The 144179-nt window shown below is 49.8% G+C and overlaps 2 protein-coding genes across 2 annotated transcripts; both read right to left on the minus strand.

The window, feature by feature from the left end:
- Positions 1 to 31447: 31447 nt before the first annotated feature.
- On the minus strand, positions 31448 to 32819 carry LOC142249381 (uncharacterized). Its single transcript, XM_075321017.1, has 2 exons — positions 32750 to 32819; positions 31448 to 32620 (listed from the first exon to the last, which is right to left on the minus strand). Exons 1-2 carry the CDS (start codon positions 32761 to 32763, stop codon positions 31495 to 31497), a joined length of 1140 nt encoding a protein of 379 aa, XP_075177132.1. The 5' UTR covers positions 32764 to 32819; the 3' UTR covers positions 31448 to 31494.
- A 126-nt stretch (positions 32820 to 32945) lies between these two features.
- Positions 32946 to 117471, minus strand: LOC142250069 (uncharacterized). Its single transcript, XM_075322128.1, has 6 exons — positions 117279 to 117471; positions 43825 to 43991; positions 33613 to 33771; positions 33460 to 33537; positions 33302 to 33379; positions 32946 to 33200 (listed from the first exon to the last, which is right to left on the minus strand). The coding sequence occupies exons 1-6, from the start codon at positions 117469 to 117471 to the stop codon at positions 32946 to 32948; spliced, it is 930 nt and encodes a 309-aa protein (XP_075178243.1).
- Between the last annotated feature and the right edge of the window lie 26708 nt (positions 117472 to 144179).

Genomic DNA, 144179 nt, shown 5'->3' on the forward strand with positions numbered 1-144179 from the left:
AAGCTGTTAATTTGCGGAGGTAATCTGGAGATATTTCACCCCATGCTTCCAGAAGACCATCCCACAAGTTGGATTGGCTTGATGGGCACTTTTTGCGTACCATACGGTCAAGCTGCTCCGGCAACAGCTCAATAGGGTTGAGATCTGGTGACTGGGCTGGCCACTCCATTACAGATAGAATACCGGCTGCCTGCTTCTTCCCTAAATAGCTCATGAATAATGTGGAGGTGTGCTTTGGGTCATTGTCCTGTTGTAGGATGAAATTGGCTCCAATCAAGCGCTGTCCACAGGGTATTGCATGGCGCTGCAAAATGGAGTGATAACCTTCCTTATTCAAAATCCCTTTTACTTTGTACAAATACCCCACTTTACCAGCACCAAAGCAACCCCAGACCATCACATTACCTCCACCATGCTTGACACATGGCGTCAGGCACTCTTCCAGCATCTTTTCAGTTGTTCTGCGTCTCACAAATGTTCTTTTGTGTGATCCAAACACCTCAAACTTCGATTTATCTGTCCATAACACTTTTTTCCAATCTTCCTCTTTCCAATGTCTGTGTTCTTTTGCCCATATTAATCTTTTCCTTTTATTAGCCATTCTCAGATATGGCTTGAAGGCCAGCATCCCGGAGTTGCCTCTTCACTGTAGACTTTGACACTGGCATTTTGCGGGTACTATTTAATGAAGCTGCCAATTGAGGACCTGTGAGGCATCGATTTCTCAAGCTAGAGACTCTAATGTACTTGTCTTTTTGCTCAGTTGTGCAGCGCGGCCTCACACTTCTCTTTCTACTCTGGTTAGAGCCTGTTTGTGCTCTCCTCTGAAGGGAGTAGTACACACAGTTGTAGGAAATGTTCAGTTTCTTGGCAATTTCTCGCATGGAATATCCTTCATTTTTAAGAACATGAATAGACTGTCTAGTTTCAAATGAAAGTTCATTTTTTCTGGCAATTTTGAGAGTTTAATGAAGCCAACAAATGTAATGTTCCAGATTCTCAACTAGCTGAAAGGAAGGTCAGTTTTTTAGCTTCTCTAATCAGCAAAACTGTTTTCAGCTGTGCTAACATACTTGCACAAGGGTTTTCAAGGGATATCTAAACATCCACTAGCCTTCTATCACAGTTAGCAAACACAATGTACCACTAGAACACTGGAGTGGTGGTTGTTGGAAATAAAATAGGCCTCTATACACCTATGTAGATATTGCATTTCAAACCAGTTGCTTGCAGAAAGAATAGCCATTTACCACATTAACAATGTATAGAGTGTATTTCTGTTTAATTTAAAGAAGTTGTCCAGTTACCAAAACTGATTTTTTTTTTCTGATAAATCTTGCTAATATGCGCCTCTCCACACATCTATTATGTTTTTTCAGCAAAATTACCTTTTATTGTGCACTAGCAGCACATGCTCATTGCTGGCTCCAGCTCTGATGGGGTTAATCTCTCCTCTGACTTCCTGTGTTCAGTTCCTACAAGTCCCAGAATTCGTTGTGGCTCTAGGGCGGTGTCTAGCTTATCTAACACACCCACTGTGTGTAACACCCCACTCTCCTCTCCACCCAAAGCCCCCTCCCTGTCTCCTCCCTGTGTGGATGCACTGAGAGCAATCACAGAGACAGCAGCAGCTGCCAGCTCTGCACAGCCAGGGGAGGAAAGTGTGTGTGTGTGTGTGTGTGTGTGTGTGTGTGTACAGAAATTATGATTATTAGCCGGCGCAACATGTGAAAAAAATAATTGGGGAAAAAAAAGTGAAGGGGTCATGAGATTGCTTTTTTCCCCTCTTGCCTAGTCTGTGTGTCGTCCATATCATCCGCAAACCGCATATGACCGGATCCTGTGGATTAAATGTGCAGCGCATGCAACCGTTATTTTACCGGATCCTTCTGCAGCGGGACAAAGAATTTATCGGCCGGCGCTGGAGTCAGCTGACTCCTGATCTCACAGTCCGCACACGCTGCAATAGCTGCAGGTGGGCTCATTCATATGACCGTTCCATTTGTCCTGGTCAGTTCCTGTTTTTTTGTGGCCCCACAGACAGGACCATCTTTTCAATGTCTTTTGTGTAGGATCGGATGGTACACAGTAGCACTTCCATGTGCATCCGATCCTACAAAAAAAAAACATCGGATGCCGTATGTACGCTCCGTTATTATGGAACATGTCCTATTCTGTTCCGTAATAACGAACCGTGACTCAATACAAGTCAATGGGTCAACAAAATTCCCAGAAGCAACGCAGAAACACTTCCGTGTGACTTCCGTCGGGTGCCCGTGCAGTCAGTGTCCCGCTCCAGCCCCAGCCCCGCGGCTGCCCGCTCAGCAGTGTCAGCTGCGGCCCGCACTGCAGTGTCAGCAGCCGCGGGGATGACAAGCGCTACCGTCAGGAGGTTAGTAAGTTCATTACCTACGGTGATGAAGTCCTGCCCTCCTGACGTCAGCGGTCATCACTGCCTTCTATGCCCGCCGCTTGTCACATCACCTCTCGCTGTCGACCCGAGACTGTGACTAGTGGTGACGTCACGGGCCGCTCGCGATACTTGGTTTGTGAAGGCGGCGGTCATTGAACTCGGTGACAGCGCTGCTGTCAGGAGTTCAGCGATCATCGCAGGTCATATGCCTCGCTAACCTCCTGATAGCAGCACTCGTCATGCCCTGCAGTGACCTGGGCTGACCTATTGATGTTAGCTCAGATCACTGCACAGCTCTCCCAGCAAATAGGGAACATTCTGTTCTTCATTGACTGGGACATTGACTATGGTATGGATCGTCGTGGGACCCCCTTGTATTACACCAGACCTGGATTTGTTTTTCTTTCTAATAAATTGGTGAAAGAGGGAATGTGTTGGGGAGTGTTTTTTCAAATAAAAATGTGTTTGTTGTCTATTTTTTTTTTTTTATTACTGCCTGGGTTGGTGATGTCGGGTATCTGATACACGCCTGACATCACTAACTCCAGGGCTTGATGCCAGGTGACATTACACATCTGGTATTAACCCCATATATTACCTTGTTTGCCACCGCACCAGGGCAATGGGATGAGCTGGGAAAAGCACCAGGACTGGTGCATCTAATGGATGCGCTACTTCTGGGGCGGCTGCAGCCTGCTATTTTTAAGCTGGGGAGTGTCCAATAATGGTGAACCTCCCTAGTCTGAGAATACCAGACCACAGCTGTCCGCTTTACCTTGGCTGGTGATCCAATTTCGGGGGACCCCGTGTTTTTTGTTTTAAATTATTTAATTTAAAATAACAGCGTGGGGTGCCCTCTATTTTGGATTACCAGCCAAGGTGAAGCTGTCAGCTGTGGTTTGCAGGCTGCAGCAGTTTGCTTTACCCTAGCTAGCTGCAAAAGATAGGGGGACCGCATGTCATTTTTTTTAATTATTTATTTTTGGCTAAATACAAGACTAAGCACCTTAATGCCACATGAAAGTCACAAAAGGGTGCCAGCTTAGAATATGCATGAGGGTGGGACATTATATATGTCTTTCTCATCTATCTATCTATCTATCCAGCCCTCTATTCATTCATTCATTCATCTCTCTAGGCTGGGGCCACACAGGGATTACTGCGATCCCCTCGCATTACACTCAGCTCACGCTCAGTACAGCAGAGCTGAGTGTCATGCGTGTGTCCCTGCGACTGAGGTCCGACTGTGCGAGAATACCTCAGCTGCGAGGGGCGGTCCAGCACTCGAGGGGTGGGCCAGCACTGAGGGGTGGGAGGGATTTCTCTCCCTCTCTCCTCCGTAGTCCACCGATGTACCGCAAGTGCAGTGCGATTTTTCTCTCACCCCATACACTTGAATGGGTAAAAGAGAAAGAGTCTTGCATTACAGTTGCAGCATGCTGCTATTGTTTTCTCGGTCCAATTAGGGCTGAGAAAATAATCACTCATGTGCGCTAACACACAGGCTAATATTGGTCCGAGTGGAATGCGATGTTTTATCGCACTCCACTCGCACTGTTTTTCTCGCCGTGTGGCTTAGACCTTACTTGTTCTGTTTCCCCCTGCATCCATCACAGCGTGTGCAGGCTGGAGTTCAGCTGAGTTCAGATCAGCTGACTCCAGTGCTGGACTGAACTCAGGTGACCTCACAGCCCGTACACGCTGCGATGGATGCAGGGGGACACAGAACAAGTAATCGGCCGACACTGGAGTCATCTGATTACTTGGGATGAATGAGCAGTAAAATGCTCTGGTGCTCGATGGGCGAAGCCCATGCGATTTTTTTAAAAAAAAATTCATTAAAAATAAAAAAACACAAAAAATCACATTGTTTGTGGGCTCCTGCTGCATTTTCTACTGCTAAGGGTAACCAAAGCAGCTACTGGCTGCTAGCCCCCGCTGCTTGGTGTTACTTTCACTGGCAATAGAAATCCAGGGAAGCATTTTTTTTTTTATAAAGGTTTTTCCCTGAAAACGTTTTTAAGAAAATGACGTGGGCTTCGCCATCTTTTTGTATGCTAGCCAGGTACAGCAGGCAGCTATGGGCTACCCCCAACCCCCAGCTGCCTAGTTGTACCCGGCTGGGAACCAAAAATATAGAGAAGCCCTTTTTTTTCATGAATTTCATGAAATAATTTAAAAAAAAAAATGATGTGGGCTTCGCCGAATTTTTGATTCCAGCCAGGTACAACTAGGCAGCTGGGGATTGGAATCCGCAGTGCAGGGTGCCCAAACTTTCTGGGCCCCCCACTGCGAATTGCAGTCCACAGCTGCCCCAGAAAATGGCGCTTTCAAAGAAGCGCCATCTTCAGGCGCTGTATCCAACTCTTCCAGTGGCCCTGGTGGCAGGTGGCACGCTGGGTAATAAGGGGTTAATACCAGCTCTGTTTTACCAGCTGGTATAAAGCCCGAGATTCTTAATGTCAGGCCAAGTTTGACCTGGCCATTAAGAATCTCCAACAAAGGGTTTAAAAAAAAAAAAGACATCACACAGAGAAAAATACCTTATTAGAAATAAATACACAGATACAGTAGGGACTCCATGTTTATTACTCCCTCTCACCCCTCCACGATGGAGAGATTTCTGTACTGACCATGCCAGGAGAGAGCGAGGGAAAAGAGAGAGAGCGAGCGGGGGGGAGGAAAAGAGAGCGAGCGGGGGGGAGGAAAAGAAAACGAGGGGGGGGAGGAAGAGAGCGAGGGGGGGAGGAAAAGAGAGCGAGGGGGGGAGGAAAAGAGAACGAGGGGGGGAGGAAAAGAGAGCGAGGGGGGGAGGAAAAGAGAGCGAGGGGGGGGAGGAAAAGAGAGCGAGGGGGGGAGGAAAAGAGAGCGAGGGGGGAAAGAGCGAGGGGCGGGAAAGAGCAAGGGGGGAAAGAGAGCAAGGGGGGAAGGAAAAGAAAGCGAGGGGAGGAAGGAAAAGAGAGCAAGGGGGAGGAAAAGAGAGCGAGGGGGGAGAGGAAAAGAGCGAGGGGGGAGAGGAAAAGAGAGCGAGGGGGGAGGAAAAGAGCGCGAGGGGGGAGGAAAAGAGAGCGAGGGGGAGAGGAAAAGAGAGCGAGGGGGGAGGAAAAGAGAGCGAGGGGGGGAGGAAAAGAGAGCGAGGGGGGGGAAAGAGCGAGGGGCGGGAAAGAGCAAGGGGGAAAGAGAGCGAGAGGGGAAGGAAAAGAAAGCGAGGGGAGGAAGGAAAAGAGAGCGGGGGGAGGAAAAGAGAGCAGGGGGAGAAAAAGAGCGCGAGGGGGGAGGAAAAGAGAGCGAAGGGGGGAGGAAAAGAGAGCGAGGGGGAGGAAAAGAGAGCGAGGGGGGCGGAAAAGAGAGCGAGGGGGGGAGGAAAAGAGAGCGAGGGGGAGAGGAAAAGAGAGCGAGGGGGGAGGAAAAGAGAGTGAGGGGGGGAGGAAAAGAGAGCAAGGGGGGAGGAAAAGAGAGCGAGGGGGGGAAAGAGCAGGGGGAAAGAGAGCGAGGGAAGGAAGGAAAAGAAAGCAAGGGGGGAAGGAAAAGAGAGCAAGGGGGGAGGAAAAGAGAGCGGGGGGAGGAAAAGAGAGCGAGGGGGGAGGAAAAGAGAGCGAGGGGGGGAGGAAAAGAGAGCGAGGGGGAGGAGAGAGCGAGGGGGGGAGAAGAGAGCGAGGGGGGGGAGAAGAGAGCGAGGGGGGGGAGAAGAGAGCGGGAAAAGAGAGAGGGGGGAGAAGAGAGAGGGGGAGAAGAGAGAGGGGGGGAGAAGAGAGAGGGGGGGAGAAGAGAGAGGGGGGAGAAGAGAGAGGGAGAGGAGAAGAGAGAGGGGGAGAAGAGAAAGGGGGGAAGAAGAGAGCAAGGGGGGAGAAGAGAGCGAGGGGGGAGAAGAGAGCGGGAAAAGAGAGAGGGGGGAAAGAGAGAGGGGAGAGAAGAGAGAGGGGAGGAGAAGAGAGAGGGGGGAAGAAGAGAGAGGGGGGAAGAAGAGAGAGGGGGGAAGAAGAGAGAGGGGGAGAAGAGAGAGGGAGGGAGAAGAGAGAGGGGGGGAGAAGAGAGAGGGGGAGAGAAGAGAGAGGGGGGGAAGAAGAGAGAGGGGGGGAAGAAGAGAGAGGGGGGAAGAAGAGAGAAGGGGAGGGAAAAGGAGAGAGAGCGGGAAAAGAGGGGCAGAGGGATAAGAGGGGGGCAGAGAAGAGGGGGAAGAGAGGAGGGGGAGAAGAGTGGGGGGAGAGGAGAGAGTAGGGAAAGAAGAGAGGGGGGGCAGAGGTGCTCTGTCACCAACTGTCTCCACTCTGTGACTTGTGGTGCAGGTGACAGAGTGCAGACAGTTGGTCCCATGCAGCAGGACAGGTGGCAGAGCACAGCGGTGACATGCCTGTCAGTGTCTTGCTGTGTCCTGCAGTGCTGCTGGGAGGAGCACATGATCACACTGCCCGACACCGGCAGCTCTCCTGACATCGCAGCAGAGCGGGCGGGTGGAGAGTGTGATCAGATACTTACGTGCAGGGGGGGATTTCAGCTGAAGAACCCCCCCTGTACTGCACACTGGCGCCCCGTGCCTCACTATCTGCAGGACGCTTAGCCGGCTCCACACTGACGTCCTCCGGCTCCTCCCCTCGATGCTGGACTGGGACGTGCGGTAGTCACCGCCCACAGCCCTGTCACTCAATCTGAGTGGTGCCAGCCTCCTCTGACGTACCCGTCAACTTTGAGAGCCCGGAACTTGCCGGGACGTAAGAGGATGCTGGCAGCCACAGCTCCAGGGGGTCATGTGACATGCACTGAGCGTGCAGGATAGCGCCGCTCAGTGCCAGAAATGGAAATACAAGCCAATGGAGAAAATACCTAGAATTGTAAGTAGAACTCCTACAGAAAATAAAAAAAATGGGTGAACCACCCCTTTAATGTTAGCTTCATTGAAAAGAAAAAGTGCTTTTCTTTCAAAAATAAGGAAATATCTAAAGGACCCTAAACTTTTGAACTGTAGTGTGCATATATATATATATATATATATATATATATATATATATTATAATCAGAGTACTGACTTTAATTTTTGTAATTTTTGTTCTACCGAAATTGTAACATCTGCTCCATCTTGCGTAAGTAAATGTATATTTTTTTTGAGAACAGAATCTCTAGGATGAATTAATAAGCTCAAACCATTATCTACGTAAATTGCTCCCCCTCTTTTTTATGAAACACATTGTATAACATAAGTGTACCCAAGTGACACATGCTGTTCATACGGCTTGTAGGAAGCAACATTAAAACAACTTTGGCAGATCATCAGTATTAAAAGAACATTTTGGTAAATCCAGAATTCATTAACATTTTAAGATATGCTAAAATTAATTAATATAGACTTCTGACTATTATTTATGCATGCAACCCATTGTAACAATTAATCATAACAATTAATCATGCAGAAACGCTCTATATGAAGTAATAATAAATGGGCAGAGAATGTAAGGTTTATACTTGGCACATGCCAGTGAGAAATCTCATTGCGTTGGTATTGTTTCCTGTTACTTTACCCATATTTTTAATCTTGTTACTAATTTTGTAATTCTTGTAAAGTACGGCTTAGGTGACGTAAAGGGAATATGTCTACAGATAATTACTTGTTTAAATCAAGTTTTTGTGTTACATTTATTTTTTAAATACTAGTATTGTTTTCTTTCATCATATGACCTGTAATAAAAAAAAAACACTGTCCAATTCTCACATTGGCCCTAGGGGCTATTTTCTGTTGTATCAGGAAGAATTTTCAGCACACTGATTGTAATTATCAGCAGAATTACAATAACAAGTAACACCTCTATACACAGCTGAAAACACAGGATCCACCATTCACACGGTGTTTCCCCGAAAATAAACCCTACCTTGAAAAAAAGCCCTAGCAGGAATTTTTGGCGTTTTCGGAGTAGGACTTAAATATAATCTCTGCCCTGAAAATCAGCCCTAGTTGCAGTTCAATAATGAAGTGTCCATGCAGCTAAAAAAGATAAGGAATACAGCAGGACACTTCATTATAGAAACCAGACACCCCCAAAAGAGTGAAGACATCCCCAAAAGAGAGAAGACAGCCCCAAAAGAGAGCACACAGACCCTGCAATCATACTCACAAGATCGCGAACAGCTACAACTGTCAGGTGCCGATCGCTGTCAGGTCTGCTCACACACACACACCGGATACAGGATTCCTCTGCTCACACGCACATTCAATCGCAGTATCATCACACATCACACACACACATTCAATCGCAGTATCATCACACATCACACACACACATTCAATCGCAGTATCATCACACATTACACACACATTCAATTATAGTAACATCACACACACAGACACACACACACACACACATATATATACACTTCCGGTGATACCTGTAACGGCAAGCCACCCACTAATCAGGACCCCGAGGTACCCTGAAACCCTTTAACCCCCTATACAGGGATTTGGAATTACTGCAGGGTCCAGGGGTTCACTGCCTATGGTAGGCTGCAGTCCAGAGATGGGGATAGTCGACAGGCCGAGGTCAAACCGAGATGTCAGGCAAGGTACAAAACAGCAAGCAGGAGGAATGTCCGGAAAACAGGCCAAGGTGAAACCAAGATGTCAGGAGAGGTACAAAACAGCAGGCAGGAGGGACATCAATAAACAAAGTCGAGTTCATATGAGACATAAAGCAAGGTACACAGTACCAGGAAGGATGTGGCTCAAAGCAACACAAGACTATCTCTGGCTAGGAACCAGGGACACTGAAGGATATAAAAACGGTGTGGTGCCTTCCCATAGGCTGAAGTAGGAGCTGAAACTAGCTGGAAAGCACACACTCCTACAGTCAGTCAACAGTACTGCAAGTTCCAGCCAGACCAAGCTTGGTGAATGTGCGGCGACTCCGCCCACCAGAGCCACTGGAACTGACTTCTCCCCCATCCCCAGCACAGGCTGCAGTGTGAGCAGAACAGCGCCTGGTGACCGGGGGAAGATGTCACCAGAGCAGGCCCTGGTGGAGACGTGACAGTAGAGCAGCGCCTGGTGACCAGGGCAGACGTCACCAGAGCAGGCCCTGGAGGCGTGACAGTACCCCCCTCCCACAAGGGGCCTCAGGACTCTGAAAACCAGGCTTGCCGGGGAACAAAAGATGATATTGCCAGACAAGACATGGAGCATGAATGTCAGACGCTAGAACCCAGGATCTCTCTTCTGGTAACTCCGTAACCCCTCCAATACACCAGATACTGCACGGACCCCCTAAACACACAAGAATCAAGGAGTTTCTGCACCTCATGCTCCAGGTTACCCTTAACAAGAATGGGGGAAGGCGGCTTCCTGACTGGGTGAACGAGGTTACCATACAACTTGAGGAGGGACTTATGAAACACACTGGGGATCTTAAAGTAAGGAGGCAGTTTTAGACAGAAAGATGTGTGACGCCCCTGAACTAGTCAGGGTGTCACAGGGTACTGCACCCCCTTTATCTATTGGTGCAGGACTCAACCCTCATGGTTCTGGGATCTTAACTTTTGGTATTGCTCCATCAGCATGCAAATCCTAGTCACACCTCACACCACACCCTGTCAGGCACCCCAGTGGGTGGTCTAGCTGGAAAAGGGCCACTTGCCTATGGTCAGGCAGACTGGTGGGAGGGAGAAAGTCAGAGAGAAGATGTGGAGAGCAAAGCTTAGACAGTTGAGTAATATCTCCCAAAGAGTGAGGAGCTGGGAGTTGGAGCTCCCTGGGGACGTTTGGCTAGGTCGCAGATGGTGGTCTGGGACCGAAGGAGTCGGAGACCGGGTTGCAGGGTATTGGAGAAAGGTGCCAGGCTTAGTTTAGGGGGGAACGGTGGGCACCGGAGTACCTAGTAACCGAACCGGACCTAGCACGGCAGGGTACTGGACCCTAGATTAGGGAGTAGCTTCCCGCAACCTGATAATTAACCTGTCGAGGATAGTTTCTTTATAGACTTTCCCCAAGAGCTCAGAGATCGAAGGCATCAACACAATGAGGGGGATAGGGCTTTACAGCTTATGCGGCCCACTGAAATCCCAAGTGTCAGTCATCGAGAGCACAGCTTCACTACTTAACAGTGGGGAGCGGGACCCCGACAGCTTCAAGCATAGGGGTCACAACGGACACTAAAATACAGTGCATGGAGGCAAGGTAGAGACCATCAGCAATACCAAAGGCAGCGGACTCCCGGACGAGCTCCCCTGAAGTGGCATCGGCACCCAGAGACTTGGTTTACCTTTGTGTTAGAGTCTGCTTTGCAGTCGCAGCACTACCAACACTGCCTAAGTGAGTATGCTGTCCTCCTCTGCTTCCATCTGCACCAGCCCCCCACCACTTCCATCATCCAGAGTTCCGGGGCCTTCCCTACCCATGATGGGAACGTCATCTGGCTGCCCCACTCCATCTCCCCTGGGTACTTCTATCGGCAGCGGTGGTACTCCCCTTACCACGAACCATGGGTGGCGTCACAAACTCTTATCCCCTGTAAATACCACCATTTCATTTGAAATAGCCGCGAGCCCCCAGGTCCGGAGACCCTCGAGCCACAGCAGCAACCTCCAGATCCGAGCGGTTCGACTGCTGCAGGGGCAGCACAGATGCATGGTTAATGACTTTGACTATCTCGTATGGTCCAATAAATCTGGGACCTAGCTTGGCAGAGGGGACTTTGAGTTTAATATGCTTAGTGGATAACCATACCTTTTCCCCTATTCCAAAGCTTGGACCTTTCCACCGTCTTATTCGCAGCTGTGGCCTGACCACCCTGTGCCCTCTTCACATTCTCTCTGATGTCCGACCAGATACACTTTAATTTAGCCACAGATCTCTCTACCTCAGGGGTATCCACTATTGTGGTCGAGAAAGACCCAAAACGAGGATGTAACCCTGCTCTACCTTCCTTCACAATGACCTTTGCATGCTCTCATTAGATGCTTCAATATAAAAGATAGGGTCTGATTCAGTCTATTGCTCCTAATATATATGTGAATTTCAAGAAAGAAGAGGAATTATGAGTCTAGAATATTCCCCCAGTGGTCTGTGAGAAAATTGTAAGATTTCTATTTTTTTTAAATACAGATCATAAAAACATTGACAAAAAGTTGAGAGGTAAACATTAAGCACAAAACCTGATCCCCTTAGTGACCGGGCCAAATTTTCCCAATCTGACATGCATCTGTGTCGCCCAGGGTTATGAGGTACTCGTTCACGGGTGCCGTATAACTGGGGAATGTCACTTTGGTGGCCGTTGCCCGGTCCCGTGCCCTGGGTGCTTTTTAAAAAGGGGAATCTTTACAGGGGATTAGAATGATGTTCATTCATGATGCCTCTTGCGGTGTTGTGGCTATGTAGATGGAGCCGCCACTGCAATGTTCACTACTGGGGCTGGTGTTAATAGCAGCCTGGATGTTAGGCCCTCCACAAGAAGGGCCGAGCCCCAGAGGGTAGGTGATGTGACGGCTGTCAGAAGAAGGTAGTCCACACAAGGGTTTCAGTGCAACTGGTTCCTACTCACTTTCTGGTGGTAACTGGTCACCCGAGGCCATCTGGTTTCACCTTCTGGTCCCCTAAGTCCCAGTGCTAGTTTAGTAATCTGGTGACTTCTTCCCCTGTACCTGTCTCTGGTTGGTGGATCCCCATGGCATAGAGCAACTGGGGGTCCCCTTCTGGTGGTCTTCCACTGCAGTCCGTATGACAGTAGCGTGAACCCGGTGGAGTTGGAGTCTCTGGTCCTGCCCCCGATTCTCCCTTTGCTACTGAGTCCCGAACTTCAAGGTCAGTGAGGTCCTTGATGGTCCCCTCACTGTGCAGGTGTTATCAGGCCTGCCTGGAGCTTCTGCCTGACCTAGGGTTATGTACCCCGTCGGTGCATAGTTTCGTGAGTACTCCACCGCACTCCACTGGCAACTAACCGCCTGGACACTCAGGTAACTGTTTACTCCTGGTCAGTGCGTCTGCTCACTTCCACTGTCTCCTCACACTGTCTGACTGTCCACTGTCTGCCCTTCCCACCTGGTCAACTAGTCGACTGGACTGGCTCCACCTCTAGGCGGCCATCCATTGGTCCAACCCTAGCCTTGTACCATTGTATGGGGGATTGTTGGGGAAAACTGGGATTACCTGGAGTGTTTGTGTGTTACCAGTGTGACGTGGTAATCAATGGATCTACACACACATCAGTGTTATCACAAGGACCGTGTGTCTATATGGAGCACATGCGTGTCCGTGTGTTCCACTCAGAGACAAGTCCATTTTTCTCTGGCAGCGCTGATATCACACGGACCACACAGTGATGTGATCAGTGTGACACGTACCAGGGAAAGCCTGTGTCTTTGAAATAAAATGATTTTCTATACTCACCTGTCTCCAGCTCTGCTGTCTTCGGAGCTGCTGTCTTCGGCTTCAGGGCCCCCTCATTATGCTCATGAATATTCACTGCACCACAGACCGAGAAGCAGCGCCTGAGACATCAGCACCACAGACATCAGCGCTGAAGATAGGTGAGTAAAAAGTTCCTGATCTCCGTGAGCTATCACAGCTAGCACACGGAGAGCACAGGTGCCAAAATCATGTCACATGGATACGCACCTTCAACACGTCTGTAAAAATGTGTGTGTTTTCCACAAATGTGTTAAAGAGGCTTCATGCTGTACGCACACAGTGCTTTTTTTATGCAGAGATTTGCAGAAGATTTAGCAGCTCTTGACACAAATCTGCGTTCCTATCTTTATTCCAGCAAAGTCAATAACAATTCTGAAGTGCGGTGCACACATTGCTTATTTTTTCCTTGCAGATTTGGTGCAGAAACTAATCTGCACCATGTCAAATGTTAGTGCATTTTGCATGCATTTTTTTAGCCCTTCCACCTATTGACTTCAATAAGAAAAAAAACGCATGACAAAAAAATGCACCAAAAAACACCAAAATTGCATGCATTTTGGTGCTTTTTTCTGCCAGAAGGTGCAGATTTGATGCAGAAAATTTCTGCGCCAAATCTGCAAAGTAGCCTTAAGGCTGTGTGCACACGCTGCATTTTTTTCCTGTGTTTCCGCAGCATTTTGAACTGCAGCGTTTTAACGCAAAACTGCATGCATTTTGATTTACAGGCATAGTCTATGGAAATTAGGGCTTTCTTGTGTGCACAATGCTTTTTGAAACGCTGTGTTTTAGTTGCTGAAAATTTGTCAAAATCTCTGCGTTTGAAGAAGCAGCATGTCAATTGTTTTTGCCATTTTGGCAGCATTCTACACCCATTGAAATCAATGAGTTGTAGAAAAACACTGCCAAAATGTTAAGCAGTGCGTTTGCATTGCATTATTGTTGCGATCCGCATATTTTTTTAACATAACAAAGGCAGGTCTTTCGTCTTTCTCTCTCTGTCGGTCGGTCTCTCTCTCTCTCTATGGCTCTATCTCTCTCTCTGTCCATGTCAGTCTCTCCCTCCCACCCCCTCTCTTATACTCAACGATCCACGATCATCAGCGCGGCGCAGCGCTGCACGGCGTTCACACTGTGGTGGCTTCTCCTCTTTTGAAAATGTCGGCTGCTCATTAATCCATCAGAAATTCCCTGCTTCCTCCGCCCTCTGGCGCCCATGATTGGTTACAGTCAGACACGCCCCCACGCTGAGTCACAGCTGTCTCACTGCAACCAATCACAGCCGCCGGTGGGCGTGTCTATATCGATCAGTAAAAAAACTAAATAAATTATTGAAAAAAAAACGACGTGCAGTCCCCAGAATTTGGATACCAGACAAGGTAAAGCCACACGGCTGAAGGCTGGTATTCTCAGGATGGGGAGCTCCACGTTATGGGGAGCCCCCCAGCCTAACAATATCAGCCAGAAACTGCCCAGCATTGCCGCATCTATTAGATGCGACAGTCCCGGGACTTTACCCGGCTCATCCCGAATTGCCCTGGTGCGGTGGCAAACGGGGTAATAAGGAGTTAATGGCAGCAGCCCATAGCTGCCACTAAGTCCTAGGTTAATCATGTGGAAAATGTGCGTTCTGGATGCTTTTCCCACTTTGTCTATGGCAGAGCAAGCATCCAGAACGCATGAATTCTCCTCGAATGTGCGCATGTTGCGTTCTGCCGAATGCGTCTCAGAACGTTCTGAGACGCACAGGCAGTGACTTACACGCTGTGAAATCGTACGCGACGTGCGCACACAGCCTAAAAGCCTAAAGGGTGCTTTACACGCTGCGACATCACTAGCGATTGCTAGCGATGTCGCGAGCGATAGCACCCGCCCCGTTCTTCGTGCATTATGTGGTGATCGCTGCCGTAGCGAACAATATCGCTACATTAGCGTCACACGCACATACCTGTTCAGCGACATAGCTGTTGCTGGCCAATAATCCCTCCTTCAAAGGGGAGGTGCGTTCGGCGTCACAGCGACGTCACAGCGGCGTCACAAAACAGCCGCCCAATAGAAGAGGAGCGGAGGAGATGAGCAGCCGGAACATGCCGCCCACCTCCTTCCTTCCTCCTTTCCGGTGGACGCAGGTAGGATCATGTTCGTCATTCCTGCGGTGTCACACACAGTGATGTGTGGTGCCGCAGGAAAGACGAACAACCAGCGGCATGCACCACCAACGATATTATGAAAAGGAGCGACGTATCAACGATCAATAATTTTTGACGTTTTTGCGATCATTGATCATCGCTCCTTTTAGTCACAAACAACGATATCGCTAACGGCGCCGAATGTGCGTCACGAACACCGTGACTCTGACGATATTTCGTTAGCGATATCGTAGTGTGTAAAGTACCCTTTAGAGTCATTCAGATGTCAATAACTTTTTTCATTCCTTACAATTTAGTCCCAGTTTCATCAGTCTTTTTGATCAGTGTCTCCAGAGTTTGGTCAGTGGCAGTTTTGACCATTAGCATTTGCTCAGTGCTTCATGCATTCTAGGATAAAGAAAAAAAAACTGATGGAGTTTCTCAAACTTCACATATCAAACAAACCATGAAAAACAGAATGCAGACAGATGGAATCTGAATTCCATCCCATTTTTTAACTTACCCATAAACTTTCATTGGTTAGATTGATCCAAAACATGGATCAAAATTGGGCATGTGTTCATGATTTTTCGCGGACCACTCAATCAATGAAAATACATGGATGTGTGATCAGACTATAATGGCTTAGTGTTCTATTGGTGAAAAATATGGAAAGAACTTGTACGCTAAGGGAACGCTCACACTAACGTATGAATCGGATGAATGCATCCACTCGGACCAATGTTATTCAATGAGAGAGGGCAGATTGTCAGCTTTTTTCTCATCCAGATTCTGGATGAGCGAAAAGTTGCAGCATGCAGTGATTGTCAGCGAGAGACGTGGCACTCACACCCATACAAGTCTATGAGTGTGAGTGAAACATCAGACTGCACTCGGATGTCATCTGAGTGCAGTGCGATAATAGCATCAGCTGACGATGAAGGGGATGGGAGATTAACCTCCCCCCACCCTCCACAGCTCCCTCCCCGTCTTCCGCAGCTGTGATCTGATTGCAGGGGCTTCAGGGTTACTCATCCCCTGTCCAGTGGTATTTGGGGTTGCTGTGAATGGCCTGACTGGGCTCCGTGGCCCTGTCGGTGTCAATAAAAGGGTGCAAGGTGACGGTATAAGGGATGATGGGGGTTTGCTTTGCAGCGCCACCCATGGTATGCAGCCAACGAACAGCCACCGCTGCGAGATATTGCTCTCCTCCGGGGCTTACGGTCATGCAGATCAGATGTTCCAGCTCCCATAGGTAGAGCTCGGCCACAGGGAGAACGATGGTTGGGTTAGCGGCCATTGGCACCAGAGCGCAGGCGATGGCGACAGCAATGATGGGATGACACCAGGACTGCGGACAAAGTTCTTTTACTCACTGTCAGGTCGTCACCCTTGGAGTGCCGATCCCAGATGATTCAGAGGCCACAACTAGTGTTGTGAAGCTGTGAGACCTTCCTTCCTTGCGCTCTGTAGTGTGGATCTCCGTGGCGTGAAGCTACTTAGGGACCCCAGTGTCCTTGGGTTTAGTTCCCATCCTGTCCGCAGGCAGCATGAATCAGATGTGGAGCTGACCGTGGTCTTGACTCCTGACTGTATGTGCTACTGTGCCACGGGACCTTTGTGGTGGGCAATAGGACATGAAATCCCCCTTCCCTGCAGAATCTGATGGCGCAACGTGGAATGTATGTCACTCTAGGGGTCTGCACCCTGACTGCGCTGGTCCCGAAGGGGCTGTTAGGCTTACTCCTCGGCTACCGTGTTGCTCCTTTGTCTCTCCAGTTCACCTGGTAAACTCCTGCTTCTTCCAGTCTGTCCGGTCCTAACTAAGGAAGCTCTAAAGCACTCTCCTTCGCGGCCGTGTTTCTACGAGTCCCTGGATGTTATGGTACTCTTGTCCTTCTCCCTCCAAGGAATCTCTAAAGCACTCTCCTTGGTTGGTCTCTCTGAGGAAGCTCCAAAGCACTCCCCTCAGTGACCGTCTTGTTCCAGTTCCCAGACTATTCTGAGGTAAAAACTGTGTGTTCTCTTACTTCCCCTGTGCAGCCCCCACCTTCCTGATGACTCACTGGTGGCTGGGAAAAAAACGTTGTTATGGTGACCACTTTTAGCCCAGTTCAAGAGGGAAAGCTCTTGAGCTGTATGTGTTGTGTAAGTGAAAATCAATGGTTAACCTCTTCCTTACCTGAGATGAGTACTGCACCTTAAGTGAGATGCAATACCCTGTGGCAACTGAGCCTCAGGGGCGCCACATTGGCAGCACAGCGGGAGCGGAGGGTTATTAGAATATTGCATCCAATGCACTCGCATTGGATATCATATGATCGTGTGAATCCAGCCAAAAACTGATGTCAGAATGAGTCCATAGATTTGAAAGAATGGCGTAGATGGTGCATTCTTATGACAATATCTGGAAACTACTAGAATAAAACCCCCTCTAGAATCTGTAAAGGTAGAGACATACCAAGTTTTCTTAGACCTGAAAAAAATATTGAGACCTTATATTCATGCTGCTCTCTTTACATTGGAACTGTAGTGACCTATTATGTAAAGCTGCAATATTTACTTCTATGGATGTTCCCAATATGCCATTTGTTTCCCTTGAGATTTATCCTACAATATATAAGACCATTTGGAGCAGTTAGTAGGCTGACCACATATGATGAAACACCACAGTCATGAAGGAATGTGCTAAGGTCAAGGGCCAGTCATGTAATGGCCTAGTTCTTGTTCTACACGCTGTTCCATCATAGGTGGTGTATATTTAGTAGGAGCATATCATCCATGATGTGTTTGGTATTTGGAAAATAACACTAATATAAGCATTTTTCCAGTACTTTCCTCATGAACTAGAAGTGTCCACATAATTAACTGAGGACTAATAACTACTGAGAAATGCCTATAATTTAGGATTTATATGGCAGATGGGTGCCACACCATTACACAGACTTGCAAATCAGAATATCAAAAATATATTAAATAAACCTATAATAGTAAATATCTTCTAGGAAAAGAGCCTCAAATACTAGCATGGCATTTGCTATTATCATAAAAGTACAGCTTATCACTTGTCATCTTGAAAGCTAATTTCTATCTGTAATATCTAATAGTATAAAAACAGCAGGATACGACAGTTTCACATAACATTACCTACAGATAGAGCATGGAGCGGGCTTCCACTTTCTAGGACTTGGAGAAATGTTGTAGTAAAAATGGTAATATTCATTCATTCCTAGAAAGATGTTTTCTAGATATGAGCAAATCTATTCGGGAAGAATCAAATTTGAATTTCCTAAAAATCGTAGAACCCAATTTTTTATGATACATTTCCCTTGAATCATGCTTAAAGGGGTTGTCAGGACAATTTTATTTTTTGACTATGAGCCTAAGTATGAACAGGCAGGTAGTTGCTAACTCCCTGCCTGTTCTACCCAGCACCGGTTCAGAGTGGTCACGGACCACTCTTGCTGGTGGTTTGGCTACTTAATGACAACAGAGAAGCTCTTCCTCTTCAGGGTTCCTCTGTCGACGGGGCGTTACTGCTGACATCATGCTGGTTGACTGTCATGTTCGGACAAGGGGATGTCCAGTGCATGGTGCAAGATGGAGGTTACAAGGGGGGGTGGAAAGGGAGAGGAAGGTCCTAATGATAGGGAGCTGGGGACGGGGTAGCTCCTGACATTAACCTGTGCTTGAACCCAGAGATACTCTTACATCCCTATGCAAGACCTTCCCCTCATCGCCATCATGTGCCTAGTCCCTAACTGTCCTTCCACTCACCCTGTCTAGTGCCAAGGACAGTGAATGCATTAGATGTCACCACTACTGTAAAAAAACAAAGGGGAAGGAAGACAGACAGGGGAACATCGAGAAAAGTATATGCACCAATTGCTGCAGCCAAACACCAGGGCTGCAGGAGATTAGGCTGCAGTAGTGAAGTTGCTGAAATCTAACACCATGGCTGCAAGCTGTATGGCTCCAAGAGCTTTCACAAACGTCCTCCTTCAATGGTGGTCAGTTCAGAATCGTTCTATAACCGGCATCAGGTGATGAGACATGTGACTGTTTAAAGGGAATGGGAGTGGCCACAAACCAGTTGCACCTGAGATGAACTAAAAAGAAACTACCAGAAAAGAAAGAGACCTTTGCTGCACTAAAAGAAAAGAAATACATTTAATATCCAGAGTCTCACAAGGCAATGTGACACTCAGATCCCAAATCTGTCATAAATCTCCCCAAGACAGGAGACCCTCATGAGATTGACAGCCGGCTTCCTGCAGTTAGACAGTGGGGAGCTGGATGCACAACATCGGCAGTAACGCCCCATCAACAGAGAAGTTTGGAAGATAAGCTGCTGGTTTGTTGACATGTTAGCAGAAGGTACAGAATCAGCCGCAGGAGCAGTCTGTGACCTCTCTGTAACTGCAGAGATCTGCACCGGGCAGAACAGACAGGTAGTTAGTAACTACTTACCTGTTAGTTCTTTAGCTCAAAGTAAAAAAAAATAAAATAGTCCCAGACTACCACTTTAACGGCAGCCATTTTGGGGCTTGGGGTGCTTAATAGGACGTAAGTAATGTCATGAAATCAACTATGTGCAGGCCCTAAGTAGGTTCAGAATGCTTTACACCTGCAGATTAACCCCGTATCTGCAGGTTGATAGAGTTTTGCACTTAGCAGGTTCCCTTTAATTACTTCTACTAAGGTTCTGGACAGCACACACCCAGATAGTCTTGTTTGGCAGAAAAGTATCTCAGGCAGGAAGGACAATGTCTGCACCACTTAAAGATACTCCCTATGATGCCCATCACCATTGCTGCCTGACAGAAGCACATGTTGTAGGAGCCAGTCTTGGTGGAGGTGTGACAATAGAAAAGCAGGTGATGAAAACATGTTCAAGTCAAAGAGATGTAAATGCTATTGCTTGACTGTTAGTAATGTAACACAGCTGGAGAAAAAGACATGAACCACACATCCAAAAATCATACTTTGATCTAATGCCAATAGGCAAAAATGTATATACCTGAGCATGAGTTTCTTAGTTTAATATTCTGAGCAGACTGTATGAAGCGCACTGCCACGTTACGGCAAACCTCTGAGTGGGTCCTTACCTATTTGAAGTCTTAAAGGTGCAGCACCGTGCGCCAACCACCACCTCAGCGACAGTGCACCAGCAATGCAGGTAACACCATGCTGTAAGGCTGAGCCTGCTTGGCTCCAGGCCACACCGCCCCACCGACACAAAACCACCACAACAATGGCTGCCTCACAGCACCAGCACACTGTGAAAGGAGATGGAACAATTGACCTTCCAAAAGCTCCCAGTGTGTGAACTGAGATTAAAAAAAGGCAGAACCCCTCCTTGCAGTATCCTGCTGTTTAAAAACACCTTTTTTCCAGCTATGTTACATTGCATGTGCCCCTCTGTGTTTTACTTCAATCAACACTCCTCCCATTTGGCACAGGCATTTTTAATCAGCAGGAGACTGAAAGGCTATGTGCGCACGTAGCGTTCTGTCCCTGCAGAAATTTCTGCAGCGATTTGAACAGCACACGTGCGCTTCAAATCGCTGCAGAAAGAGTCCGTAGTGAAAAAAAAAGCTGATTCCATGCGCTCTGACTGCAGCCCCTCCCATAGACAGAGCGGGGACTGCAGGCAGAGCTCAGGAAAGAAGTGACATGTCACTTCCTAGACCGCGCGCTTCGGGCAGCAGCCGAAGCGCTGTGCTCTTAGACGCCACGTGCGCACGTCTCCTGCATAATCTTCATAGCTTACTCTGGGGACGCAGAACGCATGCAGTTACGCTGCGGTGCAGATCGCAGCGTAACTGCATGCAAATACGCAACGTGCGCACATAGCCTTAGAGGGGTTCTGCCTTTTTTACCTCAGTTCACACACTGGTAGCATGTAGAAGGTCAGTTGTTCTCCTTCCATAGGCTGCTGGTGCTGTGTGGCGGCCATTGTTGTGGTGGTTCTGTGTCAGTGGGGCGGCGTAGCCTGGAGTCATGGGGGCTCAGCCTTGCAATATGGGTGTTGTGAGGCAATAGGTCACCTGCCCTGCTGGTGTACTGTTAATACACTGATGGTTGGCAAGCAGCGCCACATCTTTAAGGGTTCAAATAGATTTGGGACCCACTCAGTGGTTTGTCGTGACGTGGCAGGGGGCTTTATACAGTCTCATCAGAATTTCAAACCAAGAACCTCATGTTCAGGTATATACATTTTTCCCTAGTGACATTAGATCAAAGTATAATTTTTGGATGTGCGGTTTATATCTTTTCTCCAGCTATGTTACTTGACTGTTAGTAAGGCCATCGGAATTTTGGGTCGGGAGACTTCTGGTCCGTTGATCCATTGTGATCCAAGATTGGACTGATAATAACAGATGTCTGAAAGAACCTTAAAGACACATTTTTGCTCAAAGTCATCACCCTAGGGGGACAAAACTTTGAAGATATGTGGCGCCCCTGACCTGGTCAGGCACCACTGAGTACTGCACCCATGCTGGGGACAGTACAATACAGGTAATCCAGAAGGCTGACCGAGGTGTGACTACACAGGCGCATAATGATCAGGTCTCACACATGTACCTATGAGAGGACCCCTGGGGATCTCAGGAGGGGGAAAAGCCTTCACCTTCACTGGAATAGTGGAGGGGGCCAAAAGCCTCCATCTCCTCTCAAGGGGTGTGGTAAGAGAGCCTGGTTGCTAGGTGGCGTAGGCAAGAACAGGAGAGGAGGAGCAGTGAGTCAGTGCAGTGCAGAGTCCAGGGAGCTCCGAGAGGAGCTGACCCCTACCCCTGGGGCTGTTGCAGTCTGACAGCGCCCGCGCAGTGGCTACCGACGGGGGAGAACGGTCACCTAGGAGTGCTACCCGAAACCCATCTCCAGCTAGAGAGAGAGCACAGAGTGGGAAGTAAGGAGACTGCTAGGGAGTACCAGGCCCAAACGGGCGGCAGATCCCGGAGCGGGGATAGATCCACCTTTCCCTGCTAAACCTGCCGGTGTGGGGCCCTCAAAGCCCACACCACAACACCTAAAAGCCGCAGCCACGTAGCCACAGTTAGGGCCCATAGTTCACAGGAGGCAAGCAGCTGGAGTGATCTGGCCCAGGCAACAAGCAAACGGCAAACGAAGGGGAGAGAGGCTTCAGCAACTTCCCTGGGTGACCCCCATAGGGACTAAAAGTCGGGGTTACCCCAAACCACCAAGGGCTAATGAAGGCGAGTTGGTAGTCACCATCAGAAGTCAGCCTGAAGGATACCTGGTTCCCGCCTGGTTCATCCCAGCTACGCCCGGGTTACTCACCCTGCCACCTGAAGTGAGTAAAACCCCTGAAAGACATCCTGCGTGTGTGGAGTTATTCTGCGCCTTGTGGTACTACGCACCTACACAGGGCCCTGGGGCTTGCCTCACTCTCAGGAGGCTATTCCAACTAACTGCACTCACCATCAGCCCCAGGCGTCCCATAACCTGCAGTGGCGGTCCCCACTGACCGCAATACTGAGAGTGGCGTCACGACAAATAGAAGATTCCCTACCTGTGACGAGATCCAGCCGAGTGGAGTCCCTGAAGGTAATGCACCGACACTACACCTGTGGGGCTTCACATCTGGCGTCACGAACAGGATAAGGACTAGACCTGTTCAGACAGGTGACCATGTGCCTGGGCGGTCCGCTTGAAAAATTGGAAGCGCCGCTATATTGCCACCATGAAAAGCGCGCTGAAAAACAACAGCAGCCCGCGCTGGGAGAAGTTACCGCCCACGAAGAGGTGTGGCTACCCAGAGATCCCCTGCAGAGTTCTGACCTCGCTTGTGAAGAGAGCGGAAGCGTCCAGAGACGGCGGAACGGAAAAGAAGCCAGCAGCTTGTTGTTAGAGAAAATGGCGTCTGAATGCAGAGACCCAGAGCCAGGCTCCGCTGCCTGGTGGTCTCGGGAGCTTGCCGAGTTCTGCGAACAACTGGAAGCCAGGATCGGAAGGCAGATCAGAGAGGGACGTGCGGAGTTCCTGGGAATGACCGCGGCGGTTCAGGCCTATGAAGAGAGAGCCGCGCGCCGAGTGCCAGACCGGGCGGTGACGACTCAGACCCCGATGCTGCCACCGATGGGTGAGTCCAGTGATGCCCCTGCCAGCGCGAGTGCCCCGACCCCTGCTGCCACGTCCGCGGTCCCTGAAGAGGCGTCCGGCGCGGCGACGCTGAAGCAGGCCGCAGCCACGCCAGGTGCAGCCCGCCAAGCTCAGGCCGCCGCAGCGATGCCCTGCTCGGCCCACCAAGACCCGGTCCCGGCAGCAACGCCCAGTCCGGCCCGCAGAGAACCGGCTGCCACCGCGACCCTCATCCGCGCCGCAGGTGTGACGCTGACCCAGGCCGCCGCCATGCTAGGCCCGGCCCGCCGAGACCCTACCGCAGCCGCAACGCTCGTCCGCGCCGCAAGTGAGGTGCTGAACCAGGCCGCAGCCCCGTCAGGTGCGGCCCGCCAAGCCCAGATCGCTGCAGCGACGCCCAGCCCAGCCTGCAAAGACCCCATCGCAGCTGCGACACCGATCCAAGCCGCGACAGCGACGCCGATCCAGGCCGCCGCAGCGATGCCCTGCCCGGCCCGCCAAGATAAGATTGTATCACCATTGACCCCGGCCTGCAAGGCCAGAGCAGACACCGCTCCCCAGTCCAAGGAGGTCCCTGCTAGGAAGTCCCTGGTAGGTGAGGACCCCGCATACTGGCAGCTGAAGGCTGACATGGAGGCCAAGTTATCACCACAGGAGATGGTGGATCAGTACATGCTCCCTCCGCACACCCCCAAGAGGATTCCGGCAACCCCTGCAGCAACTACGCCAAAGAGTCCCCCGCCTGGGCCTGCTGAAGAAAGTCCATCCCCAGCACTGCCACCAAAGGAGTGCTCAGAAGAACTAAGGGGGAGGGGAGGCCAGGAAGCTGAGGAGCTGACTCAGGAGCCACCAGCAGTGGATCCATACCCCGAGCCAGAGATGCTGCCGTATTCCCGCTGGGACGAGGAAGACCTAACACCGTCTGCTGACGAAGATCTGCCCCAAAGCCTCACCTGGGAGCTTGTAAGCTGTACCTCGCAGAATCCAGCCCGCAAGACACGGCGCCGTAGCAGAACCCAGTTTTCCCCTGCACCGCCATCCCCAGAGCAGAGAGAAGTCATGGCCCGAGACTTAGAAGAAAAACGGTTCCTGAGAAGAGCCAAAGCCCAGGTCAGAGGACCCCTTTGTAGAGGAATTGTGGAAGACTTTAACTTGAAGAGCGGATACGGCTTTATAGTGGCATCAGGTATGAAAGAGGGCATTTTTGTCAACAGAAGAGACGTGAGAGCTCATTTGCCCAGAGGACATCCTGGAAGAAACCTAAGGATGGGAGACACAGTGCAGTTTACCATGCATCAAGGCGAAAGAGGCTGGTATGCGCTAGATGTAACACCATGTCCTAAAGAAAAAGAAACAGACACGGAAGAAGAAAGAGATCGAGAAACCAACAGGTGCCACAGCCCTACAGGCCCAAGCCCTGGTGAGGAGGAATCCACATAAAGTACAGAAAGAAGCATAGAAGTTCCCAGTTTGACAAGTTTGAAGTTTTGCAACGTTACTGTTTAAGAGATGTGCCCACATAAACTAATGTGAGAAATGAACCTTAAGGCTATGAACTGGCTATAGCCACAAACTCTCGCAGTGTAAATAGTTACACCAGAGGGCACCACCACCACCAGAGTCAGCCTGTTTAGGGGCTTGGCTCGTCTGCAACCAGGGAGCACGTCCGTATATAGGGCCTTGGCTTACCTGCGACCAGAGAGCATGCCTGTTTATGAGGCCTGGCTCTCCACCACAAAGAGGGTACCTGGTCAGCACCAACTGTGGAGGCCGCCTCTACATCCTGCCAGAAGAGGCTGAAGGCGCGGCTCCACCAGGCCAGGTATACCCTGAAGACCACCAGACCATGAAAGCCGCCTCTACATCCTGCCAGAAGTGGCTGAAGGCGCGGCCAACGTGAGAGGGTTTTGGGTGGGTTAACGGACTTGTGGGTGGAGGGTGGTGATGTATGGTACCTGGTGGTTTTAAAAATGTTTTACATGTTTTAATGTTTTATGCATTTTAAAATGTTGTCTTGCAGCCCGAGGACGTGCTGGTGATAACTAAGGGGGAATGTGGCGCCCCTGACCTGGTCAGGCACCACTGAGTACTGCACCCATGCTGGGGACAGTACAATACAGGTAATCCAGAAGGCTGACCGAGGTGTGACTACACAGGCGCATAGTGATCAGGTCTCACACATGTACCTATGAGAGGACCCCTGGGGATCTCAGGAGGGGGAAAAGCCTTCACCTTCACTGGAATAGTGGAGGGGGCCAAAAGCCTCCATCTCCTCTCAAGGGGTGTGGTAAGAGAGCCTGGTTGCTAGGTGGCGTAGGCAAGAACAGGAGAGGAGGAGCAGTGAGTCAGTGCAGTGCAGAGTCCAGGGAGCTCCGAGAGGAGCTGACCCCTACCCCTGGGGCTGTTGCAGTCTGACAGCGCCCGCGCAGTGGCTACCGACGGGGGAGAACGGTCACCTAGGAGTGCTACCCGAAACCCATCTCCAGCTAGAGAGAGAGCACAGAGTGGGAAGTAAGGAGACTGCTAGGGAGTACCAGGCCCAAACGGGCGGCAGATCCCGGAGCGGGGATAGATCCACCTTTCCCTGCTAAACCTGCCGGTGTGGGGCCCTCAAAGCCCACACCACAACACCTAAAAGCCGCAGCCACGTAGCCACAGTTAGGGCCCATAGTTCACAGGAGGCAAGCAGCTGGAGTGATCTGGCCCAGGCAACAAGCAAACGGCAAACGAAGGGGAGAGAGGCTTCAACAACTTCCCTGGGTGACCCCCATAGGGACTAAAAGTCGGGGTTACCCCAAACCACCAAGGGCTAAGGAAGGCGAGTTGGTAGTCACCATCAGAAGTCAGCCTGAAGGATACCTGGTTCCCGCCTGGTTCATCCCAGCTACGCCCGGGTTACTCACCCTGCCACCTGAAGTGAGTAAAACCCCTGAAAGACATCCTGCGTGTGTGGAGTTATTCTGCGCCTTGTGGTACTACGCACCTACACAGGGCCCTGGGGCTTGCCTCACTCTCAGGAGGCTATTCCAACTAACTGCACTCACCATCAGCCCCAGGCGTCCCCTAACCTGCAGTGGCGGTCCCCACTGACCGCAATACTGAGAGTGGCGTCACGACAAATAGAAGATTCCCTACCTGTGACGAGATCCAGCCGAGTGGAGTCCCTGAAGGTAATGCACCGACACTACACCTGTGGGGCTTCACAGATACATGTCCAGATGCCCTGCAGAATCCTGTACTTTCAATAGATGACTACCATCCACATTGCAGAATTCGGAATATCAGCGTTCTCTGGGTATTTATTAATGACACATAAAGCCTGTTTTCTCTTCACTTTCAGATGCACAGTTTCACCATATGATTTACACAGTGTCTAATTTAATTAATGGATCGGTTATCCGCTTTGTCCTTTGGGTAATGCATACTACGAGTGAGCCAAACCTGGTCATGTTTCTCATATAGTCAATCAGTACCAATTTCTTCTGAGTGTTCACCCTGAGCAGATGGCAGAGATAATGTTTAATAAAGAGTGAGGATTACTCGGAGCAGGAATATGACTCAAGAAGGGTATCATTTTATTGAAATCCAGGCTCCCTATCACATTATTTATTCAGACTGTGTCAATATTAGAAAACATGCTACTGTCACCTTTCCCGAACTTTGCCCTTTTTTTAATGAACTCACATAACATGTGCATGGTATATTATTTAGCATCTTTCAAAACTAAACTGGATACTCTACTGTACAACAGGTCATATATATTAATAAGCAAGTAGCTTTCCAAACTCACAAATATGTAGATAGTAGCAGGAATGTGTCCTGCTTGTGCTTGTGTGTATAAATACCATGTCAAAGATTAATATGAATCACTTGTACTATAAAAATAATAATTTGCGTTTGTATGTTTCTGAGATAAATATTGTCTTCAAATTGTCTTAGTCCAAGATTGATGTAGTGGGCAATATTATATTATAAATACTAATGATCTGTGATTATAAAGGTTATACCATGTTTATAAACTATCTATTACTGATAGAATAGGGGATAACTTATTGATGGCTGAAGGGTTGACCTCTGAGATCCCATCGATCTTGAGAATGGGGCTCTGTAGATCCTCGTCTAAATGTAACCATCAGATATAGCCAAGTACAGTATTCGGCATTTTCTGGCAGTCACATATAAAATGAGTAGAGTGGAGGTGCGCATGCTCAACTCTGAAGATGCACATGCTCAACCCCTACTACATTCAGACTGTCTATCTGCATTATGAGACTTGTGACAATTTCAGGGCTAGAGAGTCATTCCCATGCAAGGCTTTCAATATTAAACGTAGTTTCCTTTCTTTTGGCGTGTTATGGGTTAATGCCAATTTTTCCTCATCAGCAGCCTTCTCATTACCTGTTCAGGTGCTTCGGGTTTTGAACCACTCTCAAGCCCTATATATACCCTCTACTCCTGGTAGAGGGCGCCGGGCGCCGGTTATACTGAATACTCAGTCTGAGACTTGGCCTGGAGGTGGAAGGAGCTGTTGGAACCCTTACTGTCTGTTGTGGTGTAGGCTGCAGTCCCGGCGCTTGACTGCAGCCAAGAAGTTGATATTTAAAGTTTGTTGATTCCCCTGTTTGTCTTCCTTCCCATGTGTGTTGTTTTAGTGCAGCAGTGAGGCTAGTGATCCTTACCTGTCCACTCCCTAGCCTGGACTATTGTATTGTCACTCTATTGTAGGGTTTCTCAGGGCTTCAGTTTCCTGCTCAGCAACAGGTAAGGAACCTGTATAGAGACTGGTTAAGAGAGCAGGGTACAGTTACAGGTAAGTGGAGGAGGTGTCTATCTTCCCTCTCACTACTGCTAGGGACCACCGATGTTAGAGTGCCAACAGTGTACCCCTTTTTTGTCATGGTAAACTTCTGTTTGTTGTGTGCTTTGTGCGACGCCCTGGCCTAGTCAGGTAGTCACAGGCACAACATCATACACCCCCCTTCCCTGGACAGGTCACACCAGTCACACATTAAATCCTTGTTGCCACCCTCCAGGGTTGATGTCCACACCAGGTGGGGTGGAGCCAGGCAGTTGACCCCGCCCACCGAGGAGTTCACAGGCCTGGAGGCGGGCAAACACAGTAGTCAGTCCAGTTGTGGGCAGTAGAGTGTGAGGAGTGAAACTGTTGGTGTCTTGGTTGGAGCCCAGGCACTTCCAGCAAGGTCGGCAGATGGTGGTGGCCATCTGAAGGAGTTGGTGATGGTCAGCAGAACCGTAGAACCGGGGTCGGGCGGTGGCCTGCCGGTACAGAACCGGGGAGCCGATTGGAGTCAAGCACCAGGCAGGGTACTCAGACCCCGACTAGGCTTGAAGCCGACCTTTAGTCAAATTTACTGATTGCAGTCTGGACCTCAGGGGTTCATTCCCACCCAAGTCCCAATTGAAGGCAACAGCCCAACCGTTCCGGATAAGCGCCACCGCCAAGGGCCAGAAATCCACAGGGCCAGCGTCTGCGGGCAAACGGGCTCCTCCGGCACATATACGCTGGGGAGCGGACTACCGGTGCCCAGGCATTGGAGCCAAGATACAAAACACAGGTGCAGGGAAACGACAGCCAACCCAGCCAGGGAGAACACCGCAGCCGGCTGTGGGCCCCGTCCATCCAGCCGTTTGGTTTACCAGAGACTCTGTCCATCTGTGTCTGAGTGAGTACACCTGTGCCATCCGGCACCGCGCTGCACTGCACCGCAACCCTGCACCCTGCCAAAACCCATCCTACGGAACCCTCCCTCCTACTGGGCCCTGGGACCAACAGCCCCTACCCACGGAGGGGTCAACACCTAGCTGCTCCCCGCCATCGCTTCCGGGCGGGAACCCCGTTACCAGCAGCGGTGGTGCCCACCATCACCACAACCCGTAGGTGGCGTCACAAACTCTATATATCCCAAAAAGTTCAATTCCTCACCTTTTCACTCGTGGGCGAGGAGCGCTGCTCGAGCCCCGGGTCCGGCCCACTCAAACCACCGAGGAGAAGGCACCGGATCCGAGCGCGATCTCCCTGAGTAGCCTTCACGACGGGGAAACTGGCCCCTGCCCCCGAGACTTTGCCCCACACTAGAGCTTCCCCAAGTCCGTGAGTGACAATCAATATGAGATAACATATACTTAGTATAAACATTTCAACACAGAGTGTAAAATACAGTGTAAGGCCCTGTGCGCACACTGCATTTTTTACTGCGGATTTGCTGCTGTTTTTGCTCATAAAATTCATGAAGTCCTTCCCCAGCAAACTCTATGAGAAATCCAAAATGCTGTGCGCACATTCCGGTTTTTTTTTCCCTATAGGTTTTGCTGTAGAATTTCTGCAGCAAAAAGAAGGAGTATGTCACTTCTTTTCCGCAGGTACCTTTAAATTAAATAATGGTTAAAAACCGCAGGGACACAACCGCGGAAATTCCGCAGCAAAACCGCAAAAAAAACACGGTAAAACCGCATGCGGATTTTGGGTGCTTTTTTTGCCACAGGTGCGGAATTCTGCCTGAGGGTGCGGATTTTGCTTAAGGCTACTTTCACACATCAGTTTTCTGTATTCAGGCACAGTCCTTTTTTTTGCCGTATCCAACGTTTCCGTTTTTGTTGTGCAAACCGGAGCCAACCGGACCCACCGGATCCGTTTTTTTGCGGATCCGTTTAAGACGGATCCGTTAAAAAACGGATCCGGTGGGTCCGGTTTGCATCCGTTTTGCATCCGTTATGTCCGTTTTTTGACGGATCCGTTTTTTAAACACTAAACAAACAATTAACGAGTTCCGTATTCTGATTGGCTATTGGGAACATATAGTATATATACAGTATTTTGAAGCATATATGACAGAATGAAGACAGAGACAAGCAGAAACCATGGATGCTATTCTTGCAAATTACACAAAGATCGCTGCAGATTTTATATTTGAGGCAAATCGCTTGGCTATCATCGTCAGAGAAAAGGAGCGACAGCGACTGAGGCGTCAGCGACATCGACGCTTTTGGATCCATCCCCTGACTGCCCAGAGACTGACACGTGGGGTGTTTTCAACCCTATACCTGGAGCTCCGTGGAAACCATGAAAAATTCACAAGCTATGTCCGGATGGCAGTGAATAATTTTGACGTCCTCCTTGGCCTTGTTGCGGACAACATCCGTAAAACGGACACCTACAGCCGGTTCTCTATAACACCCGAGGAGCGTTTGCTGGTTACGCTTAGGTAAGTTTTTTTTTTTTTAAATTGTATCCTCCTGTAAATTGACTTTTAACTGTAATGTGTTTGCTATTATTTTTTTATAATTATTGTCTTTCCTTTACAGATTCCTTGCAACTGGAGAGTCGCTTTCATCCCTCCACTACCAGTTTCGACTAGGAATTTCCACCATCTCGGGAATCATTAGAGACACTTGCCAAGCCTTGTGGGATTGCCTCCATGAGGATTTCATCCCCCAGCCCACCAGGGAAAGATGGCTTGCAATTGCTGAACAATACTATAACATTTGTCAGTTTCCAAATTGCCTTGGCTCAGTGGACGGCAAACATATCAGAATTGTGAAACCTGCTGCTTCGGGGTCAGAATACTACAATTATAAAAAGTATTTTTCAATTGTCCTAATGGCAATAACGGATGCGGAATACAAATTCATCTCAGTGGACATTGGCGCATATGGGAGATCCAATGACTCTCAGGTCTTTAAAATGTCCCCAATGGGGCGGCGAATCTATGGGAATACTTTTGATTTCCCTCCTGCAAGACCTCTTCCTGGCACATGTGAGCCCCCAATGCCCTTTGTTTTTGTGGCCGACGAAGCCTTTCAACTATCCCAACATCTATTGAAGCCATATGCAAGCCGTGGATTGACGCAAACACAAAAAATATATAATTACAGATTATCCAGAGCCAGAAGAATGGTGGAATGCTCCTTTGGGATACTAACCAGCAAATGGCGAGTCTTGTTAACAGCCATTAATTTAAACATTGAAACTGTTGATGAAATAGTGAAAGCATGTGTGGTACTGCACAATTTTGTTTTAACAAAGGAACCTTTGTCGTTGGATGACCAGAGTTTGGAATCCACCTCTTTGTCAGACTACACCAGTCCTGGATTTAGGAGTAGTGTTGCCTGTTCAACAATCCGTGACATATATGCTAACTATTTTGTGTCCCCAGAAGGTAGAGTAGATTGGCAAGATCAAATGGTGTAAGATTTTTCTTCAGTTTTATAACAAATAAAAATAATTATAAATAAATTAAATAATATCTTGTTAACCTTGTTAATTTTAATCTTTCACTCGCTTTAAAAATTTGTAATTTTTACCCCGTCAAATTACAACATGTTATGTTTTTGTATTACCTTATTATTAACTTAACTTGCTAAATAATATTCACACCAAAAAAAACAAGAACAAATAAATACTTTTCAACCAAAAACGTTTATTTTTTATTACATAGATAAATAAATTATAAATTTGTAAATCTTGGGCTTGGGGTGGAGATAGTACTGGAGGGGCTGACAGGTGGGAACACACGCACAGTTGGAGTATTGAGGGTGGAAAGTGGTGTTGGTGGTGGTGGTGGGGAAGTAACAGAAGATGAAGGTGTGGTAGAGAAACCAAGAGGGAAACCAGGAGATGGGATGGGATTTGGTAAGGATTGAGGGGTGGAGTGGAGGGATTGGGAGACAGAAGAGGTGGCGGGTGAATTAGTGGTTTGAGTTGGGGTCATGATGGTTGTGGAAGGCGAGATGTGGTAGTGGGTAGGAAGTGTAGGGGCAGATGTGGTTGGGAGCTGGTACTGGCCCGCAGGCTGGTACTGGGCCGCAGGCTGGTACTGGGCCGCAGGCTGGTACTGGGCATCAGGCTGGTACTGGGCAGCAGGCTGGTACTGGGCAGCAGGCTGGTACTGGGCTGCAGGCTGGTACTGGGCAGCAGGCTGGTACTGGGCAGCAGGCTGGTAATGGGCAGCAGGGGGAGTAGGGACAATGGCTGGAGGGGGGGCAGGTGGTCTTGTAGGGGTGGGTGGAGGTGGTTGGGAGTCAACCTGCCCCAGAGCCTTCCGTGTGGCTTGCATTACATGCATCTGATGGTCAAGAGATAGCTTTTCCATGCGCTCTAGTACGGCTTGAAAAAAACAATGATTGGGAGATTTACTTGCATCTAAATGCAGCCTGTCCAGACGCGTGCACAATTCGTGTGTATTTTTTTCCATATTTGCATTTAGGAAGCTAAAAGATGCACGATTTTGTTCTGATAATAATTGAATGGCGTTCTGGAAGGCTGCATTTAGATGCAAGAACTCTGGCGCATAGCTCTTTTCCTGACCCCTATGACGCTGACGCCCAGAACCCAAAGGTGTTCTACTGAGGGCAGCAGTGTCAGAGGGGTGGGGTAGGGGAAAAGCTATCTCATCACCAGCAGCTTCAGGTAATGAAGTCTCACGGGAAGCTCCAGCGCAGGTGGATGGGACAGATGTAGATGGAAGGGAAGGTTCAGATGGGTGGGGTCTGTGCGTGTGTTCACCAGTGGCGGACTGTTCAGGGATCGCTCCTGTCGGGTTCGATGCAGGCTCCTGAGTGCTGCAGACGGTGCTGTTAAAAAGAGGAAAAACAAAACAATAATTAATTTAATTGCTATACATTGGCCCTGACTAAAAAAAAAAAGCAAAAAAAAACAGACATAAAATATTATACTTTGTACATATTGTGTGGAATATTTACCTTCTGCACACCATAGTTGTCCGGAGGAACGACAACGCTCTAAAGTAACGGTACTTCGATCTGCGTCCTCCGGATCCACTCGGGGCCTGCATCTCTTGATTTAACTCCTTTTTGAAGTGATCCCTGATAGACCGCCACCGCTTCTGAAGTTTGGCACCTGAAAGTGGAAAGCAGAAAGTGGTTATTATACAACACATTACATCAGGCAGCATAACCTACTGAACTGTGAATACTTACGCTGTTTCTTCTGGCCACGAGAATTGAGCTCCCCCCAACCTTCTACCGCTGCGTGGCATACCTCGTCCCAGAGTCGACGGGTTACGATCGAATCAGCGTGGCGGCGGTCAGCCATGTTCCACAGCGGCTCCCTCTCTCTAACTTCATCGATGAGGAGGTCGATGTTGATAAATCCGGCCTCCTCACCGTCAGAATCGGGAGCACGCTGGGATGCCTGTTCAAAGAAAGAAAAAAGAAATTAAAAAAAAAAATAGACAAAAATTCACACTGACATGAAAAAAAAAAAAAAAAAAAAAAAAAAAATAAAAACCTTACACTATGACCACCGCCACCTCGACGACGACCCTGGGACGGTCTTGGGGGAGCTCTATCATGAGCCCTAGAAGTTGAAGCCTTTAGTGAAGAAAACAAAAAAAAATTATTTACTTATATGTTTGGTGTGCTGTGGTAAACAATTCCTGTATGAAACTTACACTATGATCGCCCGCTCCGTGTCTTTCTCCACCCCTTCCGTCCTCTTCTGGCAGCATCTCCTGTGATGTTTCGGCCACCTGTGTAAATGTCGTTGATTTAAAAAAATGTTTTTTTTTGTATTTTTTAAAAAAAAACCAAAAAAAAAAAAATACCTCAGTTTGTGAACCGAAGGGCGGGCTACCAGAAGACGACATTTTTTTGATTACAGGCCACGCACAACAGGACCTCAACCTCAGGAACACTCTTGCACTGCCACGGAAGATAAAAGGACCCAGCAACAGGATGCCCAGAAATGTACCGCAACACTGCACCTGCAAAAAAAGAAAAAAAAATGTCTAAGTACATGTACGCAGCTCACAGCAGTGATCTGTGGACAGTACTGTGGACATTACCTCAGGAACACTCTTGCACTGCCACGGAAGCTAAAAGGACCCAGCAACAGGATGCCCAGAAATGTACCGCAACACTGCACCTGCAAAAAAAGAAAAAAAAATGTCTAAGTACATGTACGCAGCTCACAGCAGTGATCTGTGGACAGTACTGTGGACATTACCTCAGGAACACTCTTGCACTGCCACGGAAGCTAAAAGGACCCAGCAACAGGATGCCCAGAAATGTACCGCAACACTGCACCTGCAAAAAAAGAAAAAAAAATGTCTAAGTACATGTACGCAGCTCACAGCAGTGATCTGTGGACAGTACTGTGGACATTACCTCAGGAACACTCTTGCACTGCCACGGAAGCTAAAAGGACCCAGCAACAGGATGCCCAGAAATGTACCGCAACACTGCACCTGCAAAAAAAGAAAAAAAAATGTCTAAGTACATGTACGCAGCTCACAGCAGTGATCTGTGGACAGTACTGTGGACATTACCTCAGGAACACTCTTGCACTGCCACGGAAGCTAAAAGGACCCAGCAACAGGATGCCCAGAAATGTACCGCAACACTGCACCTGCAAAAAAAGAAAAAAAAATGTCTAAGTACATGTACGCAGCTCACAGCAGTGATCTGTGGACAGTACTGTGGACATTACCTCAGGAACACTCTTGCACTGCCACGGAAGCTAAAAGGACCCAGCAACAGGATGCCCAGAAATGTACCGCAACACTGCACCTGCAAAAAAAGAAAAAAAAATGTCTAAGTACATGTACGCAGCTCACAGCAGTGATCTGTGGACAGTACTGTGGACATTACCTCAGGAACACTCTTGCACTGCCACGGAAGCTAAAAGGACCCAGCAACAGGATGCCCAGAAATGTACCGCAACACTGCACCTGCAAAAAAAGAAAAAAAAATGTCTAAGTACATGTACGCAGCTCACAGCAGTGATCTGTGGACAGTACTGTGGACATTACCTCAGGAACACTCTTGCACTGCCACGGAAGCTAAAAGGACCCAGCAACAGGATGCCCAGAAATGTACCGCAACACTGCACCTGCAAAAAAAGAAAAAAAAATGTCTAAGTACATGTACGCAGCTCACAGCAGTGATCTGTGGACAGTACTGTGGACATACCTCTTCCCTGGAGCACTGGACTGGAGGACAGCAGAAGTTGAAGTCAGGAGCCGGCAGGAAGTGTGTAGAATGTGCTGGATCCTTTTATAAGTTTTGTGATGAGGAAAAAAAAAAATTTGCGCATGCTCTGTTTAACAAACCGGATGCGGTCACCGCATCCGGTTTAAACCGCATTGCGCCGGATCCGGCATGCATAGACACCCATTGTATACAATGCCGTATTGCGCCGGATCCGGCAGAATGCGGTTTTTTTAAGGGGACAAAAAACGTTACATGATACGTTCTATCCGGCCGCCGCATTCAATTATTTTGCCGCATCCGGAAAAAAACGGATGCAACGCAAAGCCATCAGGTACAATCCGGCAACAATGCAAGTCTATGGGGGATAAACGGATGCGGTACCGGATCCGTTTTACCCGTTTTTTTCCGGATTGAACCTGATGGCAAAAAACTGATGTGTGAAAGTAGCCTAAGAAACACATTTCCCCAGTGCGCACAGACCATTGAGGATTCAAAGAACTTTACTTCACAGCACTGAAATATTGCAAAAGTAAAGAATTAGTGCAGTGTATGAAAGGTCACGTTCACACGCTCAGTATTTGGTCAGTATTCTGCATCAGTATCTTTAGCCAAAATCAGAAATGGAACAATCAGAGGAAAAGTATAAGGCTGGAAACACATCTATGCGAGTAAAATCGGTCCGACTGGGCTGAAAAAAACTCGGCTGATTTTAGTTCACGTTAGGTCCGAGTGCAACGCAAGTGCGATGCTTTTTCTGAATAAATTAATGATTTTACTAGCGTGTGTAATGCGTGTGTAATGCGTATTTTTTACTATGTCATCTGCCATTCAGCTCTGCTACATGGCCGCTGACAGCAGACACAGACAGCCATGTAGCAGAGCTGAATGGCAGATGACAGCAGACACCGACAGAGCCACACGATCAGAATGAACTCGGGTGAACTTCACCCGACTTCATTGTCATGCTGCGGCTCTGTCTGTGCCGCATCCTGATTAGCGGTCACCTGTGAAGGGCTCACCGATGACCGCTAATCCCCTGAGTGACTGAAGTTAGCAGCCCTCTCTCATACTCACCGATCCCCGATCCCCGGCGTGGCGCTGCACGGCGTTCACACTGCTCCGGCGGCTTTTACTATTTTGAAAAAGCCGGCCGCTCATTAAACAATCTCGTATTCCCTGCTTCCCCCCCCCACAGGCGCCTATGATTGGTTGCAGTGAGACACGCCCTCACGCTGAGTGACAGGTGTCTCACTGCACCCAATCATAGCAGCCGGTGGGCGTGTCTATACTGTGCAGTGAAATAAATAAATAATTAAAAAAACCGGCGTGCCCCAATTTTAAAACCAGCCAGATAAAGCCATACGGCTGAAGGCTGGTATTCTCAGGATGGGGAGCTCCACGTTATGGGGAGACCCCCAGCCTAACAATATCAGTCAGCAGCCGCCCAGAATTGCCGCATACATTAGATGCGACAGTTCTGGGACTGTACCCGGCTCTTCCCGATTTGCCCTGGTGCGTTGGCAATCGGGGTAATAAGGAGTTAATGGCAGCCCATAGCTGCCACTAAATCCTAGATTAATCATGTCAGGCTTCTCCACGAGATACCTTCCATGATTAATCTGTAGGTTACAGTAAATAAACACACACACACCTGAAAAAATCATTTATTAGAAATAAAAAACACTAACAAATTCCCTGGTTCACCAATTTAATAAGCCCCAAATAGCCCTCCTTGTCCGGCGTAATCCAGGATGGTCCAGCGTCCCTTCCAGCTCTGCTGCATGAAGGTGACCGGAGCTGCAGAAGACACCGCCGCTCCTGTCACCGCAATAATTATAATTTTTATTATTATTATTATTCTGGATTATTCACCCATTCTTTTGTCTTACAAATACTGGTGTAAAATACTGACCAAATACTGAATGTATGAACCTGTCCATATTGTTGGGTATCTCTTTTTTGCGGGATGAATTATACTTTTGAATGACACCATTGCTTTTACAACATAGTGTACTCGAAAAATGGGCAAAAAGTTCCAAGTGCGGGGAAAAAATTGTAATTCTGACGTTTTTGGGGACTGTTTTTACAGCATACATTGTGTGGTAAAAACAATCTGGCAATATGATTCTCCTCATCACTACAATTACGGTGATACTAAATTTGTCCAGTTTTGTAATTATTTTAATGGTGAAAAAAGTCAGAAATTTGTAATAAAAATTGTCACCATTTACCGAGACCCTTAATGTTTTTATTTTTTGGTCGATAGAATTGTATGAGGGCTTGTTTTTGTGGCTGAGACATTTTTATTGATACCATTTTAGGATAGATACATTTTGATCAATTCTTAAAGAAATAATCTGTCACCAGGTTTTTGCCAACTAATCGGAAAGCAGAATAATGTAGGGGCAGATATCCTGATTCCAGCAATGTGTCACTTACTAGTCTGTTTAGTGCAGTTTTGATAAAATCACTGTTTAATCAGCAGGAAATTATCATTAGAGGACTACTTGGTGTGCTGCCAGGTAGTCCAGCATATTCTTGAGCTCCGTATAACTGCTAGATCTGCTGCGGAGAAAACATTGATTTTATCAAAATGACAGCAAACAGCTCAGTAAGTGACACATCGCTGGAATTAGGGTGTCTGTTTCTACATTATGCTGCTCTCAGATGGGGGAGCAAAAACCTGACGACAGATTCCCTTTAATGGAAAAATCAGTAGAGTGAAATCCAGCGGAAGCAGTTTGATGTTTCATGCACAGTTTTCACTACTGGAGCTGATGTTAGTGGCAGCCTGGATGTTAGGCCCTCCACAAGCAGGGCCAGGCCCAAGAGGATAGGTGAGGTAACGGGCGTTGAAAGAAGGTAGGCCACAACGGGAGTTTCAGTGTAACTGGTTCTTTTTACTCATTGCAAGCTGGTAACTGGCCACCCGTGGCTGGTTGGTCTTAACCGCAGGTCCCCATAGTCCCAGTGCCTGTTTAGTGACCTGGAGGCTTCTTTCCCCTGCACCTTTCTTTGGTTGTGGGTCCCCATGGTGTAGAGCGGCTGGGGGTCCCCTCCTGGTTGTCTTCTTCAGCAATCCGTATGATGGTAGTGTGACGCCCTGGCAAAACCAGGTAGTCACAGATAGGCCCCTGCACAACACCATCCCTCACTTAGGAAACACACAGCCGACCTGAAACCCTAGTCACCAGCCCTTACGGAAAGATAGACACACCAGTGGGTGGGACCAGGTGGTTGGACACACCCACCCGGCGTCTAGACAGCCCGGGGCGGGAAAACAAGCAGACGAGTTTGGTAGTTCAAGTGGAGAGGAGTGTGGGCTGGAGCTGGGTATAGCTCCAGCAGAGGAAGTTCAAGTTAACGGTGCCAGGGTAGGAGCCCTGGTGCCTTTGGCTAGGAGGCAGACGGTGGTCTTCATCAGCAGGAGACGGGAAGATGGCTCGGCAGAACCGAGGTGGACCGGGACAGGGTTGTAGCCCGCCGGTACCGACACGAGGAACCGACCCGGAAACCGGAGCACAAAGGGGGGTACTCGGACCCTGAAGCCAGGACTGGAAACCAGTGGCCTGGTTAATTAACTAATTGAGGCCAGAATTATAGGTCCTGTCCCACCCAAAGTCCCTCATAGAAGACAACAGCCCACCGATAGGGATAGGAGGTCACCGCCAGGGCCCATAGATCCCACGGGCCAGCGTCTGTGGGAACGGCTCCTTAGGCCACATCCAGCTGGGAGCGGACTCCTGAGTTTCAGACTAGGAAGTCCACCTTACACAAAGTCAGTGCAGAGGAAAAGGATAGAGACCACCAGCCCGGGTGGGGGATCTGAATGCAACCAGCCGCGGCACCGGCCACCAGCACCTTGGTTTACCAAAGACTCGTATGATTCATTGACTGTGAGTAATCAAGCATCCTCTGCCATCGCTATAGCCTGCACAAAGACACTGGGTCCCGGGACAACCATCCCTGCCCACGGAGGTGTTAACATCTAGCTGCCACAACATCTCCCCCGGGCTCCCACATCAGCAGCGGTGGTGTCCCACCTCACCACACACTGTGGGTGGCGTCACGAACTTAATATGGCCTAGCCCGTACATCTATGTCCCCCTTTTTATGCGAGAGACCCCCGGGTCCGGAGACCCTTGAGCCACCACCTCAGAAGGCCCGGATCCGAGCAGTGGCGGCTACTGGCAAGGAGGCAGCACAGTAGCGTGAACACTTTGGGGTTGGAGTCTCTGGTCCTGTCCCCGGTTCTCCCTTTGCTACTGAGTCCCAAACTTCAAGTTCAGTGAGGTCCTTGATGGTCCCCTCATTGTGCAAATTTTATCAGATCTGCCTGAAGCTTTTGCCTGACCTAAGATTCTGTACCCCGTTGGTGCGTAGTTCTGGGAGCACTCCACGGGCAACTAACCGCCTATTCCCTCAGGTCACTGTTCACTCCTGTCAGTCCGTCTGCTGTCCTTCACTGTATATTTCCCAGGGGGCATTGTTCTAGAATCACTGCATTGAGAAACACGTGATGGTGTCTCCGCGGTGTTGGATGTTGATCTCCCTAAGGTCAACCATCCTTGCTTATATAGTTGTTACGAGGGGGACCCGGGGAAGCGTGCCAAGATGGGAAATGGACAGCCTCCGCCGGTCAAGGTCCACTGTGCGGTGTAAGGGACCGCTGCTATGGTCAGGAAAGAGTGAGCGGGTTGCTACTAGTGATTGTCTGGAATGTCACAGACGATCTATGTACACCGGTCCGCCCTAACCCGTGAGGGTTGTATGGCTCGGGGCTTCTCGATCGGTGTACCTGTTGCACGGGGACGCACAGAGGTGCCTACGCACGTGTGCCAGCGGAAGTCACAGGATATGGCACGAGGGTAGCACAGAGGTGCCTACGCACGTGTGCCAGCGGAAGTCACAGGATATGGCACGAGGGTAGCAAAGAGGTGCCCACGCACGTGTGCTTTCAATAACCAGGTGAGTCCAGTGGAGACTCGAGGAGCTCACCTGGGACAGGAACACGGCCTGTTAAAGGAGATACTGCCGGAGCAGCAAGGCAGGAACACGGCCTGCAAACCAGGTGCTGCCTGAGCAGCAAGGGCAAAGCCCACAGAAGACAATAATGCCTGAGCAGTGGCGTGGCAGCACGCTGCCAGACATCCAAACATAGAAGGACGGCCGCCATGATGGCAGGGGGAGCTTTTAAGGAGGTGTAGCTCCACCCAAGGGCGGGCGCGAGATGGACGTGACCCAATCAGGATTCGTGACGTCTTGGCCCGGCCAGTCAAGATTCAGCACACCACCAGCCTCGTTATCGGGCCGTGTGATATCAGTGAGCGAATCAGAAAACGTCACGTGGGGCACATACTCATCTTCCTGCCTCTGGGTCATAAAGGCGGGATCCTCGGTTTCACAATGTGCAGAGATAAGGGAAGTCTTGCTGCTTCCCTGAGTATCCATCCTTTGCACACTGCACAACCTCCCCGACCCTCTGTGATGCTGAGCAGGAGGGCTCGTGGCAGACAAGGGATGGGAGACCACTCCATTCCTTGCAAGGGGAGAACCACTAGGTGTCACCCTTCTGCTGCATCTCCAAGGAGGCAACTCCTGCAGACTGCGCAGTCTCCCAGACCTTTGGTGCCGCTGAGCAGGAGGGCTCGTGGCAGACAAGGAATGGGGGACCACCTCATTCCTTGCAACAGGAGAGCCACGAGGTGTAACATTACCCCCCTGTCTAGGGCCCCCCCCCGCCTGCGCTCGAAGGCCACCACCAAACCTGGGGCGTGGACATGATCCTCCAATTCCCAGGACCTATGCTTTGGGCCACGACCGACCCACTCCACGAGGAAGTACCTCTTGCCCTGTACGATTTTTGTTTTTACTAGCTTCGCTACTTCTGGGTCGTCGGACGAGAAGTCGGCCTGGGACAGCAGGGACCCCGAGGTTTTAGGTCGTACGGGTTTCAGAAGAGATACATGAAACGTATTAGAAATAGCCCAGCACGGAGGGAGCTGGAGTCGATATACTACCGCGGTTACCCGCTCTATTACTGTAAACAGGCCAAGGTACCTAGGAGCAAACTCGGCTGTCTGTACTGGAAGGTTAATATGTTCAGAAGACAGCCACACTAGGTCACCAGGTGCGAAAGATGGCACAGGATGTGGAAGACCCGCAGGCCTCCGCCTGAACGGTTTATTATACGCACAGGACGTACGGACTCCCATATTCTTATGTACATCCTGGGCTACCGCCGGCCCCCAATAATGCCTGACCCCTAGGTCTCTGGTCCTGTCGACCCTGAAGTGGGCCCCAACTTTGGAGGCATGATCCCATGACAGCACACCATTCTGGGAGTCAGAGGAAGTGAGGGTCTTACCAGGTGGCACCTGGTCTTGGGGAGTGGAAATGACCCTCCTCACGCTGACCGTAGGTGAAACAAGACACTGACTTTCTTCCGAAGGTTTCAAACATCGGGTAGCTACATGTCCCCCCTGCCCACAGGCAAAGCAAACGGCCGACGGCCGAGAACCTATGGTAGAGGGGACCACTTTGGAGACTTCCATTGGCTCAACAGAGTCATCAACAGAGCTGGCTGGGAGATCGGTCTGGTGGAGAAGGGAAGTCAGAGGCTCTGTAGACCAAGTAGACGTGGGTGCCGAAGAGACCTCGAGCCTCCGCTCCGCGTGGCGGATGTCTATGCGAGAGGCAAGCCGAATCAAGGACTCTAAGGTGGTCGGCACGTCACGCGTGGCCAGTGCGTCTTTGACGAATCCTACCAGACCCTCCCAGAACAAAGGGACCAGGACTTTATCTGGCCAGTCCAGCTCTGCGGCGAGTGTCCTGAATTGTACTGCAAAGTCCCCAACTGAAGTGGACCTTTGCCGAAGGCGTAGGAGCCGCAGTGCGGAGTCGTGGGTGACTTGAGGCCCGAGGAACACCTTTCTCATGGCCTCAAGATAAACTGGAAGGTGATTCACCACCCGATCTCCGCGCTCCCACAACGGCGTGGACAATTTTAGCGCTTTCCCTGTGAGCAGGGACTGGACGAAGGCTACCGTCGCCTTCTCAGTAGCGTAATCAGTCGCGGACAACTCCAAGTAGGTGGTAACCTGGTTTATGAAACCACAGCACTCAGAGCTGTCCCCGCTGAAGCGCTCTGGGAGCGCAAGGCGAGGCGACCTTCCGCACAATTCCACAGCCTGAGTAGCCGCCTGGGTGGCGACTGTTGCTAGAGCAGCCTTATCGGGGGAAGACCGCTCCACTGCTGCCAATCGTGACTCCAACTGCTGCACATAACGCAGCAACTGCTGCTGCTCTTCCGCCATAGCCAGACCTTTGGCGCGACCGTAATGTTACGAGGGGGACTCGGGGAAGCGTGCCAAGATGGGAAATGGACAGCTTCCGCCGGTCAAGGTCCACTGTGCGGTGTAAGGGACCGCTGCTATGGTCAGGAAAGAGTGAGCTGGTTGCTACTAGTGATCATCTGGAATGTCACAGACGATCTATGTACACCGGTCCACCCTAACCCGTGAGGGCTCGCGGCAGACAAGGAATGGGGGACCACCTCATTCCTTGCAACAGGAGAGCCACGAGGTGTAACATATAGTCTTCTACTAGGCAATGCTCCCACTATCCAGTTTCCTACTCCACACTGATGAGGGGCAAATACCCCGAAACAGCTGTCTGTGGATGGATACCATGTTTGCCATAGGTGGTCTCCTTGACTGGAGACTGCCCTTCCTGTGGTTCCTTCCCGGGGAAAGACCTGGCTAGTTTCCTGCCAGCATTGAGAAACATGTGATGGTGTCTCTGCAGGCTTTTTTGTTTTGAATATTTCCCAGGTTGCATTGCTCTAGAATCACTGCGTTGAGAAACACGTGATGGTGTCTCCGTGGTGTTGGATGTTGATCTCCCTAAGGTCAACCATCCTTGCTTATATAGTCTTCTACTAGGCAATGCTCCCACTATCCAGTTTCCCTGTCCCTGTCCCTTCACTGTCACTCCTCGACTCCTCACTCTCCACTGACTGACTGTCCACTGTCTGCCCCTCCTCTGGTCGTCTAGTGGACAGGATTGGCTCCACCTCTAGGCGGCAATCCATTGGTCTAACCCTCGCCTTGTACCAGTCTATGGGGAATTTTGGGGGAAAAACAGGGATTATCTGGGTGTTTGTGTGTTACTGGCACTGGTCTTCTGGGTCCCTAGGGGGTAGGCCCTGCATCCTGGTGAGGGATGCAGTACCTTGTAGCTCCCTGATGGCCTCAGGGGTGCTACACTAACTGCATGCCCTCATCATGAGACCATGATAAAAGCGTGTAGTTAACGCCAAAACACTTTGTCGCTGGAAGCAGGAACAAATCAGACAGGACTGCAAGTGTGTCTGAATATGCTATGTAAAACTGAAATGTGCCCCCCTATTCACTGTATAAAGCTGATAAAGAAGAACTTTCAAGTATAGTTTTATTGATTAAACTGAACTGTTGGTCTCCATGTTGGAACAAGTTGTCATCAGATTCTGGCCAGCTGAAACAATCTGAACCATCCGGTCTGCAAAGACGTAGTGCTCACACAGCAACAGTCCACACACCCAGTCAGGACCATGTCTTTCATGTAGTGAGTCTAGGCATCAGTAATCAACACCTCACCCATGACTATCATCCCATGATGCTCTACACATGTACCCGAAAACAAACTTTTTCCAAGTTTCCAATTCTGTATCTACTATTGGTTTATTATTAAAGAAAAGCGAGAGTGACTGCAAGCAAATCCCATACCTACTGTCACACGACCACCCGGTCACACTGGAAATGAAGCAGAATTCTGACTGGACATACAATTTGGCAATCTGCACTCATAAAGAGCGATTGCAGGACTTTCTCATGAACTCGGAAAACCCTTTCAATAAAAAGCGAGTGAAATAGAAAAGGATCGTCTTGGCTTTTTACTGATATGTTAGGCTTACAGACAAAGTGCTCATTGTAAGCTTCATGTACAAAAGTCACTACAGTAAGAAGATGAAATACAGATTCCAGATATGAATAAAATATTGATTTCATTACAACTTTTAGGGCTTTTTAATTCAGAAACATTGTATATGTTTGCATATTTTTCTGCTTATTTGCATACATGTTTGCATATATCCTGAGAAGATGAGCATTAATTAGACTTTAAAATCAATTTCAAAATGATACTAAGGATGTTTCTTGCATTTTAACAAGGCAACGAAGACTTTTTCTTTTGTATGCTATCTTTGAGGGAAAAAAACAGACATGAAATCAACAGTATTATGAACAGATTAAAAAGAAAATAATCTGTCTTTACTGCCTATTAGAAAGATGATATACGTCAGTATTTATTCCTAGGTGCTTAGTATTTCTGCATAAAATGCCAGTCCAGAAAAGAAAATAAGTCATCATGTGGTAAGAAGAAATTCTTTAATGGTTCCTGACATCAAACATAGAAAAATATGATAAAAGTATAACATGAGATAAAGTTGCCCATAATGTTGGTCAGTCTGAAGGATTTTTGGCATGGTCCTAAAAACAACAGGAGTGTGTTTTGTACTGCAGAGAACACAGTTTCTTTCTGATCTTTTTTGTTTCTTTTTACTAAGGGATAGGGATTAGCCAATAGGTGTGAAATAATGATATTTGTGACCTATTGTAGACAGAACAGAGGGGGGAGGATCCTGCTGCAGCCAGATAATTTACAGATAGATATAGAACAAGGGGAGAAAATATTTCTTTATATATTTTTCAATTTTAATTACAGAGAGAGACAAAATAAAATAAAATGAGCAAATTAAATGGACTGTCTGCTGAAAAAGAAGTTATCACCTCTTCACAGGATAGCTGGTAACTTAAAGATTTGTGAGAGACCAACTGCTGGGCCCACCGGAACAAGTTATTTTTATTTATTTTTTTCCCTGTTAGGATAGAGTAGCAGTGCACATGCCCGACTAGCATAACAGTGATCGAGCATGCGTAGCTCCATTCCAATAGGGATAAAAGTGCCCTGCTCTGGTGATCAGTGAGGGCCCAAGCAGTTGGATCTCACACATATTTATAATTTATGAGCTGTCCTGTGGAGAGGTGATAACTTCCTTCCACCAGACCTCTTTAACGGAATCTGTCAGCATATTTTTGCTATCTCCTCTGAGAACAGCATAATGTAGGCAAAAATATCATGAATACAACAATGTATCACTTAGTTTACTGGGTGCAGCCATTCTGACACAATCGGAAAGTTTAGACTTCACCATGTAGCAGAGTTGAGAGAATTAACCCGCATTCACCAGAATCTCAATAGAGATTGTAGGTTGACAGTGAGGTGTCAATCAGAGGAGGGGGCATGCCCTGTGGGGCATGTGTAATTTTGTTGTTTGGTCACAAGGTGGCCCTGGTGCGCTTCTCCGCTTCCCTGGTCCTGTAAGTTAGGAAAAGGTTAGTGGGGGGTGGTGCACCAAGGATAAAAAAGGAGTAGGAAGACAGGAAATGCCAATAGAGTCCCAGTAGGAGAGAAAAACACCACACCTGTGGGAGCCCCCAAGTAGAGTAAATTGCTGGACCCTAAGGGTCAATCCTGGACCGGTGGAACGTGGAATCCTGGAATTGGAGGATTGACTTTTTACATGTCCCCTGCTGAGGGTTTAGTCTAGCCGGTCGGGAAGGTGACCGTTCCCCTGCCGCAATTACCCAAAGAACCCTCCTGGCAACTGAAGGTTAGTTGTGCCCTCCGGAGTAGGATAGCTCTGGTCCTTGCCAGAAGCAGTAGATTGGGGAAGAATTCACTGTGGACCCTGTCAGGCACATTGTAAGTCCCTGTGGGTGGGATGACGGGGTTCGGGAGCTGGAATGATCTGGGCTCTGCGTGTGTGACGCTGGCCAGGGAGATAAGGAGCCTAGTGGAGCCTGAAGGTACCCGGGTGCTAGGGAAGCGGCCGGCCGCCAATGTATACCGTATATCTGTGGATGTGGAGACTGAGGAAAACCCTATGAGACCAATTCCGGTGCCCTCAAAGTGTCTGTGAATGCAATAAATGTTACAGTTCTGTTGGAACCATGGAGTGAAGGTGTGATTATTGCGACTATATCCCAGGTGTGCCGTATAAAGGAAGTAATGGAAGAATGGCCCGAAAGATCCCCTGCAAGTGGAGCGTGATGCGGCAGGCATGAGGTTAACTGTCCGTGGTGCTGCCGCCCGGTTGTCCCTGGACTCACGGCCACTACTGCCTGTCACTCTTGCCCTACACAGGTGACATTGTAGTCCGATCAAAGATAAGTCCTGCTGCCTAAAGGTCCAGTCACACTAAACAACTTACCAGCGATCCCAACAACGATAGGGATCGCTGGTAAGTTGCTAGGAGGTTGCTGGTGGGATGTCACACTGCGACGCTCCAGCGATCCCACCAGCAACCTGACCTGGCAGGGATCGCTGGAGCGTTGCTACACGAGTTGCTGGTGAGCTCACCAGCAACCAGTGACCAGCCCCCAGCGCCGCGTGTAAGATGCTGTGCTTGGTAACAAAGGTAAATATCGGGTAACCAAGGACAGGGCTTCTTGGTTACCCGATGTTTACTGTGGTTACCAGCCTCCGCAGAAGCCGGCTCCTGCTCCCTGCACATTTAGTTGTTGCTCTGTCGCTGTCACACACAGCGATCTGTGCTTCACAGCGGGACAGCAACAACTAAAAAATGGCCCAGGACATTCAGCAACAACCAACGACCTCACAGCAGGGGCCAGGTTGTTGCTGGATGTCACACACAGCGACATCACTAGCAACATCGCTGCTACGTCACAAAAGTTGTTCGTTAGCAGCGATGTTGCTAGCGATGTTGCTTAGTGTGACGGGGCCTTAAACCAACATAGCAAACAAACAACAGATCGGACCTTGACAAGACAGGCATTCCTGAATTCTTTGTTTTAACCCATAAAGCATGGCATGGTCTTCAGCTTACATAGCAAAATCCTGACAGACTCCCTTTAAAACAAATTGCTGAAAGACTTTTTATGAATCTTCTAATCAGTGTTTCATTAACCATGTGTCTTATACGTGCTTGTGCGATTATTTGTGATTATTTAAAATTTATTTTCTCCCAAACTGCAGTTCTCTCTTCTACTTTCTGCTTCAACTGGCATGTTAGGTTTATGATGATTACCATTACATTTTCTTCATTCATATGTGAAATAGTAGTCGCTACCCAGCAGGAATTCTCTTTTATGTGCTTTCATTATAATGCTTCACATATCAGCAGCCCAAGAAATAAAAGAAAGGTATTGCATCAAAGAAGATAGTGTTAAATGATAAGGGGCAGCAGCCATGTGGGTCCTAGCCAGGTGTGTATCTTTGTGGTGCTTTTTACCAGGACGATACGCCACTGCAGACTGCCAGTTGACATGTGACGTGGTAGGCCAAGAACAGATGGTTGACAGTAACCTAAGAAAGTCTACTGTCCAAAAATATATACTTTACTGAATTAGATAACAACTTTATTCAAAAGATAGCAGGTACGGTTCGTCTTGTACAATCCATTTGCTAAAAGTAGGCACGGACACTTCTCATTTAGATCACATCAATTTCTTCTCCTCTGTTCCCATACACTTGTATCTCCTTATGGTCCAGCTAATGTGACGCCCCTTGACTAGTCAGGTCGTCACAAGGTGCTGCCCGCTCTTTATCTCTTAGTGCAGGACTCAACCCCTCTTGGTTCTGGGTTCCCAACTTGCAGTACTGCTTCTGTGCCGCCCCTGAGGCTTCCGTCGCCACAGGTCATTGCACCCCATCCAGCGGTGTGATGCCCCATTCTGGGTGAGGAAAGGAGTGAACTCCAGTCCCCTGGTAAATCCACACTACACCCATTGCTAGGAGCACACTGGGACCAGGGAAAGTGGCAGAAAACCCTCCCATGCTGCATGCTGGGAGGGGTCGTAAGACCCATCCCTGCTCCTATAGGGTAGAACAGGGCAACTGGGGAGGTGGGAGGAGCCATCTGAGAGCAGTCAAAGAGAGGAAGGTCTAGTTTTAGTCAGAGAACGAGAGAGAGTGGGGAAGGAGGAGGAGGCCTGCAGGAGGCAGGCAAGGAGGAGAAGTGAAAGGAAAAAGAGCTCCAAGTCAGTCAGGAGCTGAAAGGAAAGAAAGAGACGCTTCCTGGTGAAGATCCTGGGACTCAAAGGGTCCAGGTGACACCAAGTAGAGAACAGAAGGGGTCCCAGGGCCACGGGTAGCTGTAGAGCTGCGGTGGCCTGTTCCACAAGAACATCGGTGTAGGGATCAAGCTGCAACAGGGGACGGTCCCTAGAAACCGGAGGAGTGCAAAATCATCTCCAGACAGTAAAAACCGAGGCCCAGGGAATGTTGTAAACTCCCCGGGCCACAGCCCACAGCAGTACCTCTAGAAAAGGGATAATCAGCCGACAGGTGACTCCCCAGCCTGGAGGCTGTTGTGGAGGCCAAGCCAGGTTCAACCTACCAAGGCAAGGCTTAGGAAGACAGCAGAAGATAGAGACACTTAAGAGAAGGGTACCGGCTTTTACTCTCAGAATCACCCAGAAACGGCGGAGGTCCCTGACAGTGGTCCCAGCAGTCCAAGGGTCCCTGCAGGACTGTGACAAGAATTGTGAGTAAAGAACTTGAAACTGTACCCTTGAAGTTGCCTCTGTTATTTCATCTGCATAGACACTCACAAGCACCAACTGTGCCCCGGGGCATTGCTCCACCTGTGGGGAGTAGTACCACCACTGCTGCCATCTCATCCCCTGGAGGCCTCATACAGCAGCGGCGGCTTATTAGCCGCATACCACAGGTGGCGTCACGAACACAAACTTTAACTCAAGCCACATATTCTACTGACACCCACCAGGGCCACGGAGCCGGGCCCAGCCACCACTGACTACCACCGGACTAGTCCAGCCCGGCACCGGGTGTCCCATAGCCCTGGGGTGGGCGAGTCACCTCCATCAGCATCCAAAAATCCCAATCGCACCTCGCACCATACCCTGTCAGGCACACCAGTGGGCTGCTAAGCTGGAATAGGGCTGCCCATTTAGGGATCAGGCAGAGAGGTGGGAGGTGACAAGTCAGTTCAGTGGTAGCCCTCAAGCAGTGAGGAGCTTGAGGGAAGCTGGGAGTTGGAGTTCCCAGGGGAGAAGTAGATCGGGTTGCAGACAGTGGTCTGGACCTGGAGGACTAGGAGACGCGGTCGCGGGATATTGGGACTGGGTGCCTGGCTTAGTCTAGGAGGACGGTCAGCAGCAGTACAATATCTGATCCGATCTGGGGCCGAAAAAACACATCAGGGTACTGGACCCTAGGTCGAGGAGAGGCTTCAAGCAACCCGGCAATTACCTGTGGAAGATAGGGCCTTTAAGGACTGTCCCCACGAAGCTCAAAGATTGCGGGCACTAGCGCAACGAGGGGGATAGGGCTTTAAAAGCAAAGCTGCCCACTGAAATCTCAAGCGTGAGCTCCTGAGAGCACAGCTCCTTCACACCAAAAAGTGGGGAGCGGGGCCCGGACAGCTTCAAGCTTACGGGCCACTTGGACTACTAAAATCTGTGCACGGAGGCAGGCTCTGGACCATCAGGCAGTGCTGTAGGGGACGGAACCCAGACGACCACCCCCAATAGGGCAGCGGCACCCAGAGACTTGGTTTACTACGTTGTCAGCGTCGGCTTTCCTTCTGAGTGAGTACCTGATCACCCCTTGCCCCAGCGAGCCTGCGCTCCCCTGCAATCCATCCCACCATCCAGAATCCCAGGGCCTTCCCTACCCGTGGAGGGTAACGTCATCTGGCTGTCCCCATTCCACCATCCGGGGTACTCCCAACGGCAGCGGCAGTACTCCCTATTACCGCACACAACGGGTGGCATTACAAACTATCTAATCCCCTGTAAATATCCCCCTTTTACATTTAAGAGTGACCCTTAGCCCCCGGGTTCGGAGACCCTTGAACCACGAGTAGCAACACCCGCATCCGAGCGGTTCGACCGCTGCTGTGGCGGTACACCAACAATTCTGAGGGATCTCGTTTTCACTTGTGTAGCTTCCTCTAAAGAGATTACTTCTGTATGACTCTTTACCATTGCATACAAAGTCCTTTTTAGTAGAGTCACAGACTCCAGGCTGTGATACAACCTCTATCTGCCATAGAAAAACTCGTGTCCTATTATGGTAAACATTATTCACAAATAGGGTACCTTTCTCTAAGGCGGGCTTTACACGTTGCGACATCGCTAGCAATTGCTAGCGATGTCGAGCGCGATAGCTCCCGCCCCCGTCGCACATGCGATATGTGGTGATTGCTGCCGTAGCGAACATTATTGCTACGGCAGCTTCACATGCACATACCTGGTCGGCGACGTCGCTGTGACCGCCGAACAATCCCTCCTTCAAGGAAGAGGTGCGTTCGGTGTCACAGCAACGTCACCGCGACATCACTAAGCTGCCGGCCAATAGAAGAGGAGGGGCGGAGATGAGCGGGACATAACATCCCGCCCACCTCCTTCCTTTCGCATTGGCGGTGGACGCAGGTAAGGAGATGTTTGTCGTTCCTGCGGTGTCACACACAAAGATGTGTGGTGCTGCAGGAACGGCAAACAACATCGTATTGGCAGCAGTAACGATATTATGAAAAGGAGCGACGTGTCACCCATCAAAGATTTTTGACGTTTTTGCGATCAGTGACCGTCGCTCCTAGGGTTTACACGCTGCGATGTCGGTAACGGCGCAGGATGTGCGTCACTAACGATGTGACCCCGACGATATATAGTTACCGATGTCGCAACGTGTAAAGCCCGCCTAACATCCTGCTGCTATCAATCTTTCTCAATCAGTTCCTCTCCACACAAGTTTTCCTTTTTCACCTGAGTTCCTCTCTGCCTTGTTCACTTGAGCTCACTGGCCCAAGTTCAGGTCTATTGGACTTTTCAGCCTATCAATCTCTGCAATCTTTCACAATTCTTCTCCAGCTCCTCGGTCCTCAGATCTTATATCTGTTATCATGTCTCTTCACTACACACACCTATCTCACGGCAGTCTGCCAGCTCTAAAGCCTTATGCGGGCGTCACACGGTACGATCTATCGTGCAATCGCACGAGCGATCGTACCCGCCCCCGTCGTTTGCGCGTCACGGGCAAATCACTGCCTGTGTTGCAAAAAGTTGTTAAACCGCCGTCACACATACTTACCTGCTGCGCGACCTCGCTGTGGGCGGCGAACATCATCTTCCTGAAGCCTGAAGGGGGAGGGACGTTCGGCGTCACAGCGACGTCACACAGCCGCCGGCCAATAGAAGCAGAGGGGCGGAGATGAGTGGGACGTAAAAATCCCGCCCACCTCCTTCCTTCCGCATAGCCGGCAGGTGCCGTGGGACGCAGGTAAGCTGTGTTCATCATTCCCGGGGTGTTACACGGAGCGATGTGTGCTGCCCCGGGTACGATGAACAACCGGCGCCATGAAAAATAAACGATTTTTTAAAAATAAGCGACGTGTACACGACTCACGATTTGTGACTAATTCAGCGTCGCTCGGAGGTGTTACACGAAACGACGTCGCAAACGACGGCGGATGTGCGTCACGAAAACCGTGACCACGACGATGCATCGCACGATAGCTCATCTTGTGTGACACCCGCATTAGGTTCAACACAAACAAACTCTGGGTTCTAACAGACTGTCACCTCCTAGGAAACAATTTTTTTGCCTCCATATGTAACTCCTCTCAGTCTCAACCCTTAAAGGGAACCTGTCAGGCGGAATATGCACCAAGAACCATGAGCAGTTCTGGGTGCGTAATGCTAATCCCTGCCTAACCATCCCTGTATCTGGTAGCATGGATAAAGAGATCTTTAAAAAAAGTATTTCTAAAGATGCTTTATAATATGCTAATGAGGCCAGCAACTATTCACAAGGACATTAGTTCACTTGGCTGGTCAGCCCCTTTAGCAAGTTAGTGTGTCGCCTCCGCATAAGAAGACGGCCTGCTCGGATCCGGATCCACGGTGGCTCGAAAGGGCTCTGGACCCGGGGGTCGACGGCTCCTCAAACCAAGGGGGGTTATGTACAGGGGATGGTGTGGAAAGTTTGTGACGCCACCCGTGGTGCGTGGTAAGGTGGAGTACCACCGCTGCGATTGGGAATACCCGGTGGCGATGGTGTGGGCAGCTATGTGTTTAACCCCTCCACGGGTAGGGGCATGCCCCAGGACTCGGTGAAGGTGACGGGGATGTGCCGTTGGGACAGTAAGGGTCACTTGCGTTTTTTAGACTAAACTCCTGTTGTTTAACAAAATGCACCTGTACATTAGGCACAATGAACAGACCTGTATCTTTGATGTTAAAGCATCTAATGAGCATATGTAAAAATCACTCTCGAGGTCATGGGAGCAGGATCAGCTGTAACATCACCTATAATTATTGGTAGATCCTGTGTTATCACCCAACATTATTATCAGAAGTGGGCTGGGCCAGGGGGAAAAGGCAAGGTTCACCCCGGGGCAGGTCCCTAGTAAGTGTTCAGGGCTGCCCGATTGCCAGGTGCCTCAGACACATTGTGCATTGGATATAAAATCACTGGCAGTCGCATCACAATCTGTATTGTGGTACTGTATATAGGGGCTATCCCCCACCTATAGTACCAATATTAACATTTTGATTGCTGGGGATCTGGTCGCTAGTGTCTCTGCAACACAGTCCTTAATAGAGTGTAGGGGCACATAAGCAGCCTCCTTTATACACATTGTACTTGGCAATCCTAAAGATAGAGCTCAGCTATTTTGTCGGGCACCCACTTAAAGGAAATAGCGACAAGCTTAGGAAGCTGATTGAGCACAGATATGTAGCAAGGTGACCAAATTGTCCCAACCTGAGTTCGCCAAACAAATTTGTAGGCTCAGCATTGAGCAGTGAAGCAGTTCTGTGATTTGGAAGCTAGAACCGTGGATCCTTGGCTGAAGTCTTATAGAATATCCATCTGGTGACAGAAGCAAGGCCCATTTTATACACCTCAGTTCTCACTTCAGGGTATTTTGTCTTACAGTATTGGTTTGGGATGGCTGCTGTCTCATTAACCACTAGTCCAATCTAACTGCATAATTTTCCTCTGAATAATATAGTCAAAGAGGCTGAGGCAATCCACATTTAACACACAATAAGGCTCCGATCAGTCTGACATGAGACAGTGGTTAACTTCTCTTGATTTACTAAACAAAGGAACCATACGTCTGGCCTAACTAAGAACAGTTCAACTCCTACAAAAGTGGCCAGACACTGATTCATCACAGTATATGTGGCGCCCCTGGGGCTTCAGTACTGCACCTGATTTAAGTTGTAGTGCTTAACTTATCCAGAGGAGGTCGGTACCAGTTTCACCTCTTACACACTCAAATACACAACAGGTTATCTTCCCCAATGGGGACGGGGCTAGGGTAGGGTCTTAAGGTTGCCTTCAAACAGGGGGGGCACTACCCACTAGTGACAAGGACTCGAGGAAGAGCAGCCACTTAGGGGGAGTTAGGAGCCAACACAACAGTTAGAGCGATTTCTCCAGCAGGAGAGGAAAGCAGCAGACGTGCCTCACTGGTGCTCTGGAGGAACACAGGAGTTCACGTGGTTGCCGAGCGGAGAGCTTCATTGCTCCCTCAGAAATGGCGCAATATGCAGAGTGCAGGACGCTAGGGAAGATCATTCTCCAAGTTGGTTTTCCAATATCTTCCAGGAAAGGGAGGTTTCAAGCTTCCCTAGCCACAAAGAGCCCAAAAGCACAGTGCAAGATAGGATCCGGGGCCTTGGACAGCACCAGGCCCCATTGTGAAGCCGCGGTACCTGCAATTAGGGACAAGAGTACTACTCGAGATGGACTGAGGTCCCCAAGTAGCTTTAAGCCACGGGGATCTAACACACAAGGCACTAGGAGGAAGGGACCCACCGGACTGACCTCCGAAGGAATCAGGGTTCGATGAAGCCAATCACAGTGGGTGACCAGTACTAGCCAGGTGAGCGGCACAAAGAGTGAGTAAAGACACCTGGAACCACAGCAACTTGCTCTGACTTTTGATTACCAGCGCTGCTGCCCCACGCCTCGGCGCCAAAGGCCAACGCCATCACTACGCCCCTCATCATCCTCCCCGGGGCCCGCTCCACCTGTGGGGAGCAATACAATCTCTGGCTGCTACTACCACCCGCGCCGGAGGACAGCGACAGCAGCGGCGGCTAATCACTGGCCGCATACCACAGGTGGCGTCACGACATTCATCCTACTACAAACCCCATCATCCTCTCTCCTTATTGGTGTACAACTCGGGGCATAAAGCAGGGCAGGCCACCGTGATATCCCAGACCACCACACAGGCCCAGTGACGAGTAACTCAGGTACAAAACCCTGTGCCTGATTCCCCCTGCCCCCTGGTGCTACATATACATCTATTGGAGGTGGCAACAAGATGTAGTAGAGTACACTCATACTACAACAGGTATATACTTTTAAAAATGATGTACGACAGAGCAGGTGATGCCAACCGTTCAGAAATTCCTGGACAGTGCATAAAAATAGGACACTTTTGTGCCTTGCCCGTAAAAAAAATTTGAGATGTCCATGATTTTTTTGAGGCTGAAGAAACTTATACAGGTTATTATAACTGTATCATTATTTAATAGGTCACACTGCATGCAGCTGATGTCATTATAATAGAATTATGGGATGTAGACAAATATCACTTATAATCCTAATGAACTATGATAATGATGTATCCTAATGTTGAGTTTTCCAATATATCCATAAAAAATATTGTCTATCTGTAATTTTTAGATAGAAAAAGTCAAGTCAAGTTGACAACCCTGGTGTCACGAGTTGACTGTAGGATAGTAGGGTTAAAGGGCTCCTATACTGTTCCTCACATTAGGGGACCCTAGGCTATTCCTGTCCTCAGGATTACCTCTGATGGTATAGATGCCAGAGTCTCGTGCCTTGCTATACACCTAAAAAAATCGAATCTGTTTTATTCCCCAAGGAAGGAAGGAGCTGAAGTGAAAGGGAAAACATAGATTTAGACAGACAAGGATAATAGAAGCTCAATCACACTGTACAATCTCAGGAATCACCACTAGGAAACTAAGGTGAAAAGCAAGTGAAGCAAGGCAGCAACACAAAGACAAAGAGGTTAACACCAAAACTGCTCACAGTAATATTACACACAACCACCAGTAAGCCGGGGTGAATCCATCTCTCTAGACCAGAATAGACAAGCTATAGCTGACATCATAAAAACAGTCCAGCTAACATATATAGGAGGAAAGTGAACATGTCTGGTTCTCCCATAGCATGTGACCAGGGCCGGCTCCAGGTTTTTGTGGGCCCCGGGCGGAAGAGTCTCAGTGGGCCCCATCCACACACAGACACGCACATACACAGATACATACACATACAGGCATATGTACATATATATATTTCAAGACAAACTCACAAAAATACTTATAAACAGACAAATCTATACAGAGTCATATACAGTGACATACATAGATACACATCATACATGCATACAGACACATTCCCGCTTGTCTCCATCAGCTCCTCCTCGGCATGTGACTGTGCTGCATGATGGTCGTCACTATCAGACATGGCCGCGTACAGTGCACACTGACACTGCTGTATATACCTCACAAGTGGGGCTGGGGGCTACAATATATACATCACAGGAGGGGCAGGGGGCATAGACATTACTGGAGGGCATAGATGTTACTGGAGTAGCAAACAGCTCTGGGGGTATACACATTACTGGGGTGGGTTGCATAGTGCTCTCGGGGGCTGCACATAGGGCTCTGGGGGGGGGCGCACAGATGGCTATGGGGGGGCCTCACTCACAGCTCTGCTCCATACATACACACTCACACAGCTCTGCTACACAGATACACATACACACACCCTGATAGCACTGTTGCACACATCTCTGCTGCATATGTACAGATACAAACACACACAGCTCTGCTGCATATATATATATATATATATATATATATACATACATACACATCTCTGCTGCACACATACACATCTCTGCTGCACACATACACATCTCTGCTGCACACACACACATCTCTGCTGCACACACACACATCTCTGCTGCACACACACACATCTCTGCTGCACACACACACATCTCTGCTGCACACACACACATCTCTGCTGCACACATACACATCTCTGCTGTCCAAAAACTATATATACACACAGCTTTGCTCCACCCAGGCACACACTCGGCTCTATTCCACCCAGGCACGCACTCGGCTCTGCTCCACCCAGGCACGCATTCGGCTCTGCTCCACCCAGACACGCACTCGGCTCTGCTCCACCCAGGCACGCACTCGGCTCTGCTCCACCCAGGCACGCACTCGGCTCTGCTCCACCCAGGCATGCACTCGGCTCTGCTCCACCCAGGCATGCACTCGGCTCTGCTCCACCCAGGCATGCACTCGGCTCTGCTCCACCCAGGCACGCACTCGGCTCTGCTCCACCCAGGCATGCACTCGGCTCTGCTCCACCCAGGCACGCACTCAGCTCTGCTCCACATAGACAGACACACACACAGTTGTAGTTATCTCCTTACAATCCAGGGGTTTGTAGCTTATGATGGGACATCTGAGAAATGTGCACAAGTGGCTCTGGGGGGCCTGAACACACAGCCACACAGCTCTGGGGCCCCCACACACACGGCTCTGGGGGGCCTAAACACACAGCCACACAGCTCTGGGACCCCCACACACACGGCTATGGGGGGCCTGAACACACAGCCACACAGCTCTGGGTCCCCCACACACACGGCTATGGGGGGCCTGAACACACAGCCACACAGCTCTGGGGCCCCCCACACACGGCTATGGGGGGCCTAACACACAGCCACACAGCTCTGGGGCCCCCACACACATGGCTCTGGGGGGCCCGAACACACAGCCACACAGCTCTGGGGGCCAGGACATAACTGTCGGAGGCGGGGAAACTCATACAACCCACTGGGGTCCATAAAGTGGGGGGCGGGGACTCAGGGGATGTGTGGGGCCCCGAGGCTCGGTGTCGGTGCAGCGGTGCATTACCTTCAGGGACTCCACGCGGCTGGATCTCGTCACAGGTAGGAAATCCTCTATTTTGATTGTCGTGACGCCACTCTCAGAATTGCGGTCAGTGGGGACCGCCACTGCAGGTTAGGGGTGCCTGGGGCTGATAGTAGGTGCAGTCAGTTGTAATAGCCTCCTGAGAGTGAGGCATGCCCCAGGGTCCCGTGTAGGTGTGTGGAACTACAAGTCGCAGAATGACTCACACGCACAAGCAGGATGTCTTTCAGGGATTTTACTCACTGATGGTGGCAGGGTGAGTAACCCGGGCGTAGCTGGGATGAACCAGGCTGGAACCAGGTGTCCTTCAGGCTGACTTATGAGGGTGGCTACCAACTCGCCTTCCTTAGCCCGTTGTGTTTTGGGGTAACCCCTGCTTGAAGCCCTGCTGGGGTCGCCCAGGGAAGTTGCTGGTGCCTCTCTCCCCTTCTTTTTGGCCCGTTTGCTTGTAGCCTGGACCAGGTCACTCCGGCTGCTTGCCTCCTGTGAGCTATGGGCCCCTCACTTTGGCTACGTGGCTGCGGACTCTGTGGTGTTGTCTTGGGGGTGTAAAGTGCCCCCTCATGCAGGTTTGGCAAAGGACAGGTGGATCTATCCCTGCACTGGGACCTGTTACCCGTTTGGGCCTGGTATCTCCCTGACAGTCTCCTTACTTTCCACTCCGTTGCTCTCTCTTTAGCCGTGTGTGGATTTCGGGCAGCACTACCAGGTGACCGTTCTCCCCCGTCGGTAGTCACTGCGCGTACGTTTGTCAGAATTGTGTAGAGCTACAGGGTCTGCTTCTGCCCTCCCTGAACTTCACCACTCAACTGTCTTCGGCTCACTCTTCCCTCCTCTCCTGTTCTTGCCTACGTCACCTAGCAACCAGGCTCTCTACCACACCCCTCGAGTGGAGATGGAGGCTTCGCCCCCTCCTGGGATCCCCAGGGGTCCTCTCAAAGGTAAATGTGTGAGACCTGATCACTATGCGCCTGTGTAGTCACACCTCGGTCAGCCTTCTGGATCACCTGTTTTGTACTGTCCCCAGCATGGGTGCAGTACTCAGTGGTGCCTGACCAGGTCAGGGGCGCCACATTCCCCCTTAGTTATCACCAGCACGTCCTCGGGCTGCAAGACAACATTTTAAAATGCGTAAAACAGTAAAACATGGTAAAACGTTTTAAAACCAACAGGTACCATACATCACCACCCTCCACCCACAAGTCCGTTAACCCACCCTAAACCCTCTCAGGCGGCAGGTCACCGGTTTCTTTTGGTAACCAGGTCTGGGCCATCAGCTCCCCCAGACCTTTCTTCCCATCTGCCTCTCCCGTTGGCCGCGCCTTCAGCCACTTCTGGCAGGATGTAGAGGCGGCTTTCATGGTCTGGTGGTTTCAGGGTATACCTGGCCTGGTGGAGCCGCGCCTTCAGCCTCTTCTGGCAGGATGTAGAGGCGGCCTCCACAGTTGGTGCTGACCAGGTACCCTCTTTGTGGTGGAGAGCCAGGCCCCATAAACAGGCGTGCTCCCTGGTAGTGGTCGTACCTCTGGGGTAACTATAAACACTGCGAGAGTTTGGGGCTATAGCCAGTTCATAGCCTTAAGGTTCATTGGTTAAAGTGCAAAAGGGTTTCTCACATAAGTTCATGTGGGCACATGCTTGAACTTGTAAACGTTGCAAAACTGTACTTTAACTTGCTGTACTTCTTACTTTACTTTACATGGACTTTGCTCCTTCTTCCTCCTCACCAGGGCTTGGGCCTGTAGGGCTGTGGCACCTGTCGTCATCATCTGTAGTGGTTTCATCAATGAGTTCTTTGTATTTTCTTTCCTCTTCTTCTGTGTCTGTTTCTTTTTCTCTTTCTTTATCTTGTAGTGTTGAGATAGCAGGTTTACTGTAGGGATTTCTGGGGCAGGGTGTGACATCTAGTGCATACCATCCGCGTTCTCCTTGGTGCTTTGTAAATTCTACTGAGTCTCCTATCTGTAGGTTTCTTCCTGGATGTCCTCTAGGTAAATGTGCTCTAACATCCCTTCTGTTCACAAATATGCCCTCTTTTACACCAGGTGCCACTATAAAGCTATATCCAGACCTTAGACTGAAGTCTTCTACAACTCGACAAAGTGGGCCTCTGACCTGCGATTTGGCTCTTCTCAAGGACCGCTTTTCCTCTAAGTCTCTGGCCGTGACCTCGTCCTTCTTCTCGGGAGACTGCTGTGCAGGTGGATCCCTTGTCCTGCTGCGGCGCCGTGTCCTGCGGGCTGGGTCCTGCCTGGCTGCCACCTTACCGCTTGCAGGCTCCCAGGTGAGGTATCTGGACAAATCTTCCTCAGCGGAGGATGTCGGTCCCTCTTCATCCCAGCGGGAGTACGGCAGCATCTCTGGCTCTTGGACTGGTGCTGCATCCACTGCTGATGGCTCTGGGGTCAGCTTCTCAGCTTCCTGGCCTCCCCTCCCCCTTAGTTCTTCTGGGCACTCCTCTTGTGGCAGCGCTAGGGATGGATTTTCATCAGCAGGCCAGGGCGGGGGACCCTTTGGCATGAATGTTGCAGGAGTCTTCCTGTGAGTATGCGGAGGGAGCAGATACCGGTCCACCATCTCCTTTGGGAAGTGGGCCTCTAGATCAGCCTTCAGCTTCCAGTATTCGGGGTCCTCCCCCAGCAGGGACTTCCTAGCAGGGACTTCCTTGGGCTGGGGAGCGGTGTCTGCTCTGGCCTTGCAGGCCGGGGTAAATAATTGTACAGTCTTGTCTTGGCGGGCCGAGCCTGGCGTGGCAGCGGCCTGGTCTTGGCGGGCCGAGCAGGGCATCGCTGCGGCGGCCTGGATTGGCGTCGCAGCTGCGATGGGATCTGTGCAGGCCGGGCTGGGCGCTTCTGCGGCCTGGATTGGCGTCGCAGCTGCAGCCGGTCCTTGGCGGGCCGCACCTGCGGCGTGGAGGAGGGTCGCGGTGGCAGCCGGATCTTTGCGGGCCGGGCTGGGCATCGTTGCGGCGGCCTGGGCTCGGTGGACCGCAGCTGGCGTGGCTGCGGCCTGATTCAGCGTCGCCGCGCCGGGCATCTCTCCAGGGACCGCGGGCGTGGCAGCAGGGGTCGGGGCACTCGCGCTGACAGGGGCAACACAGGACTCACCCATCGGTAACATCATCGGGGTCTGAGTCGTCGCCGCTCGGTCTGGCACTCGTCGTGCGGTTCCCCTCTCATAGGCCTGAACCGCTGCAGCCATCTCCATAAGCTCCGTACGTCCCTCGCTGATCTGCCATACGACCCTGGCCTCCAGTTGGTCGCAAAACTGGGCAAGTTCCCGATACCACCAGGCAGCGGAGCCTGGTTCTGGGTCTCTGCGTTCAGATGCCATTTCCTCTGCGTCTCCTTCTTCTAGTAGCAGGCTTCTGGCTCCCTTTCTTTCCCGACGTCTCTGAACGCCTCCGCTCTCATCACTTGCGAGGACAGGACTCTTCAGGGGATCTCTGGGTAGCCACACCTCTTCGTGGGCGGTAACTTCTCCCAGCGCGGGCTGCTGTTGTTTTTCAGCGTGCTTTTCATGGTGGCAATATGGCGGCGCTTCCAATTTTCCAAGCGGACCGCCCAGGCACATGGTCACCTGTCTGAACAGGTCTAGTCCTTATCCTGTTCGTGACGCCAGATGTGTGGGGCCCCGAGGCTCGGTGTCGGTGCAGCGGTGCATTACCTTCAGGGACTCCACGCGGCTGGATCTCGTCACAGGTAGGAAATCCTCTATTTTGATTGTCGTGACGCCACTCTCAGAATTGCGGTCAGTGGGGACCGCCACTGCAGGTTAGGGGTGCCTGGGGCTGATAGTAGGTGCAGTCAGTTGTAATAGCCTCCTGAGAGTGAGGCATGCCCCAGGGTCCCGTGTAGGTGTGTGGAACTACAAGTCGCAGAATGACTCACACGCACAAGCAGGATGTCTTTCAGGGATTTTACTCACTGATGGTGGCAGGGTGAGTAACCCGGGCGTAGCTGGGATGAACCAGGCTGGAACCAGGTGTCCTTCAGGCTGACTTATGAGGGTGGCTACCAACTCGCCTTCCTTAGCCCGTTGTGTTTTGGGGTAACCCCTGCTTGAAGCCCTGCTGGGGTCGCCCAGGGAAGTTGCTGGTGCCTCTCTCCCCTTCTTTTTGGCCCGTTTGCTTGTAGCCTGGACCAGGTCACTCCGGCTGCTTGCCTCCTGTGAGCTATGGGCCCCTCACTTTGGCTACGTGGCTGCGGACTCTGTGGTGTTGTCTTGGGGGTGTAAAGTGCCCCCTCATGCAGGTTTGGCAAAGGACAGGTGGATCTATCCCTGCACTGGGACCTGTTACCCGTTTGGGCCTGGTATCTCCCTGACAGTCTCCTTACTTTCCACTCCGTTGCTCTCTCTTTAGCCGTGTGTGGATTTCGGGCAGCACTACCAGGTGACCGTTCTCCCCCGTCGGTAGTCACTGCGCGTACGTTTGTCAGAATTGTGTAGAGCTACAGGGTCTGCTTCTGCCCTCCCTGAACTTCACCACTCAACTGTCTTCGGCTCACTCTTCCCTCCTCTCCTGTTCTTGCCTACGTCACCTAGCAACCAGGCTCTCTACCACACCCCTCGAGTGGAGATGGAGGCTTCGCCCCCTCCTGGGATCCCCAGGGGTCCTCTCAAAGGTAAATGTGTGAGACCTGATCACTATGCGCCTGTGTAGTCACACCTCGGTCAGCCTTCTGGATCACCTGTTTTGTACTGTCCCCAGCATGGGTGCAGTACTCAGTGGTGCCTGACCAGGTCAGGGGCGCCACACATATACAGATCGGGTGGGGTGGAGGGGTGTAGAACATACAGTTCAAAATTACTGGTGGAGAGTGGACCACACAGCACCCGTGGGAAGTGCTGTGCTGGGGGTCGCTGGCTGGCACTAACTGCACCTCCTTCATCTGTGCTGTGGGGCAGGAGCAGGACGTTGCACGGTAGTTCCGCCCACACATGAAGTTCCCACCAGGAGGATGCATCACCTTAAAGGGGCAGCAGCCTTAGTTTCCTGCGGAGGACTGCGATCCCCAGCACTCGCGAGTGGGCCCCCCCGGCTGTCCAAGGACCCGGCATTTGCCCGGGTTTGCCGCGTGCTGACGCCGGCCCTGCATGTGACCAAAGGAGATTAACAACCAGATTAACTCTTGCTAGCCTGCCTAGGAACCTCAAGTCTGTGATCCGACGCCCGAGTCTCCCTGCACTGATTATAGACATCAGAGAAGTTAGAAGGCAGAGTGCAAGAATCTGGAGTTTACACAGATCCTGATACTGCCATGACAGTGGGTGATGCTTTCAAAAACCTTCTTGTGACACCTGGACAGAGCACACAGTGACTCCGTCTGCATTATTATAGTCAATGGCCCCATAAGTGTATATGCCCAAATCCTGTTTTGCGGAGGTTCAGACATGAGCCCCGAAAAAGCCACTGAACATAGGAGGTCAAAAGTGATGTGAACCTTGCCTAAGGTATATGACCAGTTTTAGGCTAAAAGTTGAAATTACAGATAAAAGCAATTTGTTCTGCTAAATCTAAATATTGGAGTTGCAAAAAAAGTGTCTTTGTTTCTAAGCCTGGTATAGTATATCTACAAAGGCCTCATCTCAGGCTGAGCACTAACTTTGGTGTTACAAATGGCATAAAGCAGCTCTTCTATTCTCACACATAACGGCTGCAACACTTAGGAAAGTGAAGACTTTTCCAAAGGGATTTCAAGTGTCTGCATTATGCATCTATGCAGCAATAAAAGTAAAACACAAATACTAAAAAATATAAGGCCTTAGCAGAAAACATCAATGATAATCATAATGCTGAAGACAGGAAGCAGACGCTGAACATGTGTACAATTTGCTGATCCTGCAATGTTTTTGTTATGATAGATTCAAGTAATTTGCCCTTCAATGTGTTACAATACATTACTTTACTCATCCAATGCTGTAAGAGACTTCTCCAAACAGAAGGTATTTACATTTCTTTGCCAATTTATAAAAATAAATCACTGAAAGCAATATTGATCAGTAAACTCTCGAAAAGTAGATAAGACCATCTGAAAACAAGTATTGCTCCTTAAGAGCAAACTTTTCCAAAAAAGGATACCTACTACGGTAGTGAAATGAGGTGAAGCAAATTTTATGTAAAGGATTAAACAGTTGATGCTTCCGCCCTCCGGTGGGAGAAAAAAATAAACGTAATAAAATTTAGCTAAAAAGAATAATTTCTCGAACAAAAAAGAAATTATAGAAAAACCATGGTTATTGGAAGAAATGTAAAGAAGTTCTAGATCTTGGAAGGAGCATAACTATTGTAAATGCAAAGGTTGCAATTGCACCCGGGCCCTTGAGCTTAGGAAGCACAAAAAGTCAATTTAGCCCATATGTGAAGACCAATACTATTAAAGCTCACCAATCACCAGGATTTTCCTATATAAGCTAAAGCCAGAGCTATACTGGCACTATCAGGCTGATTCTATACATACCTGTAGTTGTCAGCTAGGATGTATAGGTTTTGAAACACAAGCAAATAAAGTTTGTAAAATGAGTAGTTTTTTTTAATGGTAGCGGCTGCCGATCCGCTGATACCTGGGGTGGGTATTCATAGTGATTCCCGCCCCCCTGCCTGTCTGTCTACCCCTATCATTTCTAATGCTATTATAGAATTTTACTTGAAGGAACTGTGCTGATGTCATACCCATTTGACCAGAAGGGGCGTGGCCTCGGCAACCAGAAAAATAATGTTACTTCCTGATATCAGCTATGTTGCTGAGGCCCTGCCCCTTCTGATCACATGGGTATGACATCAGCACAGGTCATTCTAGTCACATAGTAAAATGATTCTATAATACAGTTTGCATAAATAACAGATAGGGGGAGGATGGACACGCAGGGGGGCGGGAATCACTATGAATTCTCACCCCAGCTATCAGCTGATCGGCAGCTGCCGCCACTCAAATAGCTGCTCATTTTACAAACTTTACTTGTTTGTGTTTCAAAACCTATACATCCTAGCTGACAACTAAAGGTATGTATAGAATCAGCATGATAGTGCCAGTATAGCATTGGCTTTCGGTTATATAGGAAAAGCACCAGAGAAACCACAGTATGGAGTGTCAGAATTTGTGGTGTGAACAGCGTCTGATGCCACTGACACGCCCGCACTAGGCCTGGTGGTTACTCGTTATCTGGCTGCAACTCTGTTCTGTCAGGGAGGATGTCACGGAGACAGGGCCCGGTTCCATGACCCCGGCGGTGTCAATAATGGCTGATGATGGTGGTGGGGGAATATTTACAAGGGAGATGTCGTGACGCCACCTGTGGTGTGCGACAAAATAGGTACCGCCGCTGCAGTTCAGTTTCCCCTGGGGTCAGTGGTGATGCAGCAGAGTTGGAATCACTCTCCACAGATAGAGCTGGGCCCCAAGGCTGTTGGGAGTAGTACTCTGTAATGGCTGGGTGCAGGGCCGGAAGTGCAGGGAATAACCGGACGACACAGTGATGCAGTCACAAGGTTTTTACTCACAGTTCAGGGTTCCAGGTTAGCATGTCTAGACAAATGCTGCCCTCGGGGTGCGGAGTCCTGCTGTGATGAGCTCCAGCCAATCCCGGATAGTTTGAAGGCACAACCCGGTACACCCTTCTGTGTTCCTTTCCTGGTCGTCTTCCTGCACTGACCTCTACCGCCTGTCCTGCGCCTGCATACACAGAGCCCTGAGTTGGTGTCCGTAGACCCTGTTGGGTGGCTTGAAGCTCTATCCCTTGGCCCTATGTGGTCACATTTTCACTGGTTGTGTGTGGATGTGGCTTCAGCACTTGACATAACCTCAGCCTCCGGTTTGCTAGCTGAGCCTTGAGTTTTTTCCACTAGTTGAGGGGCCGGTCCCTTGTGCGGCCAAAGTCCTTCCACTCCGGTATGTCATCTTTGGAACGAGGCCACGGGAGTGTCGCGGGCGGGGGACAGACCACAACAGGGGGGCCACTCGAGGCGCTTGGATCCGGGCGGTTGCTGTGGCTCGAGTGGCAGCCGGATCCGGGGCTCGCGCAGCCGTCCGTCACCCACAAGTGAAAAGGGGTTATTTACAGGGGATAGAGTCTTTTTCAGTGACGTCACCCCTGGGTTGCGGTGATGGATGGTGACACCGCCGCTGCCTAGATATGGGGGTGCCCGGGGCTGATGGAGCAGGGCAGCAAGGTGGGATCCCCTCCACAGGTAGGGGAGGTGTAGTCCCGGGGCCCAGGGTATCGTGAGGGGTTGCAGGGAGCAGTCTTTAGGAGGCAGGAAACAGAGAACTTACAGTTGGTAGTCGTGGTGCTGGATGAGCTGGTGCTGATTTGGAGGGTCAGTAAACACACACAGTCTGTATTGTAAACCAAGTTGCCAATGACCGGTAGCCTCCAGCGGTTGCATTAGAGTCCCACACACAGATATACAGCCTGGGGCCCTTTCTTCTGCACTTTCTGTCTGTCTCTCTTGTTTGGACTAGTCCGCTTGAAACGGCCTCCGCATCAGATCCCCTCTCTCGGAACTGTCAGGCTACAACCCTGCCCCGGTCGACCTCAGGTTCCCCGTGACCGGATCTCTGTCGCCTGTGGCCCTCAAGGCCACCTAGTCAGCGTAGCTAGTTCAGTTGTCCGGTGGTCCAGGGCTCCAACCCCGACTACCTCCCTCTCCAGGGAGCTCCAACTCCCTCCTGTCAGCTCTCCACTGACTACAGCTCAAACTGAAACTTCAACTCCTCACTGTCACTTCCTGAGATCTTCTCCTAGATCCCTCCCATTGTCCTGGGGGGATGACTAGGCCTGATTGGCTGGTGCATACCTGTGTGGGGACTGTGTTGGTGCCAAAGAGGAGAATGGCCTGCACTTTGGTGGATTTTTGCAGGCTCTGTGACAACCTGGTTTTGCCAGGGCATCACAGGAGTATGGTAGACTTCTCGTGGGCTCTAGGACCCTTTCTGTTGTGTGCATGGGCCGAACTGCAGCAGCTCCAGACCACAGGTCTTTACTCCCCCGCTGCTCCTTCTCGACTCCCCACTTTCTGCAGACTGCTCCCACTAACTAGACTTCACCTCCCAGCTTGGCTCGGACTGTGCTTTCCAATGGCGTATCAAAGGTGCAACTTGCCCTAACCCCGGTCCTGTGGAGTGTTGCTAAATGAGAGTGTCTGTGTTTTGTGTATACCGGTTTGCAACCTCCTCCTTACCCGGGAATGGGATACTACACCTCTGGATGAGGTGCAGTACCTCTGTGGTGACGACTGAAGCCTCAGGGATGCCACACTGCCATGACACTCAGCAAGTTTTGAGCAAAACGTCATGTGACAGTAAGTTCCTGCAGGGCTGTCTACCGGTGATGTACCATAAGAGACTTTTCTCGAAATGAACATCACAGAAAGTAAAATGAGGATAAAACAGATATAGGTATTAGCTTTATAGGGAGAAGAGTAGTGAATTTTATAATACAGCAATTTATAAAAGCAGTTAGGGCTTTAAAAAATATTTAAAAGGGGCAGTATATGTATTAGACAAATCCTTTAAATTATAACCAAATTGTCTCTTCAGGGAGGAAGGAGATGAACTCTATGGCCACCTATTGGAAGTAGAAATTCTAAAAGTCAAACGTGGCTCTTTAACAAGCCTTTTAAAAAGCCTCAATTTGCAGACACAGTGTTTTGGGTGATTGCCCCTCGTCAGTGCAAAGTGTGAGGTCTGATCTGGCTGTATGAGAAGTTATAGTGGGGTCTAAGAGGAAATATTTTCTCCTTACAGAGACTTGACAAACCAATTCAGTCTTATAGCATTGAGACTATAAGACACCTCACTGGCAGCCAAAACTGGTTTGTCAGGTCTCTGCAAGGAGAAAAGATTTCCCCTTAAATTATAAAAACACTTTAAAAAAATCTTTTGACAAGTCACCCTAACCGTTGTCTCCTAGCTGCTAAAGCTCGGAGTTGGCGAAAAAGAGACTAATCAGGAAGCCAATGAGATCGTCTTCAGCTATTGCCATATACCAAGGTCCAGCTAAGTGCTGGAGTGAGTGCCCTTCCCTTTTATTTTAGCATTTGGTAGACATCTCAGTACCCAAACTCCCAGCAGTCAAAACCTCTGACATGCTATCATGTCAAAAGTTTTTTGACAGTGCATTTACTCTTTCAGACTCCGGAAACTTTGACATTACTCTTTTCATCTACTAATGATACCCTTCAAGATATTAGTCAAGAACGATTTTAATAAATGTTCTATTTAGAGGATGACTTTGATTGTTTTTTTCCACATCACATTGTTATAAATGACACTTTATTGTCACTAGAATGCAGACAATCAAAACTCTCCAGGGTCATTAGTACTAAGCATTGCATCAAATCACCATTGTAAAGCAATAGCCAACAGATATTTTATTTGAAAATGCAATTAGGAAACAAAAGCGAGTGACTTCATACAGAGCAAAATCTACTTAATTGTCAAGCCACAATATCGATCTTTCAGAAAAACACAAAGAGGCGAGAATGGGATATGAGATCACATGCTTTAAAGAAGATGCAACTGGCTGCGTCTCAGCATTTTCTTTGAAACTACCCATTTTAATGGACAGCAACTAAACAGTCTTCATTCTACTCAGTTGGTATTTAAATTTATACTTACTGCAGTTGCTACCAATTATGCCTCCCCAGTCTTTTACACTTATTCTCTTTATAGCATTCAATCTCAAGCTTGAATATCCATTCAGTGGGAAGCCACCATGAGGACAATTACCCACAATTGTACTGTGATTCTATTTTAATTAAATCATCTTGATGATATAGAATGTAATTGTATTTGTCTGTTGCCACATGCTTTTCTCTGATCTAGAAGCAAAAAAAGACAAGATAAAGGTATGTCTACTCCTATCAGCTTTTACCGCTTTTTCATTGGAAAAAAAAAGCAAAAAAAAAAATATTTAATGAACAAAAGATGAGCCTTGGAGATTTAACCCACTAGTTTCTAATGTAAAAAGAGGTATAAACTGTGATATTGTAGATAGGCATCATGACACAAGGGTTAATCTACAATTATGCTCCCCGATAGCACCTCATTGAGAGCACGCATGTACACAAAACCATCACCACTGCCACCACGTACAGTACTACAATGTGTCAAGTATTTAACCAACAGAATAGAACACGACCCGCTCCTGTAGCTCTTATAGACAACAATGACCATCTTCATTGAACTATATTGGGAGTTCAATAGTCCAAAATCATTGAATAAGAGTCACTGGGCCCTACTCACCTAATAGATGAGACACCTATAATGTAGGGTCCCAATATTAGATCCATGGGGGTCTAACGTGACGCCCTGGCCGGGCCAGGTAGTCACAAATAGGGCCCCGCATTACACCTGTCCCTCATAGGTAACATTCAGCCAAACATTAAAACCCTAGTCACCCCCTCAAGGCTTGATGGACACACCAGGGGACGGAACCAGGCGGTTGGAAGATGCCCACCGAGGAGTCTCAGATAGCCTGGGGCGGGAAAGTAAACAGTAGGCAGAGAAGGTTGAGAGTTCAAGTTGGAGAGGTGTGTGGGCTGGAGCTGGGTGCAGCTCCAGCAGAGGAGAGAAACCAATTTGAGCAGGTGCCGGGGTAGGAGCCCTGGTACCTTTGCCTAGGAGGCAGACGGCGGTCTCCGTCTGCAGGAGCCGGGAAGACTGCTCGGTGGAACCGAGGTGGACCGGGACAGGGTTGTAGCTCGCCGCTACCGACCCGGGGAACCGACTCGGAAACCGGAGCACAAAGGGGGTACTCAGACCCTGAAGCTAGGTCCAGAAGCTACTGGGGGCTAGCTAATTAACTGATTGCGGCCAGTACTAGAGGTCCTGTCCCACCCAAAGTCCCGACTGAAGGCAACAGCCCAATGAGGGAGATAAACGGACACCTCAATGACTCAGACATCCCACGGGCCAGCGTCTGCGGGCAAAGGGCTCCTTAGGCAACAACAAGCCAGGAGCGGACTCCAGAAGTTCCAAGCACAGGCAGTCCACCATCCAACACAGGTGCGGGAGAAAGACAGAGACCACCACCGGGTGCGGGACTAGACCGCAGCCGGCTGTGGGCACCGACCACCATCACCTTGGTTTACCAGAGACTCATGTGTTTACTAATAGTGGGTACATCAGAACTCTCCGGTCGCCCATCTCCCTGCACCGCCAAACACACCCAACGGGTCCCGGGGCCACCATCCCTGCCCACAGAGTGGTTAACAACTTGCTGCGCAACATCTCCCCTGGGTGCCCCGTAACTGCAGCGGTGGTGTCCACCTTCACCACATTCCGTGGGTGGCGTCACAAACTTAACACGGCTCCGGCCGTACATCTATGTCCCCAAACCACAACCCCCTTTTAGTTGAAGTGACCGCGAGACCCCCGGGTCCAGAGACCCTCGAGCCACCCACTGAAGGTTTGGATCCAAGCGGCTCGGCTGCCGAGCACGGGGCGGTACACTAACACCTGCATTTCCACTGTTCAGTTGTATTCAGCTTTGGCACCAGCTGAATGTACGTAGTGACTCGAATGCGAACAGCACAGCTCAATTCAACTGTTGTTGAGGACTGTAGCTCAGCTCCTACTAACGAGTAATACTGGATGGAATATATATCTCACCCACAAAGTTTATCTGGGTGAGATATTGCAGCAGCAGTCTAGCTCCTGAGCTAACTCATCTGAGGGAGTTTGCCTAATCACAGCCACATAAAAGGCTGATGAAATCCTTCAGTAGGGGGGAGACAGCCTGAAGAGTAACATGCTGAGTTGTGAGCTGGACATGGACGAAGGTGCAAACTAAAGACCAGTGACTGGCAATTCAAGCTCCACAAGCCCCGTGGAATCATGAGTCAAGGATAATGTATGCTAGTAAGCACCCAGATGGGCAAGTGTTCCTTGTTTTCTGTTGCATGTTTGTTTGTTTCGGCCCCGTTACACATAGCGATCTCGCTACGTGGGACACATAGCAGCAACCATCCCCCTGCTGCAATATCGCCGATCGTACCTGAATGTCCTGGTTCATTTTTTGATCGTTGGTGTCCCGCTGGGCAGCATGCATCGCTGTGTTTGACGCCATAACAACGACAAGCAACCTCGTTGGCACGCCTGGATGGAAACACTACGCCTCTATCGAGGTCTGAGCCATCAGAATAACTGCTGTGTGACCCAACAAGCGCTGAGGTCGTTATACGGATCGCCGTATCATTGCTGCATTGTTAATTAGATCTGCCTGTTTGCCAGCTCACTAGCGACCATGTAGCGACGTATCAGCGATCCTGACCAGGTCGTATTGTTGTCAGGATCGCTGGAACGTCGCTACGTGTAATGGGACCCTAAGTCTCTGGCTGAAAATAAAAGCCTCATATTTACTTTATATAGACTGGTTTTTGCCTGTCACTGCCATGCCACTCTATTAGAGCACTCAGATATATATATATATATATATATATATATATATATGTGTGTGTGTGTGTGTATATATATGTGTGTGTGTGTATATATATGCCGCCCCCATGCCAACAGCCAGCGCTGCTCAGATCCGGACCCGCTGCGTGGCTCGAGGAATCCTCCGGACCCGGGGGTCACGCGGACATGCCGAATGAAAAGGGGGACGTAGTTGTATGGCCTTGACCGTATTTGGTTCGTGACGCCACCCACGGTGTGTGGTGAAGTGGGCCACCACCGCTGCTGTTATGGGATACCCGGGGAAGATGTAATGGCAGCCGGATGTTAACCCCTCCGTGGTTAGGGATGGTTGCCCCGGGGTCCAGTGTCTCTGTGCAGGGTATGGCAATGGCTAGGGCCTGTGCGCACGGACGTAGCAGGGGATGTTTGGTTACTCACAAGCAAATGAATCACACGAGTCTTTTGGTAAACCAAGGTGCTGGTGGCTGGCCGCTGCAGACGGTTGTACTCTGGTCCCCCACCCGGGCTGGTGGTCGCCGTCTCTTCGTCTGCACTGGTTGTGGTTGTGTGTTTGGACTTCCCGGTGTGGAACATGGCAGTCCAATCCCGGCTTTCTGTGTGCCTTAGGAGCCGTGCCCGCTGACGCTGACCGGTGGGATCTATGGGCCCTGGCGGTTTCCCTATACCTATCTGTGGGTGTTTGTCTGCTTTTGGGACTTTGGTTGGGACAGGACCTGTAATCCTGCCCTCAATCGGTTGATTCGCTAGGCCGTTGGTTCCGGTCCTGGCTTCAAGGTCCGAGTACCCTCTCTGTGCACGGTTTCCGGTCGGATCAACGGTGTCAGTACCGGCGGGCTCCAACCCTGCTCCGGTCCTCCTCGGATCTGCCGAGCCATCTTTCCGTCTCCTGCGGACGGAGACCACCGTCTGCCACCTAGCCAAGGCACCAGGGCTCCAATCCTGGCACCGTTTAAACTTGAACTTCTCCTCTGCTGGAGCTACACCTAGCTTTAGCCCACACTCCTCTCAACTTGAACTACAGCTTCATCTGTTTGTTTTCCCGCCCTGGGCTGTTTAGACCCTTAGGTGGGCGTTCCCTAACCGCCTGGTCCCACCCAGTGGTGTGTCTGTCTTGCCCTGAGAGGGGTGACTAGGGTTTCAGGTCGGCTGTATGTGACCTAGGTGAGGGATGGTGTTGTGCGGGGGCCTAATGTGTGACTACCTGGTTTTGCCAGGGTGTCACACATATATGTGTATATATATATATATATATATATATATATATATATTAAAATTCTGGGGGTGTTAATAGGGCGGCATGGCAGTGACAGACAAAAAACAGTCCATATAAAGTGTGTGTGTGTGTGTGTGTGTATATATGTATATTATATATATTGTAGCGGGGTGGGGATCCCCCAGGACGACAATGAGGCAGTGACCCAAAACAGTCTGATCCAAACAGTTTTATTGTCCTCGCTGTACAGGAAAAGTCATCCGGAACACAGCCGGGTTACTCACAGTCCATACGGTTCCCCGTCACACAGGCACTGCTTGCTGTAGGAGACGGTCTTACTATACTCCGTTTTGCTATTCCCGGGTGTCCACAGACCTGTGTTATAGTTCCACACAGGCCTGAACTCTCTTCAGTTTCCTGCTCTGCAGCTTACACAACAGGCTCTGCCCCCCCAGGCCTTTACAAAGAGCTTTTAAATGAGAACTGTGGACATGAGCCACCTGCATAACCCGGCCTGGAGGTTACTGGACTGACCACTATGTAGGGCTCTAATATGTTTCTGTACGCATTCTGGGAGATACATACCGTCCGTCACATATCAATGGCCCCGCTATCTCACAATATATATATATATATATATATACAGTTAGGTCCAGAAATATTTGGACAGTGACACAATTTTCGCGAGTTGGGCTCTGCATGCCACCACATTTGATTTGAAATGAAACCTCTACAACAGAATTCAAGTGCAGATTGTAACGTTTAATTTGAAGGTTTGAACAAAAATATCTGATAGAAATTGTAGGAATTGTACACATTTCTTTACAAACACTCCACATTTTAGGAGGTCAAAAGTAATTGGACAAATAAACCAAACCCAAACAAAATATTTTTATTTTCAATATTTTGTTGCAAATCCTTTGGAGGCAATCACTGCCTTCAGTCTGGAACCCATGGACATCACCAAACGCTGGGTTTCCTCCTTCTTAATGCTTTGCCAGGCCTTTACAGCCGCAGCCTGCAGGTCTTGCTTGTTTGTGGGTCTTTCCGTCTTAAGTCTGGATTTGAGCAAGTGAAATGCATGCTCAATTGGGTTAAGATCTGGTGATTGACTTGGCCATTGCAAAATGTTCCACTTTTTTGCACTCATGAACTCCTGGGTTGCTTTGGCTGTATGCTTGGGGTGATTGTCCATCTGTACTATGAAACGCCGTCCGATCAACTTTGCGGCATTTGGCTGAATCTGGGCTGAAAGTATATCCCGGTACACTTCAGAATTCATCCGGCTACTCTTGTCTGCTGTTATGTCATCAATAAACACAAGTGACCCAGTGCCATTGAAAGCCATGCATGCCCATGCCATCACGTTGCCTCCACCATGTTTTACAGAGGATGTGGTGTGCCTTGGATCATGTGCCGTTCCCTTTCTTCTCCAAACTTTTTTCTTCCCATCATTCTGGTACAGGTTGATCTTTGTCTCATCTGTCCATAGAATACTTTTCCAGAACTGAGCTGGCTTCATGAGGTGTTTTTCAGCAAATTTAACTCTAGCCTATCTATTTTTGGAATTGATGAATGGTTTGCATCTAGATGTGAACCCTTTGTATTTACTTTCATGGAGTCTTCTCTTTACTGTTGACTTAGAGACAGATACACCTACTTCACTGAGAGTGTTCTGGACTTCAGTTGATGTTGTGAACGGGTTCTTCTTCACCAAAGAAAGTATGCTGCGATCATCCACCACTGTTGTCATCCGTGGACGCCCAGGCCTTTTTGAGTTCCCAAGCTCACCAGTCAATTCCTTTTTTCTCAGAATGTACCCGACTGTTGATTTTGCTACTCCAAGCATGTCTGCTATCTCTCTGATGGATTTTTTCTTTTTTTTCAGCCTCAGGATGTTCTGTTTCACCTCAATTGAGAGTTCCTTAGACCGCATGTTGTCTGGTCACATCAACAGCTTCCAAATGCAAAACCACACACCTGTAATCAACCCCAGACCTTTTAACTACTTCATTGATTACAGGTTAACGAGGGAGACGCCTTCAGAGTTAATTGCAGCCCTTAGAGTCCCTTGTCCAATTACTTTTGGTCCCTTTAAAAAGAGGAGGATATGCATTACAGAGCTATGATTCCTAAACCCTTTCTCCGATTTGGATGTGAAAATTCTCATATTGCAGCTGGGAGTGTGCACTTTCAGCCCATATTATATATATAATTGTATTTCTGAACATGTTTTTGTAAACAGCTAAAATAACAAAACTTGTGTCACTGTCCAAATATTTCTGGACCTAACTGTATATATGGGCTCCTTCTATGAACTCAGAGCTTTATTTTCTTCCATAAATTTTCTATTAGATTCAGGTCAGGGGATTGTCTGGGCTATTCTAGCAGCTTTATTTTTTTCTCTGAAACCAATTGAGAGTTTCCTTGGCTGTGTGTTTGGATCATTGTCTTGCTGAAATGTCCACCCTTGTTTCATCTTCATCATCCTGGTAGGTGGCAGAAAATTTTTATCAAGAATGTCTCAGTGCATTTGTCTATACATTCTTTTCTCCAATGTGATGAATTTGCCAGTACCATATGCTGAAAAACAGCCCCATACCATGATATTCCCACCTCCAAATGTCACTGTTGTATAGTGTTCTGTAGTGATATACAGTGATTTGTGACATTCAAACGTGTGTATTATGGCATCCAAAGACTCCAAGTTTGGTCTCATCTGACCAGACTATATTCTCCCAGTATTTCACAGATTTTTCTATATGTTGTTGAGCAAACTGTAAACATGCTAGAACATGCATTTTGTTCACTAATGGAGTCTTGCATGGTGACCGTGCATAAAGTCCAGGGAGGCTGAGTGCATTACTTATTGTTTCCTTTGAGACAAATTGTACCTGCTGATTCCAAGTCTTTCTAGAGCTCTCCTTAATGGTTCTTGGCTCCTGGACAACTCTTCTGATAATTTTTTTCACTCCTTTGTCTAAAATCTTGCAGGGAGGACCTGGTCATGGCCGGTTTATGATGAAATTATGTTTATTCCACTTACGGATTATGGCCCCAACAGTGCTCACTGGAACCTTCAGTAGTTTAAAAATTCTTTTATAATCAATATCATCAGTATGTTTTCAAACAATAAGGTTGCAAAGATCTTGAGACAACTCACTGGTTTCTTCAGTCATGAGATGTTTCTTGTGTGGCACCTTGGTATTGAGAGACCTTTTTATATAAAAACAGTATTTTAAAGTCCAGCTGACCATTGTTATAAACCACTTCTGTCCGGAACTCGAATAAAGGCTCTGCCACAGTCTGAGTAAACCAGCTGATAAAGTAAAACACGTCCGGCTGCACAAACAGGTTCTTCTTTCTTCAAATAGCATTGATGCACAGGACTTTAGGTGACAGATGAGATGGCGTTATAGTGACACCCACATATCATATCACATCTATCCGGGTGTAACTCACTCTTCGTTATGACATCACTATAGGCCATCAGTTGAACCAGCTGAATTTTTTTTTTATTAAGTGCCAGGATTGCTTTCTAATTTCCAATAGATTTCAGCTGGTGTCATGACTTTACATGGCATTTTGCACCTTTCTTTCTTCATGTGTTCAATACTTTTTCCCTGTATCATTTCTCATTATTACACTTAACTTATTTTATGTACATTTATGTTTTGATTTCTTTGCCTGTGCAAATTGGAGTTGTTACCAACAGCTGGTTAGACATTTATATTAATAGTACCTTTATAAATATATTTACATAGAAAATTGGTGACGTGTCCCATACATTTCAATATGTATTTCACTGTATTTATATCTAATATATAAAGCTGTGTGTGTGTGTGTGTGTGTGTGTGTGTGTGTGTGTATGTCCGGGATTGGCATCCGCACCGTCGCAGCTACAGCCACAAAATTTTGCACACTCACACTTCTGGACCCCGAGAGCGTCATAGGCTATGTTTCGAGGGGAAATTTTAACCCCGCTCTTTACAGTTATTCGCCAAAAAACCTGCCTCCATTAAAGCGAATGGAGCTGGGAGCCACAGTGCAACCGGAACTTCAGAAGAATGCGCAGCCACGCCCTTATATGGAATGTTGGTGTGTCACAATGCAGCCAGGGAAAGAGAGACACAGACAGGGAAAGAGGCAGACACAGACAGAGTAAGAAACAGACATAGACAGGGTAAGAGACAGACAAAGAGACAGACACAGACAAAGAGACAGACTGACAGGGAAAGAGAGGCAAAGTGACAGACAGGCAAAGTGACAGAGACAGATGGAGAAAGAGACTGAGACAGAGGGAGAAAGAGACTGAGACAGACGGAGAAAGAGACTGAGACAGACGGAGAAAGAGACAGACGAAGAAAGAGACTGAGACAGACGGAGAAAGAGCCTGAGACAGACGGAGAAAGAGCCTGAGACAGACGGAGAAAGAGCCTGAGACAGACGGAGAAAGAGACTGAGACAGACGGAGAAAGAGACTGAGACAGACGGAGAAAGAGACTGAGACAGACGGAGAAAGGGAGTGAGACAGACGGAGAAAGAGACTGAGACAGACGGAGAAAGAGACTGAGACAGACGGAGAAAGAGACTGAGACAGACGGAGAAAGAGATTGAGACAGATGGAGAAAGAGAGATATATACAGAGGGGGAGACAGACAGAGAATGGGAGAGAAACAGAGAGACAGTTACTATCCCGGGCAGCGCCGGGTGCTATGTTGTGAGGCAAAATTTTAACCCCGCGCGTTCCAATTTACCAATCAATTTTGCCCCTATCTACATAATGGGGAAAAAGTGAAACGAAAAGTGTTGGGGGCAAATTGACAGCTGCCAGATGTGAACAAGGTTGACTTAAAGAATGAGAGCGATGGCGCCAAAGAGTATATGCCGTACAGTTGCTAAGGTGGGGCCCCGACATGGGATACTCACCACACTCGGGGATATGAACATACACACACACAATGTACACAACGTACACACTACCACGTACTTGAGCACATATACCACCCTCAGCACACATTTCACACATACACCAACCTCACCACATAATCGCCCTAAACACACACAAGCTGGTATTATCCTTTAAAAATAAAAATCTGATTAATAAGAAGCCAAACTACAAGAAAAACAAATGTACCACATAGGAAATACGGCGGCAGTCAGTCACATGACCTGTTTATATGTGTATGTGTGAGCTAATATATACTGTCAGGGGGAGGGCTTTCTGTTGCCTGGAGATTTATCAGGCTGCTAATAGCAACCAATCACAGATTAGCTTCTATTTTGCTACAGTTAATTAATCTGAGCTCTGATTGGTTAATATAGGCAACAAAGGACATTCTCAGTATGTGTGAGGTCATAGGATGTTGAATCTGTGTGGAATATCTGTGGTGTTGAAATATAGGTTGTGAAATGCTTCTATTAGCTTAGTTTTTGCCTTTTAATAATTACATTTCTATTTGTTTTGTGGTTTTTGTGTGCAGAATAAATTTTTGTTAATATTCTATTTTGTTAACAGCAGTTATTAACCCGGGCGAAGCCAGGTAGTACAGCTAGTACCTTATATACACAGTGTATGTGTGTGTGTGTGTATGTATATATATATATATTATATGTACTAGCTGTACTACCCGGCTTCGCCCGGGTTAATAACTGCTGATAACAAAATAGAATGTATTAACAAAAATGTATTCTGCACACAAAAAACACAAAACAAATAGATAGAAATGTAATTATTAAAAGGCAAAAACTAAGCTAATAGAAGCATTTCACAACCTATATTTCAACACCACAGATATTCCACACAGATTTAACATCCTATGACCTCACACATACTGAGAATGTCCTTTGTTGCCTATATTAACCAATCAGAGCTCAGATTAATTAACTGTAGCAAAATAGAAGCTAATCTGTGATTGGTTGCTATTAGCAGCCTGATAAATCTCCAGGCAACAGAAAGCCCTCCCCCTGACAGTATATATTAGCTCACACATACACATATAGACAGGTCATGTGACTGACAGCTGCCGTATTTCCTATGTGGTACATTTGTTGTTCTTGTAGTTTGGCTTCTTATTAATCAGATTTTTATTTTTGAAGGATAATACCAGACTTGTGTGTGTTTAGGGCGATTATGTGGCGAGGTTGGTGTATGTGTGAAATGTGTGCTGAGGGTGGTATATGTGCTCAAGTACGCGGTAGTGTGTGGCGCATTGTGTGTGTGTGTTCATATCCCCGAGTGTGGTGAGTATCCCATGTCGGGGCCCCACCTTAGCAATTGTACGGTATATACTCTTTGGCGCCATTGCTCTCATTCTTTAAGTCAACCTTGTTCACATCTGGCAGCTGTCAATTTGCCCCCAACACTTTTCGTTTCACTTTTTCTCCATTATGTAGATAGAGGCAAAATTGATTGGTAAATTGGAACGCGCGGGGTTAAAATTTCACCTCACAACAAAGAACCCGGCGCTGCCCGGGATAGTAACTGTCTCTCTGTTTCTCTCCTATTCTCTGTCTGTCTCCCCCTCTGTATATATCTCTCTTTCTCCGTCTGTCTCAGTCTCTTTCTCCGTCTGTCTCAGTCTCTTTCTCCGTCTGTCTCAGTCTCTTTCTCCGTCTGTCTCAGTCTCTTTCTCCGTCTGTCTCACTCCCTTTCTCCGTCTGTCTCAGTCCCTTTCTCCGTCTGTCTCACTCCCTTTCTCTGTCTGTCTCACTCCCTTTCTCTGTCTGTCTCAGTCTCTTTCTCCGTCTGTCTCAGTCTCTTTCTCCGTCTGTCTCAGGCTCTTTCTCCGTCTGTCTCAGGCTCTTTCTCAGTCTGTCTCAGTCTCTTTCTCCGTCTGTCTCTGTCACTTTGCCTGTCTGTCACTTTGCCTGTCTGTCACTTTGCCTCTCTTTCCCTGTCTGTCTCTTTCCCTCTCTTTCCCTGTCAGTCTGTCTCTTTGTCTGTGTCTGTATCTTTGTCTGTGTCTGTCTCTTTGTCTGTCTCTTACCCTGTCTATGTCTGTTTCTTACTCTGTCTGCGTCTGCCTCTTTCCCTGTCTGTGTCTCTCTTTCCCTGGCTGCATTGTGACACGCCAACATTCCATATAAGGGCTTGGCTGCGCATTCTTCTGAAGTTCTGGCTGCACTGTGGCTCCCAGCTCCATTCGCTTTAATGGAGGCAGGTTTTTTGGCGAATAACTGTAAAGAGCGGGGTTAAAATTGGTCCAGAAGTGTGAGTGTGCAAAATTTTGTGGCTGTAGCTGCGACGGGGCGGATGCCAATCCCGGACATACACACACACACACACACACACACACTCATTCAGCTTTATATATTAGATATATATATATATATATATATATATATATATATATATATATATATATATATTATATATATATATATATATATATACAGTTAGGTCCAGAAATATTTGGACAGTGACACAAGTTTTGTTATTTTAGCTGTTTACAAAAACATGTTCAGAAATACAATTATATATATAATATGGGCTGAAAGTGCACATTCCCAGCTGCAATATGAGAGTTTTCACATCCAAATCGGAGAAAGGGTTTAGGAATCATAGCTCTGTAATGCATAGCCTCCTCTTTTTCAAGGGACCAAAAGTAATTGGACAAGGACAAGGGACTCTAAGGGCTGCAATTAACTCTGAAGGCGTCTCCCTCGTTAACCTGTAATCAATGAAGTAGTTAAAAGGTCTGGGGTTGATTACAGGTGTGTGGTTTTGCATTTGGAAGCTGTTGCTGTGACCAGACAAGATGCGGTCTAAGGAACTCTCAATTGAGGTGAAGCAGAACATCCTGAGGCTGAAGAAAAAGAAAAAATCCATCTGAAAGATAGCAGACATGCTTGGAGTAGCAAAATCAACAGTCGGGTACATTCTGAGAAAAAAGGAATTGACTGGTGAGCTTGGGAACTCAAAAAGGCCTGGGCGTCCACGGATGACAACAGTGGTGGATGATCGCCGCATACTTTCTTTGGTGAAGAAGAACCCGTTCACAACATCAACTGAAGTCCAGAACACTCTCAGTGAAGTAGGTGTATCTGTCTCTAAGTCAACAGTAAAGAGAAGACTCCATGAAAGTAAATACAAAGGGTTCACATCTAGATGCAAACCGTTCATCAATTCCAAAAATAGACAGGCCAGAGATAAATTTGCTGAAAAACACCTCATGAAGCCAGCTCAGTTCTGGAAAAGTATTCTATGGACAGATGAGACAAAGATCAACCTGTACCAGAATGATGGGAAGAAAAAAGTTTGGAGAAGAAAGGGAACGGCACATGATCCAAGGCACACCACATCCTCTGTAAAACATGGTGGAGGCAACGTGATGGCATGGGCATGCATGGCTTTCAATGGCACTGGGTCACTTGTGTTTATTGATGACAAAACAGCAGACAAGAGTAGCCGGATGAATTCTGAAGTGTACAGGGATATACTTTCAGCCCAGATTCAGCCAAATGCCGCAAAGTTGATCGGACGGCGCTTCATAGTACAGATGGACAATGACCCCAAACATACAGCCAAAGCTACCCAGGAGTTCATGAGTGCAAAAAAGTGGAACATTCTGCAATGGCCAAGTCAATCACCAGATCTTAACCCAATTGAGCATGCATTTTACTTGCTCAAATCCAGACTTAAGACGGAAAGACCCACAAACAAGCAAGACCTGAAGGCTGCGGCTGTAAAGGCCTGGCAAAGCATTAAGAAGGAGGAAACCCAGCGTTTGGTGATGTCCATGGGTTCCAGACTTAAGGCAGTGATTGCCTCCAAAGAATTCGCAACAAAATATTGAAATTAAAAATATTTTGTTTGGGTTTTGTCGCAAATCACATAAAGATAGCAATACTATTCCCCGGTACATCTTTATGTGATTCGCCTATGTGTCATCTTGGGCACACTTATGGCAGCTTTACAATATGTGGGTCTATCTGGCATTGTGCTTTTTACCTAGGTGACCTGGATTATGTGCATTGTCATGAGATGGTAACATCCCCTGATGAACCCCGAACAAAGTGGGGAAAATGCGTCGTGAATCTTCTGTGAGGCTGTTTCTCCAGCAAGATAAGTTTACCCTACTGGGATTTAATTCTTACAGGTCCATATTAATGCTGTTGGTCATCTGCACTGGGTAGCGGATTTTTGATAGCTACCTGTGAGCTCCTTCTCACCCATTAGATTGTACCTTAGGGGAGCATATTTACAATACTTTGTACGGGGATTTTCCCTATGACCAACAAACATATCAAATATTTATTAGCATATTGACTATGCACCTAGTGTGATTGAATAACCCTGACTTCAGCACTAACCACACTTTCTGGGCTTTAGGTCAATTATTGACACACAGGCAGATTTAGGGCTTACTAGGGATAGCCGACGAGGAGCGGGGGCGCCCGAAACCTTATGGTGTTTACCTCCGCGGCCAGGAAGGAGAAGGACTAGGGATCTATGACCTCGCCTTGTCTAACATCCTAGTTGATATTACGATTACTATCAAGAAGAACCACTCTGGGCTGTCCATAATCTCCCTAGTATAATATCCCCTTAGAGTATATGTAGCTCTGCACGACTGGCTGTGTGTTCACTGACCGATATAGCTACATACGACGAGATATAGCTTGAACTAATATTTTTAATGTTTATAAATAAAAATTGTTTTTAGAGTAATCAGTTTTCGGTCTACTAGCAGTTTTGAATTCTCTAATTCTTATTAAAATTGGTGTGCGATAGTTGGATGGAACTGTTCCTTTACAAAGGTCCTTCATGATCAGCACTGTTCTTCCTTGTGTTAGCCAAGCTCGGTGGTGGCTTCTTCTAGCAGTTGGTTCATATGTTTTGCCAGCCGTTTATGTACTGCTGTCAATTTCTTTAGCCAGTAGGTGTGGATCATGTCTGGGCCAGGTGCTGTCCAGCTCTTCATGTTCTTGAGGCGCTCTTGGATGTCTACTTCTGTGATGGTAACTGGTTCTTGTTCTGTGTGATTATTGTGTTTCATTCTCAGATCTTGCAGCCACTTTGCACCGGTGTTGTGTGTTTTTTTTTTTTTTTCCCTCTCCCATATGTCCCTCCAGTATTGTTCAGTCTCTGCTATCGGTGGAATTGCTGCTACTGTGCTGTTGTGTCGCGGGCGGAGAGGACGCGCTCGCTAACGCTCGGGTCCGGCGCTGCTGATGCTGCTCGGTGGCTCGAGCGGTGGGCCGGATCCGGGGACTCGAGCGGTGCTCCTAGCCCGTGAGTGAAAAGGGGGGTGGTTTGTTTGGGGATTTAGTCCGTGACGCCACCCATGGGTTGTGGTGAAGGTGGGCACCACCGCTGCTAGTGACGGGGATCCCGGGAGCGATGGTAGGGAGCAGCTGGGATGTTGTTTTCCCCCTCCGTGGGTAGGGGTTGGTGGTCCCGGGGCCCGGTGGTGTGACGGGGAGGCAGGGTCGGTGAGGTGCAGGGTTGCAGGGACAGCGCGGCGCGGTGCCGGATGGCACAGGTGTACTCACTCAGCAAAAGATGCACAAAGTCTCCGGTAAACCAAACGGCTGGATGGACGGGTCCCGCAGCCGGCTGCAGTGTCTCTCCCCGGACAGTTGATGGCGGCTGTCTTTCCCTGCACCTTTGTGTACTGTCTTGACTACGATGGGTTCCCAACGGTAGTCTGCTCCACGGTGTATGGATGCCGGAGGAGCCCATTTTGCCCGCAGGCGCTGGCGCTTGGGTCTCTAGCCTGTGGCGGTGGCTGTATACCCTCACGGTGCGGACGGTTGCCTTCTAACGGATCTTTGGTTGTTAGGAAACCCCTGGGGTTCCGGTTACACTCAGATTTGACTTTTGTCGGCGGCTTCAAGCCTAGTCTGGGTCCGATGGCCCTGCCTGTATGTGCTAGCTTCACTTCGCTCCCCGGTCGGTACCGGCGGGCCACCGCCGCACCCCGGTCCTACGGTTCCGCGTTGATCCACCACTCCTGCAGACGGCCACCACCGTCTGCCAACCTTGCTGTCAGTACCTGGGCCACAAACCCAGACACTCTCCGCTTTACTCCTCTCACTTCAACCTCCTGAACTCAACTCCTCCAAACCCTAACTCTAACTGCTTTTCCCGCCTCCAGGCCTGTGAACTCCTTGGTGGGTGGTGCCAACTGCCTGGCTCCGTCCCACCTGGTGTGGACATCAGTCCCTGGAGGGAGGAAACACATTTTTTGTGTCTGGCTAATGTAACTGTCCGGGGGGGGTGTTACCTGTGACGACCTGGCTAGTCCAGGGCGCCACGTTCCCCCTTGGTAAAATGCAGACCGTCCGCGGGCTGCCCGTCCATCACCGGTTTTATTTTTCAAAACTATAAAAATATAAATAACATGGTAACGGTAAACATTTAAAACATAAGCATTCTTTTGGTCACTTTAACGTTGCACATATAAACATTTTTAATCACAGACGGACGTACGGATGTCTTCCGCTCTCCCACCCAAGCAACCTAGCCCTGATGCTGCCCCTAAGAAGTGGGCAGCACCCCTTGACCCCAGTCCAGGTTCAGGCTGCCCGAGCGGGAACGGGTACGGTAACTCACACCCGACTGTCACTTCAGGGGACCCCACGTCCAAGGGGGACCCCTGACCCCCGGAGGATCGCCACCGGTCCTGGTGGTGGCCGGGCCCCAGCCTCCTCTGCTGCGGACCCTTCCTCCAATCTGCCTCTCCGGAGGCGGCAACAGTATCCATCCCACAACACTATTTACAAACCCACCAGTTCGTGGGTGGCCTGCAAGTTCTCGGCCATGTTCATGAGGAGTTTCTCATGTGGGTATGGGGGGGGTGTTAACTGAACAAGGACAACTCTAGTCCCAATGGGGACGGTTCTCTTTTCGGACGGTAATCAGATGATTTTTCGGTTGGATTAATTTTAATTCACTCACATATTTACACGATTAACATACGACACCCCTAGATGGTAGTTTCCCTGTACCTAAGTGGGGGTCGACCTAGGTTGGGGCGTGTGGACCTTCTGGGCCCAATGTTATCAGTGGAGGGCAAGGGGACAGAGGAGACAGTCAGTTCCTCTTCCCTGATGGCAGGTATCTCGAGTGGAGACCCAAGGGGAGGGGGTATAGGTGCGTCCCTGGGTGTTTGTTCTCCGTCTCCGTTTCTTCCACGTGTTGTGGGAACATTATCACCGGAATAATCACTGCGCCATTCTGCGTAGGCCAGTCCGCTGGGAAGTCACCCATTACTGTGTGGATCACCTCTTTTTCTTTCTCCCCGGTTGGTCTGGGGGCCAGAACTTCAGCTGCCACCCTCAATAGAGATGGACACCTCTTCAGGTGGTCCCTGGAAACTGTGGCCGAAGTCTTCCCCTGGTCACGACTGATCTGGTAATCCTTCTCATTCTCCCATTCAGTGAGTTGTATGACATATGGGGTTTTCTCCCACTGATCATCAAGCTTATGGGTTCTTCTTTTCCATTTTAGCACTACATCCCCAGGTTTAAAGGGACCAGCTGGAGCCTGCCTGTTGAAGTACTGTTCTTGCTGTTCCCGGCTCCGACACAGGTTCCTTTCCACGTACTCCTGGACCTGTCGGTACTGCGCTCTCCGCCGAGTGTCCCAACCAGCAGTCGAAGGAAGGGCCTCTGGAGCTTCCAAATCCATTTCCAGGTCCACCGGCAACCGGCCCGGTCGGGCTCTCATCAGATACGCTGGTGTGCATTTGGTCGAGCTACAGGGAATGTTATTGTACATGTCTACCAGGTCAGGCAGCTTTTCTGACCACAGGTTCCGCTCTTCTAACGGTAGCGTCTTAAGGAGACCCAGGACCAGATGGTTCATCTTCTCACACATGCCATTAGTCTGGGCATGGTATGGCGTGGTCCGAATCTTCTTGCAGCCGTATAACTGGCAGAATTCTTGAAACACCTCCGCTTCAAAAGCCGGGCCCCGATCGGTAAGCACCCTCTCCGGGTACCCGTGCGGTCGGCAAAAGTAGGCCTGGAATGCTCTAGCTGCGGTGTGGCCGGTCAGATCTTTGACTGGGACAACCACCATGAACCTTGAATAGTGGTCTACGATGGTCAGGGCGTAGGTGTACCCAATTCGGCTAGGGGTGAGTTTGACGTGGTCCAGGGCGACCAACTCCAGCGGTTGATGGGTAATGATTGGTCGTAGAGGGGCATTCTGGCTGGCTTCGTCCCTTCTTCTCAGTGCACAGGGACCACACTCTCAGCACCAGGCCTCTACAGACTCCCGCATCCCACTCCAATAGAACCGCTCTTTCAACAGCATCTCCAGCTTCTTCCACCCAAAGTGCCCAGCACCGTCATGGTAAGCTCGTAGAACTGTGGGCACGTTAGCCTGGGGAACCACCAGCTGGCGAACCTTCTCATGAGTCTTCGGGTTGATCAGTTCCCAATACAGTTTCCCCTGGCACAGGTGCAGCCGGGCTCGTTCTTTCCACAGCCGTTGGGCCTCGGGAGGAGCAGCAGGGTCCATTCCAGCAGAGCCTTGTTCAATCATGGTCTTGATCAATTGGACGGCAGGCGCTTGGTCTTGGGCTTCTCTCCAACCCTGACTGGGTAGCGGGTCCAAGCTCACCTGTTGCTGCTTGACATGCAACTTCTCGACTGGTGGCCGGTGGAACGTGGGCAACTCGATTTCTTCGAGGTCATCATCTTTCGACCCCTTATCCGGCAGGTGGGGCATCCGGGAGAGCGCGTCCGCGTTGGTGTTCTTGCGGGAGGCTCGGTACTTGATTGTGAAGTCATAGTTAGACAGCCTGGCCACCCACCGCTGCTCCAACGCACCCAGCTTGGCCGTGTCCAGATGGGTTAACAGATTATTGTCCGTATAGGCGGTGAACTTTGCTGCTGCGAGGTAATGGCGGAACCGCTTGGTAATGGCCCACACCAGGACTAGAAACTCAAGCTTGAAGGAGCTGTAATTCTCGGGGTTCCTTTCCGTGGGCCAGAGTTTTCTGCTGGCATAGGCGATCACCTTCTCTCACCCGTCCTGGACCTGGGACAGGACTGCTCCCAAGCCCACATTGCTGGCGTCGGTGTAGAGGACGAACGGGAGACTGTAGTCGGGGTACGCCAGGATCTCCTCTCCCATCAAGGCCGTCTTCAGCTGGTGAAAGGACTCCTCATGCTTCTTCTCCCACACAAACGGAGTTCCAGGGGACCTGCCACCCTTGGTCTGTCCCACGAGGAGGTCTTGCATGGTGGCGGCCATCTTCGTGTACCCCTTGATGAAGCGACGGTAGTAGCTCACCAGGCCCAGGAACTGTCTCACCTCTCACAGTGGTCGGCCTCAGCCAGTCCTGAATGGCAGTGATCTTTTTGGGATCTGGGGCGATGCCTTCTGCGCCCACCACATGTCCGAGGTACTGCACCCTGGGTTTCAGTAGGTGGCACTTAGAGGGCTTCAGTTTCATCCCATATTTGGCCAGGGACGCGAACACTTCAGCCAGATGTTCCAGGTGGGCCTCGTATGTCTGGGAATACACGATCACATCGTCCAGGTACAGTAGGACCGTTTCGAAATTGAGATGTCCCAGGCAACACTCCATGAGCCGTTGGAAGGTTCCAGGGGCATTGCACAGCCCGAACGGCATGCTGTTGAACTCACAGAGCCCCATGGGAGTGGCGAATGCAGTCTTCTCACGGTCCTCGAGTGCAACCGCCACCTGCCAGTACCCGCTGGTAAGGTCAAGGGTAAAGAAGAAGTTCTTTATGCGTGATCTGGTTGATCTTCCGGTAATCCACACACATTCTCATGGTGCCATCCTTCTTCTTTATCAGCACCAGTGGGGCTGCCCAGGGACTACAACTATCCCGAATGACCCCTGCCTCCTTCATGTTCCTCAACATGTCTTTGGCACATTGATAGTGCACTGGTGGAATGGGCCTATACCTCTCTTTGATGGGTGGATGTAGGCCCGTAGGGATATGGTGTTGAACCCCCTTAATTCTCCCAAAATCTAATGGGTATTTGCTGAAAACCTGTTCATACTCCTGCACTACCCTGTATACCCCCTCTTTGTGATGCGTGGGTGTGGCGTCAGTGCCTACGTGTAGTTCCTGCCACCACTCCTCTAACTGTTCAGGGGGTGTATGGTTACTGGCAGGGGATGCTGAGGTAGGATGGACGGCTTCGTGAATGGTGTGAGGATCTAGGGTGAGCAACTTGGCAAGGGTAGCATAACGGGGGAGCCTGACTTCCTCCTCTCCAAAATTCAGCACTCTTAAGCCTGCTTTACACACTTCAATAGATCTTTCAATCCATCGTCGGGGTCAAGTTGTAAGTGACGCACATCCGGCATCGTTCGTGATGTATTTGCGTGTGAAACCTACATGCGGGGGGCGGAGCTGGACATGGCCGGGTAAAGACGTGTTTCTCTGGAGCTCCTGCTTATAATCCTCCATAACGCCGGCTATTATACATAAAATGGGCAAATCATCGGCCAAGAAGGGCAAGCCCTGCACCCCAGGACGGCCACCTGCTCCCCTGAATAATATTGGAGCCTACTTTACCCGCTCCAAAGAATCGGGGGCAACCTCGCAGCCGGAGCAGGCATTGCGGCCTGCAGAATCTGAAATGGATCCTGCCCCTGTCCGGATGCCTGAGGATACAGCAACTTCGGGGACCCGAGAGAAGGGTGACACAGCTGAGATCCCCCATGATGCGAGAGGGCCCACCGGGAGACCCACAGCAGCGGTGAGCAAGATTCAAAGCCCTGCGGCGGGGGAACTAGTGAAGCTGCAGACGCCATTCCAAGATGGCGCTCACCTACCTGAACCTGAACCGCAGCCCAAGGGTCCGGTGCTGGAAGACGGGACACTCGCAGCCGCGACCTCGTCTGCCTCACGCGCCGCTGCATCGCCGATGGGAGCGGTGAGTCCTCGCAGCCCACCCGCAGCTGGTGTCGGCGGGATCAGGGAGATATCGGCGTGCGGCCGTGGATTGCACGCGAGGTCAGGCTTAGGGGATGAGTCACCGCTCCAGCCTCAGACTCAGGGAGAGCAGGCTCCACGTAGAGCGGCTGCGGCCCAGACAGGAGCAGCAGATACCCCTAACAGACTGCCTGATCACGGGCCCCCAGTGCAGGGCTGGAGGGGGGACCTGCTGACGAGGGCCCATATCAGTAGTGGCAACAACAACACAAGCCACACTTCCTGGCCAAGGGACACACAACCCCTGGGGGGTCCAGTGACTGGAGGGGGACTGCATGAATCCAGGGAGACGGCCACCGAGTTCTGGGGGACGCCCCAGATGGAAATACCCCCCACCTCACCCAATAGTTGGTGCACAGGATCCTCCTGGGCTGAGAGTCTGGGGGACACAGACGGGGTTCCGGAAGGGGGTGTACTGATGCCCATGAATAAAGGGCCCATGGTATCAGGGGCAGCCCCACTTCGTCTTGTAACCGTGTCACCATCATGGAGCGGCATAAATAATCCCCAAAGTGCACAGCAAATGATATACGGTACAGTTGTGCAGGACTCTTTCAGTGCATACCCCAATATATCCTACGCTGCAGCCTCGACAAGTGAGGACCGCCCGGCGTCCTTGGCAGACCTGCGATCACTGCTGCAAGCGATCCCCACCAAGAATGACATTGCAGCACTGGCTAATCAAGTGGTGGCGGAATGTAAGCAAGAATTTATCCAGCTGCGATCTGATCTTTCCTCACTCACCCATAGGGTTGATACCCTCACTGAGCAGCAATCAAATTCACAAGTCTCCATACAATCTATCCAAGAGACAGTACAAAATCAGTCTAAGCAGCTATTTGCCCTTCAACAACAAGTTGATGATCAGGAGAACAGAAATAGAAGGAACAATTTAAGAATCAGAGGCCTTCCTGAGTCTATAGCTGCTCCGGACATCCCCGGCGTCCTCCGTTCCATTTTTAATAACTTGTTAAAGAAACCGCCGGGTGCCCCTCTAGAGCTCGATAGAGCACATAGGGCTCTACGTCCCCCAGATCCGGATGATCCCCGCCCAAGAGATGTGGTCTGTAGGGTGCATTTCTTTGCAGCAAAGGAGGCTATTCTACAGGCAGCCAGGAAGAAACCAAACTTGTCATACAATGGATCTGCCATCCGCATAATGCCGGATCTCTCCAGGCACACTCTAGCCCAACGTGCTACTTTGAAGCCCCTTCTGGATGTTTTGAAAGAAAAGGGACTTCCGTTCCGGTGGGGGTTCCCATTCTCCTTGGCGGTGCAAAAAGACTCTCAATGGCGGGTCCTGCGCTCCCCGGAGGACCTCCCGGCGTTCATCAGGAGCCTGGGCCTACCTACAATCCCTATAGCGGCCTGGCCGACTACTCTGCTTCAGACCTGGACCCCCAGGGAAAGGATCACATCCACCAAACCAACCCCATTCCCGGGGCCCAATAGGGGCCTGCCTCCAAGAGGAGAACGGGGCCGTGGGGCAGGACGCTCTCGATACCCGACATAGAGAAGCCCTGAGGCCGTGTGCGCCTTTATGACTTATTCTATACACAGTTATTTACAGTTATTTACAACTAAGTGACTTTCATCTGCTGCGTTTAAACCTATTCATTGCCCGTATTACATTAGCCATCAATACCTTAGCCGGTGCTTATGGTTATCTTTAATATTTTTTTTAGTATATCCGGAGTTCTGTTTTGCTTTGCTATGTCTGACATCCTTTTTCCCCAAATAGGTGGGGATCCCCTGTCCTGCCAAGCAAAGGCGGATATGTTCCCTAGGAACGTTTGTTCGAATCTAGTTTATTATACAAGGTTTTGTGCTCTGATGTTCTCTTTGTCTTCTTCTTCGCTATACTCTACTTCTTTCAACCCGCTCCCTCCTTCCTCTCTTGGCGGCCGGGCTGATCGTGTTCGATCCCCTCTCTCATGTATCTTTAATGTCACACTCTCTTATAGATGGCGGACCTGTATCTTCGGCGGCCGGGCTGAACGTGTCCGATTCTCTTTCTTAAATATCTCTAATGACTTATTCTCTTATAGATGGCGGACTTAACCATCGCTTCTTTCAATGCCAGGGGCCTCAATGTTCCGGAGAAAAGGACACAGATATTGTATCATCTTCATAAACAGAAGGTGAGAATAGCGTGTTTACAGGAGACACATTTTAAACAAGGACATGCCCCTATTCTTAAAAATAAATATTACCGGACATGGCTATCCTCGGATAACCCTGACTCCCGCTCAAAAGGTGTGGCAATAGCCATCCATAAATCCCTCCCACATCAAATCATAAAGTGCACGACAGATAGTCTTGGCAGATACATTATTCTCTCACTGAGGGTGGGGACCCACATCTTCACGATAATTAACGCGTACGCCCCAAATCACAAACAAGATAGTTTTATTTCCCGCCTGATCAGTACCGAGATCCCACTGATACAAGGTACGGTGATTTTATGTGGGGACCTTAATATCACCCTGGACCCTACTTTAGACAACTCAAAAGGGAAATCCAGTATTGCATACACCACTATCAAACGAATTAAAAAAGCTTTACTACGCATGCAGCTGTTCGACACCTGGAGAATACAACACCCATCGGACAGAGACTACAGTTTCTATTCCCACACCCAGGATTCATATAGCCGTCTTGATTACATACTGGTACAACATAGCGCGCTCCCTTGGGTCCAACACACGAGAATGGATAATATATTATGGTCAGACCATGCGCCGGTATATTGCACGATTGAGATCCCCTCCCTTACGGCTCCTAGGGGGTCGTGGCGTCTGAACGAGTCATTGCTACTGGATGAGCTTTGCGTTTCGGATATCCAGACCTCCATTGCAAGATTCATGGAGGACCACTCAGTAGATGACACAGCCCCCACATATAAGTGGGAGGCACTGAAATGTGTCCTACGTGGCATTTTTATTAAGCATGGGTCTCGAATCAAGAAAGAGAAAGCCCAAGACATAGTAAAAGCTCTCCATAGGGTATCTGAGCTGGAGCTCATCCACAAGCAAGCTTTATCGGCCACGAACTTACGGGCACTCCTACAGGCTAGATTCGAGGTTAAGAAACTGCTTGATTCCTCATATCAGCGTTTGATACAGGTAGGGAAGGGGAAGTTTTATGAGTTTGGGGATAAACCCGGCAGGTTGTTAGCAAACGCGTTGAGGGAGGGCAGAGCTCACACCCTCATTCCCTGCATCAAGAACTCACGCGACGAATTACTTTACGCCACCCCAGACATCTCAAATACCTTTCATGACTATTATTCCAAGTTGTATAATCTACCTGTCGAGGCCCATAGACCGAGTGATGTAAATCCCTCAATGCCCTCACCTTTTAGATGTCCCGACAGTTCTATAATAGACAACCTGGAAAGTCCATTTTTACTGGAAGATTTATTGGCAGTGATTCGCGATACCCCGGGCAATAAGTGTCCTGGCCCTGACGGGTTCCCCGCCAAATTTTATAAATCCTTCTCGGAACAATTAGCGCCTCTAATGCTCCTTTCCTTCAATTCAATCTCGGAATCAGTCCCCTTTCCGCCCCACTCCACCACAGCTCATATTTCCCTAATTCAAAAGCCCGGAAAAGATCCCATGACATGTAGCAGTTATAGACCAATATCACTACTTAACGTAGATTTAAAAATTTATGCCAAGCTTTTGGCAAACAGACTTAGCCCCTTGCTCCCTAACTTGATCCACCTTGATCAGGTTGGATTTGTCCCAGGTAGAGAGGCAAGGGACAATACCATAAAAACCCTGGATTTAATCCAACATGCACACAATAAAAAGCTGCCCATGATGTTACTGTCTTTGGATGCTGAGAAGGCTTTCGACAGAGTCTCCTGGCAGTCGTTATCACAGACCCTAGACCATATAGGCCTGGGGCCAGTTTTCTCGTCTAAAATTATGGCGTTATATCACTCCCCGACTGCTCTCCTTAGGATTAATGGCACTCTGACGAAACCCTTCTCCATCCGAAACGGGACACGACAGGGTTGCCCCTTGTCACCGTTACTATATGTATTAGTCATGGAACACTTGTTGTCAGCCATCCGGGCTAACCCAGACATACGGGGAATTAGGATTGCCAATCGGGAGCATAAATGCGCTGCTTTCGCCGACGATCTTCTGGTATATTTAAGTAGCCCCACCACATCCCTCCCGTCCTTAATGTTGGAACTAAACCGGTTTAGTAAGTGGTCCAATTTTAAAATTAATTTTGATAAATCAGAGGCCCTAAATATCTCCTTGCCCCAATCGACTGTAAATGTTATAAAACCAATCTTCCCCTTTAGATGGCCACCCCATGGTAGCATCGGATACTTAGGCATCAAGATTCCATCTGACCTATCCAGACTCTTTCAATTAAACTACCAGAGTTTTCTGTCACGGCTCGAGGGGGATCTGACTCGGTGGCATGGGGGCACTCTTTCATGGTTTGGCAGGATCAGTGCACTCAGGATGACGGCCCTCCCGAGATTGCTATATCTGCTGCAGACGGCCCCGGTCTATGTACCGGCAACCTATTGGGCCAAGATGCAGCGCATGTTCGGTAGATTTGTCTGGTCTGGAAGACGCCCTCGTATTGGAAGTGGCGTCTTGACTAGGACCAAAGGTGCAGGAGGAACGGGGCTGCCCGATTGTAGGCGATACTACTTGGCGGCAGCTCATGCCAGGGTTTTGGATCTTCTACATAATTCTAGCTCTAAACTGTGGGTTAGCCTGGCACAAGAAATATGCCCCTTATCAATTCCGACCCTGCCGTGGACCTGGCCACTCCTCACCAAACATAAGATTGAGATGTCTTATAGCACCAAGCAGACTCTGAAAACGGTGCACTCTGGGCCGTCACGTAATCTCCTGATCCAACCTAGAGGGCCCCTTATGCCACTGACGGACAACCCGGAGTTTCTGCCGGGGGCATCATCCAACAATTTTCTAGGAAGCACGAAATTGAACCCCTTGAGGCTAAATCGAGTGATTCCGAGGGGGTCCATTATCCCACTTCAGGAGATAGTAGAGAGTTGTAATTTTAAACTACGTTTTCATTTTGAATATGCCCAACTCAAGCACTTCTTGACTTCCCAAGATACTATCATGGCTCACCCCTCACCCCAATCCCCTTTTGAAAATCTATGCACTGGTTCCTCTAATACGCGCCATGCTATATCAAGGGTGTACAAGCTTCTGACGAGTACAGTAGAGGCGTCGCCTCCTCGATTCTGTAAAGCTTGGGAGTTAGAGCTCAGCCAACCGATTACCGGGAGCCAATGGGAACGTTGTTATCGCCTGACCCACAGGTCCGTGATTGCCACTAGGATGCAGGAAACTAGCTATAAAATACTTTCCAGGTGGTACAGGGTTCCGGCGTCTCTACACGCGTGGTGCCCCGAAATACCTGACTCTTGCTGGCGATGTGGAGCCTCGGGAGGCACCATGTCCCACATCTGGTGGCACTGCCCGAGCCTGTCGGTCTTTTGGAGCAAGGTACTGGCAGCCATACGGGGGGCCACAGGAATTGTGGTCCCCAGTCGCCCGGAGGCAGTTTTACTGTATATCTTTGACGTATCAGAAAAGGTTTTTAGGAAATCGATCCTAGGCCACCTTCTCCAGGCCGCCAAGACCGTGATTCCTCGGCGGTGGAAAGATCCTAACCCCCCGACGGTAGATGAGTGGATAACAGAGGTAAATGTTATTCACCGCATGGAAATGGTGATGGCCCAATCTCGAGGGCAGACGGTGGAAACGGCCTCCAAGTGGTTCCAATGGGACTCCTTCTTGTCTAGTAAAACACTTCTTGAACTACTTTAACCTCCGAACGGGGGGCACTCTGGCCTTTTCTTTTCCAGAAAGTTCACACCGCACTTTTGACAAATTTTCAGCTCAACGGACATTGCATCAGTCCCGGTCGCCTCACTCTGCTTTCTATTCTCTCCCTTCTCTGCACTACCCCTATTTTTCTAGACTCTGTGACTTCCTCTTGTTTGAATATCTTCTCCTTGATTTATCGTTTTATTGTTTTATTGTTTTGTTTTTTTTTAAGTGATTATCTATGTTCCATTTATACCATCCATAGAATGTTGCGAAGCCGGCGAAGGCTTGGTTTAGCATTAACTTCTGATCTGTTTCATTTGCAATAGTATGGATGTATGTTCTAATTTTGTATTTCCTGAAAAATTAATAAAATCTTAAATTGGAAAAAAAAAAAAAAAAAAAGAAACCTACATGCGATCGATATTGAACGAAAATACGGTGATCGCATACACGTCGTTTATTCCTCATACATTGGACGTTTAGTAGTACGAAACTAGTGAATTGTAACGTGTGACATCCATCATACGATTTTGATGTCTGATGCTATGTGCGCAGGTGTGCGCTCTGCACCGCAGCTTAAAAAAGGTCTGCTTCAGAGCGCAGCTGAAAAGCTGCGTTCTGAAGCGCCTCACAATGTCTGTCATGCACTAATCTCTGTCAGTCGGTCACTATCTCTGTCCCTCACTCTCTGTCCATGTCAGTCTATCCCCCTCTCTCATATACTCACCGATCCCCGATCCCCGGCGCTGCACGGCATTCACACTGCTCCGGCGGCTTTTACTGTTTTGAAAAAGCCGGCCGCCCATTAAACAATCTCGTGTTCCCTGCTTACCCCGCCCACCGGCGCCTATGATTGGTTACAGTGAGACACGCCCCCACGCTGAGTGACAGGTGTCACACTGCACCCAATCACAGCAGCCGGTGGGCGTGTCTATACTGTGCAGTGAAATAAATAAATAAATAATTAAAAAAACGGCGTGCGGTCCCCCCCAATTTTAAAACCAGCCAGATAAAGCCATACGGCTGAAGGCTGGTATTCTCAGGATGGGGAGCTCCACGGTATGGGGAGCCCCCCAGCCTAACAATATCAGCCAACAGCCGCCCAGAATTGCCGCATACATTATATGCGACAGTTCTGGGACTGTACCCGGCTCTTCCCGATTTACCCTGGTGCGTTGGCAAATCGGGGTAATAAGGAGTTATTGGCAGCCCATAGCTGCCAATAAGTCCTAGATTAATCATGTCAGGCGTCTATGAGACACCTTCCATGATTAATCTGTAAATTAAAGTAAATAAACACACACACACATGAAAAAATCCTTTATTGGAAATAAAAAACACACACACATTCCCTGGTTCACCACTTTAATCAGCCCCAAAAAGCCCTCCATGTCCGGCGTAATCCAGGATGGTCCAGCGTCGCATCCAGCGCTGCTGCATGGAGGTGACCGGAGCTGCAGCAGACACAGCCGCTCCGGTCACCTCCACGCAGCTAATGAAGACAGCCGTGCGATCAGCTGATCTGTCAGTGAGGTTACCCGCTGTCACTGGATCCAGCGGTGGATGCAGCGGTGGCCGCGGGTAACCTCAGTGACAGCTCAGCTGATCGCGCTACTCACCTCAGTTGCTGACTGGAGCTGACCGGAGCGGAGGTGAGTAGCGCGATCAGCTGAGCTGTCACTGAGGTTACCCGCGGCCACCGCTGCATCCACCGCTGGATCCAGTGACAGCGGGTAACCTCACTGACAGATCAGCTGATCGCACGGCTGTCTTCATTACCTGCGTGGAGGTGACCGGAGCGGCTGTGTCTGCTGCAGCTCCGGTCACCTCCATGCAGCAGCGCTGGATGCGACGCTGGAGCATCCTGGATTACGCCGGACAAGGAGGGCTTTTTGGGGCTGATTAAAGTGGTGAACCAGGGAATGTGTGTGTGTTTTTTATTTCCAATAAAGGATTTTTTCGGGTGTGTGTGTTTATTACTGTAACTTACAGATTAATCATGGAGGGTGTCTCATAGACGCCTGACATGATTAATCTAGGACTTATTGGCAGCTATGGGCTGCCAATAACTCCTTATTACCCCGATTTGCCAACGCACCAGGGTAAATCGGGAAGAGCCGGGTACAGTCCCAGAACTGTCGCATATAATGTATGCGGCAATTCTGGGCGGCTGTTGGCTGATATTGTTAGGCTGGGGGGCTCCCCATACCGTGGAGCTCCCCATCCTGAGAATACCAGCCTTCAGCTGTATGGCTTTATCTGGCTGGTTTTAAAATTGGGGGGGACCGCACGCCGTTTTTTTTAATTATTTAATTATTTATTTCACTACACAGTATAGACACGCCCACCGGCTGCTGTGATTGGGTGCAGTGTGACACCTGTCACTCAGCGTGGGGGGCGTGTCTCACTGTAACCAATCATAGGCGCCGGTGGGCGGGGTAAGCAGGGAATACGAGATTGTTTAATGGGCGGCCGGCTTTTTCAAAACAGTAAAAGCCGCCGGAGCAGTGTGAATGCCGTGCAGCGCCGGGGATCGGGGATTGGTGAGTATGAGAGAGGGCTGCGCAATTCGCTTACTCAGGAGTTTAGCGGTCACCGGTGAGTCCTTCACTGGTGACCGCTAATCAGGACGCGACACAGACAGAGCCGCAGCATGACAATGAAGTCGGGTGAGGTTCACCCGAGTTCATTCTGACAGTGCGGCTCTGTCTGTGTCTGCTGTCATCTGCCATTCACCGCTGCTGCATGGCTGTCTGTGTCTGCTGTTAGCGGCCATGTAGCAGAGCTGAATGGCAGATGACATAGTAAAAACGCATCCCTACACATTACACACGCTTGTCAAGTCAATAAATAAAAAAAAAAAAGGGTGCCCGATGCATACGTCACAGAACACATGATCTAAAGGATCGCACACAAAATTGATCAATTTAACATAGACTACTAACGCACGTGTGACAGCAAATGAACGACCTACGTGCAATCTCATTAGATCGCATATACGACTTGGGCGTGTCACATCGCATACGAGATCGCATACCTAATTGTAAGGTGTAAAGCTGGCTTTACTGGCACTCTCCCCTTTTTAACGTCAACCACCCCTCTGGCTGCCATCACCGTGGGCCAGTGCTCAGAAGGCGTGGGTTCCACCATCGCCGGGTAGTCGCGCCCCTGGGGGCCTACTGCTGCCCTGCACCAAATCATCATCCTACTTTGGGGTGCACTATCAAGGGGGCCACATCCATCACCCTTACTCCACCAATCTCTCCACCGGTTGAGTTCACTGCCGATACAGAAGGGCCCGGATTTCACGCTGCACAGCCCTCTGTCGGCCTCCTCCTGTTGTGGCGGCCAACTGCTGCAACAGACTCAGCACCTCACTCATACAATGCTCCATCACATTGGTCCCTAGGATTACTTTTGGGTTATGGTCACTGGGCTCATTCATCACCCCAATCATTCCGTGGTGTTTTAGCTCCGCATGGTCCACGGTCAGGGTCACTTGTTTGTATCCCACTTGGGTTAGAGGGAGTCCATTGGCTGCGACAAGGGTCAGGCTATCATCAGAGGGGGCAAGTTCGTCAGTACCCCAATACTGCTGGTACAGTGTATATGGTATAGTGGTTACCTGTGATCCTGTGTCCAAGAGGGCCATGAGCGGGATGCCGTCCACTGCCAGAGGGATGATGAGGCGAGCTCCAACGTACCGCTCTCGCCAATCGGGGGGGCCGTTGGTGTCTACTCCTGAGGATTGGCCCTTGGCCCCAGGGGTTGCTCGTTTAACGGGCACCGCCTAGAGTAGTGGCCAGGCTTACTGCACCTGTAACAGATAGAAGGCCCATACCGTGAGTCATTGGTCCTTCTCCGCTGCATCCAGGGGACGTCCTCCGGGCTGTCGGCGAGCTGGATCCCTCTTGGGGGCTTGACTTTTGTCGGAAGCTGGAGGGCAGCGAGGATCTTGGCTAGGTCTCCATCCATGCGGCGGACCTGGACAGCTAGCTCCTCCATCATCCCGACGGGCGCTGCAGGGGCCGGTAGGGCCGGGAGAGGAGGTGCCACCGTGATGGGAGCGGTCTCAGCCAGCCATGAGGCCGCCTCAGGAGCGTCTGGTGTTGGGGCCTGCAGGGCCTTGATGGCCCGCTCTTTCAATACTGCAAAAGTCCAGATTGGGGTGTTCTAGTGCCCACAGCCGTAGCTGCTTGCGGTCCTCAACAGACCCCAGCCCTTGCAGGAATTGTTCCACTAGCATCTTATTGCTATTCGCATCATTAATAGTATCCACCCGCTTCAGCATATGGAGAGCTGTTTGCAGACGCAAGGCATAGTCTCTTATATTGTCCGCAGGCCACTGTCGACACTGATAAAACTGCATCCGCAGCTCCGCTTCCGTGCGGGTCTCAAAAGCGATTTGTAGCTTCTTGAAAATGGTAATCACTGACGCCCGGTCCACGTCGGTCCAGGTCTCCGTCTCCTGCTCAGCCGCGCCGGTTAGCTGCCCTAGCACCACCGCTGCCCGTTGCCTATCAGTCAAGGGATATAAATCGAGGACTGGGCTAATCTTTTTCCGGAACACCTGCAAAGCATCAGGCTTCCCATCATACTGCGGTAGCCAGGTAGCACTGGGCACATAGGGCAGGGAGAACGGCATCACCTGGGCAACCGCTGGGCCCGCGGCCTCCCCCGCTCCTGCGGCCGGAGCATGGGCTATACCGTTTCCATCTACGGGCGCTGCTGCAGCTGCGACCGCCACTCCTCCGACGGCTCCGTCGGGTGCAGACATCTTTTTCCCGTCCCCCCTTGGTTCTCTTTAGCACTTCCGCTTGTTGGGGGTGGGGCTTCGCGTTCGCGCCTTCCCTGCTCGGGGAAGACGCTCGAGCGGGAAATCTTCGCGCCAAAGATGGCGGCGCTTCAAATTTTTCGGCCGGACGCCGCCGGCGGGGACCACAAGGCGCACTTCTACTGGAAAGTAGATGGGTTAGATCCTGTTCGTGATGCCAAGTTGTCGCGGGCAGAGGGGACGCGCTCGCTAACGCTCGGGTCCGGCGCTGCTGCTCCTGCTCGGTGGCTTGAGCGGTGGGCCGGATCCGGGGACTCGAGCGGTGCTCCTCGCCCGTGAGTGAAAAGGGGGGTGGTTTGTTTGGGGATTTAGTCCGTGACGCCACCCACGGGTTGTGGTGAAGGTGGGCACCACCGCTGCTAGTGACGGGGATCCCGAGAGCGATGGTAGGGAGCAGCTGGGATGTTGTTTTCCCCCTCCGTGGGTAGGGGTTGGTGGTCTTGGGGCCCGTTGGTGTGACGGGGAGGCAGGGTCGGTGAGGTGCAGGGTTGCAGGGACAGCGCGGCACGGTGCCGGATGGCACGAGTGTACTCACTCAGCAAAAGATGCACAAAGTCTCCGGTAAACCAAACGGCTGGATGGACGGGTCCAGCAGCCGGCTGCAGTGTCTCTCCCGGGACAGGTGATGGCGGCTGTCTTTCCCTGCACCTTTGTGTACTGTCTTGACTACGATGGGTTCCCAACGGTAGTCCGCTGCCCGGTGTATGGATGCCGGAGGAGCCCGTTTTGCCTGCAGGTGCTAGCCCTTGGGTCTCTAGCCTGTGGCGGTGGCTGTATACCCTCATGGTGCGGACGGTTGCCTTCTAACGAGTCTTTGGTTGTTAGGAAACCCCTGCGGTTCCGGTCACACTCGGATTTGACTTTTGTCGGCGGCTCCAAGCCTAGTCGGGGTCCGATGGCCCTGCCTGTATGTGCTAGCTTCACTTTGCTCCCCGGTCGGTACCGGCGGGCCACCGCCGCACCCCGGTCTTACGGTTCCGCGTTGATCCAGCACTCCTGCAGACGGCCACCACCGTCTGCCAACCTTGCTGTCAGTGCCTGGGCCACAAACCCAGACACTCTCCCCTTTACTCCTCTCACTTCAACCTCCTTAACTCAACTCCTCCAAACCCTAACTGCTTTGCCCGCCTCCAGGCCTGTGAACTCCTCGGTGGATGGGTGGGTGCCAACCACCTGGCTCTACCCCACCTGGTGTGGACATCAGACCCTGGAGGGAGGCAACAAGGGTTTTGTGTCTGGCTAATGTAACTGTCCGGGGGGGGGGGGTGTGTCTGTTTTACCTGTGACGACCTGGCTAGTGATTAGTTGTTTCTCAGTTAATGGACATTAAGGTCTTGTATCCATCCATAGTTTCCTCATACACTTTATGTATCTCCTCTCATTTAGTCTGCTGTTGTAGTATTGTGCCGCCCCGTACTCCGATTTAAAAGGGGTTGGCAGTTTGGGGGGACGTAGGTGTACGGCCGGAGCCGTGTTGGAGTTTGTGACGCCACCCACAGGTTGTGGTTAAGGTGGACACCACCGCTGCAGTTACGAGGCACCTAGGGGAGATGTTGTGCAGCAAGTTGTTAACCCCTCCGTGGGTAGGGATGGTGGCCCCGGGACCCGTTGGGGAGAGTTGGGCGGCCAGAGGGCACTGTTGTACTCACGATTAGTAACACACACAAGTCTCTGGTAAACCAAGGTAATGGTGGTCGGTGCCCGCAGATGGCTGCAGTCTGGTCCCCCACCCGGTTGGTGGTCTCTGCCTTTCTCCTGCACCGTTTGTGTGATGGTGGACTACCTGTGTTTGCAGCGTCAGGAGTCCACTCCCCGCCATGTGGTCGCCTAAGGAGCCCTTTGCCCGCAGACACTGGCCCTTGGGATCTCTCTGCCATGGCGGTGGCTTTCTATCCTCCTCATTGGGCTGTTGTCTTCAGTCGGGACTTTGGGTGGGACAGAACCTATAGTCCTGGCTGCAATCAGTAAATTAGTTAGCACCCAGTAGCTTCTGGACCTAGCTTCAGGGTTTGAGTACCCCCCTTTTGTGCTCCGGTTTCCGAGTCGGTTCCCCGGGTCAGTACCGGCAGGCCACTACCCTGTCCCGGTCCACCACGGTTCCACCGAGCCATCTTCCCAGATCCTGCAGACTGAGGCCTCTGTATGCCTCCTAGCCAAAGGTGCCCAGGCTCCAACCCTGGCACCTGTCAGTTAGTTGCAGACCTGCCACTTTACTTCACCTCCTAAACTCATCTAACTACTTTTCCCGCCCCAGGCCATCCGAACTCCTCAGTGGGTGTGTCCAAGCACCTGGCTCCGCCCCCTGGTGTGTCCATCAAGCACTGAGGGGGGTGACTATGGTTTAATTGTTTGTTAATTGTGAAAGTAGTGCCCCGCAAATCCTTCTTGCTACTACTGCATGGTTTAATTGTTTGGCTGCTGTCACCTTGTTAGGGAACTGGTGTAGTGCGGGGCCCTATCTGTGATCACCTGGCCCGGCCAGGGCATCACAGTAGCATTTTTTCAGATCCAGGTTCTCTTGCCTTGTCCATTTACGGTTTGTTCCAGTAGTCCATTTATCATCAAGTTGTCCTGGTTCCTCAACATCTGACGCGGACCTTGTTAATCCGGGCGACGTGCGAGCTGGCATGACTCTCTTTGTTCGTGACACTCTCATGTTTATTGTGGTAGGCATTATAGTGTTAGGGGTCTTGCCTAAAGACCCCTACTGGTATACTGGTGGATGTGCACTTTAACCACTATGCTATAACAGCCACCAGAAGGTAGGTATCATAGTGTTAGGAGGTTTTTGGGTTTTTTTCAAAGGTATATGGTAATTAATTTTTTAGATAGATTTTTTCCACATGGCAGGGCTGGGATTTGAGCCTTAGTCTCCCATGTAGGAGGCAGTGCACTTAACCACTACACTATACCAGCCATAATATATATATATATATTTTTAATCTCAGAATGCTATAGCTAAAAAGATATAAAAGACATGATACTGCATCATATTTGCAGCTAGTGAATGGCTGCAGTGGTCAGATGTCCTTCTGGACTAGTAGAAAGCACCGAGCTGGTCTATATTTTTTAACTTCTATCAAAACTGATGGGTCAACATAGCAGGCTAAAGGTCCCGTTACACGCGTCAATTTATCGTGCGATCGCATGTGCGATCATACCCGCCCTCATCGTTTGTGCGTCACGGGCAATTTGTTGCCCGTGTTGCACAAAGTCGGTCACCCCTGTCACACGTACTTACCTCCCGAACGACCTCGCTGTGGGCGGCGACTATCCTCTTCCTGAAGGGGGAGGGACATTCGGCGTCACAGCGACGTCACACAGCGGCCGCCCAATAAAAGCGGAGGGGCGGAGATGAGCGGGACATAACATCCCGCCCACCTCCTTCCTTCCTCATTGCCAGCGGGACGCAGGTAAGCTGTGTTCGTCGTTCCCGAGGTGTCACATGGAGCGATGTGTGCTGTCTCAGGAACGGCGAACAACCTGCATCCAGGAATGTGATCGATATTTTGAAAATAAACGACGTGTCAACGAGCAACGATAAGGTGAGTATTTTAGCTCGTTAACAGTCGCTCGTAGCTGTCACATGCTATGATATGTCAAACGATGCCGGATGTGCGTCACGGAATCCATGACCCCGACGACATATCGCCCAATATATCGTAGCGTGTAACAGGGCCTTAACACTGACCAAGGCATTGACCAATGCATCATGAGTGATTGACTGCATCAGATTGAAACTGGGGGAGGGGGAATTCAATGTGGGGATTCAAGGTGGGGGGCATTTTTTTTGAACCATCATTGCAAAAATGGCCAGGTATTGCTGGTGAGACCACTAAGGGGCTTCAACAGAAATATATTTTTTTTGTGAAGGAAGGGGGGGGGGGGGGTAATAGAACTTTTGCTTGGGGCCCTGTGATTTCTAAATATGCCATGGATCATGCAGCTCTCAGATTCCATAGTAAAAGCCTTTACGTCCTTCCATTCTGCTTTTCATTTTTTCATTTCTGCTTTCTCCAAGAGCCGTAACTTGTTTATTTTCCTAGAACAAGTTGCAATTTTGAAAACCACCAACTAATTCACAATATAAACCAATGGAAAACTGTGAGAAAAATTTAGTTGTTAGATGAAATTACAAAAAATAGCATTTTCTCCATTTTTGATGTTTTTCTCTCTGCAGCATTCAGTGTACAGTGAAAGTTACCTTGTAAGTTTAATCTGCAAAACAGTATGACTACAATAATTCCCAGTTTGTTTTTTAAATAAAAATAAATTAAATTTGGCTGGTGTTGCCATATTCTGTACCACATAACTTTTTAAAGCCAGTTTTGAACCTAATCCAATATATTGTTTTGTAAGTTCTTCTGTCACGCTAGGTATGGAGGAATACCAGGCAAACAGCGAAAAGGGACTGCAGAAAAGAGGGGAACCCTGTCTATAGAAAAGGGTAAGATGGTGACCCCCCTGATAAAACTTTCCACTGGCCCGTGGCTCCCCTGACATCCCTAGATACTTTTCGCACATATGCACTGAGCAGAATACCTAGACCATGGCTGAAATGTACCCAAGGAAGTGACCAAACGGGATGAGCACTAGTCAATCCCGCTAAGTGCTAAAGAACACACAAGGAAAACAAACAAGGGACTACAAAGGGACAACTTATCTCCAGGATGACTTTGGGAGAAGTACAGCAACATGCAACAACGTGTCGCTACAGATGATTCCAAGCCGATTGCTTGCAATGTGGACAGCATACGAGTAACTCTACTGCCAGTAACAAACCAAGGGGTAATGCAGGTGTATATGAACACAGGAAGTGGGGATAAGGAATAGTAGCTGAATTGCCAAGGTGTCCACAGGGTCCTAAAGGGGAAAAAGTTAATCTTAACAGAATATATACGGAACTCAATTCACACCAGAGAATGAAATATCAAGGAGCACTTTGTGCAGGCAAATGCTGCGACCTTCTGCAGTTGGACACCACAGGGTTGTCTGTCAACTATGACACACCCGTGACAATTTTTTGCCAATGATCTTACCCAGAAATTGGTGATCCTATGAGACACTGTAGATTGCTTGGTATTTTGGGAAGGTGCCTGCGGCATAACAGGAGCTGATTAACTTTAAGCTAGATCCCAAGTACAGAAATGAGTCACACCATATAGTTACTGTGAATTTGCCCAACAAATCATTTATTTTTTACATATTTATTTTATATGGGCAAATCTTTTTGGTTTTTTTTTCAATTAAAACCCATTACTTACCCAGGTCCTGGTTTACAGATTTTCCTTTGGATCTTCAAGAGCAATGGTTTATACCTATACTGTACAAGGTTTTGTAGTTCATTTTTATATATTTTCTCTTTTTTTGTAAAGATTCGAACATTTCCAAAGCTTAATAAAGTTAAATGTAATTTATTAACACAATCAGCGACTTATAAACCACATAGCTTGGGCTCACGTAGAAGGTAGAAGTCTTTATTCATGCATTTTATGGACAGCCGTGGTGCTGAATAATTCATGCTATATCAGTATGCTACATGTTTGCATGCCAAATACAAAACTAAAAGCCACAATATGCCTGATACTCCTCCTTGCTTTAAATCTGTCTATTAAGTTCTTTTATACTTTTAATATTTTTTATGTATGCATCGATACAGCAGCAATGTCACAAATCAAGACTGAAACCTGAAATTCAGGAGCGGACAGTGTCTGGAATGTTATTTTTTCATACAGTGAAAAAGATCTGAAATTGGGGAAAGTAGGGGATATAGATGTGGCCATAATTCAGGCTTACAGATGTTTGTAATAATTGTTAAAAAATGTATTTTATCATTTAAAGTGTGTTTGTTATTAACTTTTGAGTTTTAATCAATGATATAATTATAGATGAGCGGATCAATCTACAGAAGATCGATTTTGAGCAAATTTTCTGAAATGCGCATTTTGAACATTTTGATATTCGATTCACGGTTCGGAAAGAAAAAACCCTTTGTGCGGTACCATTTCCTTCACTGAAGCATCAGAGAGCGGGATATTATCATTTTGCGTTTCTGTGCCCTGCAGCTATGACATCTTACGGGTTTTCATACCTTGTACAGTGGTGGTCAGTACTGGGGCCATTACAGATTGGCGGTTCCGAGTGGAGCACAGTTTGTAAGACAGAGTCATTTTCCATCTCCAGAGTCACTGGGTAAGTCTCTCTCTACTGTAGATTGTAAGCTCTTATGGTCAGCACGGTCTCTTCTTTCTTTTGCCTGTAAAGTGTAAGGTCTTATGATCAGTTGTGTTGTGTCTCTGTCTCCTTTAGAGTGTAAAGCCAGCTTTACACCTTACAATTAGGGATGCGATCTCGTATGCGATGTGACACGCCCAGGTCGCATATGCGATTGAATGAGATTGCACGTAGGTCGTTCATTTGCTGTCACACGTGCGTTAGTAGCCTATGTTAAATTGATCAATTTTGTGTGCGATCCTTTAGATCATGTGTTCTGTGACGTATGCATCGGGCACCCTTTTTTTTTTTTATTTATTGACTTGACAAGCGTGTGTAATGTGTAGGGATGTGTTTTTACTATGTCATCTGCCATTCAGCTCTGCTACATGGCCGCTAACAGCAGACACAGACAGCCATGTAGCAGAGCTGAATGGCAGATGACAGCAGACACAGACAGAGCCGCACTGTCAGAATGAACTCGGGTGAACCTCACCCGACTTCATGGTCATGCTGCGGCTCTGTCTGTGTCGCGTCCTGATTAGCGGTCACCAGTGAAGGGCTCACCGGTGACCGCTAAACTCCTGAGTGACTGAACTGAGCAGCCCTCTCTCATACTCACCGATCCCCGTTCCCCGGCGCTGCACGGCATTCACACTGCTCCGGCGGCTTTTACTGTTTTGAAAAAGCCGGCCGCCCATTAAACAATCTGGTATTCCCTGCTTACCCCGCCCACCGGCGCCTATGATTGGTTACAGTGAGACACGCCCCCCACGCTGAGTGACAGGTGTCACACTGCACCCAATCACAGCAGCCGGTGGGCGTGTCTATACTGTGTAGTGAAATAAATAATTAAATAATTAAAAAAAACGGTGTGCGGTCCCCCCCAATTTTAAAACCAGCCAGATAAAGCCATACGGCTGAAGGCTGGTATTCTCAGGATGGGGAGCTCCACGTTATGGGGAGCCCCCCAGCCTAACAATATCAGCCAACAGCCGCCCAGAATTGCCGCATACATTAGATGCGACAGTTCTGGGACTGTACCCGGCTCTTCCCGATTTGCCCTGGTGCGTTGGCAAATCGGGGTAATAAGGAGTTATTGGCAGCCCATAGCTGCCAATAAGTCCTAGATTAATCATGTCCCAGAACTGTCGCATCTAATGTATGCGGCAATTCTGGGCGGCTGTTGGCTGATATTGTTAGGCTGGGGGGCTCCCCATAACGTGGAGCTCCCCATCCTGAGAATACCAGCCTTCAGCCGTATGGCTTTATCTGGCTGGTTTTAAAATTGGGGGGGACCACACGCCGTTTTTTTTAATTATTTAATTATTTATTTCAATACACAGTATAGACACGCCCACCGGCTGCTGTGATTGGGTGCAGTGTGACACCTGTCACTCAGCGTGGGGGCGTGTCTCACTGTAACCAATCACAGGCGCCGGTGGGCGGGGTAAGCAGGGAATACGAGATTGTTTAATGGGCGGCCGGCTTTTTCAAAACAGTAAAAGCCGCCGGAGCAGTGTGAATGCCGTGCAGCGCTGCGCTGGAGATCGGGGATCGGTGAGTATATGAGAGAGGGGGTAAGAGGGATAGACTGACATGGACAGAGAGAGAGGGACAGAGATAGTGACGGACTGACAGAGATTAGTGCATGACAGACATTGTGAGGCGCTTCAGAACGCAGCTTTTCAGCTGCGCTCTGAAGCGGACCTTTTTTAAGCTGCGGTGCAGAGCGCACACCTGCGCACATAGCATCAGACACCAAAATCGTATGAGGGATGTCACACGTTACAATTGACTAGTTTCGTACTACCAAACGTCCAATGTATGAGGAATAAACGACGTGTATGCGATCACCGTATTTTCGTTCAATATCGATCGCATGTAGGTTTCACACGCAAACACGTCACGAACGATGCCGGATGTGCGTCACTTACAACTTGACCCCGACGACGGATTGAAGGATTTATTGAAGTGTGTAAAGCAGGCTTAAGCTCTTGTGGTCAGCAAGGTTCTTTCTTTCTCTTGCCTGTAAAGTATAAGCTTTTATGGCCAGCAAAGGTCTACTCTCTCCTTTCTCTCTATACTATATGTTAGCTCTTATGGTCAGCAAGGTTCTTTCTCTTTATCCAGGGGCGAATCGACCGCGGTCGCAGAGGTTGCACTGTGACCGGGCCCCGGGTGAAGGGGGCCTGCTGGCCCCAGCCCCTGATCCGGATAGATGTGTGTCGGAGGCTGCGCGTGACACTGACACACGCTGGTCAGTTGCCGCCAGTGTCGCAGGAGGACGCCGGGGGAGCGCAGGGTAGGTGAGTACCATGTCCACCAGTCGCACAGGGCCCCTTCCAGCAGACAGCAGATGGGGCCCTGCAGGGAGCAGCAGATCACTGTCACTTGCTGCTCCTGTGGTCCATAGACTCCAGGACAGAGTGCCCTCCTCTCATCTGTATCCTGTCTGCTCCCGTCTTCACTACACAGAGGAGGGAGAGTCGCCTGCACTGCTGCGGCCAGAGAAGCTGCTTCTAAAGACCCTCTGAACTCCAGGAGGCCAAGAAGGAGGTGAGTATAATGTAAATCATATGTTATGTGCTGTCTGTATGTGCTATGTATAAGGTATGAGTGTCCTCTATAGTGTGCAATATGTAGCTGACTGTCTGTATATACAATCTGTCTGTATGTACTGTCTGTCTGTGTGTACTGTCTGTCTGTGTGTACTGTCTATCCATCCTATCTGACTGTCTGTACATCTATCTAGCCGTCCATCCTATCTATCTATACAAAATTCCATATGCCTCATTATGAAAGTGAACACATAGTACAATCGTTTATTTATTTTTTTTTGTACTGTGTGCGGCACGGTGGAGGGCTGTGTGTACTGTCTGTCTGTGTGTACTGTTAGAAGATAAAGTCTGGCTCACTGTTTAAAGGCTGGTGTCACCAAGGAAATAGAACAATATTGGAAAAATACTGTGTACCCGAGTTATTTTTCCAATATTGTCTGTGTATACTGTCTGTCTGTCTGTGTATGCTATCTGTGTATACTGTCTGTCTGTGTATACTGTTTGTCTGTGTATACTATCTGTCTGTACTGTTTCCTAACAGCCAAGACCCGATTGAAGGCAACCGTCCAACCAACAAAAGGAATTACAGCTACCGCCACAGCTAGAGTTCCAAGGGCCAGAGCCTGCGGGCAAAAGGGCTCTTCCGGCACATACACACGCTGGGGAGCGGGTTACCGGTGGGAAGCCATCGGGACCGAACATCCACAAAAGGTGCAGGGAAAGGCAGCCACCACCAACCGTCCGGGAGAAGCCACAGCAGCCGGCTGCGGGACCCGTCCATCCAGCAGTTTGGTTTACCAGAGACTTTGCGTACATTTGTGGCTGAGTGAGTACAACCGTGCCTTCCGGCACCGCGCTGCGCAGTCCCCGCGACCCTGCACCTTGCCAGCCCTGCCTCCCCGTCACCTCACCGGGCCCCGGGACCACCAACCCCTACCCACGGAGGGGGGAAAACAACATCCCAGCTGCTCCCTACCATCGCTCCCGAGATCCCCGTCAATAGCAGCGGTGGTGCCCAACCTCACCACAACCCGTGGGTGGCGTCACGAACCAAATCCCCAAACCAAACTACCCCCTTTCACTCACGGGCGAGGAGCGCCACTCGAGTCCCCGGATCCGGCCCACCGCTCGAGCCACCGAGCAGCAGCGCCGGACCCAAGCGTGGTGAGCGCAGCGCCCCGCCGTCTGCGACAGTAGGGTGTCCCCTCGCCCCTTTGCTCTGGTGTGGCAACTGGCAGCACGTCTCTGCTACTGCGCTGTCCGGCGTGTCCCTTGCCTCTCTGCGCCTGCACCAGACAACGTGCTCCTCTGCTACTGCACCAGGCAGCATGCCTCTCTGCTGTAGCACCTAGCAGCACACCACTCTGCTGCAGTGCCTGACAGTGCCCTCACTGCCTCTTACCCCTCTCCTACTGCACCTGGCAGCACACCACTTGCGCCTGGCAATGGTCCCCTTTCCCTCTGCTACTTGAGCCTGGCATTGCAGCCCATACCCCTCTGCTACTGCGACGTACCACAGGTCCAGGGCTGCATCTACAGAGCTGCTGGCCAGAAGAGTGAGCTTGACGCTAGAGTGGCTGAATCAATCCTAAATGAAAAAACTGTCTACTGCAACTCTCTTGTTAGGACCTGTCTGAGGCCGTCGGCTCAAAAAGGCTTCCTAGGACAGACTTGACACGAGCCACTCTATCCTACAGGTTCCAAAGGAACCCTGGCCTTCACTTTTACACCCCTGTACAGAGATAGAGACTTACCACAGGCAATGGGTTGCATCTACAGAGGAGCTGCTGGCCGGAGGAACGAGCTTGAGGTTAGTGATTGATTCAACAATAAGTTAAACATAGCAAACGAAAAGGTAACAGTATTTATCTGCCCTGGTCACAGAAACTGATGCACTAACAGGATACAGCAGCCGTCCTTAATAAAGATGAAGGCAGCACAGGGGCAAAATACTGAGGAGACAACCACTCACAACCTACCAATTCATGGAGGGGGTGATTGCTCAGTATTAAAATTGCACAGGCATTATGCTTGTATACGGGGCGGGTAATTTAGTGCACAGTGCGCCTGGCTTACAGCCTATTACAGAAGCCCCTACTATTAGATCAAATGGACTACCCAGCACTCTATTGTGGCGCACAAGGATCTGGTTGCCACAACAGTGTTGCCCCTCCAAAGGGTTAATGCTGAGCCTGGAGGTAATTGGGGAAGTCTATTGGCCAGTAAGTACCAACATCCAACACTGTTCCTCTCTCAGGCCAGCAGAGGGAGCTCTAAACCTGGAGTTCCAGGGAGCACTTCCTTAAGTCTGACCTGAGGGAGGAGTTAAGTAGTCTGTTAGGGAAGTTCAAGGAGAAAGGAGCAGAGTAGACGGTCTTGTGAGCTGGGGTTTGGAGCTAGGATAGTGTCGCGGGCGGAGGGGCCGCACTCGCTACGCTCAGGTCCAGGGCTGCTGCTGCTCGGTGGCTTGAGCGGTGGGCCGGACCCGGGGACTCGAGCAGCGCTCCTCGCCCACGAGTGAAAATGGGTGGTTTGTTTAGGGAGATAGTTCGTGACGCCACCCACGGGACGTGGTGATAATAGGCACCACCGCTGCTGGTGACGGGGATCCCGGGAGCGATGGTAGGGAGCAGCTAGGATGTTGTCCCCTCCGTGGGTAGGGGTTGGTGATCCCGGGGTCAGTGGTGTAACTGGGAGGCTGGATGGCTGGGGTGCAGGGTTGCAGGGGCAGCGCGGTGCTGTGCCGGATGGCACTGTTGTACTCACTCAGAAACAGATGCACAGAGTCTCTGGTAAACCAAAACGGCTGGATGGACAGGTCCCGCAGCCGGCTGCAGTGTTGTGCTCTCCCCGGACAGGGTGGTGGTGGCTGTCTTTCCCTGCACCTGGTTAGAATGTTCTGACTCCTGTGGCTGCCCACCGGTAGTCCGCTCCCCGGCATATAGGTATGGAAGGAGCCCGTTTTGCCCGCAGGCGCTGGCCCTTGGATCTCTAGCCTATGGCGGTGACTGTGTATCCTCACGGTGTGGACTGTTGCCTTCTGTCGGGTCTTGGTTGTTAGGAAACCCCTGGGGTTCCGGTCACACTCGGATTTGACCATTGTGGGCGGCTCCAAACCTAGTCGGGGTCCGATGGCCCTGCCTTTGTGCTTAGCCTCACTCCACTCCCCGGTTCGGTACCGGTGGGCCACCACCCGACCCCGGTCCTACGGTTCCACAGAGATCCACTAACTCCTGCAGATGGCCACCACCGTCTGCCAACCTTGCTGTCAGTGCCTGGGCTCTGACCCAGACACTTGCAGTTTCTACTCCTCACACTTTCACCTCCAAAACGAATCTCTCCACTTCTCAACTAGACTAACTGCTTTTTCCCGCCTCCAGGCCTGTGAACTCCTCGGTGGGTGGGGCCAACCGCCTGGCTCCACCCCACCTGGTGTGGACATCAGACCCTGGAGGGAGGCAACAAGGGTTTTTGTTTGACTGGTGTGACTATCCAGGGGAGGGGGTGTGTGTGCTGTTATGTCTGTGACTACCTGGCTAGTCCAGGGCGTCCCAATAGCTCAACCCAGAAAAACAGGAGCCGTAGCGAGGCAAAGAGAAGATCCTAGGGGAGAACTGTCACAACCTGTTTGCCTCAGAGGAACACACTGAAAATTAGACATCGGAGTTTGTGGTTGCCAGGGTTAGATCCCCCAGTAACCGAATCCGAACTGCAGGAGGACTGTAGGTCTCCTGGTCCCCAAAACAATCCGAAGGTACATCTGCATCACCAGGGCCCGGTGTGGACCCCAGAAGGGAAGCATCAAAGAGGGCCTGCGCAGCCTATCCTACGAGAAAGGGACGTACCACCGGTCCCAGCAGCAAGAGGGCCATTGCTAACCCAAAGGACAGGGTCCTGTAAAAGCAAAGGAAGAACAGGGAGTAGGCCTCAATACTCGACTGGCCAAGGTGATCACCCCAAGTACTTCCAGGCCGACCGGATCCCCTTCACCACCTCTGACGGTCTCCCAGGACTGGACTGTTCCCAAAGTAAAAGAAAAGAAGGTAAAGAGACTGTTGTTTGTGTCAGTTCTTTTCACTGTCCTGATTAGCCCTGCACCATTTCCAAAGCACCATAGACTTTAATAAGCACCAACGGTTGCCCCGGGGTACCATTCCACCTGTGGGGAGCAGAACCATCCCAGCTGCTAATCCGACAGCCCCGGAGGTCCCATCCAGCAGCGGCGGCTCCATAGCCGCAATCCACAGGTGGCGTCACGACTATTTCCACAAACTTTAATTAGTATTACCACCCTCACAACTGCCATATTAGTTGACCCCGCCAGAGTCCCGGAGTCAGGCCCCACCCCCACTGACTACCCCGGACTAGTCCGGCCCGACACCGGGTGTCGCAAAGCCCTGGGGTGGGCGAGTCAACCTTGGCATCATGAACAGTATTTCGTGCCCGGACCCACCGGGTACTGTGCGCCTTGCAGAACTGTGCTTAAAAGACTGTTTGACTGTGTGAAAGCCGCCACCATTAGCCTCGCTGAGCGCAGGAAGAAGGGGGGCGTGTCCAAAAAAGAGCGCGAAGGGAGCGCGCCATCAGAGCGGAGGTTCGTTAACCCCGCGCGACTGAAGAGATTTTGAAAAGGGAGCGGAGCCTGGTAAGGTCCACTAAGGGGGAAGGAAGATGTCCGACTCAGAAAGGGAACAGGTGGCTGCTATAGACCAAGACGCAGCAGCACCGGCAAATGTGATTCCAGCCGCCGTTGCCCCAGCTCCCACTGCAGCGTCCATAATGCCGCTCACAATGCCATACCTCCCAGGAGCGGACTGGCTACCGCAGTACTCAGGGGAGTCACATACCCTGAGCGACTTCAGAGAAAGGCTGCATAGCTTGTTTAAGGTGTATCCTGTAACTGAGAGCCAGAAAGTGGGCATAATAATAGGACAGTTAACTGGCGCAGCAGAGCGTGAAGTAAAGTCCTGGCCTGATACTGATAAAGGGACAGTAAACCAGATACTGGCCAAGTTGAAGAGTACTTTTGACACCCGCACTGCAGCAGAAATAAAAATGAAATTCTTTGGGTGCAAACAAAGGGCTAAAGACAGTGTGACGCCCTGGGCAAGCCAGGAGTCACAGGTCATTGCACCAACACACCCTACACCCCAGTTAGGCACATCAAGGCTAACCAAAAATCCTTGTTGCCTTCCTCCAGAGGCTGATGTTCACACCAGGGGGTGGGCCAGGCGGTTGGCTCCGCCCACCGAGGAGGACACAGCTCTGGAGGCGGGAAGTCCAGGCAGTCTAGTGAGGGGAGTGAAGGAGTAAACAGCTAAGATGAGCTAAGAAAGTGAAAGGAAGTAAAGTGGAAGTGGTAAAGGAGGAGTAGGAGAAGTTGAAGGAAGGTGACAGAAAGAAAGCCTGAAGTAGTCCAGTTGTGTGCAGGACAGGGTCAGCAAGGTCAGCAACGGCGGTGACTGTCTGGAGGGGGACCGTTTGGAAGTTCCTGGAAGGACCGCGGACGGGTAGTGGCCCGGCGGTCTGGAGCAGTGTACCAAAGGACAGTCAGCACCAGGGCAGGGGCCTCTCGGACCCCGGCAAGGCTAGGAGTCGCCATAATTTGCCAAATCCGTCAGTGAAGGGGACGTAGATCCCCCAACAACCAAGTCCCGATTGAAGGCAACAGCCCAACCATTGTAGCAGAAACACCGCCACCGCCAGGGCACCAGTTTCTCAGGGCCAGCGCCTGCGGGCAAAGAGTAGAGCTCCTCCGGCCCAGCTTGAAGCCGGGGAGCGGGTTACCGGTGGGAACCCATCGCTACCAACACGGAAACAAAGCTGCAAGGAAAAGGGACATCACCGTCACCTACTGGGAGAGCAAGTGCAGCCGTCCGTGGGAACAGTCTTTCCAGCCGTGTGGTTTACCGTAAAACTGTGTCAACGTCTCAGGCTGAGTGAGTACCACAGTGCCGCAAGGCACAGCGCTGCCACCGCGTCCCTGCGCCCACCAGGCCCTGCATCTCCCATCTCATCACCGGGCCCCGGGATCACCAACCCCTACCCACGGAGGGGCAACACAACACCTGGCTGCTCCGCATCACCATCCCCGGGATCCCCATATTGAGCAGCGGTGGTGAAATCACCACAACCGTGGGTGGCGTCACGGACAATAAACAATCCCTACACCCAACAAAACCCCTTTCACTCACGGGCGAGGAGTGCCGCTCGAGAACCCCCGGGATCCGGCCTACAGCTCGAGCCACCACTGAGCAGCGGCCGCCGGACCCGAGCAGAAGTGGGTGAGTGTAGTGTGCTGACACCCTCCTCCCCGCCCGCGACAACAGCATAAGGGACTATGCCTTAAACCTGCAGGAGGCACTGAAAGCAGTTAAACAAGTGGACCCAGAGAGCGTGCGTGATGAAGACAAACTACTGACTGAGCAGTTTATAGAAGGACTCCTGTCAGACGCTCACAGGACACAGCTGCGTATCATGGTCCTGCAGAATCCTGCCCTGGACTTTGCAAAGTTTAAGGACCAGGCCATCCGGGTACTGAGAGAATCTACACCAAATGACACAGTACCCCTCCGGCCTCTTGCTATCACATACCCAGAGGTGGTGCCTGCAACCCGAGCCACTGCAGGGGCTGAGGCGCAGACCCTGGATAAGGATCCCGCTGCAGAGCTCAGACAACAGATCCAAGAACTGACCAAGACTGTGGCTGCCCTCGCAAAAACAGTGCAGTCTCTACAAGTGACCCCATCTCCAGCGAGAATCGAGTTGGCCTCCTGTCCAGAGGACGTCCCGTGGATGCGACAAAGGAGGATTCCGCCGACCCGAGGAAAAGACACAGACCGGTATGATTCAGCTGGACAACCGATCTGCCGCCGCTGCAGCCAAGCGGGCCACTACGCAAGGCACTGTCCTTTAAACGGGCCGAACCTGGGGTCAGAAGCCAACCCCCAGGTGTAAGAAATCCCGGCTCGACTGCCTGGCGCAACAAGTATGTGGGGAGACGACCAGTCCTTCCTGTTGTGCTGGACGGGATCCCTTTGTCTGCCCTACTGGATACAGGGTCCCAGGTAACAACCATACCTTATATACTGTACAAAAGATACTGGGCTGATTCAGACATTGCGTGAGGCCCAGATGATGATTTAATGATTGTAGCCAGTAATGGCCAGCCCATGCCTCAAATTGGGTATAAAGAAGTAACCATTAAAGTGGGGCGGGTAGAATTGCCATCTCAGGGGATGATAATTGTGGATATTGATCGCAAAGAATCTAACCCACTGCTAACAATCAGTACAAATGTAATGGAAAATTGTCTTACCGAAGTGATAATTTTGTTGCAGCAGGTGGCTGAAACTGCCAACTCCGGGCAGCAGCATGCCCTACAGAGGGAGATCAGAGCCCTGATGAGGAGGCAGCAGGTAGAGCTGGCCGAAGGAGAAATTGGCAGTGTGAGGGTAAGTGACTCGCCCACCCCAGGGCTATGGGACACCCGGTGCCGGGCCGGACTAGTCCGGGGGTCGTCAGTGGTGGCGGGGCCCGACTCCGTGGCCCTGGTGGGTGTCAGTTAAAATATGGCTGCAGTGTTGGGGGTGAATAAAGTTTGTGTTCGTGACGCCACCTGTGGTTTGCGGCTATTAAGCCGCCGCTGCTGTGTAAGGCCTCCGGGGTGATGAAGTGGCAGCAATGGTGGTACTGCTCCCCACAGGTGGAGCGGTGCCCCGGGGCACAGTTGGTGCTCGTGAGAGTCTATGGTGTAGTGGAAGTCTAAGCAGACGGAATAACAGAGGCAACACCAAGGGTGCAGTTTCAAGTTGTTTACTCACACATCCTGGTATGCGCACACTGGTGCCCTCAGACGACTGGAACCCACTGTCAGGGACCTCCGCCGTTTCTGGGTGATTCCTGGAGTGAAAACCGGTACCCTTCTCTCTAAGGTGTCTCTGTCTTCAGCTGTCTTCCTAAGCCTAGCTCTTTTAGGATGAACCTGCTCGGCCTCCACTACAGCCTCCAGGCTGGGGGGGTCACCTGTCGGTTGATTGTCCCCTTTCTAAAGGTTCTGCGGTGGGCTGTGGCCCGGGGAGTTTACAACTTTCCCTGGGCCTCGGTTTTTACTGTTTGGAGATAATTTTGCACTCCTCCGGTTTCTAGGGACCGTCCCCTGTTGCAGCTTGATCCCTCCACCGTTGTTCCTGTGGAACAGGCCACCACAGCTCTACAGCTATCCGTGGCCCTGGAATCCCTTTGTTCCTCTGCTTGGTGTCACTTGGACCCTCTGAGTCCCAGGATCTTCACCAGGAAGCGTCTCTTTCTTCTTCTTAGCTCCTGACTGACTAGAGCTTCCTTACTATCTCTCCTTCTCCTCTGCCTCCCGCAGACCTCCTCCTCCTTCTCCCCTCACTCTCAGACTCCAACTCTTACTAACTACACTTGACCTTCCTTTCTCTGTCTGCACTCTGGTGGCTCCTCCCACCTCCCCAGTTGCTAAGCTGTACCCTATAGGAGCAGGGATGGGTCTTACGGCCCCTTCCAGCATGCAGCATGGGAGGGTTGCTGCCACTATCCCTGGTCCCAGTGTGTACCTAACAATGGGTGCTGTGTAGATTTACCAGGGGACCGGCGTTCACTCCTTTCCTCACCGAGAATGGGACATCACACCGCTGGATGGGGTGCAATGTCCTGTGGCGACGGAAGCCTCAGGGGCGCCACACTCCCCCACAGCGAATCCCAGCACGTCCTCGGGCTGAAAAACAACAAGAAATGTGGAAGAAACTGCAAAAACATTTTTGGTATGCATACATAAAACAATAAAACTTTTCTTCCCTTTATGGGAGGCACAGGTACTTAAACGTTGCAAAAACTTTCTTATAAAGCAACTCTATATGTGCACTTCCAGTCCATTGCACGGTTTGGGCACTTCCCCCATAATTCTGGTAGGGGGCACAACAGGTGCAACTATTTACATTTCTTGGCTACAACAAGTCCAGTAGCCTGGCAGTTCGTGCAAATTTTCAAAATACAAAGGGCAAAGACAAAACCAGCCACTAAGTCCAGTGGCCTGGTTACACAGGACACATTACATTCACATTCACCGGGGACCACATTCCAGTCCAGTGGCCCGGTAACACATAAACAAGGGGGGTGACATCTTCAAAAAGTACAAGGGGCAGTAAGGCAGGGTAGGGTGTCGTCTTCAAAAAGAACATGAGGGCAGCACAAAAGGGACATCTTCACAAAGGATGAGGGGCAGACAGGGACTATGTACAGTTCAGTTCTTCTTTCTTTTCATTCTTACTTCAGTGCTGGGGTCCTTGAGGTCCCGCTTTGGCAGGGCCCTAGGCAGCATGTAGGCCATGGAGATCCTGGTCTGCGTCTCCTGAGTAACTGTAGCAGGCCTGCTGCAAAGTTCTGCGGCCTGGGCCTGCTCTGCGGTAGTGCTGCTGGCGGGGGCGGTACTGCACGCTGGCATAGTGCGGCGCCACTCCGGTTCTTCTGGGGCTGCCTCCTCCCGCAAGATGTGGACACTGAGGGCGTACCAGCCACGGCTCCCCATCAGCCTAGTGTATTCCACCATATCTCCGGGCTTAGCATCGCGCCCTGGGTGGCCTCTGGACAGATGCTCCTCGATGTCACGGCGGGCAACAAATACATCTTTGCCCAGTCCGGGCTCTCGGATAAAACCCCAGCCCGCCATCTGCCTGAAGTCAATCACCTGGCCTCTCCGCACTGGGCCCTGGTGTTCTTTGCGGCTCTGCCGGATCCGGGCCTTAGCAGCCAGGTTGGACGCCTCCTCTGCGCGGCGTCTCTCCTCCCGGCTCTCCCGCTCCCGCTGGTACTCCTCCAGCATCCTCTGGCAGGCCAGTTCATTTGCCTTTAAGGTTTCTTTGGGGCGCAGTGGCTGCTGCAGTCTCCCGCTGTCGATCGGCGCTGCGTCCCAGTTCACTCCCGGTGATGTGGTTCCCAGGAGGCTAACAGGGGGACTTGGAAGGTGGCCCACCAGTGGCTCAGGACCCAGGTGACACCAGGCGCCATCTTCGGGGCCCTCTGGCAGGTCTCCGGCATCCCCTGGGGCTTCGGCGGGGCTGGCGGGGGAGCCTAGCAGGGCCGTGGAGGGACTGGGCCGGGGCACTTGGTAAGGCCGTGGGTCTGGACGGGTCGGGACAATATATTGCTCACCCGTGTGTCGCTCTGCGGCCTCCATCCTGTAGCCCACGTCCTCGGGTGCCCTCTGGTTTTCTCTCCGCCGGTCCACCTCCAGCTGCAGTGTGCTCAGCCTCCGGGCAAGGTTCTTCATCTCCTCCCGGATCTCGCTCAGCTCAGGGTCCATTCCCCCGATTCCCGGTGCACTCTTCTGTGGCTTCTCTGCCATGCTACCGGCCTGGGGAATACTCTCTGCTGCACTGCTCGGGTGCTCGACCACGCCACTCGGCTGCACCCTTCCCCTTCTCGAAGGCGGGGCCGGAGGCTGCACCAGCATCTGGCGCCAGACTGGCGCCCAGCCCATCACGGCCGGCACCGCTCCGCTTGCAATCAGGTACATTCTCTTTATCGGCTGGTCTGGCATTTACACTCGTTCTGCCAGCCAGCCAGCTTTTCTAGGCGCCATATCTTCTTCCTCCGCTCTCCATAGCGGGCACTGCTTCGCGCTCTTTTCTTAGACAAGGGGGTGGGGCTCTTTTTTTTCGCGCCCTTTCTTCAGGCTCGCCCTCCTTCTTCCTGCTCTCAGCAGCGCTAATGGCGGCGGTTCTCACAGTAAAACACAGGCTATTTCACGGTTCTTTAAGGCACACAGTACCCGGAAGGACCGGGCACGAAATCCTGTTCGTGACGCCAAAGTTGACTCGCCCACCCCAGGGCTATGGGACACCCGGTGCCGGGCCGGGCTAGTCCGGGGGTCGTCAGTGGTGGCAGGGCCTGACTCCGTTGCCCTGGTGGGTGTCAGTTAAAATATGGCTGCAGTGTTGGGGGTGAATAAAGTTTGTGTTCGTGACGCCACCTGTGGTTTGCGGCTATTAAGCCGCCGCTGCTGTGTAAGGCCTCCGGGGTGATGAAGTGGCAGCAATGGTGGTACTGCTCCCCACAGGTGGAGCTGTGCCCCGGGGCACAGTTGGTGCTCGTGAGAGTCTATGGTGTAGTGGAAGTCTAAGCAGACGGAATAACAGAGGCAACACCAAGGGTGCAGTTTCAAGTTGTTTACTCACACATCCTGGTATGCGCACACTGGTGCCCTCAGACGACTGGAACCCACTGTCAGGGACCTCCGCCGTTTCTGGGTGATTCCTGGAGTGAAAACCGGTACCCTTCTCTCTAAGGTGTCTCTGTCTTCAGCTGTCTTCCTAAGCCTAGCTCTTTTAGGATGAACCTGCTCGGCCTCCACTACAGCCTCCAGGCTGGGGGGTCACCTGTCGGTTGATTGTCCCCTTTCTAAAGGTTCTGCGGTGGGCTGTGGCCCGGGGAGTTTACAACTTTCCCTGGGCCTCGGTTTTTACTGTTTGGAGATGATTTTGCACTCCTCCTGTTTCTAGGGACCGTCCCCTGTTGCAGCTTGATCCCTCCACCGTTGTTCCTGTGGAACAGGCCACCACAGCTCTACAGCTATCCGTGGCCCTGGAATCCCTTTGTTCCTCTGCTTGGTGTCACCTGGACCCTCTGAGTCCCAGGATCTTCACCAGGAAGCGTCTCTTTCTTCTTCTTAGCTCCTGACTGACTAGAGCTTCCTTACTCTCTCTCCTTCTCCTCTGCCTCCCGCAGACCTCCTCCTCCTTCTCCCCTCACTCTCAGACTCCAACTCTTACTAACTACACTTGACCTTCCTTTCTCTGTCTGCACTCTGGTGGCTCCTCCCACCTCCCCAGTTGCTAAGCTGTACCCTATAGGAGCAGGGATGGGTCTTACGGCCCCTCCCAGCATGCAGCATGGGAGGGTTGCTGCCACTATCCCTGGTCCCAGTGTGTACCTAACAATGGGTGTTGTGTAGATTTACCAGGGGACCGGCGTTCACTCCTTTCCTCACCCAGAATGGGACATCACACCGCTGGATGGGGTGCAATGTCCTGTGGCGACGGAAGCCTCAGGGGCGCCACATAAGTGACCCCCTCCCCATTGCAATACCCCCAAGAAGTGAAATGTTGATATGGTGTCGGGCAGCAATAGGCCTCAAGGGCCAAGATTACCAGGCCCTGGTAGAACCTGTGTATTCCGATAGTAGGCCTGGAGTCCTCATAGCCAGGGGGGTAGCAGATGTCCGCAAGGGAAGAGTACCTGTCCGCGTCCTGAATTGTGGGGAGGAGGAGGCCAAATTGCCCTGGTACGCCACGGTAGCTAAGCTGTACACTGTCAGTAATAATACCATAAGAACCATAGAACCCTTGATCCCATCCGACCAGGCGGAAGACAATGGCTCCAAGGGACAGCTGAAGGATTGGTGCCAAAGATTACATGTGGACACCGACTCCACCCCTTCACACCAAAAGCATGGAGTTTACCGGGTGGTGCAGGAATACGAGCGGGTCTTCAGCAAACACCCTCTAGACTTTGGGCAGGTAAAAGGGGTTAAACATCAAATCCCCACAGGTGACCATCATCCCATTAAAGAGAGATACCACCCTGTACCCCAGCTTAATATCAGCGTGCCAAAGAGATGTTACGGGAAATGAAGGAGGCTGGGGTGATCAGAGATAGTTGTAGCCCCTGGGCAGCTCCATTAGTGCTCGTAAAGAAAAAAGATGGCACAATGAGAATGTGCGTTGATTACAGGCAAATTAACCCCATTACACATAAAGATGCATATCCACTACCCAGAATAGAAGAGTCATTAGCAGCTTTAAAATCAGCTAACTATTTCTCCACCTTGGATCTCACCAGTGGGTATTGGCAGGTTCCCGTGGCAGAGGCGGACAAGGAGAAGACTGCATTCACTACACCAATGGGCCTCTGCAAGTTCAACTGTATGCCATTCGGGCACATTCCAGGAACATTCCAAAGATTGATGGAGTGCTGCTTGGGCCATTACAACTTTGATACTGTGTTATTGTACCTAGATGACGTCATAGTCTACTCGAAGACCTATGAAGATCACCTGAGGCACTTGGCAGAAGTGTTTGAGTCCTTGTCCGAGTATGGCCTGAAGATAAAGCCGTCCAAATGTCACCTCTTGAAGCCAAAGGTACAGTACCTGGGTCATGTAGTCAGCGCAGAAGGTGTGGCACCTGATCCAGAGAAAGTCACGGTAATCAAGGACTGGCCAAGACCCACCACGATAAAGGAGGTGCGGCAGTTCCTTGTGCTGGTGGGCTACTATCGAAGGTTCATTGACGGTTTCACGAAAATAGCAGCGCCTCTTCAAGATCTCCTGGTGGGTCAGCTAAAGAAGGCTAAGAAGCAAAGTCCTCCCTGCGAGTGGAAGAGTCAAGTAGAAACATCCTTCGTCTGGTTGAAGATGGCTCTCACTGGAGAAGAAATTCTGGCCTACCCTGACTATGGCCAGCCATTTGTACTGTACACAGATGCCAGCAACGTGGGATTGGGAGCAGTTCTGTCCCAGGTACAAGAAGGCAGAGAGAAAGTGATAGCCTACGCCAGTAGAAAGCTTCGTCCAGCTTAAAGGAACTGTGGTTTTCTGGATTCCTTTCTGTTGGAGTTCCTTGCTATTGTCTGGGCAGTGACTGAACGCTTCAAGCACTATCTGGCGTCGGCCAAGTTTACCATCTTCACAGACAACAATCCGTTGACCCACCTGGCAACAGCCAAGCTTGGTGCGCTAGAACAGCGATGGATGGCTCGACTGTCCAACTTTGACTTTACCATCAAGTACCGGGCTGGCCGAAAGAATAACAATGCTGATGCGCTGTCCAGAATGCCCGAGTCTGGAGAAGACCTGGATGAACTGGAAGAGATAGAGTTACCAGTTTTCCATCACCAAAGTATCTCCCAGTGTGAGCATGCTGTAAGAGGGAAGCGCTCGAGCCAGCACGAGGTCTCGGTCAACCCATTACTCCACCATAAATGGGAAGAAACACAGAACAGTGACCCGGCCGTCCGATTAGTCAAAGAAAAGCTAGCACAAGCTGAAACCCATCTTGGTCCAGATGCTCCACAAGAAGCCCAACAGCTGTGGAAGGAGAGGGGACGACTGTTTCTCTACAAAGGCAAGTTATGCAAGAGATATGTTAACTGGCGAACCAATGAACTCGTCTGGCAGATAGTGGTTCCACAGAGGGATGCCCCTATGGTCCTAGTCCTTACCACGATAAAGCAGGACACTTCGGGTGGAAGAAGTTGGAGGTCCTACTCCATGATTGGTTCTACTGGGTACACATGAGAAAGGCCATCGAGAAGTGGTGCCGAGACTGTGGTCCGTGTAACCTGAGGCGAAAAGATGATACTATCCAGAGGTCGCCCCTGCAGCCAATTATCATGAAGCAGCCCCTTGAATTAGTGGCCATGGACCACGTGAAACTAACACCAAGCCGGTCAGGCTATGTCTACGCCCTTACCATAGTGGACCATTACTCTCGTTTCCTGGTAGTAGTGCCTGTGAAAGACCAAACAGCCAGGACAGCAGCTAGGGCATTTCAAGCATACTATTGTCGACCCCACGGTTATCCTGAAAGAGTACTGACTGATCAAGGCCCTCCATTCGAGGTGGAAGTGTTCCAAGAGTTCTGTAACATGTACAGCTGTAAGAAAATAAGAACAACACCGTACCACCCTCAAACCAATGGATTGTGCGAGAAGATGAACCATGTGGTATTGATTTGCTCAAGACTCTACCTCTAGAAGAAAGAAACCAATGGCCAAAGAAGTTGCCAGATCTAGTGGACTTGTACAATCATATACCAGTAAATTCCACCAACTGCAGCCCCGCTTACTTGATGCGAGCAAGACCTGGCAAGTTACCTGTAGACTTTGAAATGGGAACTGTGTCACCTGAAGCGGTTCAACAGATAGAAGATTGGAATACAGAGCGACAACAACAATACCGCCAAGTTCAAGAATGTGTGGGAAAGAACCTGTCCCAAGCAAGAACAAGACAAGAAAAGAACTACAATCAAACAGCTCCAGCAACTCCCTTAGCACCTGGAGAACAGGTCCTCAAGAAAAAGCGGAGAATGCACAAATTAGACGACCAGTGGGAAAATGAGCCCTACACAATTATCCCCTCAAATTTTGACAACAGCACAGTGTGTCTAATGAGTAAAGATGGAGGCAAAACATATCAAGCAGTTTCCAGAGATAGTCTGAAGGTATGCCCTGAGCGGTGTAAAATCCAAGAAGAAGTTCCAGAAAGTCCCCAATTTCAAGAAAAAGAGGAAGATATGATCCAAACAATACTTGGAAAATTCCCCAAAACATGGACCCAAATAAATAAAGCTATAGTGGTACCAGTATTGACATTCCCGCAAGTAGTCGTACCAGCAGCAGAAGAAGTCCCAGATCCACCTGAAGAACTATCAGTCCCAACACAAGATGTCACGCCAGCAGTGGAACAGGAGAATCAACCCCCTGCCAGTGGTGAACCTGTCGTATCCTTGGCGAATCTAAGACCCCGTAGGCAACAATCACGCATACCTATCAGGGTTAGGCCTACTAGCAACATTGAGGTAGCAGACACTCCAAGTAGTCAGGAACAAACACCGGTACTACACAGGTCCCAACGTAGCACCCGGGGACAGCCCCCTCAAAAGTATAGAGAATAGAATCCCAATCAGAGTGTAAATAGTTATGTGAAAATGTCTTGTGTAAAATGCTTTTTGTTCTGTGATTGAGTAAATGGACAATTGGGCCACTGGACTATGGGTGGCCAAAACTTTAATTATTTATAGTTAGCACCAGTGTGCTCACCACCCCAGAAGAAAAACCCGCCAAGCGTGCATAAAAGGGAGACATCGATGCTCTGACGCACACCCAGAGCCTACTTTGGGGATTTTATCGAGGTGGGTCCCCCATGGAGCAGTGTAATGGAGACCTGGCAGGGGGCCACAATGGACTCATAATCTTTGTTATTTAAGATGTAACGTTTAAGAAATGTGCCTCCCATAAAGGGATGAAATACTTAATATTCTCTGTTTATGTTTCCTCAGTACTGGTTTTAACTAAGGGGGAGTGTGGCGCCCCAGGATCTGGTTGCCACAACAGTGTTGCCCCTTCAAAGGGTTAATGCTTGTTACGTCACCGCCAGAGTCTGTTCTAGCGACTTCTGCTCCGATCGCCAGGCGACGCCGTGTTCCTGCCGTGGATGGTGCTGGTGATGGAAGAGAAGTCGATGCCAGCGGCACCAGTGGGCGCAGGCTCCGATCATCCACTGGGCTGGGTTAGCTTGGGATCTGCAGTACCGCTGGCTGACTGTGGGTGGCATGTGTCTTCCAGCTGAAGTTGCCAGAATTCAGCTACAGCCAATAGGAAGACACCACACCCTTCTTATTTCCCCTCCTGTCACATGATTACTGCCAGATATAGTTCTGATTTTCCTGGCTCCTGTTACGTCCTATTCTGTTGGTGATTCCTGTGTTGACTTCTGCGTGTTTTGACTACCCTTCTGCCTACTGTTTTTGTACCTTGCTGCCCGACCCGGATCTGACCTCTGCTACGTTTGTTGACTACGTCACTGCCTGCCGATTCTGTCCCTGTTCCGCAATTCCTGGTTTGACCCTGCCTGACTACTACTCTCATCGGACTGCAGCCTTCCACAGGTAGTGATCTCCAGTTCCCTGTGTAATTCCAAATCCCTGTATAGGGGTTAAAGGGTTTCAGGGTTCTGGGGGTCCTACTTGGTGAGTGGCTTCCCTCTAGCCTCCCCTTTACAGCCCATCTGAGTCTGTGGATCCAGGCAGGCGTTACATTATATCTGGCCATCTAACCAGGAGAGAAAAAAAAATGGATTCTCTCCATGCTGTGCTAAATCAGGTGCACACCCTTTCTGGGCTTGTACATGGACTGACACAGCAAGTGCAGGATCTTAGGTCTGCTCAGGTCCAAGCCCCCGCTGCAGTACCTACCTCAGCATGTCCAGAGTCCCGTCGACTGCAAGGGAGCAGATCACGTGGTGGAGTGCCTGGATCAGAGAGGCAATCGCTTCCAAGGCAGCAGCACCACCTGAGCGGACCCCAGGATACCCGCTCAGGTACTTCCTGCAGACCCTATAAGGTTAATGTTACCTGTCTCATTGTCTCACCAGGGAAAATCTGTACGGCTGCAGGCCTTTGTTGATTGTGGCTCTGCTGGTAATTTTATAGACACTATTGTAGCAAAAGAGCTGGGTTTGACTTTGCTCAGGTTAAATGCACCTATTAGAATATCTGCTATCGATAGTACACCTCTCACCCAGGGTGTGATTACTTTTGTAACTCCAGAGATCTCCATGCTTGTTGGTGCTCTGCATGTAGAATCTGTGTCATTTTTTGTTCTTGAGAATCTGATGTCAGCAGTGGTATTGGGCATGTCTTGGCTGCGTAAACATAACCCGGTCATAGACTGGCATCAGGGTGAGATTGTGCGCTGGAGCCCTGAGTGTCAGGAGACGTGCATGTCTTTATCTGTGAACCTAACTAGAGCTGAACCTATCTTCATACCTTATGCATTCAGGGAATTTGTTGATGTGTTTTCTGTATCTGAATCTGAAAAATTACCATTGCACAGAGATTGTGACTGCCCCATAGATTTGGTCCCCAATTCCCGACTCCCCAAGGGTAGAATGTATAATCTTTCTGGTCCGGAGCGTCAGGCCATGAAAGATTATATAGCAGACAGTCTGCAGAGAGGGTTCATCAGACCATCCAGGTCACCAGTCGGCGCTGGATTCTTTTTTGTTGATAAGAAAGATGGTGGCCTCAGACCTTGTATTGACTACCGTGAACTGAATGCTATTACTGTAAAGAATCAGTACCTTCTGCGACTCATCCCCGATCTGTTTAACCAGCTCATAGGAGCCCAGTGGTTCACCAAGCTGGATCTCAGGGGAGCATATAACCTCATCCGTATCAGAGAAGGGGATGAGTGGAAAACTGCATTTAATACTCCAGAGGGACACTATGAGTACTTAGTAATGCCTTTTGGATTAAGTAATGCGCCGGCTGTGTTCCAGAGCTTTGTTAATGACATTTTCAGAGATATTTGTGGTCAATATATGGTGGTCTATCTGGATGATATCCTGATTTATTCTCCTGATGCTACGTCACATGTCCAACATGTATGCACTGTACTCCAGAGACTCAGGGAAAATTCCCTATTTGCTAAATATGAGAAATGTGGGTTTTTTTGAGGCAGAGGTTAATTTCCTGGGTTATATATTGTCTGCAGAAGGCTTCCGCATGGATCCCTCTCAGCTTCAACCGATTAAGGAGTGGGTGCAACCCAAGTCTCTGAAAGCCTTGCAGCGTTTCCTTGGATTCGCTAATTATTATCGCAAGTTCATTAGAGATTTTTCCAAAATTGCCAAACCCCTCGCCGATTTGACTAAAAAGGGGGCTGATGTGGTTAATTGGAAGCCAGAGGTGATCCATGCCTTCTCAAAATTAAAAGGATGTTTCTCCTCAGACCCGATTCTGGTTCAGCCTGACCTTATGCGTCCGTTTGTTGTGGAAGTCGATGCATCCGAGGTTGGAGTGGGAGCGGTGCTATCACAAGGTACTCCGTCTCTCACTCAGCTTCGTCCTTGTGCCTTCTTTTCCCGCAAGTTTTCTCCCACAGAGAGAAATTATGACATTGGTAATTGTGAGCTGTTGGCAATTAAATGGGCCTTCGAGGAATGGCGCCACTTCCTCGAAGGCGCCAAACATAAGGTTACAGTCATCACAGACCATAAGAACCTCACTTATCTGGAATCTGCTAAGAGACTCAATCCTAGGCAAGCTAGGTGGGCATTGTTCTTCTCCAGATTTGATTTTGTGGTAACATTCCGGCCCGGTACCAAGAACACCAGAGCTGATGCACTTTCCCGTAGCTTCTGTCCCTCTCAGTCCGAAGACTCTGAACCAGTGCATATTTTAGCTCAAGGCATTATTATGTCATCGGTTTCCTTAGATTTGATAGAAGAGGTCCATAATACCCAAGACCAAGCTCCTGAAACCACCCCTGTCCATAAACTGTTTGTCGCCCCCTCACTGCACCTACAGGTACTCCAGGAATCCCACAATTCTGTGCTGGCAGGTCACCCTGGTATCGGCAATACCCTCCGATTAGTAACCAGGAATTTTTGGTGGCCAACCGTAGCGAAAGATTGTAAGGAATATGTACTGGCTTGTGAAACTTGTGCTCGAACCAAGACACCCCGTACCCGCCCTGCCGGATTTCTCCAGTCCCTACCTACTCCAGTAAGCCCTTGGACACATCTCTCCATGGACTTCATCACTGACCTTCCACCTTCAGAAGGGAAGACTTGTATCTGGGTAGTAGTGGATAGATTCAGCAAATAGTGTCATTTTGTTCATCTGTCCGGATTACCCAATTCTGAAACTCTCAGCAAGTTGTTTATTAGGCATATTGTGCGGTTACACGGGGTTCCGGAAAATATTGTTTCTGACCGAGGAACACCGTTCGTCTCAAAATTCTGGAGGGCGTTTTGTAAAAAGATCCATATAGAGCTATCTTTTTCATCTGCCTACCACCCAGAGACCAATGGTCAGACCGAATGTTCCAATCAAACCCTTGAACAATATCTCCGGTGTTATGTGTCTGACCGTCAGCCTGACTGGGTGGAATATCTGCCGCTAGCTGAGTTCGCTATCAATAATCAGTATCAGGAATCCATCAAGACTACCCCCTTTTTCTGCAATTTAGGGTTGCATCCACGTTTTGGTTCTTTTTCTTCCGCTGTGGTGGATACTCCTGAGGCTGACTCAACTGTGGACAAATTAAAGGCTATTTGGTCTGAGGTGAAAGAGAACCTGAAGAAGGCAAAGGTTGGTCAAGCCTCCTCTGCTAATAAGAGAAGTTCCAAGGGCCCTAGCCTTGGAGTTGGGGACAAGGTATGGTTATCCACACAGAATATTAAGCTCAAGGTCCCTTCTGCTAAGCTGGGTCCGAGATTTATTGGACCTTACAAGATAATCGAGGTAATTAATCCCACAGCTTTCTGCCTGCAACTCCCCCCATCCTTCAAGATATCGAATGTGTTCCATAAGTCCCTCCTCAAGTTATATCGTGTCCCCATTCACCCAGTCTGTGACCCTCCTTCTCCTGTTTTGGTGGAAGGTAACTTGGAGTATGAGGTACAGAGAATACTTGATTCCCGTATTGTCAGAGGGGCGGTACAGTATTTGGTGCATTGGAGGGGTTACGGCCCCGAGGAGAGGTCATGGGTCCCTGCGAGCGATGTTCATGCTAGGGGTCTGGTCCGACGGTTTCACCTCCAATTTCCTAGGAAGCCGGGTTTTGAGGGTCCGGAGGCCCCTCGTGGAGGGGGGGTACTGTTACGTCACCGCCGGAGTCTGCTCCAGCGACTTCTGCTCCGATTGCCAGGCGTCGCCGTGTTCCTGCCATGGATGGTGCTGGTGATGGAAGAGAAGTCGATGCCAGCGGCACCAGTGGGCGCAGGCTCCGATCATCCACTGGGCTGGGTTAGCTTGGGATCTGCAGTACCGCTGGCTGACTGTGGGTGGCATGTGTCTTCCAGCTAAAGTTGCCAGCATTCAGCTACAGCCAATGGGAAGACACCACACCCTTCTTATTTCTCCTCCTGTCACATGATTACTGCCAGATATAGTTCTGATTTTCCTGGCTCCTGTTACGTCCTATTCTGTTGGTGATTCCTGTGTTGACTTCTGCGTGTTTTGACTACCCTTCTGCCTACTGTTTTTGTACCTTGCTGCCCGACCCGGATCTGACCTCTGCTACGTTTGCTGACTACGTCACTGCCTGCCGATTCTGTCCCTGTTCCGCAATTCCTGGTTTGACCCTGCCTGATTACTACTCTCATCGGACTGCAGCCTTCCACAGGTAGTGATCTCCAGTTCCCTGTGTAATTCCAAATCCCTGTATAGGGGTTAAAGGGTTTCAGGGTTCTGGGGGTCCTACTTGGTGAGTGGCTTCCCTCTAGCCTCCCCTTTACAGCCCATCTGAGTCTGTGGATCCAGGCAGGCGTTACAATGCTGAGCCTGGAGGTAATTGGGGAAGTCTACTGGCCAGTAAGTACTAACATCCAACATTGTTCCTCTCTCAGGCCAGCAGAGGGAGCTCTAAACCTGGAGTTCCAGGGAGCACTTCCTTAAGTCTGACCTGAGGAAGGAGTTAAGTAGTCTGTTAGGGAAGTTCAAGGAGAAAGGAGCAGAGTAGACGGTCTTGTGAGCTGGGGTTTGGAGCTAGGATAGCTCAACCTAGAAAAACAGGAGCCGTAGCGAGGCAAAGAGAAGATCCTAGGGGAGAACTGTCACAACCTGTTCGCCTCAGAGGAACACACTGAAAATTGGACATCGGAGTCTGTGGTTGCCAGGATGTTAGATCCCCCAGTAACCGAATCCGAAGGGCAGGAGGACTGTAGGTCTCCTGGTCCCCAAAACAATCCGAAGGTACAGCTGCATCACCAGGGCCCGGTGTGGACCCCAGAAGGGAAGCATCAAAGAGGGCCTGCGCAGCCTATCCTACGAGAAAGGGACGTACCACCGGTTCCAGCAGCAAGACGGCTATTGCTAACCCAGAGTGCAGGGTCCTGTAAAAGCAAAGGAAGAACAGGGAGTAGGCCTCAATACTCGACTGGCCAAGGTGATCACCCCAAGTACTTCCAGGCCGACCGGATCCCCTTCACCACCTCTGACGGTCTCCCAGGACTGGACTGTTCCCAAAGTAAAAGAAAAGAAGGTAAAGAGACTGTTGTTTGTGTCAGTTTTTTTCGCTGTCCTGATTAGCCCTGCACCATTTCCAAAGCACGATAGACTTTAATAAGCACCAACAGCTGCCCCGGGGTACCGCTCCACCTGTGGGGAGCAGAACCATCCCAGCTGCTAATCCATCAGCCCCGGAGGTCCCATCCAGCAGCGGCGGCTCCATAGCTGCAATCCACAGGTGGCGTCACGACTATTTCCACAAACTTTAATTAGTATTACCACCCCCACAACTGCCATATTAGTTGACCCCGCCAGGGTCACGGAGTCAGGCCCCGCCACCACTGACTACCCCCGGACTAGTCCGGCCCGACACTGGGTGTCCCAAAGCCCTGGGGTGGGCGAGTCACTATCATTCCACTCCACCAGGAAAGACATCCGAAGAATGTTCTTTTAGAAAGAAGAAGGGGACTGCACAATCCTCAAAGCCAGTGATACTTCTTTATTTCACATGGTGCAGCATAAAAGGCAGGGAGGGAGCTGGGTGCAGGCTCCTCAAAGGGACAGACACCCTACCAGTACTCTATCATTGCACTCCACCGGGAAAGACACCCTACCCAGCACTCTATCATTGCACGCCACTGAGACAGAAAAGACTAATATAGATGAGATTGGCTGTATTCGAGAATCGTGTACATAAAAATATAAATAAATGAGGTATTGGTTAATATTTTGGCCAAAATACGCAAGCTCATCAACCCAACGTCAAGGGTCCTCATTGTTTTGTGAGTCCCTATACTAAAAATATAAGCAAAGGCACAGAAAATTTAAAATTTCCCAAAATTTCCTAATTTCAATATAGCAAACAAATACTGCTGTATTTACCTGCCAGGTCACAGAATTTATGCAGTAACCGTATGGAGCAGCCCTCCTTGATAAATATGGAGGTAACACAGGTGCAAAACACTGATGAGACAACCACTCACAACGTGCCAAATCATGGAGGGGTGATTGCTCAGTATTAACATTGCACACAGAGAAGGCCTGAATAGGGGGCTGGTCACACACATGAAGTGCACAGTGCCTGGCTTACAGCCTATTAGTGACGCCCATAGTACTAGATTAGGCGGGTTGTGCATCACTCTATCAGTGCACCCCACAATCACAGACACCCTAGTTTACAAGGCCAACATAGATCCTGCATAAAAATAGATGTAATATTCAAAAAATATATAATAAATTTATATGGCATGGGTCAATATTTTGGCCAAAATATACAAGCTCGCAACCCACGTCAAGGGTCCTCATTATCTTGCGAGTCCCTACCTAAAATTAAATGCAAAGCCACAGAAAAAGGAATTAAATGTCCTCAAAAGTTCAATATAGCAAGAAAAAAAACGCTAAATCTTTCTGTGGCTTTGTTTTTAATTCACCCTTTAAAGAGGTTTCCCCACGAATAAAGTTGAACTTAATCAATTGAACAGGATCACAGCTGATTCTTTTTGTGAGATAAAACATTTCACTACTTGCTTTTAAAAAATCTTTTTCCTCAAAGAGAGAATAATTTGAGATCCTGTGCAGTAATGTCTGCATACTTTTTTAAGTCCTCCCTTGCCTAGGAGTATGATCAGACCATGTCCCTGTACGGTCAGACACATCTATTACACAGTACGTAGCAGGAGCACATATATAGGATTATCTCACCACAGGAACATTTTTTTTTTTAATTACATCCAATTCTGGAAATTATTATTATTCCAAGTTCTATTGATTTAAATTTATGTTAAAATTAAGTTTGCTCATGGGAAAATCCCTTTAACTAACTAAAGCTTGTTCCCCCCTAAATGTTGGGATCTATCTAAAGACATCAGCTCAAAAAGGTTTCCTGGGATAGACTTGGACCAAAACACTCCATTAATGGTGGTCTCAAAGAAACCCCGGCCTACATCCTTGAGCCTCACTACAAAGACAGTTTCATAGCTTTAAGGTTGAAAGACACAAGTCCATCAAATTAATGATAAAAGCTAATGTGCTGATCCAGAGGAAGGCAAAAACCCCATGAGGCAGAGGCTAATTGCCCCATATTAGGGGAAAAATTCCTTCCCGACTCCACATACGGCAATCAGACTAGTTCCCTGGATCAACGTCCCATAACAAAAGCTAGTAACAATAACCTTCAATATTGTATTATTCACAAAAGGCACATTTATGCCATCCAGGAACTTTTTTCTTTCAGCCAGGGTAGTAATGGAGGTCTCTGATAGACACCTCTCCATCACTAACCCCTGGGGTTGATGCCAGCTGTCAATTCACAGCTGACATCAGCCCCAAAAGTATTAATCCGATTGCACCACACAAGGGCAATCGGGAAAAGGTGGACAAAGTGCCAGAATTGGTGCATCTAATGCATGTGCCACGTCTGAAGTGGCTGGGGGCTGCTATTTTTAGGCTGGGAAGGGCAAAATAATGATGGGCCTTACCAGCCTGATAATACCAACCCCTCCACAGTCTGCTTTGCCTTGGCTAGCTATAAACATAGGGAAAGCCCTCTCCATTTTTATTTATTTTGTTCACAGCAGCATACAGGCATCTTCCCCATGCAATAAAGTTTGTTAATTGCAGCCTTTCAACAAACTTTATTAGCAAACAAACAGCATTCAAACTTGGACACAGGCTTTTTTTTTAAAGTCTGTGTTGGAGTTCGAGCCCTGAACACCCAGTGTCTGGTATGATTCCCGAACTTTACAGTTTGGGTTCGCTCATCTCCAATCATAACACAATTGACTTGCAGACACTTAGCCAATATAATATTAGAGCTTGTAAATATTTTAATCTGGTACCTTGCAATTTAGTATAAAGCTGGGTTCACACATAGCGACAGCGACAACGACGTCGCTGTTACGTCACCATTTTCTGTGACGCAACAGCGACCTTGTAAGTTGCTGTTATGATCGCTGCTTAGCTGTCAAACACAGCAGACGCAGCAGCGATCATAACGACACGCGTCGCTGTGCTACATGTGCAGAGAGCAGGGAGCCGCGCACACTGCTTAGCGCTGGCTCCCTGCACTCCTAGCTACAGTACACATCAGTACACATGCTTACCGCAGCTGCCAGATGCCGGCTCCTGCTCGCTTCATTTCGTCGCTCTCTCGCTGTCACACACAGCGATGTATGCGTCACAGCGGGAGAGCGACGACCAAAAAATGAAGCTGGACATTCAGCAATGAGCGGCGACCTCACAGCAGGGGATAGCTCGTTGCTGGATGTCACACACAGCGACAGCGACGGGACGTCGCTGCTATGTCACAGAAAATGGTGACGTAGCAGCGACGTCATTGTCGTCGTCGCTGTGTGTGACACCACCTTAAGATATAACATATCTGTTGATAATAGCACTCAAGGGTAATTTACTTCAGTACTTAAGACAATGTCTCCAACAACAGACAAGGAGAATGTACAAGACAAGATGAGATAAAAGTTCCCTAGCACTCCTAGACCTGAAGTGTTGAGATAAATAAGGGGGCGTATACCTGGGGTGTAGTGTATAATACCCTATCATTTGTCTTCAGTCCACAAATGACTGTTGACCACACCTAGTTGGACTCCCTTATACACACTCAGGATTTTATAGGTAATCCGTATACATTCACTCAAGTTTCCATTCAAGGAGCCTCATTATAACATAAAACAGATATTTTATGGCGTTTTAGTTTTACAATTTTAAAAGACAGACAAATGGAAATGATACAAATTACCAGGAGACAAAATCCAATAAAGTACAGAAGACAAAATCCAACAAGGTACCAGAATAAAATATATAAAAATTCTTCTTATTTTGGGTTTCTTAATTAGTATTATTTTTTCTTGGTTTACATAGCTGACATCACCCATTATTAGTCTGCAGGTTATATAATATATACACCTGTTGTACTGTAATAACATAAGGGTATGTGCCCCGATCAGGACCAGCTGTTGTCCTGGACTCAGGACAACAGCGGTCTTTCGCTTGTATTCTCCCTATGGAGGACACTTGCTACTCCGCAGTAAACAACTGACATGCTGCAGCTCAGAAAAGCCGCACTGCAGGTCAGTTTTTACTGCGGAACGCGCAGTGGGCACGGGATTTCTAGAAATCCCATCTACTGTGCTTGTACTGTACATCGCAGAGTTTTGGAGCACGCTGCATCCAAAACGCTGCTAACCCTGATCGTGGGCATGCAGCCTAAGGGGTACTTTGCACACTGCGACATCGCTAGCCGATTGTAGCGATGCCGAGCGCGATAGTCCCCGCCCCCGTCGCAGATGCGATCTCTTGTGATATCTGCCGCAGCGAACATTATCACTACGGCAGCTTCACACGCACTTACCTGCCCTGCTACGTCACTCTGGTCGGCGAGCCGCCTCCTTCCTAAGGGGGCAGGTCGTGCGACGTCACAGCGACGTCACACGGCAGGCGGCCAATAGAAGCAGAGGGGTGGAGATGAGCGGAACGTAAACATCCCGCCCACCTCCTTCCTAATTGCAGGCGGGTTCTGCCGCAGGAACGAGGAACAACATCGTACCTGTCGCTGCAGCGAAATTATGGAAATGACCGACGCTACACAGATCACCGATTTTTTGACGCTTTTGCGATCGTTTATCGGTGCTTCTAGGCTTTACACGTTGCGACGTCGTTACCGGCACCGGATGTGCGTCACTTTCGATTTGACCCCGACGAGATCGCAGTAGCGATGTCGCAACGTGCAAAGTACCCCTAAGAGTTCACTCCTCAAGCAGTTTGCACCAGAAATTTTACAAGGGGAACTATTTAGTTTAAAAGGGATATCCCGTAGTGGACAATCATTTTAATATATTTAATATATAATAAAATGTAATTTTTGTCTTAAAGGGGATGTCCAGGCTTGAGGTTAACGACAGACTATGAATCCTAACAGGAACTGCACTTTGTGCTGTGAGGATTTGCCTGTGCCGGTATCGGGCAGTCATGTGACCACACATATGTGACTTGCATACATGCGTTCAGGTGCAGACACCTAGAGCAACTGCAGACTGTTACCTCAAGCCTGGAAAACCCCTTTAACAAACCTGAATTAACATTCTGAAAATAAAATATTTACACAGATATTTCACAGAACTTATAACCAGAAAGCTCATAAAAAAAATTGCTAATTGTTTTGCATATTTTACACTGCCCCCTGTACATGAGTCTCCCAAGGAGCTGAGGATATAGGGAGAAGTCACAAGAGACCCTGATTCCAGCGATGTGACACTTACTGAGCTGTTTGCTGTCATTTTGATAACATCAATGTTTTCTCTGCTGCAGATCTAGCAGTTATACAGAGCTCATGAATATGCTGGACTACCTGCAGCACGTCAAGTAGTCCTGTAATGATGATTTCTTGCCGATAACACAGTGATTTTTATCAAAATTACACTAAGTAGCCCAGTAATTGACACATCACTGGAATCAGCATCTCTGCCCCTACGTTATGCAGATTAGGTGGCAAAAACCTCCTGACAGATTCCCTTTAGAAGATGAGTCAAATTCATTAAGAGGAAATTAATTTGGTGCATCTTACTCCAACGGGCGCTTCATGAAGATTGGTATAGAAAAACACCAGCCTTGATTAAAACGCCACCAAAGGGTTACATGACATCAGCAGATACAGAGCAGGGGAGCGGTATACGTCACCAGGTTCACATCATGGTCCTGGGTCGTCCTCCATCGGCTCTTTTTTCATTCAGATGATAATGTAGCATTCTTATCCTGTTTCTCTCCAAAAAGGCAATGAGGGTGCAGGGATCCATGGTTTTTAATCCAAAGGCTCCACGGTTTATAATCCAAAGGCTCGTTCTTGTCCATTGTCCTATATAAGAAAGTAATATTGTTGCAGAGCTCCAGGTTTATATTACAAGAGCTCCACTTACGTCTTTCTGGCTGCCATAGTTCGGTGCTATCGTTCTGCCTCTATAGTAAAAAGTGGCAAATGGCTGTTAAGCTCCCAGGAGTGGTTTGTTTAGAGCCTCTGATCATTGTGACATCACAAAGTGATGACATAGGCAAGTGGGCAGGGCATCTTTATTAGTCATCATGTGTGGTCAGATGCAATTTGCATATTCTATGAAGTTGGATGGAATTTGCATATTTCATGATGCCATAAACCTCTGATGTCACTACAATGAGAACAGACATGAACATTCCATTCGGGGCCCGGCCGTCATCATCATCTGAACCATTCATGACTGCGGCACACAGATGTCAGGGTTCAGTTTTCTTGTCTAGTTACAAAGCAGTGGACTTAAGGCTGCTTTACACGCTACGACATTGTGGCACCCCAGGGTTGCCACACAAAGGGTTAACTCCCCACACACAACACCAAGACCTCCTGGCCAGAAGGGGGAGACCAAGATGCTTCCCTGTACATTCTGCTGGGGGGGAGGAAATGGTCAGAAGTAGTTTCAGTTTGGAAGTTCAGTGCAGAGCACTGAGGAGACAGGATCTCTGCAGGTTGGAAGCTGGCTTTAGCTCACCTCAGGATCCACTGACCAATTCCAGGCCTAGCTGAGGGTCTGAGGAAAGGAGAAAGAGTACACAGAGGAACATTCCTGGGAGACAGAGCATTGCAGAGCTCATCCCCAGTGGAGCACACAGAACGGATGCTGGATCCGAGACTGCAGGTTACATACTGCACAGTTACCACCAGAGAAGTGAAGATTCCAGATCTTTCACCTGTACCACAGACACAAGCAACATAGGAGAGTTCAGGAACATACTAGTAAGGACTCGAGTTGCCTGTCAGGTCGGTACCTAGGAGCAGAGCAGAGCAGAGCCAGCTGCATAGTTCACTCAGCGGCAGGGCCACAGACACACAGTGCAGGCAAGGAAGCCAAAACGGCCCGGCTGGGTGGGAGAAACCCTGAACCCCTCACAGACTCCGTGGACAGTACTTTGCTGAATACCATCACCAGTAAAAGACAAAGAAACTGCAAAACCGTGAGTCTGCCTGTTTATTGTGCTCGTGTCCTGCACTCCCCCCATAGACTAACATACTGCCCCGGGGAAAAGGCTCTACCCGTGGGGAGCCGTCCCATCTCAAGCTGCCTTCCATCACCCCGGAGGTTCTGCAGCAGCGGTGGTCATCTCTGATCACATTCCACGGGTGGCGTCACGAACACAACCCCCCTTTTTATTGTGGAACCAGGGAGCACAGACCGGGTCACGACACCGTGATCCCCTTTCCAGAAGCGACCCCTTGGCCCGGTTCTGGGTATCTCCTTAACCCCTGGCGACACAACTTTGGCGTCACGAACAGGATGCGGACTGGACCCGGCTGCAACCCGGGTGACGTGCGCCTGTAAAGACTTATTGCATCGCATAAAAGACTTGCACTGTGAATTGTTGCAACAAAGAACGGACTTTAAACTTTGCAAAGATACCTGGAAAAATCCAAAAACATCATTGGTAACATTTTCCAGGCGCCATCTTTAATCACGCCATTACCTGCTACGCGCGGGAAAACATCGCGCCAAAACTAAGACTCCGCCTACCGCTTGCAGAGGAGGTGCGCTCGGTGCTGCGACCCGAACGAAAACGCAGAAAAGTGTCCCAGGCTTGCTGTCAAGAAGACTGGTGAAATTAACTAAGGGGGCGCAAAGATGTCGCAGCAGGGAGATGCTGTTGTACCCGGCGGTGCAGCGGCACCTATCATGCCGTTCCTGATGCCGTACACCCCGGGTGCAGTGTGGCTGCCGCAGTACTCAGGTGAGCCCAACACACTTAATGACTTTATCGGAAAGCTAAAAATCTACTACAGCATGTACCCCCTGACAGAAGCTCAGCGTGTTGGTATGCTTATGGGACAGTTAACTGGCAATGCCCAGCGGGAGGTTACATCCTGGCCGGACGATGCAAAGGACACTGTAGAGCATATAATAGCTGGACTAAAAGCAGCTTTTGAATCCACTGCTGGCAGCCGGGCTAAAATGAGGTTCTTTGGATGCAAGCAAAAACCTAGAGAGAGCGCAAGAGACTTTGCCTTAAACTTACAGGAGGCGCTCAGAGCACTTAAATTAGCAGAACCTGCCTTAGCCCCTGGAGCAGATAAGCTGCTGATAGACCAATTCCTGGATGGACTCTCATCCCCTTCCCACCGGGGACAACTGAGCATGATGGTGATCCAGGATCCAGGACTAACATTTGCCCAGCTAAAGGATAGAGCCATCCGCCTCCAGCAGGTGGAGGAGCCGCAGGATATAGACTCTGTTCAACACCTTACAGTGGCACCCAAGCAGCCAGTAGTGCCGGTGACATCGGCCATGTCAGCGGCTGCTTGCTACCACCTGGAGCCGATCACTAATGAGGCTCTACATCAAAAGCTTGAAGCCCTTACAGACACTGTTGCTTCCATGGCTAGAATCGTCCAGGAGCTGCGTGGATCCAAGTCTGCACCCAAGATTGAGCTGGCGACCAGCAAGGAGGATGTCCCATGGATGAGGCCTAGGAGATACCAAGCGACGAGAGGACGACCCAGCGACCGCTACCAGCCGGATGGACAGCCCATTTGCCGCCGTTGCAAGGAACCAGGTCACTTTGCCCGTGAATGTGCTTTAAATGGGGATCCCCTGGGGAGGCGGGCCGCTCCTCAGGAATGAACTCTCAAGGTCCCTCACCCTGGCACGACAAGTATGTGGGAGGACGTCCAGTCATCCCCATCGTGCTGGATGGCATTCCGCTCAACGCCTTGCTGGACACTGGTTCCCAAATATCATCAATTCCGCATGTCCTTTATAAGAGGTACTGGGCTGATTCAGACGTTAGCAGTGGTCCATCTAATGTTGCATTGAATATATGGGCTAGCAATGGTGAATTAGTACCACAGGTTGGTTTCAGAGAAATGACCATTAAGATTGGGAGAGTAGAATTGCAGAATCAGGGTATTATCATTGTTGATGTTGACCGACGAGAACGTGAGCCAACTATGCTGCTAGGAATGAATGTAATTGAAAATTGTTTTGCAGAGGTAATTACTGTCTTGCAGCAGATCGTCGAGACTGCCAAACCTGGGCAACAGAGACTCCTGCAGAAGGAAATTAAAGCCTTGATGCTGAAGCAGCAGGTAGAAATGTCAGGAGGTGAAATTGGCAGTGCAAGGGTAAGTGACCCAATACCTATTGTAATTCCTCCCAAAACAGAAATGCTGGTCTGGTGTAGAGCCGCAATAGGCATCAGAGGGCGAGACTATCAGGCCCTGGTAGAACCTGTGTACTCAGACAGTAGGCCCACTGTATTGACGGCCAGAGGAATAGTTGAGGTACACAGGGGAAGAGTGCCAATACGCCTTCTAAATTGTGGGGAAGATGAGGTCACCCTACCTAAGTATGCTACCATGGCTAAGCTATATACGGTTGATAACAACGCCATCACCACCGTTGAGCCCTTGAAGCCGTCAGATCAGGCGGAAGACAATGGCTCAGAGGGAAAGCTGGAGGATTGGTGCCAAAAGCTACATGTAGGCACCGATTCTACACCCTCCCATCAAAAGCATGGAGTATACAGGGTAGTGAAAGAATATGAACAAATATTCAGCAAACACCCATTAGACTTTGGGCAGATCAAAGGGGTAGAGCACACTATACCCACTGGTAACCATCCACCAATAAAGGAGAGGTATAGACCAGTACCACCAGCTCACTACCAATGCGCCAAAGACATGCTCAAAGAAATGAAAGAAGCAGGGGTAATAAGAGACAGTTGTAGCCCCTGGGCAGCCCCACTAGTGCTAGTTAGAAAAAAAGATGGGACCATGAGGATGTGTGTAGACTACAGACGGATCAATCGCATTACACACAAGGATGCATACCCATTACCTAGGATAGAAGAGTCATTGGCTGCATTAAAATCCGCTACTTACTTTTCCACCCTAGATCTGACTAGTGGGTATTGGCAAGTTCCTGTGGCAGAGGCTGACAAGGAGAAGACAGCGTTCACCACGCCGATGGGCCTCTGTGAGTTCAATTGTATGCCGTTTGGACTCTGCAACGCGCCTGGTACCTTCCAGCGACTGATGGAGTGTTGCCTAGGACATAAGAACTTTGAAACGGTGCTCCTGTACCTGGATGACATCATAGTCTACTCCAAGACCTATGAACAGCATCTACAAGACCTGGCAGAAGTGTTTGAAGCCTTATCCGGATACGGCATGAAAATCAAGCCATCCAAGTGTCACCTTCTAAAGCCAAGGGTACAGTATCTGGGACATGTCGTGAGCTCAGAAGGGGTAGCACCAGATCCTGAAAAAGTTACCGTGATAAGAGATTGGCCGAGACCCACCAGCGTGAAAGAGGTGAGGCAATTCCTGGGACTGGTAGGCTACTATAGAAGATTTATAAAAGGGTTCACGAAGCTAGCAGCTCCCCTACAAGACATCCTGGTAGGACAGTCAAAGAAGTCTGCAGCCCGAAATCCTCCTTTCCAGTGGAGTGATGAGAGGGAAGAGTCCTTTAAGAAGTTGAAGTGGGCACTGACAGGAGAAGAGATCCTGGCATATCCAGATTACCATCAACCCTTCATTTTGTACACGGATGCCAGCAACGTAGGACTGGGAGCAGTATTGTCTCAAAAGCAGGAAGGCAAGGAGAAAGTTATTGCCTTTGCAAGCAGGAAGCTCTGGCCTACAGAAAGAAACCCTGAGAATTACAGCTCCTTCAAGTTAGAACTACTGGCAGTAGTTTGGGCTGTAACAGAGCGTTTCAAACACTACTTGGCAGCTGCAGAATTTACCATCTTTACTGACAACAATCCGTTGACCCACCTGGACTCTGCAAAATTAGGTGCACTGGAACAGCGGTGGATAGCCCGACTGTCAAACTACAACTTTGTCATCAAGTACAGGGCAGGCCACAAGAATGGGAATGCAGATGCCTTATCCCGGATGCCACACTCGGGGGACGTGGAAGAGGAACCGGAGGGACTGGAAGAAATTGAGCTGCCGGCCTTTCACCGTCCTAAGGTGGGACAGTATCAACCGAGTGTCTACCAAAAACAACAGCAGGCAACTCTCAACCCATTAGCACACCATGGATGGGCTGACACACAAGACAGCGATCCAGCTGTGAAGCTAGTGAAAGAACTGCTTACACAACAAGGTGCATACCCTAATCAGAATGCCCCAGCTGAGACACAACATCTCTGGAAAGAGAGAGGTAAATTGTTCCTGTACCAAGGGAAGCTCTGTAGAAGGCACACCAATCCAAAAACACATGAGTTGGTCTGGCAGATCATCGTGCCCAAGAGAGACGTCAAGATGGTTCTGGAAGCTTACCACGACGGTGCTGGTCATTTTGGTTGGAAAAAGTTGGAAGTGCTCTTAAGAGAAAGATTCTACTGGGTTGGCATGAGAAAATCAATTGAAGATTGGTGTAGAAAATGCGGACCGTGCAACCTCAGAAGAAAGGATCAACAGAACCAGAGAGCTCCACTCCAGTCCATAGTAACCAAGCAACCACTCGAGCTAGTTGCATTAGACCACGTCAAGTTGTCACCAAGCCGGTCTGGCTATGTCTATGCCTTAACCATCGTGGACCATTACTCACGCTTCTTAGTGGTGGTACCCGTGAAAGACCTTACAGCTAGAACAGCAGCTAAAGCATTCCAGACGTACTTTTGCAGACCCCATGGTTACCCAGAACAAGTCCTTGCAGATCAAGGTCCAGCTTTCGAATCACAGATCTTCCAAGAATTCTGCAACATGTATGGCTGTAAAAAGATCCGCACAACAGCATACCATCCCCAAACAAATGGCTTATGTGAGAAGATGAACCATATTGTGATTGACCTGTTGAAGACCTTACCAGAGTCAGAAAGAAATCAATGGCCAGAGAAATTGCCAGACTTGGTGGACTTGTACAATCATGTCCCGGTGAGTTCTACAAACTGCACCCCCGCTTACCTTATGCGTGCAAGGCCCGGTAAACTGCCAATTGACTTAGATATGGGAATTCTGAAGCCAGATGCAGAAGTTCAAGAATCCAATTGGGATACCCTACGTCAGCAGCAGTATCGCCAAGTACAAGAGTGCGTAGAGAAAAGTCTCCAACAAGCTAGGGGAAGACAAGAGAGAAACTTCAACCAGCATGCTCTAGCAACCCCATTGCAACCTGGTGACCAAGTTCTCAAGAGGAAACGGCGCACAAACAAATTGGATAATCAGTGGGAAACCACCCCATATACACTCTTACCATCCAGTATGGATAATCCCAAAGTGTGTCTCATCAGTAAGGATGAAGGAAGGACATCAGCTGTCGTGTCAAGAGATCAACTCAAACCGTGTCCTGAAACCCTGAAGACACCAGAAGTCACCTTACCCATACAGGTACAACCTGTCAAGAAGGAAGAAGATGTATTCCATACAGTCTTAGGAGATTTCCCAAAAACATGGCCAAATTACTATGGAGCAGTAGTAGTCCCAATGATCGCCTTCCCTCAAGTGGTGGAACCACAATCAGAACCCATACCACAAGAAGTCTCAAGACAAGAAGAACTGGAAGTTGAAACCGTAGAGGAAGAACAGATTCCTGGTCCCAGTGAGCTTGCCAGTCCTACAGTCAGTCCACTATCCTCACAAGTACCAGAAACACCAAATAGGTACACTTCCACTCACACCATTATGCTAAGTACACCCAGTACACCAGCAGTACGCAGGTCACAGCGTAGTACTCAGGGTCAGATACCAGCAAGATATAAAGACTAATGTGGAATTGCATATAAAATGTACATATGTTATAATGTTTATGGGAAAAACCGTAACAGTTTAGTGTACAGAAAAGGTGAGAGAAGAGTGGTGTAAGGTGGCAGCACGGAGAGTTACAACTTGATCACATTGTTGGTGGCCCGAGGGCCGTGAGGCCTACTGCACTTACGACCAGAGTAGAGACACCTTTAAGAAGTGTTTGTTGATTAAAATGTTTATTTAATTGCAACGTTAAGACCAAAAGCCCAGTACCTACAGAGACTATACTGTATGAACACTTATATATTTTTGAACATTTTGGACTCTTTTTGAACTTTAAGGTTTTTGTATTTTTTCCTTTTGAGACTCTGTATATATACAATTGTTGTGATAACTTGTTTGTTTGTTTCACAGTCCCGGAGTACTATTCTTCACTAAGGGGGAATGTGGCACCCCAGGGTTGCCACACAAAGGGTTAACTCCCCACACACAACACTAAGACCTCCTGGCCAGAAGGGGGAGACCAAGATGCTTCCCTGTACATTCTGCTGGGGGGGAGGAAATGGTCAGAAGTAGTTTCAGTTTGGAAGTTCAGTGCAGAGCACTGAGGAGACAGGATCTCTGCAGGTTGGAAGCTGGCTTTAGCTCACCTCAGGATCCACTGACCAATTCCAGGCCTAGCTGAGGGTCTGAGGAAAGGAGAAAGAGTACACAGAGGAACATTCCTGGGAGACAGAGCATTGCAGAGCTCATCCCCAGTGGAGCACACAGAACGGATGCTGGATCCGAGACTGCAGGTTACATACTGCACAGTTACCACCAGAGAAGTGAAGATTCCAGATCTTTCACCTGTACCACAGACACAAGCAACATAGGAGAGTTCAGGAACATACTAGTAAGGACTCGAGTTGCCTGTCAGGTCGGTACCTAGGAGCAGAGCAGAGCAGAGCCAGCTGCATAGTTCACTCAGCGGCAGGGCCACAGACACACAGTGCAGGCAAGGAAGCCAAAACGGCCCGGCTGGGTGGGAGAAACCCTGAACCCCTCACAGACTCCGTGGACAGTACTTTGCTGAATACCATCACCAGTAAAAGACAAAGAAACTGCAAAACCGTGAGTCTGCCTGTTTATTGTGCTCGTGTCCTGCACTCCCCCCATAGACTAACATACTGCCCCGGGGAAAAGGCTCTACCCGTGGGGAGCCGTCCCATCTCAAGCTGCCTTCCATCACCCCGGAGGTTCTGCAGCAGCGGTGGTCATCTCTGATCACATTCCACGGGTGGCGTCACGAACACAACCCCCCTTTTTATTGTGGAACCAGGGAGCACAGACCGGGTCACGACACCGTGATCCCCTTTCCAGAAGCGACCCCTTGGCCCGGTTCTGGGTATCTCCTTAACCCCTGGCGACACAACATTGCTAGCCTGCAACTGTCTCTGGCAATGTGTCCCCTCATACCTTTGCAACTGTGCCTGGCAATGTGCCCCACTGCTACTGTGCCTGGCATTGTGCCCCTTTGCTTCTGTCGTCTGGCAGCACGCTACTCAGCAATTGGATCTAGCCTTGTGCCCCTTTGCTTCTTTCGCCTGGAGAGCACGCCCCTCAGCAACTGTGCCTGGCAATGTGTGTTTTGCCCCTCTACAACAATGCCTGGCATTGTGCTCCTCGCCCCTCTGCAACTGCACCTAGCATTATTCCACTTGTCCCTCTGCTACTGTGCCTGGTATTCTGCCTCTTGCCCCTCTGCTACTGTGACTGACATTGGGCCCCTTTCCCCCCTTGCTATTTGGACTTGGCAGGACGCCTCATTACTAGTGCACCAGGCAGTCCCCCTTGCACATCTGCTTCTGCGCCTGGTGGCTTGCCCCTCACCCTTCTGCTGCTGTGCTTGGCAGTGTGCCCCACTGCTGCGTTGCCTGACAGCGCACCCCTCTGCTTTGGCACCTGGCAGCACACCCATATGCTGCGGCATCTGGCAACACACCTGGCATTGTCCCCCCCCCCCCCCCCAACTACAGCACTCTCTCTGCTTCGGTGTCTGGCGCTCCTCATCCCTTTTTTACTATGCCTGACAGTGTGTCCCTCTGCTGCAGCACCGGGCAACACGCCCCTACGCTGTGGTGCATACTTGAGCACTCCTCGCCCTCTGTTACTTTTGCTTGGCAGTAGGCTCCTTGCCTCTCTGCTACTGCGCCTGCAGGGTGTGCCTTACCCCTCTGCTACTACGCCTGGCAACATGCCCCTCTGATACTGTGACTGGCAGCTTGCTTCGCACTCCTCTGCTACTGTGCCTGGTAACATGCACCTCTGCTACTGCACCTTTCAGCTTGCTCCTCTGGGAACAAATGGAATGGCAGTCCAAAATCAGACATGCCGGATCGTTAACGCCTGCCATGACTAATCTAGGACTTAGTGGCTGCTCTGGGCTGCCATTAACTCTTTATTACCCCGATTGCCACCACATCAGGGCAATCGGGATGAGCTGGGTAAAGTTCCGGAACTGTCACATTTAATGGATGTGTGGCGCCCCAGGACCTGGTCGCCACAACAGCATTGCCCTCCCAAAGGGTTAATGCTGAGCCTGGAGGTAAT

Source organism: Anomaloglossus baeobatrachus, chromosome 8 (assembly GCF_048569485.1).
Source record: "Anomaloglossus baeobatrachus isolate aAnoBae1 chromosome 8, aAnoBae1.hap1, whole genome shotgun sequence".
NCBI lineage: Eukaryota > Metazoa > Chordata > Amphibia > Anura > Aromobatidae > Anomaloglossus > Anomaloglossus baeobatrachus.

Excerpts from the sequence above, each read along its gene's own strand:
- LOC142250069 (XM_075322128.1), bottom strand. The coding sequence starts at position 117,471 with ATGGCAGAGAAGCCACAGAAGAGTGCACCGGGAATCGGGGGAATGGAC. Across the intron at positions 43,992-117,278 it reads GGCCGCAGAGCGACACACGG|TGACTTTTGTACATGAAGCT; the intron begins GTGAGCAATATA and ends TTCTTACTGTAG. Across the intron at positions 33,380-33,459 it reads ACGGAGCGGGCGATCATAGT|GCTTCAACTTCTAGGGCTCA; the intron begins GTAAGTTTCATA and ends TCTTCACTAAAG.